This window comes from Salmo salar, chromosome ssa20 (assembly GCF_905237065.1).
Source record: "Salmo salar chromosome ssa20, Ssal_v3.1, whole genome shotgun sequence".
NCBI lineage: Eukaryota > Metazoa > Chordata > Actinopteri > Salmoniformes > Salmonidae > Salmo > Salmo salar.
In genome coordinates, this window is record NC_059461.1 from 63,055,272 (window position 1) to 63,197,407 (window position 142,136).

General features: G+C 42.2%; 12 protein-coding genes, 4 non-coding genes and 2 pseudogenes across 21 annotated transcripts in view; 12 read left to right on the forward strand and 6 right to left on the reverse strand.

Annotated features, from left to right (window-relative positions):
- Positions 1 to 16,194: 16,194 nt before the first annotated feature.
- On the forward strand, positions 16,195 to 24,460 carry LOC106581053 (protein NipSnap homolog 2). Its single transcript, XM_014162761.2, has 10 exons — positions 16,195 to 16,503; positions 18,270 to 18,409; positions 18,637 to 18,682; positions 19,582 to 19,676; positions 20,703 to 20,773; positions 21,062 to 21,202; positions 21,439 to 21,470; positions 22,452 to 22,546; positions 22,736 to 22,819; positions 22,938 to 24,460. The coding sequence occupies exons 1-10, from the start codon at positions 16,382 to 16,384 to the stop codon at positions 23,000 to 23,002; spliced, it is 891 nt and encodes a 296-aa protein (XP_014018236.1). The 5' UTR covers positions 16,195 to 16,381; the 3' UTR covers positions 23,003 to 24,460.
- A 3,790-nt stretch (positions 24,461 to 28,250) lies between these two features.
- On the reverse strand, positions 28,251 to 42,987 carry serb (Phosphoserine phosphatase). 4 transcript variants are annotated; one of them, XM_014162687.2, is made up of 6 exons: positions 42,899 to 42,987; positions 31,244 to 31,387; positions 30,920 to 31,054; positions 30,548 to 30,693; positions 29,976 to 30,124; positions 28,251 to 28,856 (listed from the first exon to the last, which is right to left on the reverse strand). In XM_014162687.2, the coding sequence occupies exons 2-6, from the start codon at positions 31,381 to 31,383 to the stop codon at positions 28,746 to 28,748; spliced, it is 681 nt and encodes a 226-aa protein (XP_014018162.1). In that variant the 5' UTR covers positions 31,384 to 31,387; positions 42,899 to 42,987; the 3' UTR covers positions 28,251 to 28,745.
- A 1,099-nt stretch (positions 42,988 to 44,086) lies between these two features.
- On the forward strand, positions 44,087 to 52,494 carry LOC106581054 (T-complex protein 1 subunit zeta). The gene is made up of 14 exons (XM_014162762.2): positions 44,087 to 44,393; positions 44,899 to 44,962; positions 45,186 to 45,320; positions 45,547 to 45,720; positions 48,587 to 48,690; positions 48,788 to 48,898; positions 49,504 to 49,663; positions 50,002 to 50,084; positions 50,360 to 50,456; positions 50,750 to 50,897; positions 51,452 to 51,585; positions 51,756 to 51,858; positions 51,968 to 52,040; positions 52,141 to 52,494. The coding sequence occupies exons 1-14, from the start codon at positions 44,257 to 44,259 to the stop codon at positions 52,211 to 52,213; spliced, it is 1,596 nt and encodes a 531-aa protein (XP_014018237.1). The 5' UTR covers positions 44,087 to 44,256; the 3' UTR covers positions 52,214 to 52,494.
- LOC123729359 (small nucleolar RNA SNORA15) lies at positions 49,154 to 49,288 on the forward strand. Its single transcript, XR_006761145.1, has one exon. It is a non-coding gene; the product is annotated as a small nucleolar RNA SNORA15 (small nucleolar RNA).
- LOC123729360 (small nucleolar RNA SNORA22) lies at positions 49,792 to 49,930 on the forward strand. Its single transcript, XR_006761146.1, has one exon. It is a non-coding gene; the product is annotated as a small nucleolar RNA SNORA22 (small nucleolar RNA).
- LOC123729357 (small nucleolar RNA SNORA15) lies at positions 50,159 to 50,296 on the forward strand. Its single transcript, XR_006761143.1, has one exon. It is a non-coding gene; the product is annotated as a small nucleolar RNA SNORA15 (small nucleolar RNA).
- LOC123729358 (small nucleolar RNA SNORA15) lies at positions 51,052 to 51,187 on the forward strand. Its single transcript, XR_006761144.1, has one exon. It is a non-coding gene; the product is annotated as a small nucleolar RNA SNORA15 (small nucleolar RNA).
- A 56-nt stretch (positions 52,495 to 52,550) lies between the features above and the next one.
- Positions 52,551 to 66,819, reverse strand: LOC106581056 (phosphorylase b kinase gamma catalytic chain, skeletal muscle/heart isoform). The gene is made up of 10 exons (XM_014162766.2): positions 66,547 to 66,819; positions 63,718 to 63,860; positions 59,748 to 59,926; positions 59,097 to 59,151; positions 58,795 to 58,860; positions 58,364 to 58,527; positions 57,540 to 57,630; positions 56,341 to 56,494; positions 55,733 to 55,858; positions 52,551 to 53,958 (listed from the first exon to the last, which is right to left on the reverse strand). The coding sequence occupies exons 2-10, from the start codon at positions 63,798 to 63,800 to the stop codon at positions 53,692 to 53,694; spliced, it is 1,185 nt and encodes a 394-aa protein (XP_014018241.1). The 5' UTR covers positions 63,801 to 63,860; positions 66,547 to 66,819; the 3' UTR covers positions 52,551 to 53,691.
- Positions 66,820 to 67,087: 268 nt separating this feature from the next.
- Positions 67,088 to 70,847, reverse strand: LOC106581057 (coiled-coil-helix-coiled-coil-helix domain-containing protein 2). Its single transcript, XM_014162767.2, has 4 exons — positions 70,550 to 70,847; positions 69,828 to 70,086; positions 69,371 to 69,596; positions 67,088 to 67,390 (listed from the first exon to the last, which is right to left on the reverse strand). Exons 1-4 carry the CDS (start codon positions 70,597 to 70,599, stop codon positions 67,380 to 67,382), a joined length of 546 nt encoding a protein of 181 aa, XP_014018242.1. The 5' UTR covers positions 70,600 to 70,847; the 3' UTR covers positions 67,088 to 67,379.
- A 5,705-nt stretch (positions 70,848 to 76,552) lies between these two features.
- On the forward strand, positions 76,553 to 98,344 carry LOC106581055 (BICD family-like cargo adapter 1). 2 transcript variants are annotated; one of them, XM_014162763.2, is made up of 9 exons: positions 76,553 to 77,246; positions 82,758 to 82,973; positions 88,094 to 88,213; positions 88,594 to 88,740; positions 89,601 to 89,783; positions 93,019 to 93,189; positions 95,384 to 95,496; positions 95,791 to 95,911; positions 96,607 to 98,344. In XM_014162763.2, exons 1-9 carry the CDS (start codon positions 76,995 to 76,997, stop codon positions 96,847 to 96,849), a joined length of 1,566 nt encoding a protein of 521 aa, XP_014018238.1. In that variant the 5' UTR covers positions 76,553 to 76,994; the 3' UTR covers positions 96,850 to 98,344. The 2 variants fall into 2 exon arrangements, with proteins under 2 accessions (XP_014018238.1, XP_014018240.1); XM_014162765.2 differs by lacking the exons at positions 76,553 to 77,246; positions 82,758 to 82,973 and adding an exon at positions 84,094 to 84,695.
- A 5,646-nt stretch (positions 98,345 to 103,990) lies between these two features.
- Positions 103,991 to 108,505, reverse strand: LOC106581058 (claudin-3). The gene is made up of 3 exons (XM_014162769.2): positions 107,800 to 108,505; positions 106,533 to 106,549; positions 103,991 to 105,925 (listed from the first exon to the last, which is right to left on the reverse strand). The coding sequence occupies exons 1-3, from the start codon at positions 108,259 to 108,261 to the stop codon at positions 105,265 to 105,267; spliced, it is 1,140 nt and encodes a 379-aa protein (XP_014018244.2). The 5' UTR covers positions 108,262 to 108,505; the 3' UTR covers positions 103,991 to 105,264.
- A 2,017-nt stretch (positions 108,506 to 110,522) lies between these two features.
- LOC106581060 (claudin-4) lies at positions 110,523 to 111,925 on the reverse strand. Its single transcript, XM_014162771.2, has one exon. The coding sequence runs from the start codon at positions 111,605 to 111,607 to the stop codon at positions 110,933 to 110,935; it is 675 nt and encodes a 224-aa protein (XP_014018246.1). The 5' UTR covers positions 111,608 to 111,925; the 3' UTR covers positions 110,523 to 110,932.
- Positions 111,926 to 116,488: 4,563 nt separating this feature from the next.
- On the forward strand, positions 116,489 to 138,963 carry cldnj (claudin j). Its single transcript, XM_014162772.2, has 2 exons — positions 116,489 to 117,024; positions 137,656 to 138,963. Exon 2 carries the CDS (start codon positions 137,681 to 137,683, stop codon positions 138,329 to 138,331), a length of 651 nt encoding a protein of 216 aa, XP_014018247.1. The 5' UTR covers positions 116,489 to 117,024; positions 137,656 to 137,680; the 3' UTR covers positions 138,332 to 138,963.
- On the forward strand, positions 122,271 to 128,411 carry cldnf (claudin f). 2 transcript variants are annotated; one of them, XM_045702918.1, is made up of 2 exons: positions 122,271 to 122,923; positions 126,933 to 127,707. In XM_045702918.1, the coding sequence occupies exons 1-2, from the start codon at positions 122,445 to 122,447 to the stop codon at positions 127,705 to 127,707; spliced, it is 1,254 nt and encodes a 417-aa protein (XP_045558874.1). In that variant the 5' UTR covers positions 122,271 to 122,444.
- On the forward strand, positions 129,793 to 131,609 carry LOC106581065 (claudin-4). Its single transcript, XM_014162774.2, has one exon. It carries the CDS (start codon positions 130,218 to 130,220, stop codon positions 130,851 to 130,853), a length of 636 nt encoding a protein of 211 aa, XP_014018249.1. The 5' UTR covers positions 129,793 to 130,217; the 3' UTR covers positions 130,854 to 131,609.
- LOC106581062 (claudin-4-like) lies at positions 132,510 to 135,357 on the forward strand (annotated as a pseudogene).
- A 260-nt stretch (positions 138,964 to 139,223) lies between the features above and the next one.
- LOC106581061 (claudin-4-like) lies at positions 139,224 to 140,460 on the forward strand (annotated as a pseudogene).
- Positions 140,461 to 142,098: 1,638 nt separating this feature from the next.
- LOC106581067 (ribosome maturation protein SBDS) overlaps positions 142,099 to 142,136 on the reverse strand; it is a 2,863-nt gene continuing 2,825 nt past the window's right edge. The window contains exon 5 of the mRNA XM_014162776.1: positions 142,099 to 142,136. This exon is cut by the window's right edge and continues 527 nt beyond it. The gene's annotated coding sequence lies outside the window, so the exon portion shown is untranslated.

The window sequence follows — 142,136 nt, forward strand, 5'->3', positions numbered from 1 at the left end:
AGATGCGCATGGGTGTGGAATCTAAGACTGTTCTCAGGGCAGGCCTGGTTGGAGCTAAATGTGTTCAAGATGTGTCAGGGACAATTGTAGCATTTTAGCTAACCCTAACCCTTTTCCTAACCTTAACCTAATTCTCCTAACCTGCCAGGTAAATTATCCTAACCTGGTGCTTAAGTTCCCCTAACATGCTATGAAAAGTCACTTCTGCTAGTCAAAACCGGCAAACCTGCCCTGAAAATAGTCTTGGTTTCCACTAATGCGATACAGCGTGTACAGTTGAAGTCAGAAGTTACCATACACCTTAGCCAGATAAACTGAGTTTAAATGTTTCACAATTCCTGACATTTAATCCTAGTAAAAATTCCCTGTCTTAGGTCAGTTAGGATAACCACTTTATTTTAAGAATGTGAAATGTCAGAATAATAGTAGCGAGAATGATTTATTTCAGCTTTTATTTCTTTCATCACATTCCCAGTGGGTCGAAAGTTTACATATGCTCAATTAGTATTTGGTAGCATTGCCTTTAAATTGTTTAACTTGGGTCAAACATTTCAGGTAGCCTTCCACAAGCTTCCCACAATAAGTTGGGAGAATTTTGGCCCATTCCTCCAGACAGAGCTGGTGTAACTGAGTCAGGTTTGCAGGCCTCCTTGCTCGCACACGCTTTTTCAGTTCTGCCCACAAATTTTCTATAGGATTGAGGTCAGGGCTTTGTGATGGCCACTCCAATACCTTGACTTTGTTGTCCTTCAGCCATTTTGCCACAACTTTGGAAGTATGCTTGTCCATTTGGAAGACTCATTTGCGACCAAGCATCAACTTCCTGACTGATGTCTTGAGATGTTACTTCAATATATCCACATAATTTCCTCATGATGCCATCTATTTTGTGAAGTGCACCAGTCCCTCCTGCAGCAAAGCACCCCCACACCATGATGCTGCCACCCCCGTGCTTCACGGTTGGGATGGTGTTCTTCGGCTTGCAAGCCTCCCCCTTTTTCCTCCAAACAGTTCTATTTTTGTTTCATCAGACCAGAGGACATTTATCCAGTTGCAAACCGTAGTCTGGCTTTTTTTATGGCGGTTTTGGAGCAGTGGCTTCTTCCTTGCTGATCGGCCTTTCAGATTATGTCGATATAGGACTCGTTTTACTGTGGATATAGATACTTTTGTACCTGTTTCCTCCAGCATCTTCACAAGGTCCTTTGCTGTTGTTCTGGGATTGATTTGCACTTTTCGCACCAAAGTACGTTTACCTCTAGGAGACAGAACGCGTCTCCTCTCTGAGCGGTATGACAGCTGTGTGGTCCCATGGTGTTTATAGTTGCGTACTATTGTTTGTACAGATGAACGTGGTACCTTCAGGCGTTTGGAAATTGCTCCCAAGGATGAACCAGACTTGTGGAGGTCTACAATATTTTCCTGAGATCTTGGCTGATTTCTTGTGATTTTCCCATGATGTCAAGCAAAGAGGCACTGAGTTTGAAGGTAGGCCTTGAAATACATCCACAGCTACACCTCCAATTGACTCAAATGATGTCAATTTGCCTATCAGAAGCTTCTAATGCCATGACATAATTTTCTGGAATTTTCCTAGCTGTTTAACGGCACAGTCAACTTAATGTATGTAAACTTCTGACCCACTGGAATTGTAATACAGTGAATTATAATTGAAATAATCTGTCTGTAAACAATTGTTGGAAAAATGACTTGTGTCATGCACAAAGTAGATGTCCTAACCGACTTGCCAAAACTATAGTTTGTTAACAAAACATTTGTGGAGTGGTTGAAAAACGAGTTTTAATGACTCCAACCTAAGTGTATGTAAACTTCCAACTTCAACTGTAGATCTCAGGCAAATGTTAGCAAAGCGGCCCAATCTTCTGTTTAGTCCAGACATTTCTATATTTTGCCTCAACCCGAGGCAGCTCTGGACAAAAAGTCTGCCTTTGATGCATTCACATGATTTAAATCTTGGGATTAAAAACAAATCCCTCTTAAGAGTCATGCTGAATTCCAGGGGTGGTAAGCATTCTTCTAAAGCAGAGAAAACAAAATCTTCTCCTTTTTCTGTCTTTCTTCACATGATGAATTAATCTGGTTCATCCGTACATCCTTTTCCACCACCCATGCCATGCCCACACCAGTCTTTCCCCTTATCTACAAAATTTGGAACAGGGCTCTTCAACCAACAACTCCAGAAAAGGATATAATGTAGTGTACTGAAGCAGCTGATACCAAACAAACAAAAATATGACTTCACAGCAAAAATGCAGCATGTCTGACTGAATATACCTCAGTGTTAGGTTATCTGTGCATCTCCACACAGAGGAAAGGAAACTCCTCTGGAATGTGTATCTGCTGCTGGGCCTGGGCTTTTCGCTCTGTTATAATCCAGTATTGCAGTGGCATGACTAGCTTTGGACTTAGTTTTGTGTGCTGCTGAATGCTGATGCCTAACCAATATACAAGCCTATGCAATTTGTGAAAGCAATTTTGAAGAAGGGAGGAAGTGGGTTGGCTTTCAGCATCGCTTTTATAAAGATCATCTTCCAAACCAGTATTATTGGCTATATTGCTGTCCAGGGCACTGTCAGATGAATTTTCCATAATGTCCTGTCACAGTTTTTCAAATGCAGACTCGAATTGGATCAAATGTAGACTCGAAATGGAGCTAAGGGCTGCTTTGAGCAATTAGAGTCCTTGTTTATTCTGTTTGCATTAAGACGAAGCAGCGTTTGGATGTTCAGAGAGCATCATGGCTTCCAGCGTTTCAGCTTAAGCACATAATCTTGAGTTGCTAACATTGGGATTCTCTATAGGGATAGGACTACTGTACATATAGCAATAGGGTCTGGGAACATTTTAATTCACTTGCCTAGCCTAAATCTCCTGTGGTGATATCCAAATGCAGTATTGCTACAAGACCCCATCAACAAGAGGACATAGATTTAGGTCAACTTATTTCGCAACACATCCAAAAAGATGATGGCAGAAGTTTACAGAAACCAGCATGTTTTTATGTACTGTACTGATTATTGTAATTCATCACAGATGTTTTTATGCATCATGAGATTGACATTAAAAAAGAATTGTCCTAAAACAAAACAATGGCATAATGAGAAAATTGAACTAGCATAGGACTACATGTAACATAAAACTAAAGGAGTAAAAGGAGTAAACTACTTTAACTCACACATTTTGAAAAATAACAAATGCCCTATAAATGCATCATGCATCATCATCAAACCAATTTGGCCAGTGTCTCAGCACTTTCCCCTTTGGATTTGTGCAGTGTACTGTCATTAATCCATTCTATACAAACCAACATTTGAACACAATTACATGCAACAAAGAGGAAATACTGTAACCTATCCAGGAAGTGAAGGCCAAGATCCCTGATCTTACTCACAAGACACTCCAAAAACCACCAAAGAACAGATTAGAATAACTGTAATGGTTGTCGTCGGGAATGGAGGACCAAAACGCAGCATGAATGTGGATGCTCATCTTGTATTTATTTTCAATAAAGGTGAACACCAAAAGAAGAACTCACGAACAACAAAACAGTCTTGTCACGCTCACACACGCAAAACAAGAAACGCTCTCCCACAAACACTAAACCAAACACATACCCATATATAGGACTCCCAATCAGAGGCAACGAGAAAACACCTGCCTCCAATTGAGAGTCCAACCCCAATAAACCAGACATAGAAATACAAAAGACCAGAGACCACATAGAAATACAAACATAGAACATTTCCCAAAAACCCAGAAATAATAAATCAAACGCCCTACTAAATAAACCACCACCCCGAACCACATAAAACAAATACCCTCTGCCACGTCCTGACCAAACTACAATAACAAATAACCCTTATACTGGTCAGGACGTGACAATAACAGACAGGAATTCTAGAATCCAGATCAAATCTCCCATACAGAAATAAAACCACAAGCAGACATGCTTCCAACACCCTATACAGCTCTATTTTAAAGCTGTTTAGAGTTATGGAGAGGTAAAATACTCAACAACAACAAAAAATTAAATGTATACTGAATGTTTACATGACCTTGACACCATCTCACTTTCCATGTTCTGTAAACAGTCTTAACAGACAAACCATTGTTCATTTCCTCTTGGCATTGTAAAGTTGAATCACACAGAGTTTGATCAACCATCAGCTAAGATCTACTGTGAGTACCAAGGCTAGAGTGAACTTGAAAGAAACCACAAGGTGGGAAAAGCCAACTTGTGATCCAGTTTCCTAAAACAATTCACAGTCAGACTACAGGGTCTGTTTTGCATTTCTCCCACAGCGCTGTGCAAAACAATAGATATTTAAAAAGGTGATAATAGATCATTACTATCCACCATAACATGAATGGTAGAATAAATACAAACTGGACTATTTTTTATCCAAATGAAATTATTTTTGTGTTCTATTTTTGTGTTATTTTTATTGCATTGAAAAGCATGTCACTGAATACTGAAAACATATTCCACTCAGAGAAAGAGGCAGCCTGGGCCTAACTGTTCCCAGGCTTGTGGAGAGGCCTCCGTGTTTTGGGAGGGCTCGGTGGGCCCTCATTCCCAGCTGTGAGCTGCCTTTGGCCCCTGTCAGGACCATGATTGAGGCCCCCGGTGCTATGTGCCAAGAATTACAACCACTAGAACGCCTGGACTCAAACACCTCCCATTTCTTCTGTTAATTCCACACACCAAGTGACCATAAAAGGTTGAGACTCGTTCGAAAGAACCAGAATATAGTTTTTTTATGTTCAGGAGTCAAATCTGTTCACTACACAGTTGAGGTAGAATTGATAAGAAGTTAATGTATGTTTCCAAAAACTCGACTGGGACAAACATAGTATCCCTAGGCAGACAACTTGCCTCCCACATTAACAGTGTTCCAGCATACACGTCTGGTAAAAGCTTTGGTTGGGTTAGGCGGAAATAGACGCGCAGGAAATACATCCAGAGCCTTATCCATTTGTGCCCTGGCATAAACATCCTCACCAGACACAAAATTGGTATCTAGCTAAATGGAGCTCAGAAAGGATATTTTAAATGAGTGTATTTCGCATGTATCGTGACAGCTAACTTTAGCTTAACAAGATTTCAACCGCTGACTGGCTGTGTCTACAATTATCCTAGCCAGAAATACTTTAAGAAGCTAGATCATCTTGGGCCTAGTGTCTTGGGTCTAGCTGCCTGCATCCGCAGTGTTTCCTCTCTGTCATGTTGCTCTCAATTTAAGCCCCGCCTAACCAAACTTGTGATTTGCAGGGAGAGTTGTCTGTGTACTGTCAGTGTGGTTATGCAGCATATATACAGTACCAGTCAATAGTTTGTACACACCTACTCATTCAAGGGTTTTTCTTAATTTTTTACTATTTTCTACATTGTGGAATAATAGTGAAGACATCAAAACTATGAAATAACACATATAGAATCATGTAAATAAAAAAGTGTTAAAGAAATGAAAATATATTTTAGATTCTTCAAAGTAGCCACCCTTTGCCTTGATGACAGCTTTGCACATGTTTGGCATTCTCTCAACCAGCTTCATGAGGTAGTCACCTGGAATGCATTTCAATTAACAGGTGTGCCTTGATTAAATTTACATTTATTTCCTTCTTAATGCAATTGAGCCAATCAGTTGTGTTGTGACAAGGTAGGGGTGGTATACAGAATATAGCCCTATTTGGTAAAAGACCAAGTCCATATTATGGCAAGAACAGCTCAAATAAGCAAAGAGAAACAACAGTCCATCATTACTTTAACGGGATAGGTGACGCTAAACCGGGACAGTTGTTGCTCAATATGCGATAATGTGACTAGAATGATGTTGTAAACATCAGCCAATTCCGGGACATAGACATGTCTTATATGGGCAGAAAGCTTAAATTCTTGTTAATCTAACTTCAGTGTCCAATTTACAGTAGCTATTACAGCAAGAAAATACCATGCTATTGTTTGAGGATAGTGCACAACAACAAAACACTTTTATCATGGCAACTAGTTTGATACATTCACCTCTGAAGGTAAATAATGTACGTACATTCAGTAAACTTGCTCTGATTTGTCATCCTGAGGGTCCCAGAGACAAAATATAGTGTAGTTTGTTTGAAAAAAAAACATTTTATATTCAAATGTAGGAACTTGGTTCTTCAGTTTGACCTCATTGCTGTCTTTGGCTCCACACCCACCCTGCCTGGCCATCTAGATGTGCGAAGGTTAGTGTCTTTTCTAGCTCCTTGTGGCTCAGTTGGTAGAGCATGGTGTTTGCAACGCCAGCATGGTGTGTGCAACGCCAGGGTGGTGGGTTTGATTCCCACAGGGGGCCAGTACAAAAAAAAAAATGCATGAAAATGAAATGTATGCATTCACTACTGTAAGTCGCTCTGGATAAGAGCGTCTGCTAAATGACAAAAAAATAAATAATAATGTTCTGTATGGAAGCTAATGATCCATCATGTATGACATTCCTGGGAGTGTGTAACCCCCCCCCCCAAAAAAAAATGTACCATTGCATTTTTGTATGTTCTCTATAGTTATGTACTTGAAAATGTAGAAATTTACCAATTCGGCACATTTGGGCAAACTCCTGGCAGACTTGATACAAAATATTGTGTAGTAATGTAATTCTTCACTGGATCAGTATGAAACTTTGCACACACACTGCTGCCATCTTGTGGACAACATCTAAATTACACCTTGAGTCCAATCTCAATGAATGGCATTTCTCTTGCATTTCAAAGATTATGAGAAAAACAAATGTTCAACGCATGTTTTTTTATTTGTATAATATTTTACCAGATCTAATGTGTTATATTCTCCTACATTAATTTCACATTTCCACAAACTTCAAAGTGTTTCCTTTCAAATGGCATGAAGAATATGCATATCCTTGCTTCAGGTCTTGAGCTACAGGTATGCCATTTTAGGCAGAAATTGAAAAAAGGGTTTGATCATTAATTAAGACATGAAGGTCAGACAATATGGAAAATTTCAAGAACTTTGAAAGTTTCTTCAAGTGCAGTCGCAAAAACAATCAAGAGCTATGATGAAACTGGCTCTCATGAGGACCGCCACAGGAAAGGAAGACCCTCTGCTGCAGAGGATTGCAGCCCAAATAAATGCTTCACAGAGTTCAAGTAACAGACACATCTCAACATCAACTATTCAGAGGAGACTGCGTGAATCAGGCCTTCATGGTCAAATTGCTGCAAAGAATCCATTACTAAAGGACACCAATCAGAAGAAGAGACTTGCTTGGGCCAAGAAACTTGAGCAAAGTACATTGGACTGGTGGAAATCTGTCCTTTTGTCTGATGAATCCAAATTTGAGATTTTTGGTTCCAACCGCCGTGTCTTTGTGAGACGCAGAGTAGGTGAACGGATGATCTCCGCATGTGTGGTTCCCACCGTGAAGCATGGAGGAGGAGGTGTGATGGTGCTTTGCTGGTGACAGTCTGTGATTTATTTAGAATTCAAGGCACACTAAACCAGCATGGCTACCACAGCATTCTGTAGCGATACGCCATCCCATCTGGTTTGTGCTTAGTGGGACTATCATTTGTTTTTCAACAGGACAATGACCCAACACACCTCCAGGCTGTGTAAGGGCTATTTGACCAAGAAGGAGAGTGATGGAGTGCTGCATCAGATGACCTGGTCTTCACAATCACCCGACCTCAACCCAATTGAGATGGTTTGGGATGAGTTGGACCGCAGAGTGAAGGAAAAGCAGCCAACAAGTGCTCAGCATATGTGGGAACTCCTTCAAGATGGTTGGAAAAGCATTCCAGGTAAAGCTGGTTGAGAGAATGCCAAGAGTGTGCAAAGCTGTCATCAAGGCAAAGGGTGGCTACTTTTAAGAATCTGAAATATAACATATATTCTGACTTGTTTAACTTTTTTATTTACTACATAATTCCATGTGTGTTATTTCATTGTTTTGATGTCTTCACTATTATTCTAAAATGTAAGAAATAGTAAAAATAAAGAAAACCCTTGAATGAGTAGGTGTGTCCAAACTTTTAACTGGTACTGTGTATATAGTTGCAATGATTGAGAAAATTCAATAATTAGATAAAGTGTTAGGGGAAATTATATTTCAGCCATATCAAAATGTATGTAGCCAGTATGTCTCTCTAGTTCAGGGATATCAACCTGGGGTCCGCAGACCACTCACGGTAAGTGTCGCTGGCTTTTGGTAAACTTTCTTGACTTGGACATACATTTTTGCCAACACATGGTTAACCTTTGATTAACCAGCTAAACAGCTGCTATTAGCGAAAATGTGTTTGGAGTTACCTTTCTGGCTAATAGGTTATGTTAGAGTTCAGTTTACACTTTTTCTTCTAATTGTAATGTGGGGAGGCCAAAATAATGAAAAACGATCTACCAATTCTATTCATTTTAAAATGTTAATTACTTCTCCTTGCCATTATTATTCACCTGATAAGACAAGTCATTGGGTCCCTGGGTTGAAGACGCCTGATCTAAGCTATTCTAGCAACCACATCCCCAGTGATGTGGCTTGTGCTGGGTAACTGGCTAGTTGCACGGCTATCTCGGGACAAGTTGCAAAGTCAGCTACCTACAGTGGGGGAATAAAGTATTTGATCCCCTGCTGATTTTGTACGTTTGCCCACTGACAAAGAAAGGATCAGTCTATAATTTTAATGGTAGGTTTATTTGAACAGTGAGAGACAGAATAACAACAAAAATATCCAGAAAAACGCATGCCAGAAATGTTATAAATTGATTTGCATTTTAATGAGGGAAATAAGTATTTGACCCACTCTCAATCAGAAAGATTTCTGGCTCCCAGGTGTCTTTTATACAGGTAACGAGCTGAGATTAGGAGCACACTCTTAAAGGGAGTGCTCCTAAGCGCAGCTTGTTACCTGTAAAAAAGACACCTGTCCACAGAAGCAATCAATCAATCAGATTCCAAACTCTCCACCATGGCCAAGACCAAAGAGCTCTCCAAGGATGTCAGGGACAAGATTGTAGACCTACACAAGGCTGGAATGGGCTACAAGACCATCGCCAAGCAGCTTGGTGAGAAGGTGACAACATTTGGTGCGATTATTCGCAAATGGAAGAAACACAAAAGAACTGTCAATATCCCTCGGCCTGGGGCTCCATGCAAGATCTCACCTCGTGGAGTTGCAATGATCATGAGAACGGTGAGGAATCAGCCCAGAACTACACGGGAGGATCTTGTCAATGATCTCAAGGCAGCTGGGACCATTGTCACCAAGAAAACAATTGGTAACACACTACGCCGTGAAGGACTGAAATCCTGCAGCGCCCGCAAGGTCCCCCTGCTCAAGAATACATATACATGCCCGTCTGAGGTTTGCCAATGAACATCTGAATGACTCAGAGGACAACTGGTGACAGTGTTGTGGTCAGATGAGACCAAAATGGAGCTCTTTGACATCAACTCAACTCACTGTGTTTGGAGGAGGAGGAATGCTGCCTATGACCCCAAGAACACCCTCTCCACCGTTAAACATGGAGGTGGAAACATTATGCTTTGGGGGTGTTTTTCTGCTAAGGGGACAGGACAACTGCACCGCATCAAAGGGACGATGGACGGGGCCATGTACCGTCAAATCTTGGGTGAGAACCTCCTTCACTCAGCCAGGGCATTGAAAATGGGTCGTGGATGGGTATTCCAGCATGACAATGACCCAAAACACACGGCCAAGGCAACAAAGGAGTGGCTCAAGAAGAAGCACGTTAAGGTCCTGGAGTGGCCTAGCCAGTCTCCAGACTTTAATCCCATAGAAAATCTGTGGAGGGAGCTGAAGGTTCGAGTTGCCAAACGTCAGCCTTGAATCCTTAATGACTTGGAGAAGATCTGCAAAGAGCAGTGGGACAAAATCCCTCCTGAGATGTGTGCAAACCTGGTGGCCAACTACAAGAAATGTCTGACGTCTGTGATTGCCAACAAGGGTTTTGCCACCAAGTACTAAGTCATATTTTGCAGAGGGGTCAAACACTTATTTCCCTCACTAAAATGTAAATAATTTTATAACATTTTTGACATGCGTTTTTCTGGATTTTTTTGTCGTTATTCTGTCTTTCACTGTTCAAATAAACCTATTAAAATTGTAGACTGATCATTTCTTTGTAAGTGGGCAAACGTACAAAATCAGCAGGGGATCAAATACTTTTCCCCCCCACTGTAGCCTATAAAACTTACCAAATTGTGGTCTTCATAAGGTTGGAAAATTTGTTCAAACCAGTCCAGTTCCTTTTTCTATTTGCACACACTCTCTCCATGAAAAAATGTTCAGGAACATTCATTCGGTTTGATGTGGGCATTCAACTGTAGGTCAGTCGCATGATGTTGAGTGGGTAGCGAGAAAGTTCATTCTAGTTGTTACAATGGGTGGGTATGGCATCTGGCTTACTTGTCAAAGGGGGACTGGCCAGCTCACATCTATAGTTTTTATTTTTTTTTTAGCACAGATTATCCATTATATTGATCAGATCATCAAGTGGCCGTTGTAACAATGAAAATAAATGTCATCAAAAATGGAAGGTAGTCAGGAGGAGGTAAGGAGGAGGTAAGGGACCATTCTAGTCAATGGAAGGGAAAAAACATGTGTGAACAGGCACAACTTTGATATGAAGTGTTTTGCTCAAAGTTGCTGGGATGTCACGTGTCCGACCTCTATCAGTACACTCGTAACAACCAAAGCATTATGAAACTTCTATTTGAGAAAATAAGCCACCCGTAACAGATAGCCATTACTTTTTTGTTAACCAAATTCGACACTCTCATTGACCTCCATACAACAATTCCTGGATTGGTAAACTAAAAACGCAATCTGCTGGAGAAGACAGATTATGGGCTCAGTTACCCCTATTGCTTCGCCTCTTCCTATGGAGCCAGATAGCTGCCAAAAGGTTGAACGTACTGTAATGAAACAGCAGGGAGCAGGTCTCGAACCCTCGACCTTCAAACCCGAAGTCCGGCGCGCTATCGACTGTGCCGCAAAAGCATGCTCGAGCGGCAGAGTCGATTTCCACGCTTATAAACCCAGGGTCGTTACACTACTCCCTCCTTTCAAAGAGCGCGTCCTCGCGCTAGCTTGCGACTCAACGTCTTACAGGAACGCGCTCACCGGCCAAGCACACGCACTGTCGTGGATGCAAGGTCCGATCCCACTTCTGACACCAATGTAATGAAACAGCAGGGAGCAGGTCTCGAACCCTCGAACTTCAAACCCGAAGTCCGGCGCGCTATCGACTGTGCCGCAAAAGCATGCTCGAGCGGCAGAGTCGATTTCCACGCTTATAAACCCAGGGTCGTTACAGTACGTATCGTTAGGATCGTAAGAAAATCCATGCGTGAAACATGACACTTAACCATTAAAATAGATCTGTAAACATACAAACTCTATGTTACGACTATGAATGAACATTTACACGTTCAATTCTTACTTTACGTCTCCCTTTACTTGGTTACAGATCTTTTTTATATGTACAAACTTTTGTCAGGAATGTGGCATCTGCAAAGGACATGAACTGAATGTAGCTAGTCAAAGTTAACTAGTCAATCAAGCAACTCTAGCCCAGACATTAGAGTTGCTCTGCAGCTTCTGGTTTCATTTCTAAAATACACGTCTAGAACTTGTTTTAGAACTGCATTCAACAACGACATTATATCAGTAGATGGTGTAGTATAGGCTTAGGCCTATACTACACACAGAAGAGCCTTGTCTAGATTAACCGCCTAATCTGCAAAATAGAAAGTAAATATAATATAATTTAGGCTAGGCCTATTCCACTATCTAAATATCCCATGCTGTTGTGTGTTGTTTAATGGCCATATAATTGCATAATTTATTTTTATAGCCATGTGGGGCTACTGTGGTGATCATGTAACGTAATAAATCACACTTTTTCCAGTATTTGGGAAGATGGGCTGTACTGTAGGCCTTATATTAGGCATTTTGACTATTGTATTTGCGAATTCCACTCTGTATGTAGACTTGTTATAGTCATTTGCGTAGCACAACCCCATCACGCTGAGGCTATATCGTTATCAATAAATGAGACAAAACAAAATATTGATTAAGTCTTGGCTATAACCTGTCCTGAGCAAAATAGCAAAAGGTTTCCTAAATGGTCAAGACTATCTATAGCCTATTCTTATTGCCAGTACTGTTTTCCCTATCAGCCACTGCATGTGCTTCTTCAATTATTTTGTTTAAAATGTATTTAGAGGCAATATTTAGAGACCTGTGAGCTAGGGTCTCTTTTTTATTTTATTTATTTATTTCACCTTTATTTAACCAGGTAGGCAAGTTGAGAACAAGTTCTCATTTACAATTGCGACCTGGCCAAGATAAAGCAAAGCAGTTCGACAACATACAAAAACACAGAGTTACACATGGAGTAAAACAAACATACAGTCAATAATACAGTAGAAGAATAAGTCTATATACAATGTGAGCAAATGATGTGAGATAAGGGAGGTAAAGGCAAAAAAATGCCATGGTGGCAAAGTAAATAAAGTATAGCAAGAAAAACACTGGAATGGTAGATTTGTAGTTTGAAGAAAGTTCAGAGATAAAATATAAATAATATGGTGCAAAGGAGCAAAATAAATAAAATAAATAGATACAGTAGGGGAAGAGGTAGTAGTTTGGGCTAAATTATAGATGGGCTATGTACAGGTGCAGTGATCTGTGAGCTGCTCTGACAGCTGGTGCTTAAAGCTAGTGAGGGAGATAAGTGTTTCCAGTTTCAGAGATTTTTGTAGTTCGTTCCAGTCATTGGCAGCAGAGAACTGGAAGGAGAGACGACCAAAGGAGGAGTTGGCTTTAGGGGTGACCAGAGAGATATACCTGCTGGAGCGCGTGCTACAGGTGGGTGCTGCTATGTTGACCAGTGAGCGGAGATAAGGGGGGACTTTACCTAGCAGGGTCTTGTAGATGACCTGGAGCCAATGTGTTTGGCGACGAGTATGAAGCGAAGGCCAGCCAACGAGAGCGTACAGGTCGCAGTGGTGGGTAGTATATGGGGCTTTGGTGACAAAACGGATGGCACTGTGATAGACTGCATCCAGCTTGTTGAGTAGGGTATTGGAAGCTATTTTGTAAATGACATCGCCGAAGTCGAGGATTGGTAGGATGGTCAGTTTTACGAGGGTATGTTTGGCAGCATGAGTGAAGGATGCTTTGTTGCGAAATAGGAAGCCAATTCGAGATTTCACTTTGGATTGGAGATGATTGATGTGAGTCTGGAAGGAGAGTTTACAGTCTAACCAGACACCTAGGTATTTGTAGTTGTCCACAAATTCTAAGTTAGAACCGTCCAGAGAAGTGATGCTGGACAGGCGGGCAGGTGCAGGCAGCGATCGGTTGAAGAGCATGCATTTAGTTTTACTTGTGTTTAGGAGCAGTTGGAGACCACGGAAGGAGAGTTGAATGGCATTGAAGCTCGTCTGGAGGGTTGTTAACACAGTGTCCAAAGAAGGGCCAGAAGTGTACAGAATGGTGTCGTCTGCGTAGAGGTGGATCAGAGATTCACCAGCAGCAAGAGCGACATCATTGATGTATACAGAGAAAAGAGTTGGCCCAAGAATTGAACCCTGTGGTACCCCCATAGAGACTGCCAGAGGTCCAGACAGTAGGCCCTCCGATTTGACACACTGAACTCTGTCAGAGAAGTAGTTGGTGAACCAGGCGACGCAATCGTTTGAGAAACCAAGGCTACCGAGTCTGCCGATGAGGATGTGGTGATTAACAGAGTCAAAAGCTTTGGCCAGGTCAATGAATACGGCAGCACAGTATTGTTTCTTATCGATGGCGGTTACGATGTCATTTAGGACCTTGAGCGTGGCTGAGGTGCACCCATGACCAGCTCTGAAACCAGATTGCATAGCGGAGAGGGTGCGGTGGGATTCGAAATGGTCGGTAATCTGTTTGTTAACTTGGCTTTCGAAGACCTTAGAAAGGCAGGGTAGGATGGATATAGGTCTGTAGCAATTTGGGTCAAGAGTGTCACCTCCTTTGAAGAGGGGGGATGACAGCAGCTGCTTTCCAATCTATGGGAATCTCAGACGACACGAAAGAGAGGTTGAACAGGCTAGTAATAGGGGTTGCAATAATTTCGGCAGATAATTTTAGAAAGAGAGGGTCCAGATTGTCAAGCCCAGCTGATTTGTAGGGGTCCAGATTTTGCAGCTCTTTCAGAACATCAGCTGAATGGATTTGGGAGAAGGAGAAATGGGGGAGGCTTGGGCGAGTAGCTGTGGGGGGTGCAGTGCTGTTGAATGCAGTAGGGGTAGTTAGGTGGAAAGCATGGCCAGCCGTAGAAAAATGCTTGTTGAAATTCTCAATTATAGTGGGCTTATCGGTGGTGACAGAGTTTCCTATCCTCAGTGCAGTGGGCAGTTGGGAGGAGGTGTTCTTATTCTCCATGGACTTTACAATGTCCCAGAACTTTTAAGGGGAGCCCTATATAAAAACGGTTATAAAACACAAATAGATTTCTGAAATTATTCCACAAGACACCAGTACCCAAAATTATAGTTGAAGGCCTAGTTTTTTATTTGGATAGGTCTAAATTAAACATTGAATTATTAAAATAATAGGCTAAAGAACTTTGGAGAATTTAAATAATTTTGAATACACACATGGATTTCAATAAACAAATGAATAAGACATTTTTATTCTCTTTGATTTAGTTCCTATTGCAACTCAGACAAATGACAGAATGGATGACATACTGACTGACTGAAGGATGAATTAAATGATAAAATAAGTTTGAATGATGAGTTGCACACATCATGCATGCTCTGCACTTTATTTGGCTAGTAAGAAAATAAGCCTACATTAGGGTATAATAACTATGGCTGCATGCCTCCAGAAGGGGATCTTCTGAGGCTGAGGGGTGCTTTTCTGAAGGCGAATGCTGCTGTGATGCTGCATGGAGATCACAAGCTCTTCAACTGGGCAGCAGTGTCGTAATGGAGGGAATAGCCCATACGGAGACTACCTAAGACCACAGCTAACAGAGTTATTGTAAAGTGTGGCAATAAGCTTATGCCAGACAGACTCAATTTAACCTCTCCCTTGTTCATTTCAAAGTCCATATGTTCATGACCCGATTCAAATAAATCATGTCAAATTATTTTAAATTCATAATAACCCCTCCTACAGAATATGCTTTGGCAAGATTTTGAATGATTCAATAAATGTCAACTATTCTATACAAAAACATTTTGAATAGCAAAGACTCCAGTGGTCATGCATAATTTGTAGATTTCCCAAACATCTATTATTCTATTTACACCTAGCGAACTGAAACGTCACTGTTGTAGGCATAATACAGCTAGTGCTGTCTAAACTTGCGCTGGCAAACAAATCCATTACATTAGCTACCTAAATGTGAAGTAAACTAAATTGAGGAGTAATAGAGAATTGAGACTTATAACTTGAAAACGTGCAGGACACCTCTTTCCGGTTTCCCTGACTTCCGTTTGTTTTATACTGTGTTAGGCTTGTTTGTGTAGCATTCCTCACAGGCAGTTTGGTGTACGTTTTTTGTTTGTTAGTGAGATGAAACTGCCAAAACTCTGAAAGGTATTATTGTAACTCAAAATTGCAACACACGATTTGTTCAAGCTTAAATGTTAGTCCGTAATCATAACATGGTGTTTGTATCTTCACAGATTAAATTTCACATTTATGTTTCATGCATGGCTTTTCTTGCGATCCTAATGATACGTACCTTCAACCTTTTGGCAGCTATCTGGCTCCATATCTTCATCTCTGGTTTTAGCCAGAGGTTTTTCTGGATCCAGTGTGCTTGTCTTGAGTTTGACATGTAGAGAACGTCATTCCCGTCAACTGATGTAAGCTGTCTTGGAGGCACGGGAATTTAGAACAGACATGTCTTCAAAGATGTTAGATTGCATGAATAAAGTCTTCAATTTAACCCCAATCATAGAAAAGAAGGTAGAAATATTCAGTCAAGCAACAAAAAAAAGAAGTGAAGTCTACAAAGAAGAGGAAACACACACATCATGCTCCTTTTCATGGTTCTATGGAAAAACTAACAAAACTAGTACCGAGGACAGACAAGTGGTCCTCCACTGTTCACACCATTCATTTGGTGGTGTTTTACTACCACCTGGTGGCTACATTGTAGACACACAGGCTCCACTTTGTTTTTGCACAGAGGACAGGGGTGTATTCATTACGGAAACCGTTTATCGTTTAAGAACCAAACGGAAGCAAACAGAGTAAAACGAGAATTTCTTTTGAACAAATTCAGGTACGTCCCTCCCCGTTTGCTTCCGTTGAAGAAACGTTTTGCAACCGAATCGGCGTAATGAATACGCTCCAGTGTTATCAATGGAAAATGGCGACCCGAGTCCTTCAGAGATTTGGCAATGGCCTGAATCAGGCTAAAAACACGGCCCAGTCAACAGGACAGATCTTCGTTTTAAGCAGGTGTGACTATTATTACTTTGCACGTTTAAAGCGTTGGGGTTCTGACTTTTGTTCCATTGACGATTTTTGAGAATGGAGGTTCCTACTGACTCGTCTATGCTGCAAGTGTGCAGGATTGAACCTGAAAAAGTGACTGTTAGCAAGCTAGCATAAATAGCTAGCCAGTCAACTATTGGCCCGTAGTCGATTTTATAAACTACAAATTAGTGCAACTTCTAATTTGAGCTATTCTAAAATGGTTAAACTGTTGAAGTTAATACACGGCATATCCAGTTACTAGTGTACTTGTCTGTCTAATAGGGAATTATTATTACACTTGCTCAAGGTCATTATTATAAAGCTAGGACTACTGTTGTGGATAAACACTACATGACCAAAAGTTTGTGGACACCTGCTCGAACATCTCGTTCCAAAATCATGGGCATTAATATGGAATTTGTCCCCCCTTTACTGCTATAACAGCCTCTACTCTTCTGGGAAGTTTTTTTCACTAGATGTTGGAAAATTGCTGTGGGGACTTCCATTCAGCCACAAGAGCATTAGTGAGGTTGAGCACTAATGTTGGGCGATTAGTCCTGGCTCGCAGTCGCTGTTTCAATTCATCCCAAAGGTGTTCGATGGAGTTGAGGTCAGGGCTCTGTGCAGGCCAGTCAAGTTCTTCCACACCGATCTCGACAAACCCTTTCTGTATGAACCTCGCTTTGTGCACTGGGACATTGTCATGCTGAAACAGGAAAGAGCCTTCCCCAGACTGTTACCACAAAGTTGGAAGCACAGAATTGTCTAGAATGTTGTAAGCTGTAGCGTTAAGATTTCCCTAAAGCGAAACTAAGGGGCCTAGCCGGAACCATGAAAAAAAACCTCCAGACCATTATTCCTCCTCCACCAAACTTTACAGTTGGCACTATGCATTGGGGCAGGTAGCGTTCTCTTGGCATCCGCCAAACCCAGATTTGTCCGTCAGACTGCCAGATGGTGAAGTGTGATTCATCGCTCCAGAGAACGCGTTTCCACTGCTCCAGAGTCCAATGGCGGCGAGCTTTACATGCTTTGTATTGCGCATGGTGATCTTAGGCTTGTGTGTGGCTGCTCGGCCATGGAAACCCATTTCATGAAGCTCCCGACGTACAGTTCTTGTACTGACGTTGCTTCCAGTGTCAGTTTGGAACTTGGTAGTGAGTGTTGCAACCGAGGAGAGATGATTTTTACTCGCTTTAGCACTCGACGGTCCCGTTCTGTGAGCTTGTGTGGCCTAACACTTCGCGTTGTTGCTCCTAGACGTTTCCACTTCACAATAACAGCACTTACAGTTGACCGGGGCATGGAAGAAATTTGAGGAACTGACTGTGATGGTGCCACGTTTGAAAGTCACTGAGCTCTTCAGTAAGGCCATTCTACTGCTAATGTTTGTCTATGGAGATTGCATGGCGGTGTGCTCGATTTTATATACCTGTTAGCAACGGGTGTGGCTGAAATAGCCGAATCCACTCATTTGAAAGGGTGTCCACATTCTTTTGTATATATAGTGTAGCTTACTGTATTTTGCATGACATTAGTATGTTACTACATCGGCATGTGTTACTGTTATTATTCTTAGCTAGACCTTGCTGTGATATTTCACTGGCATACATGCATGGGCAGATCTGACTTCAGCTCATTACACAGCAGTGAAATCCTTTGCTGCAGGAATAGATGAATCACTAACTTCATAAGATGTCTCCGTTCACATATGTATTAACACTACCATCTGTATTTTTTTTCTTCAGGGGGTTGTCAGCATCAAACCATAGGAATCGTGAAGATAGCTGGTTCAAGTCACTATTTGTGCGTAAAGTTGATCCCAGAAAGGATGCCCACTCCCACTTGCTTACCAAGAATGAGGAAAGCAACCTCTACAAAATCCAGTGTAAGTTGTGCTTTACTGTAACTTGCTCACTTCAATTCCAAATGACTTTTTATATTTTAGAGTGCAGTGTAATAACTTTAGTGTAAGAAGTAAGTATAGTGTAGAAATTAGTAATTACGATACTTGTTTCACTGTACTTACGGACCTTGACTGTAATGTAAAGTTGGACCAATTTAACCCCTTCCAACACAGCTCTATTATGTCTAATAGAGCTTGTTCTGTTACAGTCCATAACGTGAAACCAGAGTGCCTGGATGCCTACAACCAGCTTTGGTAAGTAGTAGGGACCTTGTTCAGTCTAGGCCTTTATACCTAAAGCCCCTCAAATAGTAGCCGTACTGAGGGTAGTACCGTCCCAAATTATTGTTTCATTTGGTTGTTGAGTATGTGTGATATAAAGTAAAAAGTAGTAGTGGTGATATTATGACTGCATAGCTGGTCTCACCAGTGTGTTGTGCACGTGAAAACATGTGTTTTTGGAACATTTCACGTGTGATCACATTAACTTCACATAAGATCATGTGAAATTCGTGTTTTTTTTTTTCTCATAAGGGCAGAGTTTAGACAAAATGTTTTATTCCTGTGATGCAATTGATATACTGGCATGACAACACTGTGTAGAAGAATTTATCTATGCTCATACTTAAGATGACTCAGTCATAATACCTTTTACTTATCGTAGAATCTGAACAACTGGTTTAGACACAACACACAGAAGACACAGCCAAAATGTCTATTTTAAACATTTGGGATGGGGATTGTTATAGAACATTTATATTTAGCTGGGAAGTGTATGTTGAAGTCCTAAGAGAAACCTGACAAGAAAGCTGCAGGGGTGTCTGTGCTAACGTCAAATGATTGCATACAGGCATCAACAATAACAGTTAATCTGTTATAGTCATAATAACGGTCATATTATATATCATACAAGTATTATTAGGGGAAGGGGAAAGGTGGTACCTAGTCAGTTGCAGAACTGAACACATTCAACCAAAATGTGTCTTCCGAATTTAACCCAACCCCTATGAATCAGATTCAAGGGCAGAACGGCAGGTTTTTCCAGCTTGCCGGCTCAGGGATTCGAACCAGCGACCTTTCGGTTACTGGCCAAACGCTCTTAACCGCTAGGCTCCCTAGTAGAATATGTGTTTGTTATTGCTTTCCCTTGACAGTGAGGAGACCCTGCCATCTATCCATAATGATAAGTACTATCCCTGTGAGCTGGTGGGTACCTGGAACACCTGGTATGGAGAGCAGGACCAGGCTGGTAAGAATACTGGCAGCAGAGCACACATTCCTCTACTTTCTAGTCTAGCTGAACTGCACCTTCACTTTGAATTGACACACCTGCAGGGATAGGAAAACTTAGTTTAGGAGAAATGGGCTTCATTGAACCAGTTTTGCTAATTTTCCTAGTGAGATGATGATTAAATTAAATTGGTGTTACACCTACCTGGCAATAATAACAAAAGCCTGCAAACAGTGTTGAGCAATTATTTTTTGTTTTTAAAACAACTAATTGACCGACGTTGGTTCAATTATTAGATTTCCATTTCGTTAGGTTTTTAGAGATCAGTCAGATCCAGCCTGAACTGTGCAATGTAGTAGGGAGTTGTAGTTTCCAACAGGCCAATATTGTACATAAATTAGCACATAAAACGTGGTAGTTAACTACAATGACCATAATCCATTGTGCATATACTTGGCCAGTCTCTGTTTCTTTTACGCCTGCTACAGAAGAGAGAATGTGTGATCATGAGGGGATATAGAGAGCAGCTGTTGCTTCGTGAGGTATCTCCCTAAAAATACATGAACTAAGTGATTAATAGTTGATATTCAGCAGTCATAAAAGTATGCCTTGTTTACTTTGAAGAACTACTAAATAGTGATTTTTGTCAGACAGCATAGGCAGCAGCGCTATAGAGATGTTTACTTGGAATTAAATAGTCATCATATGTAATATACACAACAACTGAAATAATTTATTCAAGTAAAGTCATGTCAATAAATGGTTATTAAGGGATAAGCATTAATGGACAGTCACTAGTACCATCATGGGACTTTTATGAATTGTTTATTCTGTGTTACAGCAATCAACCGAAATAATCGAAATCGAAAACCGTGATTGGTGTTGCCTACCCATGTCATGTCTACACATGTTGCCAATAGTTCCCTGGCTGTTGGTTTTGCATTACTGAAATAATGCCCTTACACTTATCAGAAGGATTATGGATATGTCTCTGAATATGCATATTATTGCTTTGCAAATAATGGCTGGTGTGTGTTTTTCCAGTCCATATGTGGCGGTATAGAGGAGGTTACCCAGCTCTGACCGAGGTCATGAGCAAACTCAGGCAGAACAAGGTAAGCAAAATGTTCCATGACTGTCATTTCCTCCCTAGCAGCATCTAGAAGCCTTCACTTTAAATATAGTAGTCTTGAATATAGCTTCATATGCTAGTATTGTCTAAGGTTGCCTGTCACAGTAACTCGTATACCTGGTGGCCAACCTTCCTCCCAAAGAGCTACTGGGTGTGTTGGCTTTTGCTCCAGCCCTACTATAACCCCTGGCTTATAATCTACAGCTAAAGAACCCTTCCCTAGATAGACAGTGAGGGATCAGATGTGCTTATTGATGTGAGGTTGACACAGGAGTTCATGAAGTACCGGGAGGAGAGAGGAAAGATGCTGTTGTCTCGTAGGAACCAACTGCTCCTGGAGTTCAGCTTCTGGAATGAGCCCATCCCCAGGAAGGGACCCAATATCTACGAGCTCAGGTCCTACCAGCTCCGAGTGAGTACTGAGTGATAGGAATCACCACCAGATGATACAAAGGGTGGGCAATTGTTGACATGAACATTGGAGAGTTTGTGTAGGTTCTATGGAAACATCATGCTCATAAATGTAGGTCTATATTGCAATCCATGTGAAAGGGCCGTTGTGATTCATTTTTAATCTTGGAGGAAATGGTCACACATTGCTTTCCTGTGAAATTCAAAACCTTTTTTTCTCATGTTTTCTTTTTTCAGCCTGGCACCATGATTGAGTGGGGTAATTACTGGTAAGGCAACCTGATTACATTTGAATTCCTCATCTTTACTTACAGCATATAGTTTATTTTTTGCTTGAAACTTCCTTCCCCATTTTCTCATTAGTAAGAGCTATTCCACTGAGAGACGCTATTTTGATACTCTGTTGTTAGATCCCAGAGTGCACAGGGAGATTCTACTGCTGTCCTTGCTATTTTCAGATTCAATTTAGTTATTAACTTTCAACAGGAGCGTATGAGCCTGGACAATTCCATTCTCTCAGGTTTATGTTGAAATTTTTTTGTTCCTTTATGACAAATATGCAATATTTCAATGTTAATTCATTGTTCTGAATTCTTCAAGCTTGTCTGCCAAAATAAGTTTAATTTGTGATTTGTGCGTACTCTCTCTGATTATTTGGTTCAGTAATTGATCAGAATTACTCATTCTAATTGAGGGGGAAAAGTCATGCCACATTGTTAAAACAACATGAAATGCTGACAACGGGAATTAAGTCAGTATGATTTGGCTAATCAAAATAACTGTACATGATTGTAATTTATATGATTGTATATACGATGACTAATGGGACTGGTTCAGAGCCAATCATGACATTTCTCCAACCCCACACCGTACAATTAGCGGTCTCGATGCATGAGTACATCCAATCCAACTAATCCTGGCACTGTGCAGCTACTGTCTGTATAGCCAACTGGTTCTGCCAAACTGGAATAATAGTTTTAACGCAAGTTCAATCAAACCGTATGAATAATAACATTTGTTGGTCAAATTATCATCAGTGGTTGACACCACATGGTGTATATGGCAGCTGTGCTTGCCTCTTTGACAGGTCATCATGACAAATAATATGTTCTTAATTGAATAACTGTATAAATAAAAGTTAAATGGATATAAAAAAATAATCTGCATGGGGAGGCCTTGAGCCAATGTGAAGAAGCATTGGTTGTGGGAAAGTGTTGTGACTGTTTTGATTGGCCTGTTGTTTTCCCAAGGGCCAGAGCTATTGGCTACCGCCAGCACAACAGTGAGGCTGTGGGAGGGTTCTTCTCCCAGATCGGAAACCTCTACATGGTGCACCACCTCTGGGGTGAGGCCAGGCAGACCAGCTCTATCGCTCTTCTCTCCTTTCCTCCAGTCTCGTTCATTCACACAGATCTAACATTCATGTTGCTTCTCGTACTAGGCTTTTAGGCTATCTTATAGACAAGGCTGTTGTTCTTTTTTCTAAAAGAAGACTAACATTCATTTTATAATAGTGTTTCATTGTTGATTTCAGCTTATAAAGACCTTGAGGCCAGAGAAGCCACAAGGAACGCAGCTTGGCAACATGAGGGTTGGGATGAGGTTGTGTATTATACAGGTGAACAAAATCAGTTGTTATAAAGTGTACTTTCACATAGTGTGCACATTTTTTTTTTAAATGAAAAAACAAGAGGAAATACTTTGAACTCTCCTCTGATCTTGTATCTCTGTTGCAGTTCCTCTCATTCAGCACATGGACTCCAGAATCATGATCCCAATGAAGGCTTCCCCGCTGCAGTAACCTATGAGAGAAAACAGAAGGCCGAACGCCAAGCCTCACCGGTTTTTAAATGTACAAAAAGTCCAAAATCTCACTGCCGTGGTCTCAACCTCTTCATTATTGTTGCCAACTAACTCCTCTCTGATTTGGTTTGTCTTTTACTTTAACCATTTCTGACTTTGTACCAGCAAACTATATTTGGTACTTTAAAAACATCACTGAGACACAGGAGGTTAAAGTATCATCGTATCCCATATTGAGTCTGTGGGCTAAAACATTCTTTCCATAATTGGAAGATCTGTAAGGCAATGGCACGAGAGCTCACAACTGCTTTTTTGTTCTTGGGAGACAGGATGGGAAAAATCTGAATATTGAAACCTGCTGATAGTGGTTGGGTAGAGAACTGATGTCCAACATACTGGGTCATATTAACACTGGTCACATTGCCACAGCTGATCTAGTCTATTTTTACAACCAAAGTGCTGTTTTGAAAAGAGAGCTAGCCTAGCAGTGTGTTCTGTTTGCAGTGAATAAGAATTGAGCTAATACATTGGGGAACTATAGCACGACTTGACAAAAAAATCACGATAGATGCACAATGTGCGATTTTTGTGGTTATTTCGTTTATTTAATGTAAATATTGAATAAAAATATAAATCATATTGTTAAATTGCTAAATCAAGCTTTTGGGTGAAATCTGATTTAAAAATGTTACTGACTCAATCGGAGCGCTAGAAAGACTGGTAAATGGTATAAGTGATTTGTTACTGTATTTTGTCAGCGGAGAGAGTATCTACTAAATAGTCAAATATTTAAACTTAATTGAAGTGAAGGCATTGAGCGTGAACATTATTTATTGGAATCATTCGTGTATTAGTATTGTACTGTTAGACATTTACTGCACTGTTGGAGCTAAAAACACAAGCATTTTGCTGCACCTTTAACATCTGCTAATCTCTGTACGTGACACATAAACAGTGATTTATTTGAGAACTGGTATGAATACAGCGCTTAAGCTATGCCTATTTTAACCCTAAATATCTTCTCAGAATTTTTCAAGTAATGTATTGATTGCAATTGTGGGAATTCTCTCCCCATTTCTTTCCCATCATCTGCAATAAGCTTGATGTGTTTTTGTTGTAATGGTTTAGTGAACATGGCTTGTATTACCTGCATGTCCAGTTTTTCAAGACATGTTTTATCAGATTTAACATGTTTCCGGTTGGGTGTAATGAATAGCCTATTCCGTAAACATCTGATCTAATACTGTCATGGAACATTTCTGTGCCCAGGTACAACTACCGATGTACTGAAATGAAAATCTGTAATTGTGGAGTCATGCTGCTACTCATTGTGAATTTAAAGGTTTCAGTGTTGGTAGTAGCATGCCTCATCCTAGTTTTATTCCCTGATTTACAGGGTATTTATGGCAAAGGTGGCAAGAATGTCAGCACATAAATAAAGTTATTCAAAGAGAAAGTGTGGTAATGCTGCTCTTTGTTTCCAGATTATGTGCTAGCCAGTACTGTGTGTGTGTGTGTGTGTGTGTGTGTGTGTGTGTGTGTGTGTGTGAGAGAGAGCTCCAAAAATTATTGGGATAGTGACACATTTTGGTTGTTTTGGCTCTGTACTCCAGCACTTTGGATTTGAAATGATATGAATATAAGATTAAAGTGCAGACTAATTTGAGGGTATTTTCATCCATATCGAGTGAACCATATAGAAATTACAGCACTTTTTCTACAATGTCCCCCCATTTTAGGGGACCAAAAGTGTTTGGACAAATTCACTTAAGTCAAGTTTAGTATTTGGTCCCATATTCCTAGCACGCAATGATTACATAAAGCGTGTGACTCTACAAACTCGTTTTGTAGAGTCACACATTTGCTGTTTGCTTTGGTTGTGTTACAGATTATTTTGTGCCCACTAGAATTGAATGGTAAATAATGTATTGTGTCATTTGAGTCACTTTTATTGTAAATAAGAATAAAATGTGTCTAAACACTTCTACATTAATGTGGATGCTACCATGAATACAGATAATCCTGATTTAATTGTAAATAATGAGAGAACTTTAGACAAAATTATACCACCCAAAATATGCTAGCCTCCCCCGTTATTGTTTTAAAAAAATAAATAAATATTTAACCTTTATTTAACTAGGCAAGTCAGTTAAGAACAAATTGTTATTTACAATGACAGCCTAGGTACAGTGGGTTAACTGCTTTGTTCAGGGGCAGAACGACTGATTTTGACCTGGTCAGCTCTGGGATTTGATCCACCAACCTTTCGGTTACTGGCCCAGCACTCTAACCACTAGGCTACTTGCCGCCCCGATTGTAATGGTGAGAGGTTAGCACAGGGGTTCCCATACTCTTTTGATATCTGAAGATTCTTGTGACCCCACCCATGTGAAAAAAAGTATGTAATTAACAGCCAATGTTTACATTTTTATTTGAGGCTATGGCAGTCAATTGAAGAACATTCTAACAGTATTTATGATTGTCTTCAACTCGCCATCACATACTTTTAATGTGGTGTAGTCAATTGCATATTAGTCTGACATGTCTCTTATCTCACCACCACTAATGAGATGTGTGCTTGATGCATGTCGCGTCAGAGCTTCTCAAAATCAGGGTGCGTGGTCGACAGTGCCATCTCATCTCTGCTGTCACAGCCAACCTGGATCATTATTTAGTTTTAATGCAGAAGAGAGCACTGAATCCAGCTTCACACAGATATGAGCTGGCAAAAGGTAGCCTACCATGAGTTTTATGGTGTTTTCAAGACAACTGGAAACTCCAAAAAATACGAGGTCAAATCATGACGTCAGTGATCTTCAGGTTGGAAAGTCAGAGCTCTAGAAAGAGGCCCAAGTTCCCGAGTTGGAATTCAAGTTAAGTTGTCACATGCACAAGTACAGTGAAATGCCTTTCTTGTAAACTCAAAGCCCAACAATGCAATAATCAATAACAATGTATTACTAGAAAGAAAAAATACAGTAAGTAAACATTATGTACAGAAAATGTTTATGCCAAACTTTTTCAACATCCTGAGAGGGAAGAGGCACTGTCGCGCCTTCTTCACAACTGTGCATGTGTGTTTGGACCATTTTAAGTCTTTAGTTATTTGGACCCAGAGGAACTTGAAGCTGTCTACCTGCTCCACTGCTGGGCGTGCTTGCCCTCCCCGTTTCCTGTAGTCAATAATCAGCTCCTTGGTCTTGCTGACGTTGAGGTAGAGGTTGTTGCCCCGGCACCACACTGTCAGGTTACTGACCTCCTTCCTGTTGGCTGACTCATCGTCACCGGTGATCAGGCCTACCACCGTCGTGTCGACAGCGAACTTGATAATGGTGTTGCAGTCGTGCATGGCCACAGTTGTGGGTGAACAGGGAGTACAGGAGGGGACTAAGCACACACCCCTGTGGGGCCCCTGTGTTCAGGGTCAGCGTGGTGGAGGTGATGTTGCCTATCCTCACCACCTGAGGTCTGCCCTTCAGAAAGTCCAGGATCCAGTTGCAGAGGGAGGTGTTCAGACCCAGAGTCCTAAGCTTGGTGGAGAGCTTGGAGGGGATAATGGTGTTGAACGCTGAGCTGTAGTCAATGAAGAGCATTCTCACATAGGTATGCCTCTTATCTAGGTGGATGAGGGCAGTGTGGAGAGCAATTGTGATTGAGTCATCTATGGATCTGTTGGGGGGGTATGCAAATTGGAGTGGGTCTAGGGTGGCGAAGTTAATGGGTGCCATAACCAGCCTCTCAAAGCACTTCATGATTACAGAAGTGAGTGCTACAGGGCGGTAGTAATTGTGTCATTAGAGTTCTTAGGAACAGGGATGCTTGTGGTCATCTTAAAACGTCGGGATTACAGCAATCGTGCTGTTTTCTGTTATTTTCTTTTCATTACACAGAAAGTCAACCGAAAGTCTTGTTTTTTTACAACCATTGTGAATGACAACAGTTTCTCTCAAAAATCTTAACACTCCCCCTCGATAACCAACAAGCCTCGGTGTGAAATAGAACATTGTCATGCTCTGATCCCATATCTCCACAGTTTTGCAAACAGGCGTGCGTGCAGTGGACATTGTTTGATGTAGTTTACAATCAAAGTTACCTGCTGCAGTATATCTCTGAGTTGTGCTCAGCTCTTTTGCCGCCAGTTGCTCTCGGTGTACCATACTATACATCCATTTGGCACACAACTAGAGCGCAGAGGCCTGCCCACCATCCCGTGATAGACGGAGCCCCAAGTAGCCATATGGAATCTGTTTTTCGTCAATATAGCCACACAGCAAACTGAACAGCCCATATGCCATTTCATGCTTTGGAATAATGAGAGAACAATTTCCTCGTGAATAGCATCCCCCGCCATGTATAGCGAACAAAAGTCAATGCATGGGCATCTCGGCCCTCACAGCTAATGTCCATTTGGAGAGCATAAGCTTGGGAGTTTGAGTCATTCAGTCAGTTTCCTCTTGATTGCTAGCAATAGCATAAATTATTTGTTTAACAGTGTTATCTGACAAAGGTATTGATGTGAGTTTCTGTGCCTCTGACTCCCCACAAATTGTTTTCACCATATCAATTGCGGCCGGTAATAAGTCTCTGCAATAGTGTGTGGTTTCATAGCATTGAGGGCCTAGTCATTCCCCGTGGGAATGATTCAAGTGCAACGGTCAAGTGCAACATTTTCTCATGATCTAAGGGCTCTTCCTGGTTGAATTTGATCTTTTAGATTTGAATAATTTTCATTTTTAAAGTTAACCACATTACAATGATTTTGAGATACAAAGACAATATACATACTGTATATATTTTTTTTCTCAGTGTTTTGGAAATTCTCTTGCGACCCGATTTTAATACCAGGCAAGGTAGCATTCACATTAATGTACAAGTGTTTAGAAAACACTTAATGTGCTAGGAATATGGGACCAAATACTAAACTCTTGACAATTTTAATACACAAGTGAATTTGTCCCAATACTTTTGGTCCCCTAAAGAATGGGGGGACAATGTACAAAAAAAAATTTAATTTCTAAACGGTTCACTCGATATGGATGAAAATACCCTCAAATTAAAGCGGTCAGTCTGCACTTTAGTCATTGTATAATTTCAAATCCAAAGTGCAACAAAAAAATGTGTCACTGTCCCAATACTTTGAGCTCACTGTGTAATTATGTCATTGTTTAGTGGATGATACCATCAGAGGCTGTTGTGCTGTTGACACAAAGAAAACAAACAATTAAATGACCACACATACTCAGAACTGCATTTTACACTTTTACTATTATTAGTGTCAAGGGCAAAACATTTACATCTATAAAGACATTTAATGGCACATATTGTAAAACGCAGTAGTTTTACTACCCTTCCCACAAAAGTTTGACTTAAGGACAAAAGTGCAGTTTTAAAAAAAACACACAAATCAAGGGTTGGGTACAATTCCAATTCATTGAATTCAGGAATTAAATGAACTTGAATGGACTCCAACCCTGCTCAAAACCCTCCAAAAAGAATAACATTTAGTTATATTTTTTTTGGTATTATCTAGTATAAAAATTAACAAGGGTCAAACCCAAGAAGACACTATTGTAATGTAAACATTTATTAATAAAAAAAAAATCTATTGACTGGAAATAAAAAAAATATTGTGCACTGGATAAAACCATAAAAAGGCACACCATTAGGTGAAAATAAAACACTGATGTTAGCATTAGTAACAATAGTTGTAAGAGGGTTCAGGTTATGGTATTTCCTTGTTGTTAAATCTTCTCCAGTTCTTTTAGCAGCTCTCTAAAACTTGTGATGTACCACAAACTTCTCTCCTTTACTTGCTGCCTAACCACGTTTCCACCAAATCCAATGAATGCATTCTGAAAAACAAATCAGTGTGGTGAGGATAATTGTTTAATTAAAGGATCCAACCCCCTTTTTCCAATTTTCACCTAAAATGTCTGTAGCTCAGGACCTGAAGCAAGGATATGCATATTCTTGATACCATTTGAAAGGAAACACTTTGAAGTTTGTGGAAATGTGAAATGAATGTAGGAGAATATAACACATTAGATCTGGTAAAAGATAACACAAAGAAAAAAAAAAAACACACATTTTTCTTTTTACCATCATCTTTGAAATGCAAGAGAAAGGCCATAATGTATTATTTACATTTAGGCCACTAGATGGCAGCAGTGTATGTGCAACGTTTTAGGCTGATCCAATGAACCATTGCATATCTGTTCAAAATGTTGTATCAAGACTGCCCAAATGTGTCTAATTGGTTTATTAATACATTTAAGTTCATAATTGTGCACTCTCCTCAAACATTAGCATGGTATTCTTTCACTGTAAATTGGACAGTGTAGTTAGATTAACAAGAATTTAAGCTTTCTGCCCATATCAGATACGTCTATGTCCTGGGATTTTATTTTGTTACTTACAACCTGATGCGAATCACATTAGCCTACGTTTGCTCAACCGTCCCGCCGGGGGGGGGCGATCCCGTAGAGGTTAGAAGACAAAAGACATCCAGTGTCCATTATTCCAGTGTTACTTTACATTATAGCTGCCTTTAACACCTGACAATCTAGTATTGGGATGTATTCATTAGTCGCAGACCGTAGCAAATCGTTTTGCAATGGAAACGAGTTTCTATTCGACAAATTCAGGTAGGTTCCTCCCCGGTTCAATCCAGTTGCTTCTGTTTGGTTCCTAGTGAATACACCCCTGCAACTGTGTCTTTAAAAAAGGCGCTTAAAACCCCTTAACTCCTCCAGAGGCACTGCACTGCTGTTGACTCTGTGTTCCACCTAAAATGTGTTGTGTGTGTGTTTCTGTGGTGTCTAGGGGTGTTGGGAGCAGAGACAAAATACACATTTCCTCCACAAAATGGACAATAAAGTATTCCCTGACAGAAAGCCGGAGATGACATAAATAACAGCTATAAATACTAGCTTGTCACCTGTCTTTTAGTGTATTGACAAGACAACACTTACTGCAGGGGGACAGGCCTCCAGGTCTGTGGCTCCATCACCGATCATCACCACGTTCTTGAAGCCGTGCTTCTCCTTGAGCATGCTGATCACCTTCCCCTTCCCATTACTCTCAGATGTGGGCTGGGTCTCGTCAAAGCCAGCAAACTCACCTAGGAGGAAAATAGAACATCAAATTAGTAAAGAATTCCTCCCTGTAGAGGCCAATCTACTGCTTGCTTGATTGAAACTAGCCCTCTGAAGTCCAGTTCAAGTTTTATTGTCACAAGTACAGTAAAATGCTTCCCTTGCACACTCTACCCAACAGTGCAGTAATCAATATGAAAATAGTATAACTAATACAAATAAAAAATATATATAATAAAGGAAATGAGAATTAAGAGAGGAAGCTATATACAGAGTCAGTACCAATACCAAATGTACAGGGATACCGGAGTAACAAGATGGCCACCCGTTTTTGCTTTCCTGTCATCAAACCAAAATAACCAATAATATCAAAACATGAATGATCAACCACACTTCATCCCTTCCACAGTGTGAGAGGTGATTCTGATACTGTTCTGATCTGCTCTTACCATTGAAGTAGAACTTGAGGCGGTTGGCATACACGTGATGGAGGGGAATGTTGAGTTGAGTGGCGACATGCTCCACGATACAGCGGAAACCGCCAGAGACCAGGAACACCTTCACGCTGCGCTGGTGCAGAGTATCAACAAGCTCCCTGGACAATGGACAGAAATGTATACATTTATTCTACAACATGCAGAAATTAGTACAGGTTTCATAAGCGATTGTGTAACTTGAGGTTAGACGCTCAGCTTGAAGAGACTACTAGTTCAACCACTTTATGTGAGAATTATGGTAAAATTACCATAGCCTCTGCTAATAATCAAATAGTGTTGAGTGGGGAAAAAAAGACTGACCAATTGAAATCAACAACCACTTACTTAATACCTGCCGTCAACTGGGGAGGGTGGTCAGTTATCAGTTTGTTCACTTGTTCCCTCGAGCATCGGATGATGGACAGGCGCTCCGTCAGAGCAGTTTTAAAAGTCACTGACCCCCCCATGGCCTTGCGAGTCCTGAAATGAGAGAAACTCAATGTACTCAACAAATGTTGCAAATTTAACATTTAGAAAGTAACATGTAGAAAATGATGGCACAGGGAAATGTACAGGGGAATGTAGATGGGCCTAGATAAAGAAAGGAGAGAAGAAAGAAACATGCATTTCAGCACACTTAAAATCATTACGAATTGCTACACAACATACATTTCTGTGACAGCATCTCCAACCCCGCAGAATTTGGCTAGCTCATCAATGCCTTCTTCTCTGATAACAGTGCTGTCCACATCGAAGCACACAGCATCTGCTCTCCGGAAGATTTCCTTTGTCTGTGATAAAGTTGTCATTATGCTGAAACAAAAGCACGCAGGAAAGACAAAAACATAATTGATTGTTTAACTGACAGCGGTAATTTCTATTTGGACAGGACGAGTGCATTTGAAAGTGATGAGTGCATCGGAGGACAAGTAACTACATTTGTTAATAGTAGACAGAAAAGCACAAGACTGAACTTAACTCAACTTTCTAGAGTTTTTCTCCTTAGTTAACACTATCAACGTTTCACTTTACTGTGGAAAATGTGATCGAATCAACACAATATTAGCCACTTTCAATGTAACATACCGAAACAAAACGAACTATGCAAAACTACCTATACAAGAGATTTTGTTGCAGGCAGACACATTGGTGTAGAAGTCTATTGCAATGACAGGCACGACTCAGGCATGTACTCTACACAGATCGGTGCGCCATTACCAATCAGATGTGCAGTAGACATATATGCAAAATAGACCATTGCCATATATATGGATCTGTGAAATTCACTTTGAACTGGACAGCTGTTACAGCATCAGCGGTCGTGAGTAGATGCGCTTGTTTTGAGATCAAGGCGAAAGCTACATGTAGCTACAGTTGAAGTCGGAAGTTTACATACACCTTAGCCAAATACATTTAAACTCCGTTTTTCACAATTCCTGACATTTAATCCTTGTAAAAATTCCGTCTTAGGTCAGTTAGGATCACCACTTTATTTTAGGAATGTGAAATGTCAGAATAGAGTATTTATTTCAGCTTTTATTTCTTTCATCACATTCCCAGTGGGTCAGAAGTTTACATGCACTCAATTAGTATTTGGTAGCATTGCCTTTAAATTGTTTAACTTGGGTCAAACGTTTTGGGTAGCCTTCCACAAACTTCCCACAATAAGTTGGGTGAATTTTGGCCCATTCCTCCTTACAGAGCTGGTGTAACTGAGTCAGGTTTCTAGGCATCCTTGCTCGCACACACTTTTTCAGGTCTGCCCACAAATGTTCTATAGGATTGAGGTCAGGGCTTTGTGATGGCCACTCCAATACCTTGACTTTGTTGTTCTTAAGCCATTTTGCCACAACTTTGGAAGTATGCTTGGGGTCATTGTCCATTTGGAAGACCCATTTGCAACCAAGCTTTAACTTCCTGACTGATGTCTTGAGATGTTGCTTCAATATATCCACATCATTTTCCTGCCTCATGATGCCATCTACTTTGTGAAGTGCACCAGTTCTTCCTGCAGCAAAGCACCCCCACAACATGATGCTGCCACCCCCGTGCTTCACGGTTGGATGGTGTTCTTCGGCTTGCAAGCCTCCCCCTTTTTCCTCCAAACATAACGATGGTCATTATGGCCAAACAGTTCTATTTTTGTTTCATCAGACCAGAGTACATTTCTCCAAAAAGTACGATCTTTGTCCCCATGTGCATTTGCAAACCATAGTCTTGCTTTTTTTATGTCGGTTTTGGAGCAGTGGCTTCTTCCTTGCTGTGCGGCCTTTCAGATTATGTTGATATAGGACTCGTTTTACTGTGGATATAGATACTTTTGTACCCGTTTCCTCCAGCAGCTTCACAAGGTCCTTTGCCGTTGTTCTGGGATTGATTTGCACTTTTCGCACCAAAGTATGTTCATCTCTAGGAGACAGAATGCGTCTCCTTCCTGAGCAGTATGACGGTTGCGTGGTCCCATGGTGTTTATACTTGCGTACTATTGTTTGTACAGATGAACGTGGTACCTTCGGGTGTTTGGAAATTGCTCCCAAGGATTAACCAGACTTGTGGAGGTCTACAATTTTTTTTCTGAGGTCTTTTCTGAGACTGATTTCTTGTGATTTTCCCATGATGTCAAGCATAGAGGCACTGAGTGTGAAGGTAGGCCTTGAAATACATCCACATCTCCAATTGACTAAAATTATGTCAATTAGCCTACCAGAAGCTTCTAAAGCCATGACATCAATTTCTGGAATTTTCCAAGCTGTTAAAAGGCACAGTCAACTTAGTGTATGTAAACTTCTGACCCACTGGAATTGTGATACAGTGAATTATAAGTGAAATAATCTGTCTGTAAACAATTGTTGGAAAAATTACTTGTGTCATGCTCAAAGTAGATGTCCTAACCGACTTGTCAAAACTAGAGTTTGTTAACAAGAAATTTGTGGAGTGGTTGAAAAACGGGTTTTAGTGACTCCAACCTAAGTATGTAAACTTCTGACTTCAACTGTACGTGTGCACATTTGTACATATCCTTTCCTGGTTAGTGAGTTTTTTGCCCAGTTATAATTTGTATTCAGCAATGGGGGAGTGATTGATTCCTACAAGGGCACAAAATGTGTGCATTTCTTGACATCTTAGAAAAGCAAGTCAGGTGAAGAGCTATTCTTGTCTTAAAGGGGCAGGGTTGTATTTTGAGACGGGCTTGAATAAACTGGGTAGAATAATTTGTCTGATTCTCTGTAATAATGGTATGGGAATAATGATACATTTTATTTTGCCTGAAGGACAAGTGGTTAAACAGGTTCATGTCAAGCCCTGCATATTTGTTTTTCTTCTCAAAACATGAAACACATTGGTTACTACTGTCGGCTGAACAATAGAACAGCTACGTCCATGTTAAAATGCTATTGAATGCATTTTCTCCATTGATGATAGGCCACTCTGGTAGGCCTGCCTTATGATCAAATAGCCACAGTAGTCTAGTTGACTCAGTGTTCACAGTAAACGCGCACCGGATGTTGCACAGAACTTTCACATCATTCAAGTTTTACGCTCAGCAGACCTGAAGATTAGAGGTTCCCTAATCGGTTAGGAGAAGGGTTGGTTAGGAGAAGGGTTAACTAACATGATATGTAGCAACAAATTTGCTAAAAAGTACTAAGTAGTTGAAATGTTGGGTTGCTAGACATTCACGTTATATGCCCACCCATTCTGACCAAATCACCCTCCTTTCGTTTTTTTGCCTAAAGTAACCATACCAAATGTAACAGACCATACTAATTTGATTGTCCAGGATTTTAATTTACTATGTTACGTCTAGTCTGAAACCAGGCTGAAAATTTGGCCAAATGAGTTGAAAAGTAAGATAACGTGATTGGGGTGCTATTTGCATATTGCATCCTGATTGGGCATATGCTAATGAGGACCTGGGGAATGTAGGGTTCACGAGGAAAGCATCGCTCTCTCTCATGTGGCTTGTAATGTGAAGTTATTAATAAATGTGCCTTCATAAAGATACACCATTAGTAGTTATTTTACTCACGAACAGACAAGTTTGATTACACAACATGGTGTCAGAAGTGGACTAGAACGAGTGTATTTACTAACTTAGTTTAGCTTACATTACCTGGTTGAAAGGTTTTTGGAAGAAAATCGAGGAGGCTAATCAGCATGGAAGACGTCGCAGGAGAAGCACAGTAGCCACCGGCAGAAGTGGGAAGAGGCCAGCCACCCATGTAAAGTGCAGCGGGAGGGTCACAGATGCTCGCGCATACAGGCCCAAGCCCTACATTTAGCATATAGCCGCCGGAGACGTTAGATTTTTCTAAACCTCAAGAATGGACCAAATTGCTTAGGAGGTTCGAGCGCTTTCGAGCGCTTTCGTCAGGCGAGTAATCTTCACACATCTGAGAAAAAAAACTGGTAAATACTCTACTGTATGTACTGTACGGGCAACGACGCTTTGAGGGGTCTAAACCTAAACGAACTCGAGCAAAAACAGTGTGGACAAATATGAGATGGATTTCTTGCATTCTTTATTGTGCCCAGTGGATAGAGTTATGCAGAAAGGCAGCCAGTGGAAACAGAAATTCCACCATGAGAAAGCTAGCCATGAAAACGCTAATGACAAAAAGCAGTCAGTGTCGAAATTGTGTCAAAATCCTTGCCCGTCCAAGAGCACAGTGTGCAGCTAATGAAGTAGTGTGTCACTCCTGTGGGGAAAAAAAGGACATTACCAACGTGTCATTAAGAGCCGTAAATGAGGTTCAAAGAAAAGGATGATAGCATTTTCCGAGGAACAATAAGAGCAGGATGATTGACATTCAAGTGATGAACAGAAATGTGAAATTTAAAATAGACACTGGTGCCTCTGCTAGGCCCAGGAAGAATGCCACTGGACGTGATCGGCATCGCAAGTGTGGTTCTACGAAAAGGAGACACTGGAGGACGTGCATGTCATCAGAGATCTACACACAGCTTTACTAGGCAGACGAGCGATCACAAAGCATGAGCTTGTAGCTCGACTGACAGCATTAATTTACAAACACTGAAAGAAAGCTATCCAAAGCTGTGCAGCGGTCTTGGCACAGTACAACAACCATAAACCATCAAGCTGAAACCTGGCGCAGAGCCCTATTCACTGCATGACGGATTCCTCTGACATTGCTGCCAAAAGTCAAGAAAGAGCTAGTGTGCAAGCAAGGGTTCAAGGCTGCTACCAGAGTGGAGGAGCCCACGGACTGGTGAGCCGGCATGGTGGTTGTCCCAAAGAAGAACAGGGACGTGTGTCGATTTTACCAGTCTCAATGAGAAAAATACATACTTCCCACTGTCGAACAGACCCTTGGCTCACTAGCCGGGGCGAAGATCTTCAGCAAGCTCAACGCAAACATGAGCTTCTAGCAGATTCCGCTAGCCAAGGAGTCAGTTAAGCTAACAACCTTCATCACACCTTCTGGACGTTACTACTTCAACTGTCTGCCTTTTGGCATTGCAGAAGATGGAAAAAGCCGGCTTAACTTTGAACATGGACAAATGAAATCAGATGAAATCATGGACAAATTAAATGAAATCAGTTTTACCTAATTTCTATCAGCACGTTAAATGTGCAACCAGAGGGAAAAATACCACTTTAATCCTTACACAGAGATGCGTACAAAGCTCTCCGTTGCATTCCATTTGGCAAATCTGACCATAACTCTATCCTCCTGATTCCTGCTTACAAGCTAAATTTAAAGCTGGAAGCACCAGTGACTCGGTCTATAAAAAAAGTGGTCAGATGAAGCAGATGCTAAGCTACAGGACTGTTTTGCTAGTGTAACCAATGTGAAATGGCTAGTTAGTTAGCCGTGGTGCGCGCTAATAGCATTTCAATCAGTGACGTCACTCGCTCTGAGACTTGAAGTAGGGTTTCCCCTTGCGTTGCAAGGGCCGCGGCTTTTGTAGCGCGATGGGTAACAATGCTTCGTGGGGTGTCAGTTGTTGATGTGTGCAAGGGTCCCTGGTTCGAGCCCAGGTTGGGGCGAAGAGAGGGACGGAACCTACACTGTTACACTAGCACAGACTGGATTATGTTCCGGGATTCTTCCGATGGCATTGAAGAGTACACCACATCAGTCACTGGCTTTATCAATAAGGGCATCGAGTATGTCGTCCCCACAGTGACTGTTTGCACATACCCCAACCAGAAGCCATGGATTACAGGCAACATTCGCACTGAGCTAAATTGGAGAGCTGCCGCTTTCAAGGAGCGGGACTCAAAGCCGGAAGCTTATAAGAAATCCCGCTATGCTCTCCAACGAACCATCAAACAAGCAAAGCGTTAATACAGGACTAAGATCGAATCGTACCACACCGGCTCCGATGCTCGTCGGATGAGGCAGGGCTTGCAAACTATTACAGACTACAAAAGGGAAGCACGGCCGAGAGCTGCCCAGTGACACAAGCCTACCAGATGAGCTAAATAACTTCTATGCTCGCTTCGAGGCAGGTAACACTGAAACATGCATGAGAGCATCAGCTGTTCCGGACGACTGTGTGATCACGCTCTCACGTAGCCGATGTGAATAAGACCTTTAAACAGGTCAACATTCACAAGGCCGCAGGGCCAGACAGATTACCAGGACGTGTACTCCGAGCATGCGCTGACCAACTGGCAAGTGTCTTCACTGACATTTTTAACCTCTCCCTGTCTGAGTTTGTAATACCAACATGTTTCAAGCAGACCACCATAGTCCCTGTGCCCAAGAACAATGAGGTAACCTGCCTAAATGACTACCGACCTGTTGCCCTCATGTCTGTAGCCATGAAATGCTTTGAAAGGCTGGTCATGGCTCACATCAACACCATTATCCCAGAAACCCTAGACCCACTCCAATTTGCATGCCGCCCCAACAGATGATGCAATCTCTATTGCACTCCACACTGCCCTTTCCCACCTGGACAAAAGGAACACCTATGTGAGAATGCTATTCATTGACTACAGCTCAGCGTTCAACACCATAGTGCCCTCAAAGCTCATCACTAAGGTAAGGATCCTGGGACTAAACACCTCCCTCTGCAACTGGATCCTGGACTTCCTGACGGACCGCCCCCCGGTGGTAAGGGTAGGTAACAACACATCCGCCACGCTGATCCTCAACACGGGGGCCCCTCAGGGGTTTTTGCTCAGCCCCCTCCTGTACTCCCTGTTCACTCATGACTGCACGGCCAGGCACAACTCCAACACCATCAATAAGTTTGCTGATGACAACAGTGGTAGGCCTGATCACAGACGAGACTGCCTATAGGGAGGAGGTCAGAGAACAGGCTGTGTGGTGCCAGGACAACAACCTCTCCCTCAATGTAATCAAGACAAAGGAGATGATTGTGGACTTCAGGAAAAGGAGGACCGAGCATGCCCCCATTCTCATCGACGGGGCTGTAGTGGAGCAGGTTGAGAGCTTCAAATTCCTTGGCGTCCACATCACCAACAAACTAACATGGTCCAAGCACACCAAGACAGTCGTGAAGAGGGTACGACAACACCTTTTCCCCCTCAGGAGACTGAAAAGATTTGGCATGAGTCCTTAACCTGTTGGGGGTAGGGGGCAGTATTGACACGGCCGGATAAAAAAACGTACCCGATTTAAACTGGTTACTACTCCTGCCCAGTAACTAGAATATGCATATAATTATTGGCTTTGGATAGAAAACACCCTAAAGTTTCTAAAACTGTTTGAATGGTGTCTGTGAGTATAACAGAACTCATATGGCAGGCAAAAACCTGAGAAGATTCCTTACAGGAAGTGCCCTCTCTGACAAGATCTTGTTCTTCTTGTCTCTGTTTATTGAAGACTGAGGATCTTTGCTGTAACGTGACACTTCCTACGGCTCCCATAAGCTCTCAGAGCCCGGGAAAAAGCTGAATGATATCGAGGCAGCCTCTGGCTGAAACACATTATCGCCTTTGGCAAGTGGCCGATCAGAGGACAATGGGCTTAGGCGCGTGCACGTGTCGACCCCGTGCTTTATTTTCTTTCGTCTTTTTACCTAAACGCAGATTCCCGGTCGGAATGTTATCGCTTTTTTACGAGAAAAATGGCATAAAAATTGATTTTAAACAGCGGTTGACATGCTTCGAAGTACGGTAATGGAATATTTAGATTTTTTTGGTCACGAAATGCGTCGTGCTCGTAACCCTTATTTACCCTTTCGGATAGTGTCTTGAACGCACGAACAAAACACCGTTGTTTGGATATAACTATGGATTATTTGGGACCAAACCAACATTTGTTATTGAAGTAGAAGTCCTGGGAGTGCATTCTGACGAAGAACACCAAAGGTAATAACATTTTTCTTATAGTAAATCTGACTTTGGTGAGTGCTAATCTTGCTGGGTGTCTAAATAGCTAGCCCTGTGATGCCGGGCTATCTACTCAGAATATTGCAAAATGTGCTTTCACATATCGAGTGCATAGAGGAGTTCTGTATCTATAATTCTTAAAATAATTGTTATGCTTTTTGTGAACGTTTATCGTGAGTAATTTAGTAAATGTTTTGTAAATTCACCGGAAGTTTGCGGGGGGTATGCTAGTTCTGAACGTCACATGCTAATGTAAAAAGCTGTTTTTTGATATAAATATGAACTTGATTGAACAAAACATGCATGTATTGTATAACATAATGTCCTAGGTGTGTCATCTGATGAAGATCATCAAAGGTTAGTGCTGCATTTAGCTGTCTTCTGGGTTTTTGTGACATTATATGCTAGCTTGAAAAATGGGTGTCTGATTATTTCTGGCTGGGTACTCTGCTGACATAATCTAATGTTTTGCTTTCTCTGTAAAGCCTTTTTGAAATCGGACAGTGTGGTTAGATTAACGAGAGTCTTGTCTTTAAAATGGTGTAAAATAGTCATATGTTTGAGAAATTGAAGTAATAGCATTTCTAAGGTATTTGAATAACGCGCCACAGGATTCCACTGGCTGTTACGTAGGTGGGACGATTTTGTCCCGCCGACCCTAGAGAGGTTAAAAGGTTCTACAGTTGCACCATCGAGAGCATCCTGATGGGTTGCATCACTGCCTGGCACCACACAGCCTGTTCTCTGGTGCCCCCTGCACATTTCCCTTCTATTGTTACTTACTGCTGCTCTTTAATTATATCTGTTATGCTTACTTCTTTAGGGATTTTCTTAAAACTGCATTGTTGGTTAAGGGCTTGTAAGTAAGCATTTCACTGTTGTATTCGGGACACGTGACAAATAAAATTTGATTTGAAATGTATCCTGTCAAAAGGAGGAAGGGAAGTTCCTGGGCCACAGTATCGCAGACAAAGGAGTACAGCCCGATCTGACAAAGACAGAGGCTGTCAAGGAGATAGCAGAGCCATCCAAAGTCAGCGAGCTACGGAGTTTTCTAGGAATGGTGAACCAACTGGGAAAGTTCATCCCTCAGTTAGCAGAAAAGGACAAACCTCTGTGACCTACTCTCAAAGAAAAACCACTGGTACTGGGGGGCCGACCAAGTCAGAGCCTTCAAAGAGCTGAAGGAGGAGCTGACATCCACACCTGTGCTAGCCCTGTATGACTCAAACAAAGAGACCAATGTGTCAGCCGATGAATCTTCCTACGGACTAGGAGGAGTGCTGCTGCTGAAGAAGATCAAGGAATGGAGACCCGTTGCTTACGCTTCCAGGTCTCTCACACCGACCGAGCAGAGACACGCTCAAGTGGAAAAAGAAGCTCTGGGGCTGATATGGGCATGTGAAAGCTTCAGAGACTTTCTCATTGGTCAACACTTTCAGCTGGAAACTGACCACAAACCACTCCAAAGCCTTATGGGGAACCAATATTGGGACAACCTTCCCCCACAAATGCAACGCTTCAGGATGAGACTTATGACATACTCTTATACAATTGCTCATGTCCCTGGAAATAGTCTGGACTGCAGACACGTTGTCACGTGCACCAGTCAAAGCCAAAGCTACTGCTGCAAAAATGGAGCTCATGGAGAGAAGAAATACATATGTGAATGCCATCATGGAACAGCTTCCAGCGAGTGTTTCATACATAGACAATCTGAGAGAACAACTCAAAGCCAACAGTGTGTGCGCAAAAGTCATGACAATGTGTCAGAAAGGATGGTCGGAGTTCAGTGGATGCGAAGGACCGCTGAAACTGTACTGGGCAGAACGCGCTTTTCTCACAATGCACAACAGTCTTCTATTGAAAGGAACAAGACATTTAATTCCATCAGCCTTACGAAATTATGTTCTCACTAAGCTTACACGAGGGTCATCAAGGTGTGGTCAAGTGCAGAGAATGCACCCAACAGGCTGTGTGGTGGCCTAGACTCAGCCAGCAACTGACCGAACTTGTGCTTAATTGCAGGACACACATCAGAGGGCACAAACCACACATAACCACTCATACCATCACAACTTCCTGAGAGACCTTGGCAAAGACTGGGAGCGGACTTGTTCACTCTGAAATGCACCAACTACCCTGCTAGTGGTGGACTACTCATCAAGGTGCAAATTGCAAACCTGTCACTAACAAAGTCTGCAGACGTCGTAGTTCATCTGAAGTCCATCTTCGCCCACCATGGGGTACCTGAGATCCTGGTTACGGACAATGGGCCTCAGTTCTCGGGAAGACCCCTTACCGACTTCGCTGCAGAGTATGAATTTTGCCATGTCACCAGCAGTCCAAAGTTCCCGCAAAGCAACATAGAGGTGGAATGCGCCGTTCAGACGGTGAAGAACCTCCTCAAGAAAGCAGCTGACCCTTACCTTGCTTTGCTGGCCTATCGGTCAACTCCACTCCAGAATAGCTTCAGCCCGGCGCAACTGCTGATGGTATGACAGCGTCGTACCACAGTGCCAAAACTCCCATCGCTGCTAGACCCATCAATCCCAAACACAGGTGCGGTCAGCTCAAAGGAAAAGGAGAGAATGAGTGCGGATCAGCAACGCTTCAACAAGCATCACAGAGTCAGCAACCTCAGCAGACACCCACCTGGAAAACAGGTGTTGATGACGGACTCAAATCACAGGAACAGTGCTGAGGGAACATGCAACACCACAATCCTACATAGTGGAAGTTCCCCACGGTTCTGTCCACAGGAACAGATATCACCTCATCCCTATGGATGGACCTGAGAACAACAACGCTACGCAGGAGAAGATTCAAGTGTCTTCACCACTCCGACACCCAAGGTAATCCTGGATGTACCTGCTACATCCAGAACAAGGACTGGGCCAGCAATAGTTAAACCTCAAAGACTTGACTTTTAAAATCAGAGCAACAACAAAAGACTGAGCTCAAAGTAAAAAAAAATAAGACAAAACAACAGCTGTCACGTTGTTACAGTTCTAACTTACCCATGGGGTACATTTGTGTTGAAAGAAATGAGAGATGCATTTTGGGTTAAAGTTTACAGAAAATATTTTACAATCATGACTATGTTGAAATGTTCCAGAAGAACTAGACAGGAACAGACCTACCGACATAAAAGGCAGAATAATCCCTTAGACCTACCGACATAAAGACAGAATAATCCCTTGAGGTTTTTTGAGACAAGGGCAGTGTACCATTTATCCTCTGAAAATGGGAGATATGGTGTTATTTGCATATTGCGTCCTGATTGGTCATATGCTAATAGAGCCTGGGGAACGTAGGGGTTCATGAGGAAAGCATCGCTCTCTCTCATGTGGCTTGTAATGTGAAGCTAGCAATAAATTTGCCTTCATAAAAGATACACTGTTAGTAGTTATTTTACTCACGTACAGACAAGATTGATTTACACGACAGTAATCTGCTCAAGCATGCGATATAAACTGTCTACCGTACATGATTAATCGACTGATGCAGTGCAAAAAAATATTTAACGAGACAAAACTTTAAAATATATATTCTATTGTTAAAAATTACACCAAATTAACTTAGTTGGTTCGTGCAACATTTTCTTCTAGTTGCTGGCAGTAGCAACAGAGTACAACAGCAGCCTTGGAGAAGACTATCGTGCAACTGAACTGTTGCGTCACCCTCTCCTCGCGAAAAAGTGCCCGGCATGCGCGCAAAAGGTGATGAATGCCATTGCCAACTTGAGTTTCCACTACGATACATTTGTGCACGGTCGGCATCACAGAGCAAAACAATAGAGTTCATTTGAAATCATGCAATGCGTTACATAATGTATCAATTTAAGGACAATATATACGTCTGTATTACCTGTGCAAAGTGTCCTTGATGGTGTTAAATGTTACTCTTCATATGTATTTGGCATGTGCTGGTCCTGCAAATTAAGTCTACTTTCTTCAATAAGAAAACAAGTTTGTGCAAAATGTTCTTACTTACTGGTTGCTAAAGCGTTGATATGGCACTGTCCACGGTTTCAGCATTGGCCGACTTCCCAGATGCTTTCAATAGGTTCAGTGAGGAAGAGAAAGCCGAGCGAATCAAAAGAAAGCCGGCACGTGAGACCGCCCACTACTGTTAGCTTTTACCAGAGACACTTTCAAGGAGATGGAAAACACAATTGGCAGCGTATTGTTGGCCATTGTGTACGATGCCCATGCTACTTCAATGAGCCGCGTGGTGCACTCTGTGATTTTCGGACAAGTAGAGCTCTCCTTCAAGGAATGAAATGGAGTCAGTTGGGCGCTAGCTCAAAACCCCAACATTAGCATGTATTTCGTCAACAAGAAGTACATTACACATATATTCCAAGATGTGAGATAATTAACTTGCTATCTGTAATATTGTATAGCTTTGGAATCGTGACATTATATACTTTCGAGGAAAATATGCACGTTTATCGACTCGTACCCTGACGATTAGCTTCGACAGGCTGCTGGGTGGGGGCGTTATACGTTCCTGCATTAATTGACCCATTTAATTCTTATCTCCCCCTTTTTCTAATATCTCTGCTTTTACGTAACACCAGAGGCGAAGATGTGAGATGCCCAACTCGGCAGAAAAGAATGTCCAGCAGGTGGCGTTTTTTCGTTGCTTCGCCCACCAAGCAAGGAGTTTTTGTGTGGAGATCAGTGAGAGTCGAATTTGGTGGCTTATTTGCAACGTGAGGTTTATTTGATCTAATAAAAGTTTCGTAATGATTAAATTGTTACTAGTGTACTGAGATAAGTAGGACACGTGACATCCCGGCAACTTAAAAAAAAAAAATACTATATCGGAGTTGTCTCGAGATGGCTATTCCGCCCCCAACTGCATTGCCTTTTTGATAGTGAGACAAATGACATCTATTTTTACATATACATTAGCTATTTATGTCCATATTAATAGTTAATTTCATACAAAGTGGTTGCTCATGCTGGTAGATTCTAGAAAGGAGTAGGGCACTTTTTTATCTGACTTGTAAATCACATCCTCTTCTAAACAGCTGAGTTTGAACAGATTTGTATTATAAAGATCTGTGAATTTGTGCCGCTTAGCGCCAAATTGAACCTCCTGAACAAAAAAGTAGACTCCGCCTTTTCTATACTTGAGTTACCTATTGTTTCACCAATCATACAGGGTAATTTGGATTTCCGCCTAACATCTGGCCAATAAGACGACAGTAAGGAGGGATCATTGTCAATTTCCGCACGTGAAGCCTAGAGAGTTCCAGAAACCGGCCTTTCTTAATTTAGCGTTAGCCTTTACAGTAAATTCTGCAGCGTGGATTAACTGAATAGCAAATGTTTACACCATGACTGCTATAAAGGCATTAAACCCGAAAGCTGAGGTAGCACGTGCTCAAGCCGCTCTTGCAGTAAATATCAGTGCTGCTCGGGGTCTTCAGGATGTGCTCAAAAGTAATTTGGGACCAAAAGGAACAATGAAAATGTGAGTGCAACTGGCCATGCTTGCTAGCAGTTAGCATGCTACTGCTGCTAGTTTAGCTAACATCGTGGTATCCTGGCAGCCAGTAGACCATTTATGGTATTAGATATGTTTATTTTGTCTGATCCATTGTACGCAGTAGTTTCTCCAAGGAAATATGTTAGCTTGATTGATAGATAGTGGATTTCCTAGCCACCTCCAAAATACGTAGCTACCGTTAGCTAGCTGTAATTTAGCTATCTGAATTATCATCAGGGAGTGGTTTTACAATGGGCACTGGATTATTTGACCAATCAATGGTATTAGCAATAAAGGATAATCAGTAGGTACCTAGATCATTTGGAGACTATACTATAACTGAAAAGCTGACTATCAGTTTATATACAACTAGTCTCATTGTTTTCTAGCTATACTCGTGATTAGAGACAGTGTACAATGCATCTAGTCATGTTTTAAATATCCATTTGTTGAGCCTCTAACAAATTATGTTTTGTGTGCTTGTTTGCAGGCTTGTATCAGGGGCTGGTGACATAAAGCTGACCAAAGATGGTAATGTCTTGTTGCACGAAATGGTAAGACAAATATCCCATGAGTTTTTTTTGTAGCTCCCTTGGATTTTACTCTGTGATACAGTAAAGTGTTGTCTGTAACCTCTGCATTGGAGGAGTTGGTGCATTCTCCTCCACATGTATTCAGTAGACCAGTACATCTTCACCTAACATCTGTAACCTTACTAATTGTGAGATGTGTTGCCTTATGTTCTTGCTTTGACACAAAATTATTGTCTTCAATCAGCAAATCCAGCATCCGACAGCATCCTTGATTGCCAAAGTGGCTACAGCACAGGATGACATCACAGGTGACGGTACAACATCCAATGTGCTCATCATTGGAGAGCTCCTGAAACAAGCAGACCTCTACGTGTCAGAGGTGAGATGGGGCTTGGGGGAAGCCCCCAACATGTAATTGAAATAGTTTCCTAGATAAAGCATTTCATTTTAGCAAGGTTGTGTGATGACTTAAAAGGATTTAATTGATAAATGTAGAATCGGTGCCACTAAAGCAGGTTGCATAATCTGCATCCCAGTACCATTAGTTAACCCCCTATTCCTGTGTTTTTTCCCAACCTGTTTTTTCTGTCTTTGCCCCCAAAAAGGGTCTCCACCCACGGATAATCGCAGAAGGTTTTGAGGCAGCCAAGGAGAAGGCTCTGAAGGTGCTCGAGGAGATGAAGGTGACCAGAGAGATGGACAGAGAGACCCTCATCCACGTGGCCCGCACCTCCCTCAGGACCAAGGTCCACGCCGAGCTGGCTGATCTCCTCACAGAGGTGTGTGTTTGTGACGGGAATACAGATATGCATCTGTTCTTCAGATGCCTTTTAAAACATAAAGTAGGAGCGTGGATCAGAAAACCAGTCACTATCTGGTGTGACCACCATTTGGCTCATGCAGGGCGACATCTCATTCAGAGAGTTGATCAAGCTGTTGATTGTGGCCATTGGAATGTTGTCCCACTCTTCAATGGCTGTGCGAAGTTGCTGGATATTGGCATGAACTGGAACACGCTGTTGTACATGTCGATCCAGAGCAACCCAAACATGCTCAATGGGTGACAGGTCTGGTGAGTATGCAGGCCATGGAAGAACAGGAACATTTTTAGCTTCCAGGAATTGTGTACAGATCTCTTTATTTTTTTGGTTTAACCAGGTAGGCTAGTTGAGAACAAGTTCTCATTTACAACTGCGACCTGGCCAAGATAAAGCAAAGCAGTGCGACACAAACAACACAGTTACACATGGAATAAACAAACATACAGTCAATAATACAATAGAGAAAGTCTATATACAGTGTGTGCAAATGAGGTAGGATGCTGCTATGGTGACCAGTGAGCTGAGATAAGGCGGGGCTTTACCTAGCAACGACTTATAGATGACCTGGAGCCAGTGGGTTTGGCGACAGATCTGAAGCGAGGGCCAGCCAACGAGAGCATACAGGTCGCAGTGGTGGCTAGTATATGGGGCTGTCTGTGTCTGCATTCAAATTGCCGTCCATAAAATGCAATTTGGTTTATTGTCCGTAGCTTATGCCTGCCCATACCACAACCCCACCGCCACCATGGGTCACTGTTCACACCGTTGACATCAGCAAACCGCTCGCCCACACAACGGCATACATGCTGTCTGCCATCTGCCCGGTTCAGTAGAAACCAGGATTTATCAGTGAAGAGCACACTGAACTGCAGTCAGGTCAAGACCCTGGTGAGGACAACGAGCATGCAGATGAACATCCCTGAGACGGTTTCTCACAGTTTATGCAGAAATTCTTAGGTTGTGTAAACCCACAGTTTGATCAGCTGTCCGGGTGGCTGGTCTCAAGATCCCGCAGGTCAAAAATCTGGATGTGGCGGTCCCGGGCTGCTGTGGTTACACGTGGTCTGCTGTTGAGGTCGGTTGGATGTACTGCCAAATCCTCTAAAACAACGTTGGAAGTTGCTTATGGTAGAGAAATTAACATTTAAATTATCAGGCAACAGCTCTGGTAGACATTCCTGCATGCCAATTGCATGCTCCCTCAACTTCAGACATCTGTAGCATTTTGTTGTGACAAAACTGTACATTTTTAATGGACTTATTGTCCCGAGCACAAGGTACACCTGTGTAATCAGCTTCTTGATATGCCACAACTGTCAGGTAGATGGATTCTCTTGGCAAATGAAATATGGTCACTAACAGGGATGTGAACAAAATTTGAGAGAAATAAGCTTTTTGTGCGTATGGAAAATTTCTGGGACATTAGTTCAGCTCATGAAACGTGAGACCAACACTTCCATGTTGCATTTTTTATTTTTATTTTTTACTTGCACTATATATACAAAAGCTTGTAATTTCTGCCCTGCTAGAGCTGTACCGGTCAGCTATAAGTGCTGTTATAGTGATGTGGAAACGTCTACGAGCAACAACTGCTCAGCTGCGAAGTGGGAGGTCACAGAATAGGACCGTCGCGTGCTGAAGCACACAGCGCGTAAAATCATTGTCTGTCCTCGGTTGCAACACTCTCAACCAAGTTCCAAACTGCCTCTGGAAGCAACGTCCGTACAATAACTGTTCGTCGGGAGTTTCATAAAATGGGTTTCCATGGCCGAGCAGCCGCACACAAGCCTAAGATCACAATGCCAAGCGTGTGTAAAGCTCGCCACCATTGGACTCTGGCGAAAGACGTTCTCTGGAGTGATGAATCCCGCTTCACCATCTGGCAGTCCGACAGACGAATCTGGGTTTGGTGGATGCCAGGAGAACGCTACCTGCTCCAATGCATAGTGCCAACTGTAAAGTTTGGAGGAGGAATAATGCTTTGGGGCTTTCATGGTACAGGCTGGGCCCCTTAGTTCCAGTGAAGGGAAATCTTAACGCTACAGCGTACAATGACATTCTAGATTCTGGGGCAACAGTTTGGGAACGTCCCTTTCCTGTTTCAGCATGACAATGCAGTGCACAAAGCGAGGTCCATACAGAAATGGTTTGTTGAGATCGGTGTGGAAGAACATAGCCCTGACCTCAACCCCATCTAACATCTTTGGGATTAATTGGAACGCTGACTGCGAGCCAGGCCTAATTGCCCAACCTCACTAATGCTCTTGTGGCAGAATGGAAGTCTCTGCACCAATGGTCCAACATCTAGTGGAAAGCCTTCCTAGAAGAGTATAGGCTCTAATGGCAAAGGGGGGACCAACTCCATATTAATGCCCAGGATTTTGGAATGAGATGTTCGACGAGCAGGTGTCCACATACTTTTGGTCGTGTAGAGCAGGGATGGGCTACTGTAGTCCTCGGGGCCGGAGTGGTCGAACACTTTTCCCCATCCCTAGCGCAAACAGGCATTTTTTTATTTTATTTTTGTTAATTTTTTTTTAAGTCAATTGCATTTTAAACTGAATATCATGATTAGTTGGTCTATTGGAGTCTGTCACACTTTTGCCCCAGCTAACACACCTATCAGGCCCTCGGACTGGAGTTACCCATCCCTGACTTAGAGCATTTACTTGAGCCTGGCTGGTGTGGGACTTTTTGGGGGGGGCTCGTCCATGGGCTCCATTGCACCAGACAAGCTTAATCAAGGAATGCTGTACTTGTCATTTGATTGTGTGATCAGCACATCTAATAACTTCACTCCCTTTACTTGGGGTATATTTTTCAGGCTGTGGTGGATGCTGTGCTGGCTATCCACAGACCCAACGAGCCTATTGACCTGTTCATGGTAGAGATCATGGAGATGAAGCATAAGACTGACAGCGACACACAGTGAGTGTACATATCACTCTCCCTCATATACAGTCACTGACAATGCGTACATTTGAATTGTGTCCAACATTGTGACCTTTTCTGTCCCGCTCCCTAGGCTGATCCGAGGCCTGGTGTTGGACCACGGCGCCCGCCATCCAGACATGAAGAAACGGGTGGAGGATGCCTTTGTGCTCACTTGCAATGCCTCTTTGGAATATGAGAAAACGTCAGTATAATGTTAGCGCAGCTATCTTTGGCTTTTACTAGGTGGACAATTTTTATTTTACCTTTATTTAACTAGGCAAGTCAGTTAAGAACAAATTCTTATTTTCAATGGCGGCCTAGGAACAGTGGGTTAACTGCCTGTTCAGGGGCAGAATGACAAAGTTGTACCTTGTCAGCTCGGGGATTTGAACTTGCGACCTTTCGGTTACTAGTCCAACGCGCTAACCACTAGGCTACCCTGCCGCCCCATGTGTAGGCATGGATGAATTCTGTGTTACGGTCAATAGTAGATCCAGTCAGACACCATGCAAAAGCATCCTTTCACTAGTTCTTTACTAAGGGTGAGTGCTGACCTGTGCCTCATCTACTCCATGGAGAAGTGAATACAAGTCCTGCAGTTTAGTTCATTTCAGAGAAGCGGCAAAGCTCTTTTTAAGCAGGAATGATTTTTGGTCACTGGAAAGTCAATATTATAGGACGTAACTACTACAGTAAAGGGGCTTGTAGTGGGACTGCCTATGTTGTATACTTTCCAATAGAGTGTCCTGTGAAAAGAACATGGATTTCTAAGCTGTCCGTTCACATAAACCCCTCCTTTACTTTCAGTGAGGTGAACTCTGGCTTCTTCTACAAGAGTGCTGGCGAGAGGGAGAAGCTGGTGGCTGCTGAGAGGAAGTTCATCGAGGAGCGTGTGAAGAAGATCATCGAGCTCAAGAACGCAGTTTGTGCTGATAACAGCAAGGGCTTTGTGGTCCTCAACCAGAAGGTATGACTAGGAAGTTAATTTATTCACTGGCGAAAAAAGTATTTTGGAAATGTGATGTATCATCAATCTTTCAAAGAACATTTTTTGAAGACTCTGAGGCAATACTCTTATTAAGCAGAAGTGTCTGACAGCACAGTGAACACCCTTGTGTGCTTTCTTTGTAGCTCCCTTGGATTTTACTCTGTGCTACAGTAAAGTGTGGTCTGTAACCTCTGCATTGGAGGAGCTGCATTCTCCTCCACATGTATTCAGCAGACCAGTACATGCAGCATATTAAAAATTATTTGAATTACATTTGGGTTCATTAAATATATATATTTTTAAATTACTCCTTACAGGGCATTGACCCATATTCCCTGGATGCTCTGGCCAAAGAGGGCATTGTAGCTCTGCGTAGGACCAAGAGGAGGAACATGGAAAGGTACAAAAACTATATAGCCTGCCTCAGTCTTTGTTTACAAGCTTGAACAGTGCATCTTGGAGAGGTACTCTTGTGCATGGACGAATTCTGTGTTACTCTTGACAGTAGTAAAATCAGTCAGACACCATGCAAAAGCATATTTTCACTCCTACTTTACTAAATGTGAGTGCTGTCCTGTGCCTCACCTACTCAGTGGAGGAGTGAATACAGTGTGTGTGTGTGGCAAATGTAATATTTGAGTGTCTGGCTGACACTTTTACCCCGTCTCCCCCCAGACTCACCCTGGCCTGTGGAGGTATCGCCATGAACTCTTTCGAAGACCTCACCCCAGAATGCCTGGGCCAGGCTGGTCTGGTCTATGAACACACACTGGTGAGTTAACATGCTGGGTCTTTACCTCTAGACCAGGACAAACCGTCGGTACCAGTTTCCAGAACATTTGGTACAGAATTCCTCCTGGTGTGGGTGGGTGGAATCACTGGCCACATTCACCCCACTAAGTGAGGATACAAAAGGGGCCTCTCAACTTGCCTTGCCTCTTCTTTCCAATACTATGAAAATGTATGATTTGGTAAAAATGTGTATGATATCATGATGGCCAAACATGTAATTGTGGTTTATTGTGAAGTTAAATATGTAATGTAGTGGTTTCTCCCCCCATACAGGGTGAGGAGAAGTACACATTCATAGAGAAGTGTGGAAACCCCCTGTCAGTGACCCTGCTTGTGAAGGGACCCAACAAACACACCCTGACCCAGATCAAAGACGCAGTCAGGGATGGGCTCAGGGCCGTCAAGAACGCCATCGAGGACGGTATGTACCGCTGCAATGGAAGTTCATCTGACACTAGGGAGGATTAATCAAACTCAGCAACTATTTGAATCCAGCTCTATCAGATATTGAGTGGGGGAGTTTGGTTTTATCAAGATGGGACTGATTCTGTAACGATGCTGGAATAGATTTGTAGGCATGGACGAGTTCTGTGTTACTCTGTCAGTAGTAGATGCAATCAGACACCATGCAAAACATCCTTTCACTACTTCTTTACTAAAGGTGAGTGCTGACCTGTGCCTCACCTACTCCTTGGAGAAGTGAATACAAGTAGCTAGTTTAAGTGCATACTAAAACTCTTCAGGAACAGCCCACTGTAAAGTCTTCCCAATGGAATGATAAGTCTGTGGTCAGATGGCATCCATTCACATTTTCAAACACCACTCTGCCTCAAATCACTTAATTTTGTGTGTATAATAATACCTTTTAGAAATCCTTTTGTTTTTCAATGTGTGCCTACCCATATCAATGACTGATCTTCTCAGTATTGCTTGTCAGCTGATGTTCAGAGTCTGATCCCAGTGTTGACTTTGCAGGCTGCGTGGTGTCAGGGGCCGGGGCCTTTGAGGTGGCTGTGCATGATGCTCTGATAAAGCACAAACCCTCAGTGAAAGGCCGGGCTCAGCTGGGTGTGCAGGCTTTTGCTGATGCCCTCCTCATCATCCCTAAGGTATGTAATGAGTCTTAAAGTTATTTATTTTTGTCAATGCCTTCCGTGCTTTGGCATTCTATTGATATAACAGCTATTTAACTCTGACAATGAAGGACATCAGCTTTTAGTTAAGAAAAGTCTTAGATCTATTGCTAAGTACTGCTGACTGACTGTTTCTTTCTCTCCAGGTACTAGCCCAGAACTCTGGGTATGATCCAATGGAGACCCTGGTCAAACTCCAGACTGAGTACAAAGAGAGTGGTCAGCTGGTTGGAGTCGACCTGAGCTCTGGTATGGAATTTAACCTCAAACTGAGGATATGGATTTATTTCACATCATACCCATTTCCTATGTCAAAACAAAAATATGAATCACTTTAAATGTACCAATTTTTCTTTAGGTGAACCAATGGTCGCTTCGGAAGCTGGGGTTTGGGATAACTACAGTGTTAAGAAACAACTCCTTCACTCATGGTAAGAACAACACCCTTTTAATCTCAATTCAGTACGACCCTTCAGATTTAAGATTCAATGACCCTTTGGATTAAACTGTTATTGATTTTTCTGTCCACAGCACGGTAATAGCCAGCAACATCCTGTTGGTGGATGAGATCATGAGAGCAGGCATGTCATCCCTGAAGGGCTAAGGTCAGAACCGATGACCGAGATGAGCTCTTGTGGATGACTACCACTTCAGATACTAGTTATTAGCGCAGCCTCGTAGAATAACTAGGGGAATAAATGGACCAGTATTAGGTTCTCATCCTAGGTGGTGATTGGAGAATTATCTTGTTGACATGTCCGTTCTGTCGTATTATACATGGATGGACACTTTCATCCCACGTGTTCATTTTTGTTTTTGTTATGGATCATACCAAGAATGTATAAACCTCTCTTAGTATGTAATAAACCTGTAGCTTGGCTTTGAGTTTGAAGCTCATTATAATAAATCATAAGTTATACATTTTGCACCAATCACATACATCAATCAGGTTGAGATTTAATAAATAAAATTAATCAATGTTAGCATACAATTAAAGTGTTCTCATGCTCCCTTAAACAGTTTACAGTACATGACCAAGTACAGTATAACTCACACTGTATGTCAATAAAAATGCACATGTCTTAGTACAGGCCGGGTTCATTGCACATACTGAGCGACGGGGAGAATCACTAGCACTAAGAAGCTTTGCATGCATAGAAATTGTCTTATGCATAACACTCTACGCATATGGAATTTGAGGCTCATTATATGGTTGAAATTACCTTTAACACTATCTAGGAATAATTCAGTAGGGAGCAACATTTCAGAATACATCTATATACTAGACTGGACATCATACTCATGTTGGAAAAGAATAGAGAGCCTGGATGTGTGCACTATTTCATCTCTGAATTTTCTGAGACCTGCAATACTGTATAAGCCATAGAAAAGTGATGTAACATTCCACTGTGGATGTCATCTAGCTATTTGTTCCATTATGTACTAAACACAGACCAATATTCCTCAGTGCAGGTGTTGGAGGGTATAGTTCTAGGATATTTCCCAAGTCTTTGTTAAAATCAATCCATAGTTTAAAACAGTGGTTCTTAAACCTCTGGGAACCTCAGACGTATCACAATTTTGTTGTATCTCTAAACTAGCTCACCTATTCAAAGGCCTGATTAGTGACGAGTTGAATCAGGTGTGGAATAGATCAAATACATGGAACGGCTGGGGGTCCCTGAGGCGAGGTTTGAGAACCACTGGTTTAAAAGACATACCAGTCAAGCAACAAATATCTGCAATCCATTAGCATGGATTTTCACCAAGCCTCTTTTTTGATACAAAGAACAAGCTATATCTCATGCTACATCTCTAAAGTGTCCAACCCAAAGTTTGTTTTTGTTATTGCGTCACACCAACGCTTCAATCAGCCCAATTAAGACAGATGGAGTCAAATCCTGAGCCGAGCCTAATGACATACCAGCCCAATTCTGTCCTTTCTCCAGATGTGTGCAGCCGTACACTCCTCCGCACACATTTAAAACCATTAGATTTGAAAAGGATAGAGAATTGAGACAGATGGCAAGCTTATGTAGAGTCCCACCTCCCTCTTAGGACCTGGACTGAGAAACCGCATCATTACCAGGAGTGCATGGAGGAGTCCTCGGGCTCTGCAGCCATGGACAGCAAGATGGCCTTGGGAGTGTTCTCGAACAGGGCGGCTCTGTTCTGGGTCTGGCCCTTCTTGACCCAGTGGCCATAGATCTTGAAGGCACAGGCGTCGATTAGCTTGCGGATGGGCTTGATGGCGTACGGGTCACTCTTGATCACCTCCTTGGTGATAGGCTTGGCGCGGCGGTAATTACAGTAGATGCGCATCACAGCCAGCACTGTCATGCAGACGACCTGGTGACATGATGATGAGGGTGAGAATGTGTTGGTTCTATGTACAGTCGTGGCCAAAAGTTTTGAGAATTACATATTAATTTTCAAAGTCTGCTGCCTCAGTGTCTTTAGATATTTTTGTCATATGTTACTATGGAATACTGAAGTATAATTACAAGCATTTCATAAGTGTCAAAGGCTTTTATTGACAATTACATGAAATTGATGCAAAGTCAATATTTGCAGTGTTGACCCTTCTTTTTCAAGACCTCTGCAATCCGCCCTAGCATGCTGTCAATTAACTTCTGGGCCACATCCTGACTGATGGCAGCCCATTATTGCATGATCAATGCTTGGAGTTTGTCAGAATTGGCGGGTTTTTGTTTGTCCACCCGCCTCTTGAGGATTGACCACAAGTTCTCAATGGGATTAAAGTCTGGGGAGTTTCCTGGCCATGGACCCAAAATATTGATGTTTTGTTCCCCGAGTCACTTAGTTATCACTTTTGCATTATGGCATGGTGCTTCATCATGCTGGAAAAGGCATTGTTCGTCACCAAACTGTTCCTGGATGGTTGGGAGAAGTTGCTCTCGGAGGATGTGTTGGTACCATTCTTTATTCATGGCTGTGTTCTTAGGCAAAATTGTGAGTGAGCCCACTCCCTTGGCTGAGAAGCAACCCCACACATGAATGGTCTCAGGATGCTTTACTGTTGGCATGACACAGAACTAATGGTAGCGCTCACCTTATCTTCTCCGGACAAGCTTTTTTCCGGATGCCCCAAACAATCAAAGGGGATTCATCAGAGAAAATGACTTAGTCCCAGTCCTCAGCAGTCCAATCCCTGTACCCTTTGCAGAATATCAGTCTGTCCCTGATGTTTTTCCTGGAGAGAAGTGGCTTCTTTGCTGCCCTTCTTGACACCAGGCCATCCTCAAAGTCTTCGCCTCACTGTGCGTGCAGATGCACTCACACCTGCCTGCTGCCATTCCTGAGCAAGCTCTGTACTGGTGGTGCTCCGATCCCGCAGCTGAATCAACTTTAGGTGACGGTCCTGGCGCTTGCTGGACTTTCTTGGGCGCCCTGAAGCCTTCTTCACAACAATTGATCCACTCTCCTTGAAGTTCTTGATGATCGGATAAACGGTTGATTTAGGTGCAATCTTACTGGCAGCAATATCCTTGCCCGTGAAGCCCTTTCTGTGCAAAGCAATGATGACGGCACGTGTTTCCTTGCAGGTAACCATGGTTGACAGAGGAAGAACAATGATTCCAAGCACCACCCTCCTTTTGAAGTTTCCAGTCTGTTATTTGAACTCAATCAGCATGACAGAGTGATCTCTAGCCTTGTCCTCGTCAACACTCACACCTGTGTTAACGAGACAATCACTGACATGATGTCAGCTGGTCCTTTTGTGGCAGGGTTGAAATGCAGTGGAAATGTTTTTGGGGGATTCAGTTCATTTGCATGGCAAAGAGGGACTTTGCAATTCATCTGATCACTCTTCATAACATTCTGGAGCATATGCAAATTGCTATCATACAAACTGAGGCAGCAGACTGACACATTAATTCTCAAAACTTTTGGCCACGACTGTACATCAGACTGCATGTTAGGATTTATTTGGCCTATGACTGCTATTACGGTGTCATATGCCATCGATCCCAGTCAGTTCCGATATTGACATTTAGAAAACTAATTTACCATGAGGATTTCTGAACTCAAACATAAATCCCCAACCGTGGTGTTGATTCCACATCACATGGGAATCTTTGTATAGTGTTGCTGCTCTTACCTTGAACCTCCTCTTGGGGGTGAAGTGTCGTACTTCAGCCACCACATACTGCTGGAAGAAGGGGTGGTTCAGGCAGTCTTGGGCTGTATAACGCTGATCTGGGTTTACCATCAACATCCTGGAGATCTGAAAACAGGGAGACATGAGGCAATATTTAAGGGGCAATCAAGGATTCCCCCCTCAAAAAAAGTGGCCATTCTGACAAAAAGCTGAAGGATGCGGCTGGAGAAATGTAGGCACTCTCAAATTAGGGGGAGGAGGTAGCCTTGAGGTTAGAGGGGTGGGCCGGTAAACGGAGGGTTGGAACCCCCGAGCTGCCAGTGAGGAAATCTGCAGGGAGTGAGCCTTATTCAATATCCCGTATATACAACCTACCGCTGTTCTGCCATTAGCAAGGCACTACCACTTGTGCCCCAGGGGCACTGCTCCCAGCCTGTGATGTGTGTCAAATTGGGTACTGTGACAGCAAAAAATAAACAGTATCTGTGCAAATGGACCAATAAAGTGGATTCATTGACAGAGCTATGGATGCAGCTGACTATCCTTGAGATCAGAAGTATAGTTTTAACCATGTTTTGAAGCTACAGTGTTAATCATTCCAAACCCACTAGGTCTTTGATAGTGTCGGACCGGTCGTCCCATTCAGGAGAGGATAAGTCGTAGTTCCCAGCTAGGATCATACGAAGCATCATCATCTGTTTTCTGTGCCAGAAGGGAGGGGATCCAGCCAGCAGGGTGTACAAGATCACCCCTGAACTCCATCTGGAATCACGATAAATCATCATCAGGATTATAGTGATACTTTTTCTAGGACTTTATTTCACCATATAATATACAGGTAACTGCCAAAATAGTGGAAACATGCGTAAATGAGGAATACAAAGTATATTGACAGAAGGTGCTTCCACACAGGTGTGGTTTATGAGTTAATTAAGCAATTAACATCCCATCATGCTTAGGGTCATGTATAAAAAGGCTGGGCAGGCCTTTATTTTGGTGGCAGGTAGCCTAGTGGTTAGAGCGTTGGACTAGTAACCGAAAGGTTGCAAGATCGAATCCCCGAGCAGACAAAGTAAAAATCTGTCGTTCTGCCCATGAACAAGGCAGTTAACCCACGGTTCCTAGGCCGTCATTGAAAATAAGAATTTGTTCTTAAGTGACTTGCCTAGTTAAATAAAGGTCAAATAAATAAATACCATGGCTATGCCTCCATAGGATGACAATGCCCCCATCCACAGGGCAGGAGTGGTCACTGAATGGTTTGATTTGCATGAAAACGAGGTAACCATATGCCATGGCCGTCTCAGTCACCAGATTGCAACCCAATTGAGCCTGAGACAACGTTTTACACCACCATCAAAAAAACACAAAATGATGGCATTTCTCATGGAAGAATGGTGTCGCATCCCTCCAATAGAGTTCCAGACACTTGTAGAATCTATGCGAAGGTGCATTGAAGCTGTTTTGGCGGTTCGTGGTGGCACCACGCCCTATTAAGACACTTTATGTTGGTGTTTCCTTTATTTTGGCAGTTAGCTACCATGTAAAAACTAGGTACCAAGTAATATTAAACTAAATAAATACTATGGAACAAGCTTAACTAAATGGATACTTTTAGAAATAAATGTTGCACTTAAATGGTGATTAGCGATAATATTTCCATTATATATAATTTGTAATAAAATAAATTAAGTGCTGGAGCAGTGGGAGGACAGAGAAGTTTTATGTACATTATTTATCCAAGATCTGGTATCCAGCGGGTAGATGGAAAGGTGAATGGGTAGTTGTGTGTAATCGGAGTACTCACATGTCGACTGCAGTCCCGTATCCCCTGTGGTTGGGGTCCATGGAGCACTCAATGATCTCAGGAGCCAGATAGCCAGGGGTCCCACACACCTCTGGCGTAGAAAACAGATAGAGGGGGCATTGCTAGGTGAATATTAGTAATAATTAATATTCTCATAATTATGAGTACAATAAATGTATATGAAAGTCTCAAGCTGATACAGGAAACATCATAGTCTACTACAGTAATTGACTGTTCTTTGCATGTTTATCATTCAACCTGAACCTATATAGTATTTGTTGACAAACGTATAAGTGTGGATTGTATTTTACCACAAAAAAACTGACTGCAGTTCCTAGTCTGAAGTTCTGTGCATGCTGAGAAGTCACAGTGTCGCCTTTTGAAAGGTCAACACATGCTCCTAATGATTTGGGAACAGCAAATAGCTCAGCAAGTGTCCTGTTGCATCTTAACCTTTGCTTGAGCTAACGACAGGGACAGGACAGAAGGGGAGTGGGTTGTGGAAGAGGATTTAGGGGCGTTGACTAGCTAGAAAGGGTTCCTCTACATAGCACTGACAACTAGTGTTCTAACTTAGCACCACAGCGTTCAAAATATGAGGCTTCCTTCCACTGACTGAGCAGCCAGTATGTAGCCCTCATTACCTTCCGCTATAATGCTTAATTCTATGTGGTATGCAATTGTGGACATGGGGTATTCTGACAACTTTCTACAATGATTTCACTGCTAATTCAGTCAAAATGAGATTGAGTGGGACAGTAATTAACTAGATTTTCTTTGCCAGTCGTAGACCCCACATCTGTTGATAGAAACTACTAACTAACCGTTCAGTGTCTGTCCGGGCTCAATCTGCAGGGAGAAGCCGAAGTCAGTGAGCTTGATGTCCATGTTGTCATCCAGCAGGATATTCTCAGGCTTGAGGTCTCTGTGGATGATGTTCTGGTCATGGAGGAATTTAACCACCTCTAGCAGGGCACGCATGATCTTCCTACAGGAAAATAGGGAAATGTTGTCCTTCTGATCTATATCTCTCACACTCCCTAAACATGCAAGCCTCTTCCCATTAGGGCCAAACTAGCCTCAAATCACTCAAATTCTAAAGCTCTCACACAGCAAATCTGTCAATGTCCCTCAAATGTCTAATGAACCCCTCAACCCCAAACAGTCTTGTCCAGATATACATTTTTGAGGGGACCGAACCAAGATGTACGACAATAAGATAGTGAATGAATGTGTGTGAGGTAGAGTTTCTGACCTGGTCTCCTTCTCACTCAGAGTTACTTTTTCTGTGAGGTAGTCAAACAGCTCTCCTCTCTTCATCCTGGGAGAGAGACAAATTATATTGGTATGCATACATCCTGAGGGCCAGAAAGTGTTGAGTCAAATGTACTCTGTATAATCACTGGAGAAAATCATTGGTGCACTAAAAATGTCACTCTTCCTTGTATCTTGATTGGAAAGTGTTTTTTAAATGTTGTATAAATATTTATAAGATTCCTTGTTAGGAAATTGACAGATTACGTGATTGTATGCTGCAGAGTCTGTCTGGTTACTTACAGGTCAAACACCAGGAAGAAGAAGGCTTTGGACTCATAGCAGTCCTTCAGCTGGACTGTGGAGAGATAATAGGCCTGTTATGATGTATGTCTACAACCAGTAGAACAGATAGCCCAATTCTGATATTTGTTTCACAAATTGGTCTTTTGACCAATCAGATCAGCTCTGAAAATATCTGCTGTGAAAAGATCTGATGTGATTGATCAAAAGACCAATTAGTGGGGGAATAAATATCAGAATTTGGCTGCCTGTGTAAACACAGCCATAGAGTTACACAGATGTTATATTATCAATTTGACCTTTTCTAGCTAAACAAGTGATGCGCAGTCATGGTTATGAAGCAGTAGAGGAGAGCAAATGCTAAAGTTGTCCAACCCTCTAGGATGCATAGACATAACCTTTGAACAAAGCTATTGTAAAATAACTTCAGAGATCCATGTCAATGTGCTCCACACTCCATATTAGACCAGATGGGTGAATAATGTTTTTATAGGGCCCATTTTCCAAATCCAGATTAAACCTACTCCAGGAATAGGCTAGATGGATGTGTGAGTTTCTTCCTCAAGTTTTTTCCAGGTAGTTTTGTTGTTATATACATGAAGTTCCATTAAAGTGTCAATAATGTACACATTGTGGTGTTATTTTGCTTACTGATGTTGTCCATTCCATAGACTTTCTTGAGAATATCAATCTCCTTCACTGTGGCCTCTTTGATCTCCTCGATCTCTGCAGACGAGATCTTGTCAGAAGGAGTGACGTCAATGATTTTGACCGCATAGTCCTGTTGGGTTTGTTTATGAATACAACGTCGCACCACGCTACTCACCCCCCTGAACAAGGACAGGAAAAACGAACAGCGTCATATCTAAAGGTAGTAAATTACATCACACACATTTCAAGTTTTTATTTTATTTGTACAGCTGAATACTCAAGTGGAACTTATTTAGTTAGATTTGTTCCATAGCAAAGAAACAACGGCAATGTGCCCCACCAGGGATTTGAATCCACAAACCTCTGATCATCACTCTATAGGATGTAATCTCGGACACCCAGAACTAACATTTTGTGGAATTGCTTCAAATATTTAAGATTAAATTCTATGGGGAGCATAGATGTACTATAATTACAAGGGAGACGTGTTAGAAAATGTACCAACGGGACTAGCGAAATCTCAATCTCTCTAAATGGAAATTTAGCTAGTTTCGTGCAAATCTATGGGCAAAATGTCCCCTCCCCTACCGAAATTCAAAAGAAGCTAAATCGTGATTTGTTCAAACGATTAGTGACAGAAAATCTGCGTACCAGAACAAAGTTCCTTGTTGGTCGTCGCGTTCCACAGTCTGTCGACAGATGCTACTACCATTTATGTTACGTGCATCTGTCTACGAGAGATTATATAGGATGTAATACAACTCTAAATAAACCAATACAGGACACAATGTGTATCTAATGCAGAACATATACTAGAGCTAAAATCTCACAAGGCTGAGACTGATTGTCTATCCCTATCAGATAAAATATTTGAAATATCTGAAGCACAGCTTTATATATTAAGGCAGTCTCAAAAACATGTTCATCCTTACCATTTTCTTTTTGAGAACCTTCTGCACTTTGCAAGTAGGCCTATACTCCATATAATGACATGAAGCTGCATTAGGCCACAAAAGCAAGTACATACCCCTCAGTATATTGAAATACAAGTGTTCTCTCTAAAAGCATGTTGTTGTTCTCTACATGTGCAGGAAACTGATACGATAATACAGGTGATGTGTGTGTTATGCCATACTATACTGTTGTTTATGTGACATGTCACAGAGCCCACCAGCCCAATAAGAACAGTGGTAAAGCTTTATCAAGGTTTTCTTTAAGGTAAATGGCTAACTTGTGCTGACAAGGGTAGAGTGGCTCTGTTAGTTGGAGTATGATGCTGGCAACAACAGGGTTGTGGTGGGTTTTATTCTCATGTGGCCCACATACTAAATGTGTTTTTTTTATGTACAAAAAACGATGATGAATTATCTTGTCTTTGATCTGTCCTGTCTTTGTTAACGTTTTGTGATACTTGTGAGAAACAATGGCAAAAAACTAAAATAAACAGGCAAAGCGTAAATACAGGACTAAGATTGAATACTACTACAATCAGCTCTGGCGCTTGTCAGATGTGGCAGGGCTTGCAAACTATTACGGACTACAAAGGGAAACCCAGCCGCGTGCTGCCCAGTGACGCCAGCCTACCAGACAAGCCAAATGCCTTTTATGCTTGCTTCAAGGCAAGCAACACTGAAGCATGCATGAGAGCACCAGCTGTTCCAGACGACTGTGTGATCATGCTCTCCGTAGCCGATGTGAGAAAGACCTTTAACAGGTCAACATTCACAAGGCCGCAGGGTCAGACGGATTACCAGGACGTGTACTCAGAGCATGCGTGGACCAACTGGCAAGTGTCTTCACTGACATATTCAACCTCTCCCTGACGAGTCTGTAATACCTACATGTTTCAAGCAGACCACCATAGTGCCTGTGCCCAAGAACATTAAGGTAACCTGCCTAAATGACTACCGCCCCGTAGCACTCACGTCAGTAGCCATGAAGTGCTTTAAAAGGCTGGTCATGGCTCACATCAACAGAAACCCCACTCCAATTCACATACCACCCCAACAGATCCACAGATGACGCACTCCACAGTTCCCTTTCCCACCTGGACAAAAGGAACACCTATGTGAGAATGATGTTCATTGACTACAGCTCAGTGTTCAACACCATAGTGCCCACAAAGCTCATCACTAAGCTAAGGACCCTGGGACTAAACACCTCCCTCTGCAACTGGATCCTGGACTTCCTGACGGGCCGCCCCCAGGTGGTAAGGGTAGGCAACAACACATCTGCCACGCTGATCCTCAACACGGGGGCCCCTCAGGTGTGCATGCTCAGTCCCCTCCTATATTCCCTGTTCACCCACGACTGCGTGGCCAAGCACGACTCCAACACCATCATTAAGTTTGCTGACGACACAACAGTGGTAGGCCTGATCACCAACAACGATAAAACAGCCTATAGGTAGGTCGTCAGAGACCTGGCAGTGTGGTGCCAGGACAACAACCTCTTTGTCCTGGCACCACAACCTTTTCCTCAACATGAGCAAGACAAAGGAGATGATTGTGGACTACAGGAAAAGGGGGGCCAAACACGCCTCCATTCACATCGATAGACTGTAGTGGAGCAGGTCAAGCGTTTCAAGTTCCTTGGTCTCCACATCACCAACAAACTATTATGGTCAAAACACCCCAAGACAGTCGTGAAGAGGGCATGACAAAACATTTTACCCCTCAGGAGACTGATTTGGCATGGGTCCCCAGATCCTCAAAAGGTTCTACAGCTGCACCATCGAGAGCATCCTGACCGATTGCATCACCGCCTGGTATGGCAACTGCTCTGCATCCGACCGTGAGGCTCTACAGAGGGTAGTGCGTACGGCCCAGTACATCACTGGGGCCAAGCATCCTGCCATCCAGGACCTATATACTAGGTGGTGTCAGAGGAAGGCCCCAAAAATTGTCAAAGACTCCAGTCACCCAAGTCATAGACTGTTCTCTCTGCTACTGCACGGCAAGCGATACCGGAGCGCCAAGTCTAGGTCCAAAAGGCTCCTTAACAGCTTCTAACCCCACGCTATAAGACTGTTGAACAATTAATCAAATGGCCACCTGGACTATTTACATTGTTTCCCCCCCTTGATTTTACACAGCTGCAACTCGCTATTTATCATCTATGCATAGTAACTTTACCCCTGCCTACATGAACAAATGACCTTGACTAACCTGTACTACCCCGCACATTGACTCGGTACTGGTACCCCCTGTATATAGCCTCTGTATTGTTATTTTATTGTGTTACATTTTATTTTATTTTTTACTTTAGTTTATTTAGTAAATATTTTCTTAACTATTTTTTAAACTGTATTATTGGTTAAGGGCTTGTAAGTAAGCATTTCACGGTAAGGTGTGTCACCTGTTGTATTCGGCGCATGTGACAAATAAAATTGGATTTGAAAATAACGCAATTTCTTAATCACACAAGTGACCCCCTGTCTGAATCCGAGTGGGATGACATAATGACTCTACTAGCTGACCAATCACTAGTACTGTTCAGTGCCAAAACCTTTGTCCTAAAACACGCTCAAATGAATGCCGCCCGGCTCAACAATGCATAGTTTAGTTACGTAATGGCATACCTCTCTTGATTAACAAACAACACACAGTGATACGACACAAAGGATGTCCCTGATGACAGGGTTTAATAGTGAGTTCCCAGAAACCCCAACTCCCTTCCATAAGCAGTCTAGACTGAGGGGTGTATGATGTGTGTTTAGAGTTTCTGTTTATTATTATTTCTGTTCTCGTCTGGTCCCAGATCATTGTGGGCTGTATAGCCAACTCATATGGTCATTGCGATGCATTGCCAAACATTGTTGAGTTGACATGCGAGTTTGTTACAGGTGTACAGCACAAACAGACCTGGGGCCAGGCTATTTCTATGCAGTGAATTAATAGAAAATACCTTCATGTTCTTTTTACTCATGTACATGTAAACAATCCCATATGACATACAAATGATACCATACCTTCCCAGGATCTCCTTGGGGTCATATTTGCCATAGAACTCCTGAGCTCCCACCCAATCTGGGATCTCGTCCTCTTTGGTCATGTTGGCGTGACTGGTTATCCAAGGAAACTAGACTATTGTACTGCTGCTGCTGACAACAAGCTGGGAACAAGAAAACACAGCAGGTCATATTCAGGGCAAACTCACTTCCTCATTAAACTGAGCTGTATTTGTGAAGTTGATTGCCCTTTTAACAAAAAATGTATTAAGTTCGATTTTACTAACACAGTGAAATGTTTGAAATTTAAAGTAAAAATGTAATTCCCCCCAAAAATAATTCCATTCTAAACTCCTAACAGCAATATAGGCAAGCACATAGGAGACAATTGATATAGGTGTTTGGTGACAGTAGCCCAATTGTTTGACAATGGTTGTGTATGTATGTATGTACAGTTGAAGTCGGAAGTTTACATACACTGAGGTTGGAGTCATTAAAAGTCGTTTTTCAACCACTCCACAAATTTCTTGTTAACAAACTATAGTTTTGGCAAGACGGTTAGGACATCTACTTTGTGCATGACACAAGTAATTTTTCCAACAAATGTTTACAGACAGATTATTTCACTTATAATTAATTCAATGTATCACAATTCCAGTGGGTCAGAAGTTTACATACACTAAGTTGACTGCATTTAAACAGCTTGGAAAATTCCATAAATTGATGTCATGGCTTTAGAAGCTTCTGATAGGCTAACTGACATCATTTGAGTCAATTGGAGGTGTACCTGTGGATGTATTTCAAGGTCTACCTTTAAACTCAGTGCCTCGTTGCTTGACATCATGGGAAAATCAAGAGAAATCAGCCAAGACTTCAGAAAGAAAATTGTAGACCTCCACAAGTCTGGTTCATACTTGGGAGCAATTTCCAAACGCCTGAAGATACCACGTTCATCTATACAAACAATAGTATGCAAGTATAAACACTATGGGACCACGCAGCTGTCATACCGCTCAGGAAGGAGAGGCGTTCTGTCTCCTAGAGATGAACGTACTTTGGTACGAAAAGTGCAAATCAATCCCAGAACAACAGCAAAGGACCTTGTGAAGATGCTGGAGGAAACAGGTACAAAAATATCTATATCCACAGTAAAACGAGTCCTATATCGACATAACCTGAAAGGCCGCTCAGCAAGTAAGAAGCCACTGCTCAAAAACCGCCATAAAAAATCCAGACTACGGTTTGCAACTGCACATGGGGACAAAGATCGTACTTTTTGGAGAAATGTCCTCTGGCCTGATGAAACAAAAATATAACTGTTTGGCCATAATGACCATCGTTATGTTTGGAGGAAATAGGGGGAGGTTTGCAAGCCGAAGAATACCATCTCAACCGTGAAGCACGGGGGTGGCAGCATCATGTTGTGGGGGTGCTTTGCTGCAGGAGGGACTAGTGCACTTCACAAAATAGATGGCATCATGAGAAGGAAAATGATGTGGATATATTGAAGCAACATCTCAAGGCATCAGTCAGGAAGTTAAAGCTTGGTCGCAAATGGGTCTTCCAAATGGACAATGACCCCAAGAATACTTCCAAAGTTGTGGCAAAATGGCTTAAGGACAACAAAGTCAAGGTATTGGAGTGGCCATCACAACGCCCTGACCTCAATCCTATAGAAAACTTGTGAGCAGAACTGAAAAGGTGTGTGTGTGAGCAAGGAGGCCTACAAACCTGACTCAGTTACACCAGCTCTGTCAGGAGGAATGGGCCAAAATTCGCCCAAGTTATTGTGGGAAGCTTGTGGAAGGCTACCCAAAACGTTTGACCCAGGTGAAACAATTTAAAGTCAATGCTACCAAATACTAATTGAGTGTATGTAAACTTCTGACCCACTGGGAATGTGATGAAAGAAATAAAAGCTGAAATAAATAATTATCTCTACCATTATTGTGACATTTCACATTCTTAAATTAAAGTGGTGATCCTAACTGACCTAAAACAGGGACATTTTACTGGGATTAAATTCAGGAATTGTGAGAAACTGAGTATAAATGAATTTGGCTAAGGTGTATGTAAACTTCCAACTTCAACTGTATGTGTAAATAGAACAGGTCGACCCGGGATAGAGACGCAGATGCCATGTTGAACTGGTTTAAATACGAGCTATATAATGACATTTCCAAGCTCCGCCCCCGGCCCCCTCCGTAGGTGGCCATGATCAGAGGGAAAGAACAACGTGTGACAGAATATAATAGATATAGCTAGGCTATTTCTCATTACACTAGGTTATTCATAAACCCATGAAAATATATATATTTTTAAAAAATATTGATTTAGCCAACGCATTATGCTGCGTTCAGGTACTAATCGGAACTAGGAAACTCGGCAATGTGCAATTTACTAACTGGTTGTAGTTATACATGTGCGGCTTCAACCAGTTAGCAAGTCGGACATTTCTGAGTTTCCTAGTTCCGACTGGCACGTGAATGAACGCGACATTATGTAATGATTACATTTTTGTTAAAAGTATTCCAGAAATATTTGATGGACTAATAATAAATGGAACCATTCCTAGATATAATTAATCTATCATAATAATGCATGCGAGCATTGAATTTTGTGGAATACACAAGATACACTATTGTTCTGAGTGGGTCGAGCATCATCAGCCTGTTACACTATTTCCAGTATTGTTACAAATTAACCGATTGAATCGCAAGCCATTTTGGAAACAAATCTTATAAATCAGCCATCAACTGCTGTCGTACATTTCACTTATCACTATTTGACCTTTTAAATCGCGGTCTTGTCAAGTTGAACAAACACGAAATTCCCACGATCAACACTCACCGTAATCAATGCGTGTTTAGTCCTTACAATGCAGTTAAATCCATCATAATTCAAACACTTCATAAAAATAAGTAACAAACGAGCAACTGGCTCACTAACGATATCAACACAGTTGGTAAGTCTTCATGGTGGACTGTGCTAGGATAGGAAAAGGGCGAATGCTAATGTCAGATGCCCAAAATAAATCCGTGCTAGTTGAAGAGCACAGGACCTTTACGCGTGTACACATATCTTCTTCCTATTCATGAAATAACACCCCGGTTTACATTCTAATCAGTGACATCCCCGCTAATAGTTTGCATGCAACACCGTCTCAGATAATTGACTGTGCATAACAGGTGGCATATAAATGTATTGTAGTAGTAGTACTTCAATAATAAAGAAACTGCATACAAATAACTGCATGTTCTTCTTGCTCTAGTCTAGTGTTCCTCAAATGTTCCACAAGGATGATCCAATTTATGTAATACTTAATCACATTATCACTGTGTGCAAAAGAGCCATCAGGGATGTGAGAACAAGAGATACCAAGATTATTTAATGTGATTCACATCAGCTTTATTAGATCCTATGCTTGTTACAAGCAAATTGTGATTATACAACCCTAATCCAGATATGATGGAAATGGGTGGACCAAGAGAAAAATGTAAACTTGCAACAAACCAAAAAAATCTAAACATATACATAACTTATTACAAGCTTCACAGCATCAACCTGAGAAATGCTTTTATTGTCCATGTGATTAAGTTATTTGATCAACTGCCAAAACAAATGACTTGTTTAGTAGTATTGTGTGTATGTGTTCAGCGTTGATGGGGTTGTTCGTCTACCTCTCAGGACATCCCTGTGGAGGGAAATAAAACAATTAAAAGTTACATTAGGGAACATTTTACATATTTTGTAGTTTTTACTTGATCGATGTAGTGAAGTCATTGAGATGGAGAGAGGAGAGGGGCTCCAGGGGGCATGTGTGGTAGCAGCACTACCACTAGACCAGCCCCCGGCACAACATTAGGGAAACATTTTTTAACCAGCAACGCCCTCACTGGAAATATTGGGGGGGGGGGTCAAAAGTGTGAGCACCTGGCATGAGCTCCTACACATTTCATGATTTAATGTCCCATAGTGCTACATCACCCTATGGCCACTCCGTGTATTGCATACATTTGTAGTTAAATATCTTGGGGACCAAGAATATTGAGTGTGACCCCTTAACTGTTATGAACATATGAGGATATACATTAAAGTGGAACTGGCAGCCGTTTGAACTACTTTGCAGATATGAAACAAACAATCATAGCAGTCAAATATAACATTTCCAGTTTAGGTTTGAAAAATAGGTTATATTTAACTCAATTCCATGACATAGAGAAAGCATTGTTGGCAGAATTGATGGATGCAGTTCAATTCATGGTTAATATAATTCACCAATACATTTCTTGGTAGTCCAACAAATACTGCTATGAGGTTGTAAATCACAGCTGGCCTGGTACATTGTTTGCTGCTTCCACCCATTAGGGTGCACGGTTTCAGTTTTAAAACTCAATATTTTGGACAAAAACTGACAAATGTAACTAAGGCTGGGAATGTTAATAGAATGAAACTAGCAAGTGCAATGTTCACAAATCAGTCATAACGTGTGGCAATTGGCTAGCTTATCTATTTATGCAGCTATTTATTTACCAAGCTAAAAACACAGAGCCTAATGTTATCTGGCTAGCTGCTAGGAGGATGTTATGTCATTGGACGAGTGGACAACTTTTTACAACCACATTTCATTTTTCTGTGGCTACAGCTAGAAACGCAGGTCTCATTTGGTTAGCTAGCATGACGTGAATCACTTGCGAGCTAGCTATGCTAAACTTGGAACGACTAATCCATTTACCATATCTCTTAGTTGTCAATCAAATGTATTTGGCATCGATCAAATGGGCAAGTTCCCATTCAGTTGTCAAAACGTGGGTTGGGACAAGCATGTACTGGCAGGCAAGCTGCAGAAGGGCGGGGAGACTACTATTCCCCATTTATCATTGCCATTTTTGACAGCCAACTACAAGCTGATAAAGTTTGAGAGGGTTTATCTACTGTTCCCTCATCTCGCTCTGACTAACAGTTGTTGATCTTGTTGATGTGCATAGGCAACTGAGGGAGAGCGAGCCTACCTTTTAATGGTTGTTTGATCAATAGGACTGTAAAGTTCCCAAATGTAAGAGGACTCCTGTGGTATTTACATATTTGCAGAAATCCATTCAGATATATTTAGTGGCTTTTGGCGAATGCGTTCTAATGATCTAAAGTCACGCTGTTGCTACTGCCTGTAAACACAGTCCAGTGTGGCAAATGGCTTATTTGTATATAGGCCTGATTGGCTATGACACACCAGTCTGTGTAGAGTCCTGTCCTGGGCAATATTTTTTTTTAAATTTGGTTTAATTTAGTGCAATGTCTATTAATTGGCCAAACGTATAGCCACTTTCACACAAATGCCTTACTCTGTCATTTGACTCAAATGCCTCACTCTGCTCAGTTGACTCAAGAGTCAGACTTAATTGAATGAATGCCAGAGACCTACAGAACACCATCCAGGAACCAGACTGAAGAACACTAGCTGCCATAAAACGTCATCTTAATCCTATTCCAAAAGGTGACACCAGGGAAGGCAAGGGATAGGCAACAAGTCAACTGATAACATCTAATGAATGCATATAAGTCATGATACAACTTCACTATTTAACATTTTCAGGGACACAAAGCACCCTCTTTTACACATATTTCCAGTAACAGGTAAAATTGTATTAACACATATACACACACTTAAACTCACCATTGGACAACTTGCACTGCTTGAGCACCTCGCTGAAGCCCTCACAGAGTTTCAGGTCACTCTGGGTCTGAGCACACTCAATAAACAGCTTGAACTCGTAGGAGCAGGTTCCCTGCTGTGGAGCAGGCTCCTGCTGGAACATGGACTGGGGCTGCTGCTGATACTGTGCTGCCTGGTACATGGGAGGTGGCTGTTGGTACTGCTGCTGGTACTGCTGGGGCTGCTCCTGAGAAACATAATAAAGCATTTGAGGTTAGTGTTGATTTTATTCTCAACTGTTTAGATGCCCATTCTTTAAGGACTGGCACAGGGTATAATCCGCCATGGTTTATCCTCTCTCTCTCTGTCTGTCTCACTCATACTCTCATCACTACCATTACTAACTAGGCTACATGACACAAAGCCACTTCAATATCATGGCCCTGTCACTCACTGTGATTAAGCAGTGGTCACCTACCTGGTAGGTGACATCAGGTTTGGCAGCCTCCTGGCTTCCCCCGCCTCCACCCATTCCTCCAGTCATTGCGTGGCCGATCATGTGCCCTGCGGCTGAGCCAACGGCTACCCCAGCGGCTGTGGTGGCCATCTGCGCAAACATGCCTGGCTGCCGGGGAGTAGCAGCGGCTGGGGCAGCCATGGCGGACGGAGGGGCAGGCGTTGGAGCGTAGGATGGTGGGGGTGCAGCCCTGGCCATGGGAGGTGGCGGTGGGGCTACCCTGGTTTGAGAGAAAGGGAGAGATGAGCAATCAAGTGTCAATTCAATCATGCTCACTGAAGAACTTGAATTAGGTCCATTAGCAGCATCAATTTCTGTAAATTACTCTCGGCCAATTCAGTAACATATAATTAGGGTAGTGTAAAGACTAACCAACCAGATTCTGTACATTTAGTTCCTTAATTGATTATTATTAGTTTCACCTTTCACTTAACGTCATTAGCAGGTGTCTAGCAATCTAGCTAGCTACATAACGTTATTTGTTATCTAGCTAACTATCATAACTTTGAAATAGACACCGTTTATCAAGTATTCAAATATAGACTGGGCAACACAGGGAAAGGATGCAAGTCTAGCGAGCAAGTAATGTCAGGCAGCTTGCTTGATGCTAAGTTAACTAGCTACTGTATTAACGTTAGCTAGCTGGCAATGCGTTATTAATATCATTTTTCCAATTTGCATACCTGGCTGGAGTGGCCATTCTTGACGTCCGGCTTCTGCTTCCTCTTGGCATTTTCAATTGATAAAGCTAGCTAGTGAAATATAACAAGAAAATTCCTTCGTGTTTGAAGAAAGCGACTCAGTACAGTAGCTAATGTGTCTATGTCTAATCGACCTTCGTAGGAATAAAAAAGACTGGTGTTCCAGAATTTACTATCGTGTCACATATTTTGTGCGTGTAACTTCCGGTGAGATGACGACTCGCTTTGAAAATCTTTTTGAAATCTGTTGTCATATGTAACGTTTTATAATCATGACTCCATGCCAAAAAACGTTACGGTATGTAAAGCTAGTACATGACTGAGTATCCTCTGATATACACTACATGACCAAAGTATGTTCGTCGAACATCTAATTCCAAAATCATGGGCATTAATATGGAGTTGGTCCCCCATTTGCTGCTATAACAGCCTCTGCTCTTATAGGAAGTTTTTTCATTAGATGTTGGAACATTGCTGCAGGGACTTGCTTCCATTCAGCCACAAGAGCATTAGTGAGGTCGGCACTGATCTCCACAAACCATTTCTGATCATTTCTGATCTCCACAAAGTTGAAGCACAGAATTGTCTAGAATGTAAATTGTATGCTGTAGTGTTAAGATTTCCCTTCACTGGAACTAAGGAGCCTGAACCATGAAAAACAGCCCCAGACCATTATTCCTCGTCCACCAAACATTACAGTTGGCACTGCATTCGGGCATGTAGCGTTCTTCTGACATCTGTCAAACCCAGATTCATCCTTTGGACTGCCAAATGGTGAAGCATGATTCATCACTCCAGAGAACGCGTTTCCACTGCTCCAGAGTCCAATGGCGGCTAACTTTACACCACTCCAGTAGACCTTTGGCATTGTGCATGGTGATCTTAGGCTTGTGTGCAGCTGCTTGGCCATGAAAACCCATTTCATGAAGGTCTTGACGAACAGTTCTTGTGTTGATGTTGCTTCCAGAGGCGGTTTGGAACTCGGTAGTGAGTGTTGCAACCGAGGACAGACGATTTTTACGCGCTTCAGTACTCAACGGTCTCGTTCTGTGAGCTAGTGTGGCCTAACATTTCGCGGCTGAGCCGTTGTTGCTCCTAGACGTTTCCACTTCACAGGAATTTGACAAACTGACTAGAAAGGTGGCATCCTATGGACGGTGCCACGTTTAACGTCACTGAGCTCTTCATTAAGGCCATTCTACTATCAATGTTTGTCTATGGAGGTTGGATGGCTGTGTGCTCGATTTTATACACCTGTCATCAATGGGTGTGGCTGAAATAGCCAAATCCACTAAATTGAAGGGGTGTCCACATACTTTTGTATATGTAGTGTATGTTTTGTGGTTTTAGCATATCAAGTTTTCGAGCGCTAAAAAAATCTACACTCGAGTGCCCAGTGAAGTAATGGAAATGTTTTTATCTTTTTCCACTAGATGTTCCCCTTGGACTTCGAAATTCAGTTTCTGTAAGTGTGAAACGCATTCAAGATTTTTTGGGGGGAGGTAACAGTGCATTTGTATTTTCAATGTCATTAACTTGAAATGGAAGAAGTAGTAGTTTGCATATTAAAATCTGTATACCTCTGAAGGGCTTCTGTTTAAAAGTGGAATTAATTCATTCTACCCTACGTAGGCCAAGATTTGTTTTTAAGTCAATTAAATAAAACGTTGAACCCTAATGTTGGTGGTGGAGCAACCTGGACGTAACATAGTAAATGAAAATCAGATGGACTATAGTAAATGAAAATCAGATGGACTGAAATTAGTATCATATATTACGTTTCGTATGGTATGTATTTTATTATTATACCTTACAGTGAAATGCTTACCGACGAGCCCCTAACCGACAGTGCAGTTTAAAAAAATACGGACAAGAATAAGAGATAAAAGTAACAAGTAATTAAAGAGGAGGAGTAAAAAAAGAACAATATATACAGGGGGGTGCCGGTACAGAGTCAATGTGCGGGGGCACCGGTTATTTGAGGTAGTATGTACATGTAGGTAGAGTTAAAGTGACTGTGCAAAGATGACAACAGAGAGTGGCAGGGGGGGGAGGGGGCGCAATGTGAATAGTCTGGGTAGCCATTTGGCTAGATGTTCAGGAGTCTTATGGCTTGGGGGTAGAAGCTGTTTAGAAGCCTCTTGGACCTAGACTTGGCGCTCCTGTACCGCTTGCCGTGTGGTAGCAGAGAGAACAGTCTATGACTAGGGTGGCTGGAGTCTTTGACAATTTTCAGGTCCTTCCTCTGACACAGCCTGGTATAGAGGTCCTGGATGGCAGGAAGCTTGGCTCCAGTGATGTACTGGGCCATTCGCACTACCCTTGCTGTCGGAGGCCGAGCAGTTGCCATACCAGACAGTGATGCAACGAGTCAGGATGCTCTTGATGGTGCAGCTGTAGAACATTTTGAGGATCTGAGGACCCATGCCAAATCTTTTCAGTCTCTGAGGGGGAATAGGTTTTGTGGTGCCCGCTTCACGACTGTCATGGTGTGCTTGGACCATGTTCCTTTGTTGGTGATGTGGACACCAAGGAACTTGAAGCTCTCAACCTGCTCCACTGCAGCCCTGTCGATGAGAATGGGGGCGTGCTCGGTCCTCTTTTTCCTGTAGACCACAGTCGGTGATCTGGCCTACCACTGTTGTGTCATTGGCAAATTTAATGATGGTGTTGGAGTCGTGCCTGGCCGTGCAGTCATGAGTGAGCAGGGAGTACAGGAGGGGGCTGAGCAAAAACCCCTGAGGGGCCCCTGTGTTGAGGATCAGCGTGGCGGATGTGTTGTTACCTACCCTTACCACCGGGGGGCGGTCCGTCAGGAAGTCCAGGATCCAGTTGCAGAGGGAGGTGTTTAGTCCCAGGGTCCTTAGCTTATTGATGAGCTTTGAGGGCACTATGGTGTTGAACGCTGAGCTGTAGTCAATTAATAGCATTCTCACATTGGTGTTCCTTCTGTCCAGGTGGGAAAGGGCAGTGTGGAGTGCAATAGAGACTGCATCATCTGTGGATCTGTTGGGGCGGTATGCAAATTGGAGTGGGTCTAGGGTTTCTGGGATGATGGTGTTGATGTGAGCCATGACCAGCCTTTCAAAGCACTTCATGGCTACAGACGTGAGTGCTATGGGTCAGTAGTCATTTAGGCAGGTTACCTTAGTGTTCTTGGTCACAGGTACTATGGTGGATGGTGGTCTGCTTGAAACATCTTGGTATTACAGACTCCGACAGGGAGAGTTTGAAAATGTCAGTAAAGACACTTGCTAGTTGGTCAGCGCATGCTCACAGTACACGTCCTGGTAATCCGTCTGGCCCTGCGGCCTTGTGAATGTTGACTTGTCTAAAGGTCATACTCACATCGGCTGCGGAGAGCATGGTCACACTGTCTTCCGGTACAGCTGGTGCTCTCATGCATGTTTCAGTGTTATTTGCCTCGAAGCGAGCATAGAAGTAGTTTAGCTTGTCCGGTAGGCTCGTGTCACTGGGCAGCTCTCGGCTGTGCTTTCCTTTGTAGTCTGTAATGGTTTGCAGGCCTTACCACATCTGACGAGCGTCAGAGCCATTGTAGTAAGACTCAATCTTAGTTCTGTATTGACGCTTTGCCTATTTGATGGTTTGTCGGAGGGCATAGCAAGATTTCTTATAAGCTTCAGGGTTAGAGTCCCGCTCCTTGAAAGCGGCAGCTCTAGCCTTTAGCTCAGTGCGGATGCTGCCTGTAATCCATGGTTCCTGGTTGGGGAATGTACGTACGGGCACTGTGGGGACGACGTCATTGATGCACTTATTGATGAAGCCAATGACAGATGTGGTGTACTCCTCAATGCCATTGGAGGAATCTCGGAACATATTCCAGTCTGTGCTAGCAAAACAGTCCTGTAGCTTAGCATCTGCTTCATCTGACCACTTTTTTATTGATGTAGTTACTGGTGCTTCAGGAGGATATAATTATGGTCAGATTTGCCAAATGGAGGGCGAGGGAGAGCTTTGTATGCATCTCTGTGTGTGGAGTATAGGTGGTCCAGAGTTCTTTTCCCTCTGTTTGCACTTTTAACATGTTGATAGAAATTAGGTAAAACAGATTTAAGTTTCCCTGCATTAAAATTCCCAGCTGCCTCTGTGTGATCGTTTTCTTGTTTGCTTATTGCGGAATACAGCTCATTCAATGCTATCTTGGTGCCAGCCTCTGACTGTGGTGGTATGTAAACAGCTACAAAGAATATAGATGAGAACTCTCTTGGTAGGTAATGTGGTCTGCAGCTTATCATGAGAAACTCTACCTCAGGCGAGCAATGGCTTGAGACTTCCTTAGATATCGTGCACCAGCTGTTGTTTACAAAAATACATAGACCGCCAGCTGTATGTTGATATTGTCGTCGTTCAGCCACGGCACTGTGAAGCATAAGATGTTACAGTTTTTAATGTCTTGTTGGTAGTTTAATCTTCTCAATAACTCGGCCATTTTATTGTCCAAATGTTGCATGTTTGCGAGCAGAATTGGGGGGAGTGGAGGTTTATTCAATCGCTGCCTACTCCTCAGAAGGCAGCCCACCCTCCGGCCTCTCTTTCTCCGCCTCCTCTTCACGCAGATCACTGAGGTTGGGTCTGTTCCGGAGGGAGCCGTATATCCTCCGCCTCGGGCTCGTCAGAGTTGTGAAAGATGAAATAGGATTCTGCTAGTCCGTGGTGAGTAATCGCAGTCCTGATGTCTAGAAGTTATTTTCGGTCATAAGAGACGGTAGCGGCAACATTATGTACAAAAATAGTAAAAAAATAAGTTACGAACAAAAAAAACACAATAGTTTGGGGGCACGTAAAACGTCTGCCTTCTGATCTGGCGCCATTTCTCCTAACCCGTACAATGCTGGGCCAATTGTGCGCTGCCTCATGGGTCTCCCAGTCACGGCCAGCTGTGACACAGACTGGGATCGAACCTGGGTCTGTAGTGATGCCTCAAGCACTGCGATGCACTGATGCATCACTTAGACTGATGCGCCATACGAGAGGCCCCCGCAAATTGATTTTAACAAACAATTGGTCCCCCAAAAAATGCGTCCCTCCGTTGAATTTGAAAATCCTGATGTGGCCCTCAAGCCAAAAAGTTTGCCCACCCGTTATATATTAACAACCACCCTAAGAATACTTGTCTATGAAAAGCAGATTCTTTTGTAGGAATCTTATCGTTTTTTTTATCTTACAGTTACAAAGTAACATAAAATTAAAGCCACCAAAACAGGAGAAAATATAATAAGGGATGAATTTCCAAATTGAAGTTGGAATCTTTAAGAAATGTTCAGCCCAATTTATCTTAAAAGTACTATTCAAAAATTGAGACCACCATATTCATATGTGTTCATAACGACAGATTTCCTAATATAATGTGTAAGATTTTTCCAGATGAAGTTGAAAAGCATCTTTACCTATTTTGTTGCTAAGATGTAGGGACTGGAGTATGTCTGGAGACACCTTCAGCTTTAGAAAGCAATACTCGACCTTTCAGGGATAAATCCCTCTGCAACCAATGGTTCAACTTCTTTAGTTTTTTTTTTCAACAATAGGTATGAAATTTAATGAGCATCTTTCCTGTTGATCCTTAGATATGGTAATCCCAAAGTATGTTACTTAACTGGAATATTGCATATAGAGGGTATCACAGAGTCTTTAAGAGCAAACAATTCACACTTATTAAGGTTTAGGCAAAGACCAGATGCTTTGGGAAAAAATATTTATCACATCGACTGCTCTAGGAATCTGGTCAGCATCTTTCAAAATGATGGTGTCGTCATCTGCAAGCTGACATGATAATATCTCTGTCAGCAATAGAGATCCATTTTTATATAGCTGGATTTAACAAAACTTGTAAGAAGTTGGGTTGCTAGCAGGAAGAGGTAAGGCGAAATTCATTCCTTCCTCCTTTGCCCTTTGCCCTGCAAGTGTATATTCGTCAGACGTCATGAAACGTCATCAGAAGTGTCCACTTAATTTGAGGGCTGAGCGGATAGGGTGTCTTTTAAGTGTTTGGACTGCAACCTATAGGCTACTCTTCCAGTTAGGCCAATTGCATATGAATCTGATTTAGTCAGTTATTGGACAATAATAAACAATTTTCTAATTTGGATGAAGATGTTAAACTAGCACATTTTTATTGGAGTGGTCAGTAATTGATTTTGAAGCAATTGTTGCACCGCGCTGCGTTGGACGCGCAGGTTTAAGGTGCAATGGATTCCCTGGGGACCAGCCTACTTTCACTTGCATCATACTGGAGAGACCGGCTTGTCAAACCACAGGTTCATTCGCACATAGGCTGTGGTAAAGCATACACCGGGGCTTAGGCAACCGCTAAATAGTTATTGAAATGAAACTGAATGACTGAGTTGACAAATATGCCACAATAAATATCAAATAGTATTATTAGGCTATTTCCATAAAATCAGGAGTTATGGATCGACTTGGTAAATGGAGTTTGAAACCGATGAAGATGGAAGTGGAATTGGAGGATGATTTTTATTTGGATTATGATGCGTTAGAAATATCTGATTATCAAGACCCCAATGAACTTTTAGCTGCTTTGAAACAAAAGGAGAAAGACGTCATTTTGGCGGCCCAGCTGGGAAATGCATTGCTTTTGGAAAATCGTCAGTTGAAGGACCAGAGCGACAAACTTCATGAACAGTATGCAGACAAACTTGAGGTAAGAGAGAAGTGTCAAAAGAAACCTCTTGTGTTGTACGATATGATGAAGTTTGTGAATGTGTCATATGCGCGCGTGTTCCCATCTTCATATAAATGAGAACATGATTCACAAGCGCATCCAATTTGGATCTTGAGAAGTAGGCCAACGCAATGAGTCAATTTGTAAACCATTGTTCAAGATTCTTTCGAAAGAGTTTAGAATTTTTATTTATTTAGGGTAGGCTTTTGTCATTTTCTTTATATTTCTGTGCTGACTAAGCAACAACAAATGTGTGAAAATTAATAACTGAGAGAATTATAACATTATAGTTAAGTAGGTTACTGGATTCTACTCTGGCATGTTGATAATCATTCCAGACAGAGCAAGTCACAGTATCAACCAATGTTTTGACTATGTTAACAGCCATTGATATACGGTGCATTTAGCTGCACCTGCAATTATATCTGCAAACCGTGTGCACGACCAATACTATTTTATTTTATTTGCTGTGTTGACATATCAAACAAGGGAAATAACAACAAACAAGTCTTTACATCATGCAAGTCTTTATAATACAATATACTGTATAAATAGTACATTATAAAGCAGCACAATTTCACCCAAAATACCATACTTCAGGTTCACCTTTGATAAGATATCATAGGTGCATGGATGGATCTAGTATTCTTAGGGGGCTACTGCCATATGATCATGATCTAAGGAGGCTAGCTCTTCTCTCTTCAAAGGAGATGTCATAAGAATGTACTGAGTCTGAGCTTCCTCGGAAAACAAAGACCAATTTTATTACACACAATGCACTCTTTCTCTGCTCTCTGAAAAGCTCTTTTGTGTTTTTGTGATAAGCCTGAGTTCCACGAACCCGCTCCCCTCCCTTTCCCTCGCAGGTTTGCCAATTAATATGGACATCTCATTAGAACAGCACAGAGATGTATTCAGGAAATTGCACCCACCATGTGAGGAAAAGTATATAGACAGTGCCTTCAGAAAACATTCACACCCTTGACTTTTCCACATTTTGTTGCATTAGCGCCTGAATTTATAATAGTTAACATAATGAATTGCAGGGACTCACTATGTGTGCAATAATAGTGTTTCATTAATAGTGTTTAATGATTTTTTAATGACTACAGTGAGGGGAAAAAAGTATTTGATCCCCTGCTGATTTTGTACGTTTTCCCACTGACAAAGAAATGATAAGTCTATAATTTTAATGGTAGGTTTATTTGAACAGTGAGAGAGAGAATAACAACCAAAAAAATCCCGAAAAATGCATGTCGAAAATGTTATAAAATGATTTGCATTTTAATGAGGGAAATAAGTATTTGACCCCTCTGCAAAACATGACTTAGTACTTGGTCGCAAAACCCTTGTTGGCAATCAGAGGTCAGACGTTTCTTGTAGTTGGCCACCAGGTTTGCACACATCTCAGGAGGGATTTTGTCCCACTCCTCTTTGCAGATCTTCTCCAAGTCATTAAGGTTTCGAGGTTGACGTTTGTCAACTCGAACCTTCAGCTCCCTCCACAGATTTTCTATGGGATTAAGGTCTGGAGACTGGCTAGGCCACTCCAGGACCTTAATGTGCTTCTTCTTGAGCCACTCCTTTGTTGCCTTGGCCGTGTGTTTTGGGTCATTGTCATGCTGGAATACCCATCCACGACCCATTTTCAATGCCCTGGCTTAGGGAAGAAGGTTCTCACCCAAGGTTTTACGGTACATGGCCCCGTCCATCGTCCCTTTGATGCGGTGAAGTTGTCCTGTCCCCTTAGCAGAAAAACATCCCCAAAGCATGTTTCCACCTCCATGTTTGACGGTGGGGATGGTGTTCTTGGGGTCATAGGCAGCATTCCTCCTCCTCCAAACACGGCAAGTTGAGTTGATGCCAAAGAGCTCCATTTTGGTCTCATCTGACCACAACACTTCACCCAGTTGTCCTCTGAATCATTCAGATGTTCATTGGCAAACTTCAGACGGGCATGTAAATGTGCTTTCTTGAGCAGGGGGACCTTGCGGGCGCTGCAGGATTTCAGTCCTTCGCGGCGTAGTGTGCCTTGAGATCATTGACAAGATCCTCCCATGTAGTTCTGGGCTGATTCCTCACCGTTCTCATGATCATTGCAACTCCACGAGGTGAGATCTTGCATGGAGCCCCAGGCCGAGGGATATTGACATTTCTTTTGTGTTTCTTCCATTTGCGAATAATCGCACCAACTGTTGTTACCTTCTCACCAAGCTGCTTGGCGATGGTCTTGTAGCCCATTCCAGCCTTGTGTAGGTCTACAATCTTGTCCCTGACATCCTTGGAGAGCTCTTTGGTCTTGGCCATGGTGGAGAGTTTGGAATCTGATTGATTGATTGATTGCTTCTGTGGACAGGTAACAAATTGAGATTAGCAGCACTCCCTTTAAGAGTGTGCTCCTAATCTCAGCTCGTTACCTGTATAAAAGACACCTGGGAGCCAGAAATCTTTCTGATTGAGAGGGGGTCAAATACTTATTTCCCTCATTAAAATGCAAATCAATTTATAACATTTTTGACATGTGTTTTTCTGGATTTTGTTATTCTGTCTCTCACTGTTCAAAAAAACCTACCATTAAAATTATAGACTGATCATTTCTTTGTCAGTGGGCAAACGTACAAAATCAGCAGGGCATCAAATACTTTTTTCCCTCACTGTACCTCATCTCTGTATCCCACACATACAATTATCTGTAATGTCCCTCAGTCGAGCAGTGAATTTCAAACATAAAGTCTACCACAAGGACCAGGGAGGTTTTCCAATGCCTCGCAAAGAAGGGCACCTATTGGTAGATGGGGGGAAAAAAGCAGACATTGAATATCCCTTTGAGCATGGTGAAGTTGTTAATTACATTTTGGATGGTGTATCAATACACCCAGTCACTACAAATATACAGGCCTCCTTCCTAACTCAGTTGTTGGAGAGGAAGGATTTCACCATAAGGCCAATGGTGACTTTAAAACAGTTACAGAGTTTAATGGCTCTGATAGGAGAAAACTGAGGATCAACAACATTGTAATTACTCCACAATACTAACCTAATTGACAGAGTGAACAGAAGAAAGCCTGTACAGAATAAAAATATGTCATGTGATCGGGTCTTTCTCACAGGCTACAAGTAAAGGCGCATGTCCTTATCCAATTCCGAGGTGCATATTGAAGATATTGGAAGAACTGTCCACATTTACTTTTCGTCAGCCAACAAGATGAGTAGGCCTAACGAACAGCAAAAGCACTAGCCTATGTCAATCTACTATCCCCATAGTACAAAGGTCGACCTATTCTATTCTGTGCAATAAATAAATATTTGAAAAGCAAATTGTTTGTCCATTTAAAATAACATCAAATTGATCAGAAATACAGTGTAGACATTGTTAATGTTGTAAATGACTTGTAGCTGGAAACGGAAGATTTTCTAATGGAATAACTACATAGGCATACAGACGCTCATTATCAGCAACCATCACTCCTGTGTTCCAATGGCACGTTGTGTTAGCTAATCCAAGTTTATCATTTTAAAAGGCTAATTGATCATTAGATAACCCAATTATGTTAGCACAGCTGAAAACAGTTCTTCTGATTAAAGAAGCAATAAAACTGGCCTCTTTTAGACTAGTTGTGTATCGGGAGCATCAGCATTTGTGGGTTTGATTACAGGCTCAAAATGGCCAGAAACAAAGAACTTTCTTCTGAAACTTGTCAGTCTATTCTTGTTCTGAGAAATGAAGGCTATTCCATGCGAGAAATTGCCAAGAAACTGAAGATCGCGTACAACGCTGTGTACTACTCCCTTCACAGAACAGCGCAAACTGGCTCTAACCAGAATAGAAAGAGGAGTGGGAGGCCCCAGTGCACAACTGAGCAAGAGGACAAGTACATTAGAGTATCTAGTTTGAGAAACAGACGCCTCCCAAGCCCTCAACTGGCAGCTTCATTAAATGGTACCCGCAAAACACCAGTCTCAACGTCAACAGTGAAGAGACGACTCTGGGATGCTGGCCTTCTAAGCAGAGCTCTTCTGTCCAGTATCTGTGTTCTTTTTCCCATCTTAATCTTTTCTTTTTATTGGCCAGTCTGAGATATGGCTTTTTCTTTGCAACTCTGCCGAGAAGGCCAGCATCCCAGAGTCGCCTCTTCACTGTTGACGTTGAGACTGGTGTTTTGCCGGTACTGTTTAATGAAGCTGTCGTCCCTTTATGCCATAGTTTGTATATCTCAATTGTCAGTAGAACCCACGTTTGTTTAAGCAAGTTAGCCATATCAGCTATGTTTTTTTTTAAAGGCGGTGGATGAGGCTGAATGAACTGTTTCTCTGCCAGACAAGGCTCTGCTGATAGCCAGGTGCAACAGTGGTAAGGTATTAGGACTGCTCTTGGGACAGCTTTATGTAGGCCCTAACAGTTTGTGGTCACCGTTTGTCATCGATGTAGTGCAGTTAATGCATTGCTTAGTGTTGTGTTGTGTAGTGGCTTTGCTGGCATGCATCTAAAAACATTTGGGGGGAGTTTGCCCCACCAAGGTTTACAAGCTAAAATCGCCACTGTGTGAGGGTGTTTATTTTTAAGCTCTGAGGGATGGCACATGCAGCATCTGCAGTTCGTTTCCCTTTCACTCTCACAAGGTCTGAATATGTAGCAAAAACATTAAGCATAAGATGCCCAGTCTGTATCTGGAGAGGATTCACACACCCGTCTATAAGTATCCCTGGCTTGCTCAGTGTAGAATATTGGCCACAAAAAGAAGAGCCATATAAGTATGTTAGACCATTACTCTCGTCTTTAGGAATATTTCCCCAAGTCAGCATTGAAATTAACTGGCCATCATGAAGTAATGTAGTTGCGGTTATCACCCAGTCTCTCAGATTTACTGTTTCTCTTACTGCTACGCTGTATGGAATTGCATAAGCTTCCCAGAGAGGGCTGTAGCTCTTCAGCATGTAGAGCCAATAAGTGTCTGTAGCAGCCAGGGATGAATTCACATTAGGAGACAGATGTTTCAGAGACAGTTTTACTGCTTACTGTGTGGATGGATAGATTTAATGTAGGGCTGTCTAGGCCTCGGAGGTGCAAGAACATGGATATTGATATAAGCCAGTTGCCAAGCCATTTTATTGGTGTACTATTATGAAATAATGATAGTTTCTATTACCTTACATGAAGTATAATACAGGCTTGTGGTTATGTCATAGTCTAATCTACCATGTCTGGACTTTGATGCTGTGTGCTCTATAGAGTTTATAGATACAATAAAAAGATAGCAGGGGTGTACTAGACTGGCAGACTGGTGAAATACCAAGTATGCATCACCTAGCTTCAATAAGTACACAGTAATACCACAGTAACAGCTACTGCACAAATACTCTTAGATTTTCAAATGTATTCATTTCATGGATTAAAATGATCGAGCAGTGGTATCAGTCTCCTAATCACAGACCAAAGAGACCCCCATTGGCACGCATTCATTGTGCCCATCTGTTATGTGTTGCCCACAGGAGCTGGAGCAGGGCAGGCACGAACTGCAGGTGAAGCTGGAGGGGTGCCAGTCTGGGTGGGTGAGCCAGGTTGGGGACCTGGAGAAAGATGTGAGGGATCTGAGTGGCCAGGTGGACAGGCTGACCCAGGCCCTGACCGATGCAGACAGGGACAGGACCAGGGCCCAGGAAGAACACGCAGAACACACCCAGTGCCTCAGAGAACAGCTCAGCACAGTGAGTACATACCACCCCTTCACACCTGGGCCATGTTCATTAAGCACCAAACGGAAGAAAACAGGACTGAAACTAAATTTATTTAATTCACTAGCAATAAGCCCGGCAAGGAAGGCTAATGTTTTGACGCTAGCCTTTTTAGGAATGCTGTACATAAGAATTTTTATTTTGACCATATAAAGTGACACACAAAAATATTTCTCTATTAAGACAGAAGTAAAGAAAAGCTAGCCATTGTAACCTAACCACTCAAGCTATGCCTGGGGTTAGAGCCAACATCAGTTAAGGTGGGGTGTTACCCAATCTACCTACTGAAAATAAATGTAATGTACAAAGACCAACGCTGTATAAAGCAAGGCCACAGATATTAGGTAATACATAATAATAGTAGCTAGTAAGTAATACACAGACAGTACATATAAGCATTAATATGTAGATAAAAAAAACGAGATTAACCAGAGATTAAGAGAACCCACCTCAGCAGTTCAGGATCAGTTCGGGATCAGTTCAGGATCAGGTGATGGGTCAGGTTCTTATTACATTAATAAGTCATTAAGGTACTTTGCCTAAAGGCAAAACATCCAGCTGGGAGGCTATAGGAATGGATGCCAACATTTTGTAAAGTAGAATATGGAGTAGGAACTGAAATAATTTGTTTCAAGACTCAATAAGTCTTCAGAGTAGGGAGACATCAGTGGAAGGTTGAAAAATACTCATATCTGAAATTGGTCTTTGAATTGTATCAATCATCGCTGGAATAAGTCGGTGAGTTAATTATATACTGAGCCATGTGGCTATGACATGTAGAAAACCCCTAGACCACGTGATGGGAAAACCACAGCTGTCATTGTCTGTACTCAGTTTGCAGTCATGTCCATGCTTCAATGTGACTCATGTTTACTTTATTATAACTATATCCACAATGATACTTAATATTAACACTACAACACCTGTTTGTAATGGTGAGGTCCTGGGTTATCCCTATAAATGCTGTACCTAAGACTGTAAGCTTGCCGTTGCGATTAAAAAGGTATTTTATAGTCTCTTATCAGTTTTGTAGGTACAGTTGAGCTTGTTGGCTAAAGTAACAGTCTCTTGTGTACTAGGCTAGCAACCTTGAGTGGGCCGCTAGACTAGTGCTCTGCAAACTTACAACAAGGGTGTTGTTTTGTATTGCCGAATGTTATGATCGTGACATAAACCTACAGTTAATGAAACACATGGCTAACCACCTGGCTGTAGTAAGCATGGAAGTTGAGTATCTAACTCCAGTCCAGTGCACAGACATAAGGCAATGGAAAAAAGCACAACCTCCTTTTGACTCCTCAGTGGTCTTCAGTTCAGATAGAGGAACCATAAATGTCACTCCACCCTGTGTAGAGGAAATCTCTTCTATTTATCACTCACAGTCCCTCAAAACGGGCAGGAAAAGGTCTATTTACAGGAGCTATCTCTCAATCTGAGTTCTGGAGGAGGAGGAGGAAGTGGTGAGAAGTGGGTTCTTTCTGCTGGCTGACTTCCACCGTGGGTGACTCTGAGTTCTCTGGAAATGTAAACGTAAAAGAACAGCTAGAAAGTAGTACTTCAGACGCTGTTCTTGTGGAGAGGAAAGGTTTGAAGAGTGTTTCTCTCGGTCTGGTCGCTGACATCTTCTTACCGGACGCGGTAGTGAACGGTGGTGGTGGTACCCCTCTCTCCAGGTGTGCAGCACTGCCTGGCATGGTGAGTGTGTGTGAGAGCGAGAGAGTGGGGGGGGGTTATATAACGATACAATCAGTGTACCTGAAAAGAGATATCAATACAGTCTGTGTACAGCAGTGTCTGGGTGGGACTGTATGTTTGGTTGAAGTGGTTCTATAGTACCAGGGTCTGATGGGCCTAACTGTAGTGTGTGAGCTTAGCCAGAGCATGACAGTATTCTGGGGGAGAGAGGTTACCAGACAGTCAGCCTGGGAGTGTGAGCGCTCCTATATATCACCTTGACCTATGGTCACACAGCCAGGAAAACGGATATCCATTTCAGCTAATACATACACTATATATACAAAAGTATGTGGACACTCCTTCAAATTAGTGGATTCGGCTATTTCATCCACACCCGTTTCTGACAGGTGTATAAAATTGAGCACACAGCCATGCAATATCCATAGACAAACATTGGCAACAAAATGGCCTTACTGAAGAGCTCAGTGACTTTCAACATGGCACCATCATAGGGTGCCTACCTTTCTAACAAGTCGGTTCATCAAATTGAATCTGGGTTTGGCAGATGGCAGGAGAATGCTACCTGCCCCAACTGTAAAGTTTGGTGGAGGAGGAATAATGGCCTAGGGCTGTTTTTCATGGTTCGGGCATGGCCCCTTAGTTCCAGTGAAGGAATATTTTAACGCTACAGCATACAATGACATTCTAGACGATTCTGTGCTTCCAACTTTGTGGCAACAGTTCAGGGAAGGCCCTTTCCTGTTTCAGCATGACAATGCCCCCATACACAAAGCGAGGTCCGTACAGAAATGGTTTGTCGAGATCGGTGTGGAAGAACTTGATTGGCCTGCACAGAACCCTTACCTCAACTCCATTAAACACCGTTGAGATTAATTGGAACGTCGACTGCGGGTCAGGTCTAATTGCCCAACATCAGTGCCCAACCTCACTAATGCTCTTGTGGCTGAATGGAAGCAAGTTCCTGAAGCAATGTTCCAATATCTAGTGCAAAGCCTTCCCAGAAGAGTGGAAGGCAGACTAACTCCATATTAATGCCCATTTTTGGAATGAGAAGTAAGACAAGCAGGTGTCCACATACTTTTGTACATGTAGTGTATTTCTAGAGACCACTAGAAATGCTTACTGTTGCTGTTCACCTCGGTTGCGAAGGTAGTGTGAAAACTATGTTGCTCTTCGCCAGTCAGAGACTGGTTCGTTATCAGGTTTTGCTGTATCTATGAGTTGAGTGTGAGAGGAGTATTTTGACAATCTATGACTCTCTGGCAGTGTCATTGTTATTGTTTGATTCTCTATCCCATCAGCAGTTTTCAACTTGAACATGCAGATGATACAAAAGTATTGATGGATCTTGGCCTCACTGTTCCATAGAATGCCTAATCATTATTCCTCTGTGAACAATGCTTCACCCAGAGTCTAGCATTCACTTCTGTTAGTTGTAGTGTACTTCATACAGCTTTTCTGTGGAAGCTCAAGTCAAACACTTGCATTGAAATAACATGATGTAGACATATTTTTAGTGAAGGAATGTGTTACTCTAAAGGGAGAACAGTTACAGTTTCATATGCTGGAATTGAGAACAACTCTTAGTTGATTAAACGTGTAGCCTATCTCTCTGTTTGGTAGTAGCTTTTCAGAAATTACGTTATTGTCCAATCTAAGTTACAGGAAAAGGCCTCCAAGGAAGTCATTTATTTTTCCAACATAAGGAAAGAAACCAGTGCACATGTCTCAAACAAGGAAGTGAAAAAGATTGCTTTTGATCACTGGTGTGATGAATCATGCCATTCTACAGGTGGAAAATACATTCGACCACTAAGGGTTTAGCTAAGGTTTTCAACTTTAGATTTAGACACCAACCAACATGATGATTTCCATGGTGATGACACCTGTTATATCCCTCACTCCTGATTTTATGTTTATGTAGAATTAGACATCCTTGTTTGACCTTTGACTCAGACAGCGTCACACCACTTAGAGAGGGAAGCGCTAGGAAGATCCATCATTAGAGAAGATGTAAATCTATCACTATTTCCATTGAGGGGGTTCATCACATGATGTTTGTGCTACTGCTATCTATGACCCCTCCCATCCCAGGGGAATGTTATACTCTGTCCCACCACTCTGAGAAGACCCTTGGGTTCTACTACTGCTGTAGGAGTCAGCTGCTATGTGCATCACAGTTTAGTCTTGGAGCTCCGGGGGGGGTTGTTGTATTTGACTTTGTGTCCCTACCAAGTGGAGTGTCTCTCTGTGAATTCCTAATGGTCCGCTCGCTCCATTTTCCATAGTCGGACCAAGATAAGCCATGGACGGGACTCTGGGGCAGATTGACGCAAACGTGCATCTTTGCCACTCCCCCTACCGTGTGTGGCTACATGCCCTCTGTTTTTGTTTCTGTCTGTCAATGCTCATTCAACTACCCCACAGTAACATCCCCAATGTTCTGTGCCTAACGTGGCATGGGGATGTCACTGCCAAGACCAAGATTCCCCAGTTGCTCAGTCTGCTATGGCCCTTTCATCCTGTATTGTGTGTGCGTCTGTGTGTGTGATGGGAGCTGACATGGGCCCACCATACTGCTGAGTCAGGGGGACCAGGGGTGTGTGTGTTTGGGGGTAGGGGTTAGGGGGCCAAAGAACTGGCACAGTGCCAATACATTCCTGTCTCTCACTTTTGTATTTGGAAATGTTTTTGTTTTATTCCAATGAGCTATACATTGGAACCTTTTTAGTAAGGGGAAAAATAATCCTCAAAAGTTTCGGAATATTCTTAGAAAAAAGGGATCCGAAAGGGTTCTTCGGCTGTCCCCATAGGCAAACCCTTTTTTGGTTTCAGTTAGAGCTCTTTTGGATTCCTGTAGAACCCTCTGTGTAAAGGGTTCTACCTGGAACCAAAAAGGTTCCTTCAAAGGGTTATCCAATGGGGACAGCCAAAGACCCTAACCGTAACCCTTTTAGGTTCTAGATAACACTTTTTTCCCCCTTAGAGTTTAGGCATATGTCAATAATTGCTTACTGTGCCATCTTGTAGTTAATGGAACAACGGTCCCACAGAGAGAAGATTTGAGTTGTTTTGTTATGATGAAAACATAAGCACATGTGCTGGAGGCAAGAACCATTCCTCTGACTGTAGTATGTGATCTTAGTTTTCTATTTACAGCATAGCTCACAGCAACCAATAATACAGATTCACTTATTTAATATCTATGATTTTATATTACACTTCCTCATATATCTATTTTAGATACTTATCTCTGGATCTAATATCTAGTAACTTAGTCTCAGGTATTTTCGTCTCCTGAACCTGGTGCCTTTTTCTCTGGTCTGCCCTGTTTCTCTGTATGTACATCTAATACCTCTCTCCTGTCTTTGGTGTCTGTCTGTGTTGCGGTCTAGACGATGGAGGTGGAGAGGGCGATGACCAGTGAGCTGCAGACCCTGAAACAGGAGCTTCAACAGAAAGGCCACCACAACAGACCACAGGAGGAGGAGCTGCTTAGTGCCATGAGGGAGCAGGTAGGCTATGCACACACACACACAGTTTTGTATTGCTATCCTTGTGGGGACCAAAGAATTTATTCCCATCCAAAATCCTATTTTCTCTAACCCCTTAACCCTAACCTTAACTCTTAACCTAATCTTAACCCTAAGCCTAACCTTAACCCCAAACCCTAAAACTATACCTAACCCTAACTCCTAACCCTAACCTTAATTCTAATCCTATTTGTAAACCAAACCCTTAAACATAATCCATAAGCCTAAAATAGCGTTTCTCCTCTTGGCGACTGGCAACATGTTTTACTAACCTTGTAAGGACTGATACCCACAAGGATTGTTAAACAAACACACAGAAACACACACACACACACTTTATCTCACTCCCTGTGTGTGTCCAGGTGGTGCGTCTGTCCCAGAAGGAGCAGGCTCTAGAGGAGCAGCTGGAGAGTGTGTGTCAGGAGAACGCAGACCTACGCGACAGACTGGCCTCCCTACACACACGCTTAGCTCTACAGGACCAACACAACCAGCAGCAGAGCCAACAGGTAAACATACACATTTTTTAGTTTTGTTATCTTTCTCCTTGTTTACTCATTAATATCACGTCAATAGTGCAAAGTTGCTTAAGTGACCCTGGGATACACTGTGGTATTTGGGGTTTAATAGCAGCGTAATTTCCACTCGCTTTTTTAGCCCATAGATATTGTTGTATTTTGTTGTCACTCAAATATCACATGAATACGCATAAGAGATATGAAAATGTATAGAATTGCAAGAAAATTTGCTTTAAAACTGCAACAATTTCTTTGCACCCCATGACAAAATAAACTTTAAACCTGCAAAATTCTCTCCACTGACAAAAGGGGTGTGAACAGTTTGTGTCATGAACAGTGCTTTTGCCCATAGAAAGAGACGTGGTGCATGCGTGCGGAATAAAACGTTTGGGAACCCCTGATCTATGGAAGGTTTTGCTTTAAAATGGACTCATCCCTCCCATTGTCACATGTCATTTCAACTTGTAAGGCTGGATTCCACACATGTGCCGTAGTGGAGTTTCTGCACCAGGCTGGAATCTGGCATGTTAGGATTTCACAGTGGTTGAATGGCAGTTTCCATTTTTTACATAGCTTTTCCAATAGCACTGTATGTTGATATAGTGCACATATTGTGTAATATATGATTTATGGATGACATTGGCATGTTATGTATACTTGTGTGTCTCTAGAGCTAGATCTGCTTTTCAATAGTCAAACTGAGGGGGTCTGAATCTCATATGTTTGCATAATGTGGTTGATTTTAGATGACGTTGACCAGACCTTATGTATCTCTCTTTGTGTGCGTTTCCCTCTGTTTTTTTGTGTGTGTGTGTGTGTGTGTGTGCCCGTGCCCCTCTTTCTGTGTGTAGCTGGCGGAAGCATGGCAGGAGGCTGCGGCGGCGAGGGGGCGTTCCCAGCAGCTTCAGGTCCAGGTGGAGGAGCTGCAGGAGGAGGTCTACCTGCAGGACAGGAGTAACCATGGAAACACATCCCTACTGTCTGAGCTGGAGACCAGTCTAGACACCATGGGCCTGGGCCATGACAGAGAACAGGTAACACTATAGAAATTAGAAGACATGGGACCTGGGACATAAGAGACAAGGAACCCAGGACAAAGGCATGGGTTAGCACACTTATCCTGGGTTAATACCGTTGGTACATACATAGTCTTAGTACACACATCATGGTCAGAGTTAGTGGCCAAGATTGTTATGATCTCTATCTTTATACTCTTAGAAAAAAAGGTGCTATCTAGAACCTAAAAGAGTTCTTCAGAAATAAGAGACAAAAGGTTAGCACACATATCCTGGGTTAATACCCTTGGTACATTCATAGTCTTAGTACATACAGTACCAGTCAAATGTTTGAACACACCTACTCATTCCAGGGTTTTTCTTTATTTTTACTATTTTCTACATTGCAGAATAATAGTGAAGACATCAAAACTATTAAATAACACATATGGCATCATGTAGTAACAAAAAAAGTGTTAAACAAATCAAAATATATTTTATATTTGAGATGCTTCAAAGTAGCCACCCTTTGCCTTGGTGACAGCTTTGCACACTCTTGGCATTCGCTTCATGAGGTGATCACCTGGAATGCATTTCAATTAACAGGTGTGCTTTGTTAAAAGTTAATTTGTGTAATTTCTTTCCTTCTTAATGCGTTTGAGCCAATCACTTGTGTTGTGACAAGGTAAAGGTGATATACAGAAGATAGCCCTATTTGGTAAAAGTCCAAGTCCATATTATGGCAAAAACAGCACAAATAAGCAAAGAGAAATGACAGTCCATCATTACTTTAAGACATGAAGGTCAGTCAATCCAGAAAATGCTAAGAACGTTGAACGTTTCTTCAAGTGCAGTCGCAAAAACCATCAAGCGCTATGATGAACTGGCTCTCATGGGGACCGCCACAGGAAAGGAAGACCCAGAGTTACCTCTGCTGAAGAGGATAAGTTCATTAGAGTTAACTGCACCTCAGATTGCAGTCCAAATAAATGCTTCACAGAGTTTAAGTAGCAGACACATCTCAACATCAACTGTTCAGAGGAGACTGCGTGAATCAGGCCTTCACGGTCGAATTGCTGCAAAGAAACCACTACTAAAGGACACCAATAAGAAGAAGAGACTTGCTTGGGCCAAGAAACACGAGCAATGGACATTAGACTGGTGGAAATCTGTCCTTTGGTCTGATGAGTCCAAATTTGAGATTTTTGGTTCCAACCGCTGTGTCTTTGAGACGCAGAGTAGGTGAACGGATGATCTCCGCATGTGTGGTTCCCACCATGAAGCATGGAGGAGGTATAGGGGTGCTTTGCTGGTAACACTGTCAGTGATTTATTTAAAATTCAAGGCACACTTAACCAGCATGGCTACCACAGCATTCTGCAGCGATACACCATCCCATCTGGTTTGCACTTAGTGGGACTATCATTTGTTTGTTTTTCCAGGCTGTGTAAGGGCTATTTGACCAAGAAGGAGAGGGATGGAGTGCTGCATCAAATGACCTTGTCTCCCCAATCACCCGATCCTTAACCCAATTGAGATGGTTTGGGATGAGTTGGACCGCAGAGTGAAGGAAAATCAGCCAACAAGTGCTCAGCATATGTGGGAACTCCTTCAAGACGGTTGGAAAAGCATTCCGCATGAAGCTGGTTGAGAGAATGCCAAGAGTGTGCAAAGCTGTCATCAAGGCAAAGGGTGACTACTTTGAAGAATCTCAAATATAGTATATATTTGATTTGTTTAACACTTTTTTTTGGTTACTACGTGATTCCATGTGTTATTTCAGAGTTTTGATGTCTTCACTATTATTCTACAATGTAGAAAATAGTAAAAATAAAGAAAAACCCTTGAATGAATAGGTGTCCACACTTTTGACTGGTTCCAGGTAGAACACTTTTAGGTTCCATATAGAACCCTTTTTTCTAAGAGTATATACACAACCATGCAATCAAAGTCCACTACCTGTATGTAATAGAAATGTCCAGGTGAACAAAAAGGAGAGCAGTCTTTTCTGGTTTATTACAAGTTGCAACAGGGAGACAACACCCAGCACAGAAGCAGAGAAAATAACTGGCCTCTTGGAGACAGGCCCTTTTTTATATCCTAATCGCACAGCACCAAATGTTCTGTTAACATTAGCCTTGTAAGAAGTTAAAGCAAAAAGGCAGTGTCAGCTTCTACAGAATCACATAGTGTCCATAGAATGTCATCAATACAATAAAACCGTGAATAATCACTTAATCTGCCCTCCAGTCTGGCGTCAATCACTATCTACAGATATGAGAATAATCCATAACATTCAGCATCAAGTCTAGTGACATCAACCTGCACCTTGAGTGTCACAAATTGAACACTGGAAATGATGTGTAATACAGAAACTCCAAATATGTTAAACATGGTGCTTAAATATTCCCATGACACTGTAATGGAAGAATGATACATAGCAACAGAACGTTCTAGGTATGTTATTGGTGATGGTACCTCTAAAGGAACACTTCTTAACTTGTGTGTCCTGACTTCAAAGAGAAAGAAACAACAAGGGGAACATTATTTGCGATAGCTTTGCCATTAGCTACTGAGGTGTGAATGCATTATAGCTCCTACAATTTGTAGAAAACATCGTGATAATGAATGCTTGAAACCAAGCATAAAAGGTGAGAAAGAAAGAGACATATTTTGCTAAAAAAAACGGTGATCTTTGACTCTTAAAAGCTCTAGGGAAAGACTTAAGGTAGTGAGATGAGGTATATAACTCAATCATTGAGAGATATAAATAACGAACACAGCACACTACAAAGTTCATTCCTCTGATGTCATCTAGGCCTAGGAAGTGTCAAGTTCAAGAAAATGGGATCACCAACTTATTAATAACGTTAACCCATTTTTATTGTTATTTTACCTTTCCCCCTCAGTAATGAGCTTGACACTTTTGAAACCTGAGGAAACGAGTAGTCATAATGTAGACTGAGCATAATGCAGTGCCGCTGAGCTAGACATTCACACATTGTAGTGTTAAAATAACACAGAACTCATTGACCTAACACACCATAGTCGCACCATAGAGTTATTAGTGTTATTGTCTTTCCAATGAGTTCCAATGAGCACTGAGTTTTTTTACCACAGTGCTACTGCTTGTTATATGTGGCTGAATTTAGGCCGGTTTACATGTGTTCAAATGTTTGTGTTATAAACACTATCCAATACAATTTAATTTAATCTCATATCTCTCTCTCTCTCTCTCTCTCTCTCTGTTCTTTCTGTTCCCTCTCTCCAATAGATGACCCAGGAGGTTCTGTCTATCCTGGTGCTGCTGCGACCCCTGATCCAGGTAGTGAAGACTCCAGAGAGATCAGAGATTATAGGTCAGGAGGAAGGAGACCTGCAGGCCATGCTGCTCCAGTTACATGGTGTGGCTCAGAAACTGGCCAACCACACCCATATCCCTCAGGTGAGGAGTCATCCTGGAAACCAAGCCACCAACCAGGGAAAGCTAACTAACTCTAACAATAGGCCAGTGATGTGCAGACAGGGTCGGCAAGGTAGATTTTTTAATCAAATAAATAAAGCTGTTGTCAAAAGGTTTTCATGCTTAAAATCCCAAAATGTGCTAAAACTGCATTACAAGCTGTTGTCGATCTGTGCCTACCATCCCCATCTATTCAAATCCATTAATTTTTCCATGAGGCAGAGAGAACTTTACAATTTAAAAGCTTAAATTACAGTGCATTTATGGGGGGAAACAATAAGTGTTGAAAAATGTATAATTGGTGCAGTATTGGGTGGAAGGCTGCTACTACGACCTTAACAACCTAAACAATACCCTCATCAAACACGGAAAATCGGCATTGCACATCCAACACTAGATCACCCACAAAAAATTGGGGGACACACGAATCGATATGCCGTTAAATGAGCAGCAAAAACAACAAGTCACCATGCACAATGCTAAGGTAAAGGAAAACCGTGAGATTTTGAAGGACCTTACTGGGGGGGGAAATTGTTAGCATTTCAGGGAAGCCTTATGATGAGAGTACAAGCTAATGTAATTGTGGAAACTATATATAGTTATTGTAAACCTTTGTTGAAAAAGATGAAAGGTTAGCTACAGTGGGTATTATAGTATTCACCCCCCTTGGATTGTTTCACATTTTGCTGCATAACAAAGTGGGATTGAAATAGATTTCATTGTGATTTTCTTTTTTGTTGATCTCCACAAAATTATCCATATGGATGGATCAACAACATTGTAGTGACTCCACAATAATGACCTAAATGACAGCGTGAAAAGAAGAATACAAACGTACAGAATACAAATATTCAACAACAAAAAAAATGCATCCTGTATGTAACAAGGCACTAAAGTAATACTGAAGAACAAAAAACATGGCAAAGGAATACACTTTCTGGCCTAAATGCAAAGCCTTTATTAAATTCCCCCATAGAATGAATATACTGTATGCTCTGTTGGGAGAAAGAAAGAAAAAACAGTCTACCTTACCTGTAAGGTGCTATTGTGTTTGTGTCATACAATACCATGTACCGGTATAAGGACAGATGACTTTGGAGTTATGTCAGTGCTGTGGTTTTTGGTTTGGAACTCTGTTGAGGCGTTGTTGTTAGAAGCCTGTGGCGGGGATCTGGGAGAGGACAGGTTGGTAATGTTGAATGCTTCACAGTCTATTATTCCCACTGGGAAAACCACCTTCCCGGGAAAGTGCCTGTCAAAACAATGCAGTGTCTCCCCTAGTTTTAATGCCTATACTGGTCATAGAGAGAAAAAGGGAAACTAGACTGGTGAAGTCATGATGTTATCAGACAAAACAGGAATTTAACCAAAGGATGAAACGAGAAGCACTAACAGAAGATGAAAATGGACATCGCCTACTGGAGAACCGACCTGAATATTAGATGGACAACAGGTAAAGGAGCAAGGTCAACACTGATACATAGATAATAATAAGTCACCTCCCACCTTGTGTGCTGGGCTGAGCTGACTGTAAGAGGCCTCATTGTTCAGTTACCTGAGTCCTCAGTACAGTGTCCGGGTTCCCACATGAATTGCCGGCCCTGACAACAAAGGCTGGATTCATCCCCTAGGAGATAGAGACATTAACACAGAGATCAGGTGTCAGTCAGGCCTGCGTTCCATGGAGATTTAGATACAACAACAGGAGTTTCTGTGTTGCTGGCCTATCTGTGTGGGGCTTTAGGGGCTGGGGACTGGGCTGGAGAGAGAGTGAGAGGGGTTTTTCAGTACAGTGGTAGTCAGGTTACAGCTCTGAATTTCCCGTAAATACCATGAGCTACTGTTTTATAACACAACACCCACCGCTCCTGTGTGTTCACTCATAGAGTAGCAGGTCAATAGAACACCCCAGGCTAGAAACGATGCCCTCTAATGTAATTCTAACCTAATTTGACAGTGTACATACCTAAGCACCACAGACACTGAATACTCCGCTTTAGTCGTGATTACGTTGGCTCATCTTAGTGTGTGGGGTTTGTGTGCTACCTGGTGGTCATGTTGGTTATGAGTTCTTGATACAGCAGAAGTTGAACCCAATACATTGGCGTTGCTAATATTGGACTCAGACCATGGTTTCAGTTCACTATATTCTCTCTTGTCCTCTCCCCTCTTTTAGATCTCCCAGCTGCAGGAAGAGAATGCTAAGCTGAGGCTGAGGCTCGGAAACAGACAGGATGAAGAAGAGGTGACCCAACAGGCCATCAGAGACAGAGATGAAGCCATAGCTAAGTAAGTGGTTTTGCCTTTATCATTTAGTTATTTTCTACCTTTATCGTTTAATAATTTGCACTCTTTGTAATTTCCCTCAATGTTATTTTCAAACAGCATTTAGCATTCATAAAGTGACATGTTCCATTTATATATAGTTCATGCCATTTTATGTGTACTGTAAATGTAACATATGTTCCCGTGCTGGGTTGTCGTTGGAAGATTTCCATGGGCTTTCCACATTGGTTTGCTATGAATCTATGATAATGTCACTGTGACTTAACATGTGTTTGTCCCCCTATTTCATCGTGTCAGGAAGAACCTGATGGAGGCGGAGCTGGTGAGGAGTAAGAACGACATGATGTGTCTGAACAACCAGCTGCTGGAGGCTATCCAACGCAAGCTGGAGCTGTCTCAGGAACTAGAGGCCTGGCAGGTGGGTCTCAACGGTCTCTCTGTCTGTCTCTATCATTCCCCTTCTCTCTCTGTCTGTCTTTTGCTCTCTTTCTGTCTCTGTCTCACTTTATCTATCTCTCTTTCTCTCCCTTCCTCTGCTCCTCTTTCACACTCCAGTAACATATTAGGGCACTTTCATAAGCTCTGACTAAATATTAACATTGGTTTAATTAAGCCTATTCTCTTTAGGGCACCTCCAATAGTGAACATGTAATGTAATCCTTGGTCACAGAGTCAGAATTCTAGTATTACATAGAGACTGCTCTTTAGCTATAGTGTCCCGACTGGGGTTAGGGACACGGCAACCTTTAAACAGCCCTCTAAGTTTGGACTGAATGGATCTGAACAGATCGACAGGTGGCCAAGGCTAGAAGAATCTTTCTCCTACTCTAGTCTACTGCTGAGTCATGGTGCTAGTGCGAGGCCATCTGTTGGGTGACTACCTCCCTCTAGTGGTCATATGAAGACATGGCAACATTCTCTGTAACTGACCAGTTCAATAGAGATGATTTGAAACTTTCCTACAATTTCAACATCATGGTATTTGAACTGTAATTAAGCTCTTGAAGTGTATTTAAGCTCTTGTTATATCCAGCTCTTGCATTTAAAATGTATGTGAAATCTAATGAGGCTCATTATCAACAGCGGTGTAATGTTTTTATTTATTTTCTTCAGGATGACATTCAGATCATCATCAACCAGCAGCTGAGGACCCAGCAGCAGTCGGAGCAGGTCCAAAGAAAGCCTGCCTCCAACCCCATGTCCTTCTGGAGGAGACCCAACACAGCTTCCTCCACCAGGCCCCGCCGGCCCTCCTCCTCCCCTGCCTCCTGGACCTCTGAGGCTGGGCAAGAGAAGCCCCAGTCCCCCTGGAGAGACTGGCTCCGACCGGGCAAGGTGGCACAGCCTGGCAAATAGTGAGCTGGTATGTCTGTTGCCTCACCGTGGAGGACTGGCACATAGCAAAGAACTGTCTTGACCAGCTGCCCGTTGAAGAAGTCGAGTCGTCAAGGCAGGAACAAGCTGGTGGAACACTACTGAGTGGAACTATCTGTCTTGGTAGATAGAGTACCAAGTAGAACAGGACAGGCCGAACACTCAGTTATGTAGGAGACTTCAGTAGAGTATTAGAATTCAAGACCATGGTGTGTTGGAAACAAGGACCAGATAAGAGCCCTAATGGACAAAGAGCTATCAATAAGTAGATAGTAGTTTCCCCACTGTCACTGAGAAGAACCTAAGCACATAAAAAGCATGTTAGAGCGGTTAAAGATTAGCATGGTAACTACTAGCATGGCTAGGGAGTCACACACTATTATGGTGAGAGTCACGACAAGGAAAGATGGTTATAAGTTGTGCTTTATAATTATGTTTTTTATTGGGAAGTCGTTGATGCCTGAGATTGTAAATGTATGTGTGAATGTCAATGTTTGTAAGAATACTGACAGTATTTCCTCAGACTATTTATTTCATCCAACCTTTATTTAGGCAATGTACAGACAGACTGGAGGGAAATGAGTTGATAGATTGACTGGACTCTGATAATAAGACATGATGAAGTTAGTATTCACCTATAATCATGTTGTAAAGATTTAGCTATTTAGAAACACAGTAAGATGATATCAGATCTAAGTGGTATTCCATTCACTACAGTCTGTTCAAAAGATGTAACAATATTACATGTTGCCTGCTGTCTATGCAAAATGGTTTCCATTATGTATCCAGAGAAAACAGCCTTTAGTAGAAAATAACCAAATATACAATAGGTGCTAATAAATAAACCCATGATATACAGTATGTCATGGGTTCTCATGTGAAATATTATGTGAACTAGATACAATATGATTTATGTCCAAAATGCATTTCATGCATTGTATTCTTACCTTATGGGTCTTTTTGCCACATAACTGAAGGGGACATTTTGGGGGAAGGGTGCAATATAGATAAACTCTAACTAGGATGGCCATATAAGGTCATACTTATTTTGTTCACAGTGCCAGAACAATCTTTTATTTAATTTTTTGGAATCTGATGGACAGAATGCATGCAATATGTTGTCAACACATGAAGTAAGGTCTGTTCTGTTGTTTATTGACATTTGCTATTTGTTTATTTACATTTTGGTTTTAATTGGCAAAATCAGTATGTCCTCAGAGTATTTGATTTAGTGAAAAACAGAACAATGCTGATTGAATGACTGAAAACATCTAGTACTTGCAACTCTTATTACAGAATAAATAATGCAAATGTTTTGATTCATATTACTAATGGTTGTAATATATGAATTATCAAAGTGCATGCATGATGTGTATCATGATGTATGTAGTTTATGGATTCTAAATGTAGATGACATTTATGTATTAGTGAACACAATGTCCTTTACACTGAAAATAAAGTCATTTTTCATACTTGATATGCTATGGCCTTTCATTGATAGTTTGCTTGGACTGCATAAAATACTGTGTTGCCTACAACACTAGTTCTCAATCTTGGTCCTGGGGACCTGAAGGGCTGCACATTTTTGTTTGTCCTTGCACTACACAGCTGATTCAAATGATCAACTCATCATGAGGCTTTGATGATTTGAATCAGGTTCGTAGTGTATGGTCTACAGCTGTATCCTGTAGACCAGGAAAAATAACCACTGGCCTACAGGATACAGGTGGTTATCTACATTTACTCCATATAGAAGCAGGAATGCTGCGCAGAAGAAATATCAGCCCACGGAGAGAAGCACAAGATTGAACTTAACTCAACTTTCTAGAGCAGTGGTCACCAACCAGTCGATCTCTAAGGCATTCCTAGTCGATCGCCAAACATTTCTGTAAAAAACCCAACTAAACTCAGCAAAAAAAGAAACGTCCCTTTTTCAGGACCCTGTCTTTCAAAGATAATTTGTAAAAATCCAAATAACTTCACAGATCTTCATTGTGAAGGGTTTAAACACTGTTTCCCATGCTTGTTCAATGAACCATAAACAATGAATGAACATGCACCTGTGGAATGGTCGTTAAGACACTAACAGCTTACAGATGGTAGGCAATTAAGGTCACAGTTATGAAAACTTAGGACACTAAAGAGGCCTTTCCACTGACTCTGATAAACACCAAAAGAAAGATGCCCAGGGTCCCTGCTCATCTGCATGAACGTGCCTTAGGCATGCTGCAAGGAGGCATGAGGACTGCAGATGTGGCCAGGGCATTAAATTGCAATGTCCGTACTGTGAGACGCCTGAGACAGCGCTACAGGAAGACAGGACGGACAGCTGATCATCCTCGCAGTGGCAGACCATGTGTAACAACACCTGCACAGGATCGGTACATCCGAACATCACACCGGCGGGACAGGAACAGGATGGCAACAACAACTGCCCGAGTTACACCAGGAACGCACAATCCCTCCATCAGTGCTCAGACTGTCCGGAATAGGCTGAAAGAGGCTGGACTGAGGGCTTGTAGGCCTGTTGTAAGGCAGGTCCTCACCAGACATCACTGGCAACAACGTCACCTATGGGCACAAACCCACCATCGCTGGACCAGGCAGGACTGGCAAAAAGTGCTCTTCACTGACGAGTCGTGGTTTTGTGTCACCAGGGGTGATGGTCGGAGTCGCGTTTATCGTCGAAGGAATGAGCGTTACACCGAGACCTGTACTCTGGAGTGGGATTGATTTGGAGGTGGAGGGTCTGGAGCGGTGTGTCACAGCATCATCGGACTGAGCTTGTTGTCATTGCAGGCAATCTCAACGCTGTGCGTTACAGGGAAGACATCCTCCTCCCTCATGTGGTACCCTTCCTGCAGGCTCATCCTGACATGACCCTCCAGCATGACAATGCCACCAGCCATACTGCTCGTTCTGTGCGTGATTTCCTGCAAGACAGGAATGTCAGTGTTCTGCCATGACCAGCGAAGAGCCCGGATCTCAATCCCATTGAGCACGTCTGGGACCTGTTGGATCGGAGGGTGAGGGCTAGGGCCAGTCCCCCCAGGAATGTCTGGGAACTTGCAGGTGCCTTGGTGGAAGAGTGGGGTAACATCTCACAGCAAGAACTGGCAAATCTGGTGCAGTCCATTTTATTTTTTATTTTTATTTCACCTTTATTTAACCAGGTAGGCAAGTTGAGAACAAGTTCTTATTTACAATTGCAACCTGGCCTAGATAATGCAAAGCAGTTTGACACATACAACAACACAGAGTTACACATGGAGTAAAACAAACATACAGTCAATAATACAGTAGAAAAATAAGTCTATATACAATGTGAGCAAATGAGGTGAGATAAGGGAGGTAAAGGCAAAAAAGCCCATGGTGGCAAAGTAAACACAATATAGCAAGTAAAACACTGGAATGGTAGATTTGTAGTGTAAGAAAGTGCAAAGTAGAAATAGAAATAATGGGGTGCAAAGGACCTAAATAAATAAATAAATAAATACAGTAGGCGAAGAGGTAGTTATTTGGGCTAAATTATAGCTGGGCTATGTTCAGGTGCAGTGATCTGTGAGCTGCTCTGACAGCTGGTGCTTAAAGCTAGTGAGGGAGATAAGTGTTTACAGTTTCAGAGATTTTTGTAGTTCATTCCAGTCATTGGCAGCGGAGAACTGGAAGGAGAGACGGCCAAAAGAGGAATTGGCTTTGGGGGTGACCAGAGAGATATACCTGCTGGAGCGCATGCTACAGGTGGGTGCTGCTATGGTGACCAGTGAGCTGAGATAAGGGGGGACTTTACCTAGCAGGGTCTTGTAGATGACCTGGAGCCAGTGGGTTTGGCGACGAGTATGAGGAGGTGAGGAGGAGATGCACTGCAGTACTTAATGCAGCTGTTTCCACACCAGATACTGACTGTTACTGTTACTTTTGATTTTGACCTCCCCTTTGTTCAGGGACACATTATTCCATTTCTGTTAGTCACATGTCTGTGAAACTTTTTCAGTTTATGTCTCAGTTGTTGAATCTTGTTATGTTCATACAAATATTTACACATGTTAAATTTGCTAAAAATAAACCCAGTTGACAGTGAGAGGACGTTTCTTTTTTTGCTGAGTTTAGGTGCACAGAGGTCAATACCGCCTTGCACACTCTTGCCTGCATCTAGCAAATAAGAGTTTCTATTGGACAAATTCAGGTATGTTTATCCTTGTTCTGTTTGCTTCCATTTAAGAAACGTTTTTTAACAGAATCAGCAGAATAAATACACCCCTGATCATGTGTATACAGAGTTCACTCTCACAACAGCCACGTTGTATTACTTCTATTGCCTTCGCTTGTGGACTTCAATCCACAACAAATCAGCTGTATCTTAACAGGTGGAAAAACCTTTCCAAGCCAAACCTTTACAAACAGCCTAGATCGTTGTCACCATATTAGCTAATGTAATGTCATAGTCAACATAGCTAATAGAACGTTATTAAACCCGCTACAATCATGCAGTAACATTAGTGTACAGTCAGTAAGCAGCTACACCGGTGGGCCCCGGTGGCAATAAATTAGTAATACCAAAAGCTTACCTTGACTTGGAAGAGTTCCAGTGTTGTGTTGGAAAGTCATAGTACTACCTCTGTGAGCAGGGTGTTTCAGTAGGTTAAACTAGCTAGCTGCATTTGCTAGCTAAGTAAGTGAAACTGGAAGTGAAAACATTTACGAAATCTCTCTCTCTATTTCTCTCTTGCTTCTCCTTCATTTTGGAATAAATACATTTGCTCAAAACTGTTCAACTATTGTCTTTCTCTTTGAGTCAACTAATCACCACATTTTATGCATTGCAGTGCTAGCTAGCTGTAGCTTATGTTTTCAGTGCTAGATTAATTCTCTGATCCTTTGATTGGGTGGACAACATGTTAGTTCATGCTGCAAAAGCTCTGATAGGCTGATGGACGTCCCCTGGAAGTTGTCATAATTACTGTGTAAGTCTATGCAAGTGGGTGAGAACCATGAGCCTCCTAGGTTTTGTATTGAAGTCAATGTACCCAGAGGAGGACGGAAGCTAGCAGTCCTCCGGCTACACCATGGCTCAGCAGACCTGAAATTTGCTCAGTAACGAAAAACACTTGAGGGAACATTGGTGGCAGGGAGTACTCTTTGGTATTGTTTCATCTGCTGTTTGGCCCTTTAAGACAGTTTGTAAACCACCCCAAAAGCGATCTATAAAAATATATATATTTTAAGAGATCTTTAATGATTAGCTGTGTGTTGACCAACACATTTAGAAATGGTTGGAGGTAGCTTCCACAGATCAGTCCTTTGTTAGCTACTCTGTTCATTACACTAAATATGTAGTTTCTAAGGTTTTGTTCCGACAGAGTAGACAGGACAGGGCACACAAAGGGGCTGTGTTGTTCCTTTCATGGTGGATGAATAAAGGAAGGCCTTTTCCCTCGGGACTCCAGGTGCCTAGCAACTTCTCTGTCTGTTCTGTCCCTTCATGTAGCTCAGTATCGGTCATGTGATCAGTCAGGGTTTCGCTGTCCAGAGCCAGCAGAGTAGAGCTGAGAGAGAGAGAGAGACATCTGAACTGCATATGTAACACAGCAGATACCATTAAACGTAATCAGTCTAATAATAGTCTCTCACTATCTCTGAACTCTAGTTGTATGACTCATGTCAGAGAGGAATGCTTTGTTTACTGTGTTAACATTACTTTCCTTAGTCCTTTCAATTTAAAATTTTGCATTGACTGCTGTATAACCCCCCAAACCAAATATACTTTATGAGGCATAGAGATCTCCAGCCCTCCATGGTAATACTGCTGAAATAACCCTGAGGTGGGATCAATGATTAACACCCTTCAAACACCCTATACTGCCCCAGTCTTGTATAGGAAAAGCCATCTGAACTGCATATGTAGCAGGTACCACTTAACGTGATCAGTTTAATAATAGTCTCTCACCAGCTCTACATCTGTTGAAACTGAAGCTTTTGGACATCACACTTCCAAGATTTTCAAACATCTTAGAAAGAGATCCCACTATCCTAACTTTCATTTAGTAGGACCATCCGTCAGCCAACAAAACACAACGCAAATTACAAATACATTGGTTTTGTTTTTCAACTGTATCAAATTACATTACTTTGAAATCATCATGATTGGATTTCATACAGTTTTGTTACAGTAGTTGAATGCTTGTTACCCTATGTTGCAATGTCAAAAGGTTGCATTTGACTCAGTTGAAAAGTCATTTGAATAGTCAACGGAAAAATGTAGGAACACCATGCTTCAATAACTATAGAGCTGATTATTCTATTCATATGCATATCTTAGATTTTTAATGTACATTTTATCCCCCCTTTTGGAGGAAATAATCTGAACAATGGACTATAGCCAAGCTGAAACTGTACAGTAGTTCATATCACTGGATCCAGTCATGATGATTAGATATATATTTTGTTTGAAGTGACATTGATATGTGGAGGAAGAGACAACAGTTGGCTGGTAAGGTGCTGGTAAGGTGAGACTCCAGTCTCCAGGGACTTTTCTCTCCCATATTTACTATGAGAGCCCAATTAATATTTCAGCATTTGTAAGGTGCTACAGGATGTGTTTTAAACATGAGACTGGAAGTCTTAAAGTCACAGCCAGCATGCAGGAAACAGACTTCAAATTGCTTTTAGAAACAATTAGACATTTGGTTCCTGTGTATTTCTTGAAGATGACATATGCTATAGGCCTGCTGCTACTGATTATAATTCTACCTTTCCATCATTTCTTTCAGTCTTCTTTTCCTACTCTGCTGACATAACATTTGTCACCTGCACCTGTGAGGTGATCTCTTGTTGGTAATTGTTTATTGCTGTTGTGGTAAAGTTGCTGATTGGTGGCGGTAACATGGCCTCTTGGATTGCATTTGAGGCTACCTTTACACTGGCACATGTACTGATCTTTATCCCAGCATCCATCACCTTCTCATTGGATAAAAAAAAACATTACAAAATTGCTGAAGTACAACAAATATATTGTTGGTAGTGTATGAACCTCTGTGTGCAGATGGTAACTAAATAAAACAAGAGGAAAATATATGCATAATTGATTATTGCTTTCTGAATGAAACCAGTAGAGATGCAAACCTTCATAAAATAACTGTCTTTATTGAAAAGCGGGTGATGTGCAGTTAACACTGCAGGACTAACACACACAGTAGCACTGTTCTGGCTGGACACAGGTGCACAATGCCCCATTTCTCCTCATTGCCCCAAAACACTGAGGCCTTCAGTTCGTCTGCTCCCAACCTGTTCTCCCTTCCCTCTGTACACCACTATCCACACTGTGTTGAATACATCTGTCATCTATCTGGAGTGCAGGTGACAGCATTCAGTACAGTTACAGTACTCTGTATGTTAGTAGTATTTCGTATTTTATTAGGATCCCCATTAGCTGCTGCCAAGGCAGCCGTTACTCTTCCTGGCATCCAAACAGATGATTACATCACACAATCACACCCTTAACACTGATGATAGAACATCACCATCAAACAAATGCATCTCTTTCACAAAGTCTTTTACAAAACAAAATGCAAAAATATTCCAACACAAAATTCAAATCTTACATAAAAAAGAAACACAGTTCCTTAAAAAAGTATTTGTGAACATACTGATTTTGTTCAATCTACTGTATTCTTACAGTGAAAAAAAAAACATTTCCACCTCTTTCTTTTTATGAAGGCATCAGTAAAATGTAGTATTTTTAACATCCTTAGTTTCTGAAACCGAAGCAATGCATCATTTATATGAGGCAATAACATAGAGAAATGTCAATGAGAAGATAATGATTGAATATTATACATTCTATATCATTTAATGTAGCGTAGTTGCCTGAAGCTACGGAAATAATTAAATGTTAGTGATTTAAAATATTAATGGACTCAATGACGAACATCTTAGACAGGAATAATCATAAAAGTACAAAGGTTATGTCATTAATTCAATTAGGCTTGTGAATGTTTTTAAATGAGCTTGATATATTTTCAATGGATATGCATAGCTCACTAATAATCCAACCCTTAAAACCTTGTAATTAAATTAATACATGTAGAAACTACTGATCTTATTCTTTATTTCCTTTGTTCTCACTAAACCCAAATGGAAAGCACATGATCCTTCTCAAATGTCTTTCTTACACAGCCAGCCCGGAACTTCTATGCTTTTCCTTCAGAGTAGATATTACAGAGACAAATACTGTACACACGTAGACAAATCCAACAAAACAATGGTAAAAAAAAGCAAAAACAAACACATCCCTTCATTGCGGAGTCTCGTTGGGATTCATGAAGCCCCATTAGAAACATGTGTAGAATAACGTTTTTGGTTGCTACATAAATAGTCCTTGTCCCATCCATCGTCCCATCACACGTAGTCTTTTCTCTCGAAACCGGGCCCACCTGGGGCAGAGCGTGAGACAGAGTATGCCATCCGTGAGGGGTTGTACCTCTTCTCCCGAGGGGGACAGGAACAGCAGAGGAGGCTTCCCCCAAGGATCATGAGGGCTGAAGCCCCCCAGCCAATGTAGAGCGCTGCCCCCAACTCCCTGCGCTGAGCATCAGTCAGCAGCGGGTTGTAGAAGTCCCTGATGATAGTGTTGGCTGACCAGGACACTGGTATCAGCTGCATGACTCCCGACACGATGAAGAACACCCCAGAGATGATCATGACTTTAGCTTTGGATGCCTCGTCCTCGATACAGTTGGTGCACTTGGCCCCGGCGATGGCGATGAGCACGGCCAGGATGGCCAGGAGGATGGAGATGACCGTGAGGGCCCTGGCGGCCTGGAGGTCCTGGGAGAGGGCCAGCATGGAGTCGTATACCTTACACTGCATCTGGCCTGTGCTCTGGACAACACAGGTCATCCACAGGCCCTCCCAGATGATCTGAGCCGTGACGATGTTGCTGCCGATAAAGGCTGTTACTCGCCACATGGGCAGGGTACAGGACACGATGGCAATGATCCATCCTAATACACATAGAGCGATCCCCACTAACTCCAACCCTGCAGACATGGTGGTAATTCTGTTGTTGCTGGAGCTCCTTCTGTGTTCCTTTCAGTGCGCCGTGTTCCGTCACACCTGAGATACCTGAGAGGATCTGACAGAGGATCTGTGAGAAAGAAAGAGACCAGCCAGAGTCAGAGACACTAACACCAATTGACTTAATTTAGCCCCTAGCACCTGTGAGTTTGTGATGTGTGATGTTCTGGTGCAGCCGGGAAGACAAGTATCCTTTATATCCCAGATCAGCTGAAGGGAGGAGCCCTGGAAGGTCCAAAAAAAATGCTTCTCTTGTGACATCACAGGGTAGGATTAAAAGTTGCAAAAAGAAATGTGGTTTTCAAAACCTGCAAGGAGTTACTAGCCAGAGGGAGGGAATTATCTTGCTCTTCACGTCACTGCGAATCTCATAGTGTTTGAAAATCACAGTTTTTAAAATGTTTTAATTTTTGACATCGGTTAGAACTTTTTAACTTTATATATATATATTTTTTAAACCGAAATTAAAAAATGAGGTTGAAAAGTGGGGGAATTTCCCTTTACTCATTAATAGATTATCCCTAATCTCTCACAGCATTAGATGAAGCAGCTTGTAAAAGAAGAATGCCTGACCTCAATTCATCGGCAACAAGCTGTCTTGTTCACTCTATTTGACGTGGTCTAACGGTCATGTCTGTCTGTCACTGACTCCAGTGCCCTTGAAATCCTAACAACTGGGAGGGTCTCCCCTAGTTATGCCCCAGAAACTGGGATAATAGACTTTCATGACCCAGTGTTGATAACTCACTCCGATACCCATCTTGCTATGAAACAGACCCATTGTTTTGGGGGCCATTTTGGAATGGCTGAAAGTGGGGGGCTGACAAAGCAAGCTCCTTGTTATCTAAGCCCAACAGATATGGTAGTCAGCCAGGTAGCTAGCAGCTATGAAAGAGAATCCAACTCAACACATCATTACCATGGATACCCAAGGATCAGTGAAGGAAAATGCCTGTTATTTCCTGATCTGGGTAGAATGAATGACACAGAGGCAGTTCTCTGATATAAGTTGAGAGATTCAAACATACTTTTCTTATAAACTGTATAGCGAGTAGCACAGGACTTAGTGGCACTTCCCATGTAGCAAATCACTTAATAATGTTAATGAAATGTACTGTATAAAGTAGCATATAGCAACAAGTTATATTTTTCTGTCATCGTATTAAAAAAATATTTTTTATTTTTATTTTTTATTGTTTTTATTATTTTTATTGTGAAATTGACACACATCAAACATCAAAATAGTTTATATTTTCACACTTAACAAAAGCTGTTAAACTGTCAGTGTTTGGCATATTGTTATCCAACATACGCACAACATAATCTGTTATTCATTCAGTTTATAGAATATAAAATGTAACAATGCAGATGGTTTCAATTCAACTTCTTTCAAATATTAAGATTACAATACAATATTTACAACACCTTAGTATATTTTAAATAGGCATACAGTATGAAATGAAAGTACATCAAGTCCAGTTTGGTGTGTTCCCCTTCAACAGAGCACCATCAAAAATGATCCAGTAAAAAGCAGTATTTTATTGTTTTGGTAGAAATCACCACCATTTTATCTGGTCTGGAATTCAAGGTTGGTATCAAATGTCCTTCATCCCCTGAGCAGAAAGCAGAAAGCAGCTGCTGCCAGATATCCAGGTCAGTTCAAACATAGTCTCTTTTGTCATAGCCGCTGGGGGCCACAGACCTGGTCAGGGAGTACACCATCCGCGAGGGCGACCCTGCATACCTCTTCTCAGGCTGTGGGGGGCAACTACAGCACAGGATGCACCCCCCAATGAGGAGAAAAGCGGCTGCAGCCCAGCCCAGGTAGAGAGCCCCTCCAATCTCCCTCTTGTGAGCCTCGGGAGTGATGGGACTATAGAACTCCATGATGATGCTGTTGGCTGACCAGGACACAGGGATCAGCTGGGTCAGCGATGCTACAATGAAGGCTACCCCCGCTGCGATCATCACCCGGGCCTTGGCCGTCTCGTCCTTCACACAGTTGGTACACTTAGCCCCCACCACGGCCACCAGCACCCCCATGATTCCCACAACTATGGAGATGACTGTGAGGGCTCGGGCTGCCTGCAGGTCAGAGCTGAGGGCCAGCATGGAGTCATATACCTTACACTGCATCTGGCCTGTGCTTTGGACCACACAGGTCATCCAGATGCCCTCCCAGATGGTCTGAGCCGTGATGATGTTGACCCCGATGAAAGCGGACACCCTCCACATGGGCAGGGCGCAGGACACGATACTCAATATCCAACCCAGGACAGCCAGGATCATCCCCAGGATCTCTAGTCCCAACACAGCCATTTTCTTGTTTTATCTTCCTCTGTAAGCAAGTCTACAGGTGTCTTCACTCTCTTTACTTCACTGTCTCAACTTCACGCACAGAACGGTTTCACTGTCTGGGTTCTGCTCTGGAATTCTCACCACCTGTATACTCCCAGCTATCTTTATAGCACTCCACCAACAGAAGGTAGAGTCTCATGGCGATTGGCCAAGGAGGTTTTCAAATGTTTTTTCTTTTCTTTCTTCAACGACCCCCAGAACAAGCTTTGGCATGAGAACGGCTTGGCTGCACAGATTAATGATTGAATGGTTGGGCCATGATTGATCCCCTACTGTTTGGGCTGAGGGGGAAGGTCAATAAATGGCCAAAGTGAAATAGTTAAAGGATAACGAACAGGTTAAGAATGGACGAGGTAATAATTACAAGTGGAGGAATTGGGAATAACAGAAACTCATGTGTTCGTTCAACAGATGTCTACCATTCTACAATTATGTTCAGGTCAAGATACATATCAATTTTTTTTAATATTTTTTTTATTATTTTTTTTTATATAGCCCTTCGTACATCAGCTGATATTCTCAAAGTGCTGTACAGATAACAGCTATACAGCTATACAGCTGTACAGCTATATTTAGCTCTCTATGGAGTGTTTACCTCTGTGTACTACTGCTAACCCTTAGAGAGAGCTGCCTAGGAGAATCTGTGTTGGCCTACTGTGTACAAGCACTATTGGCTAGTTTCCAACCCAAATACCCTAATGAAGGCATAAGCTGAATTGCGTTGGTTTTAATAATAAATATATTTTTAAACAAACTTCCATTGTTGCTGAATATGGTTTCATCTGGTTTCCAACCCCAGCAGTAGGGCTCTTTCTTGGATCACTTTCTTTCAAAATGACATGACCTGGGTCAGGAGCCAATGATTGCTCTCTCTGGTACTTGATAACATTATTTTGGGAGATGACGTTGCACAATGAATAAATGCAAAGCTGCATTTGATCATTGTTTTCCACTGCCATGATTCAGACAACAGACAAGCCTGAATTTCATAGTAAATTGTATCTTGTTTCTGACTGCCATTGAAGATTTCTGACAAAATGTGAGACTCCGTTATCTTTTGTCTTTATTTGGCTAACAGATTTAGAGATCACAGTTAGGCAAGTTTCTATTTGGCTGTCAACTTCAGGAATAGAAATAGACGGTTTGTCTGATCAGTCCAGTGGACAAACATCTCCCAGTGAGTGAGTGGGATAGTGGTCATTGTGGCTTGGGAGTTGATGTGATGAGTGGGTCAGTGTTATCAGACAGTGTCCTTGTCCACAAGGTCACTCTGCACCAAAGGGTTCCACCTTTATTTGAACTGTCTCAACTGTCTGCAGCACAGGAAGTCCCACACACAGACACTGGACTCTGCATGGTTATAGATGGGTACTTACACTCCACAGGTGAACAGACTGAGTAACACAATACAGCTATTGGAGGCTATACTTGTTTGTACGATGCTCAAACCTCCCTAGGCAGTACTTTAAGTCTATGCTATAAGACTGTCTTAAAAGTATTTTCCCCTTATCTTATTCTTAGACTAGAATGTAAATAAAGCCATTGTCCTAGTTCACCTTATGATTACAGTGTGGGTTACCTACCTCCCCTCCCTATGGAAATGGCTGCTTTTTGTCAGGCTCAGTTTCACTCTCCCAAATGGAACAGGGGGCAAAATGCAAAAGGCAGCAGATGGCACCCTTCAGAAACAAAAATGACATTGTTGCTGCTCACATTTGCATTGAAATCAAAAACCGTATTTGTGCGCGGTAGACGGGCTGAGTTGTCTAGATTTCAGGTGATATGGACCTGCCGGCATTCCTCCCCTATATTTTGGTCTATTTCTTTAGATCCTGTGTCTTCAATGGGATGTCCTGTCTCAGTGTTCCGTTGGTAGCCTGACCTTATTAAGCCAATTTCATCCTTAAGCATAGGCACGGTTACCCCTCCTCACATTCATAGCATTCCTGTGGTTATATCATCTGCGATAAGACCTTACTTTCAGAAGGGAATGTCCCTGCTATAAGCCAATTTAACAAAAAAAGGAGTTGCTTGTCAGTATGATGTATGCTATTGTATACAAACATTAGTTAGCACAGTGCATGATGTACAAACATTATGATATCATACTGCTGGAAAGTAATGCAAAATGCTGTAATTACCCCGATAAAGAGTGAACATATCTTCATTTTTGTATCATCATTTTCAGTCGTGCTAGAAGATTCTGAGTAGGCGTAACTTACTTAGGGTTGAATGGGAAAGTTATTTTAATTATTTTAAACAACATTAACATTTTCATGATTTAAATCTTCATCATTGAGTAACATTCATGTGAAATTTAGTACACATTTTCAAACAGGTGGAACATGAATAAGATATTTCTCTAATCCTACTGTATCTACATTTATTTGACTCCTCTATAAATGCATGTCTCTAGCTTTACAGAAATCATATATGTAAAACACAATCTAGCATTAATCGGCAATCGTTTATACTTTATATCTGAATGAAATATCCCACATGGCTGCATTTGTTCTGCACTACCCCTATAGTGTGCAGTCAGGAAAGGGGGGTCGCTAACACTAGTTATCCCATCAGTCCCATCAGTCTCAAGGGGCTGTCTCTATACTAAAGCCATTGAACATACACTCTCTCACACATAGTCCCTCCTCATATATCCATTGACAGACATGGGAGACTTGACCGCAGAGTAGTTCACCACCTTGTGGTGCCCAGACCCAGTCCCGCTCCCACCCTGGGGTGCTTTCGGGGGGCAGGAGCAGCAGAGTAGAGCTCCCCCTAGGAGAAGCAGACAGGAGGCAGCCCATCCAAAATACAGTGAGTTCCCAAACTCCCTCTTCCCCGTTTCCTCCAGCATCGGGTCATAGAAATCCAAGACGATGGTGTTAGCTGTCCACGATACAGCCGTCAGCAGCAACAGCCCCGCCATGATGAAGGTCACCCCGGCTCCCAGCAACATGTGAGGCTTGCTGCCCGTGTCCGAGCTGCAGTTGGTGCACTTGGCCCCGGCTACAGACAGGCCGATGCCCATGATGCACAGCACCATAGAGATGATGACCAGGGCTCGGGCCGCCTGTAGGTCCACAGGGAGTCCAAGCATGGAGTCGTGGACCTTGCAGTGCATCTGGCCCGTGCTCTGGACAGAACAGTTCATCCACAGGCCCTCCCAGATCACTTGAGATATGACAATGTTCTGGCCAATGTAGGCGGCTACTCTCCACATTGGCAGGCCACAGGCTACCATGACCCCTAGCCAGCCTGACACACAAAGGATCATACCCAGGATCTCCAGGCCGGCCGAGGCCATCTCTGGAACTAGTCTCTCCCTGTCCCTGGGTGCTCTGGTCCTGGTCTGTGGCTGTCGTCTTTCTCTGTTCTTGGTGATGTGATCCTGGGCTGTTGTCTGTCTCTGTTCCTGTGTCCTCTGGGCTGGGGTTGGGCTGCAGTAGTCACTCCCTATCCCTGGGTCTCTCAGGTTTGGTCTGGATAGAAGGCGCTCTGTGTCTCAGAGCACAGCCCTCTAAAGATGATATCAGATCTCCTTGGCTCAGAACGCCCTGGATAAGACTTTAGTCAGTTAGGGAGCAAGGGGGAAAGAGAAGGAGAGTGGGATAAACAGATTCTACCGTTCTTTATACTGCTAAGAAGAATGTAAGGTGGAGTCAGTTTACGTTCAAATAACACCAAATATTTGAGGGTAACATTGATATTTTCACTTCACAGCTAAATCGGGTAGTTCCAGTAACCTTGGGGGCGTAAACGCTGAATCACTGTCTCTGCATACAGGTCAAGACATACAATGACAGGCTTTGTTCAGGTAGTTAGACAGATACATTATACCTCTTGGGAGAAACCGCTCTGCTCAGAACAGGCCTGGCACTGAACATGTGTCTTACTCTGCCTGTTTTGTTCAATGAAGTTTGTCTTATACAATGAAAAAAACATGTGAACTGAACAGGAAAAACTCTAGCCCTATCACCATTTTCCCTTGTTTGTTAGCGTATTCACTCAAGTTGTAATGGATGTTCTCTGGATGTAAATAAAATGATGAAGGGTGGCTCTGTACACTTCAGTTATCAGACAAACAACTGTCCTGTCCTGGTAGAGTTGTTAGGGTTGGCTGGCCAGCTCTATGTGATTTATAGGGACTTGTCTCACTAACAGGGGTCATCACTGGAGTCATAGGTCAAAAAAGGGGTCATTGCTCTCTCATACCTCCCACCAGATAGTGAAATCAACACCTAACAACACATACCATCTCACTTGGCTGATCTCCACTACAGGTTGTTGGAAGGCAAAAAACGTATTATCACTGAATCATCACTGAAAGTCCCTGAATTACCAAATACCTTATGAAATATCTGTTTTTTTGTGAGATGCAGAATGTCCTTTTCAGATCAGAACAGGGAGATTGCAGCCAGAGTTGTTAATGGGTGTGTATAATGTTTGTGCAGCCAGAGGGAGCCATGTGAAGTACAAGTACAGTTAATCTGTACTGAACATTATCATCCTGTGAGTGATTTACTGTCTGTCTGTCTCTGTCTGTCTGTCTGTCTGTCTGTCTGTCTGTCTGTCTGTCTGTCTGTCTGTCTGTCTGTCTGTCTGTCTGTCTGTCTGTCTGTCTGTCTGTCTGTCTGTCTGTCTGTCTGTCTGTCTGTCTGTCTGTCTGTCTGTCTGTCTGTCTGTCTGTCTGTCTGTCTGGGAAGTGTCCAAAGAGGATCTGGTTTACACCTGATCTCAGATTGACCCTATTGCTGTTTTGCCTCCAGCATGTTGTATAAAGCTCATTAAATGTGGTGTTAAATGCAAACTGAAGGGGAACTGAGGAGTAAAAAGACAAAAATTATCTCTGTTTACAGAAGATGTCAATTTCTTTATTTAAAAAAATGAAGGACTTCAGAGCTGTGTGAGGACAAGCATCATCGATAACACAAGCCTCATCATGAAAACTGAAGCTACAATTAAGTTCAACATAATTATATTGTATATGTTGGCTGCTGTTACTGTAGTTACTGTAATATTCCCAACCAAAATATGTATGAGCAGCTTTGTGACTCAAAATGAATCAGAAATGCATAGTTCCGTTGTTGCAAAAGACTAATTTGCCTAACAGTTGGTAGCAGCGTTGTACTAGTCTATGATAACTCTGGGGAGACTGGCTATAATCCTAGACTCATATTACGATACAAACACACGTGTCCAGGAACACCTAGAGAAGGCTACCCACAGACAGAATACCTACAGGATAAGGTCTGAATCACAACAGGGGAGCTGATTGGTAGCTTGGTACATCATCCTAAATTTGATGCTAACAGACTGCAACTCAAAGAGACACCATGTGGTGGATAAGGGTAACTGTTGACTCTGAAGGACTGTACTCTAGGATGCAAGATATTTTCTTACCATTTAGATGTTACTGACAAACACATTAATGTCTGTGGAAATGAAATGTTTACTATTAGTATAATTTAGAGAGTCATCAGATTTGGTAAGAGTTCTCTCTGGAAAAGGAACAAGCACAAACACTCCCTGGTTGTTCACCTGCCGTTGGAACGGGAGCAGGTTAGACCAGTGTCCAGGGTTACAGGTGCCTGGCTAGCTTGTCACTACCTCCTGCCATGTATATATACATGACATGAGGTAGGCACAACCCTTTTTGGTTACAGGTAGAACTATTTTGGGTTCTATGTAGAACCCTCTGTGGAAAGGGTTTTACATGGGACCCAAAAGGGTTCTACCTAGAACCAAAAAGGGTTCTTCAAAGGGTTTTCCTATGTGGACAGCCGAAGAACCATTTCAGGTCCTAGATAGCATCTTTTTTTCTAAGCGTGTAGGGAGGGAGAGAGAGAGAGAGAGAGAGAGAGAGAGAGAGAGAGAGAGAGAGAGAGAGAGAGAGAATACCTTGGTGATAGTTTCTCTACCTTCTCTAAATTCTTCAATTTTAAACCTTTTTTGGTGACCCTTTTTCTTCTAGTATCTGAAACAATATAGATGAAAAACTTTTAGTAACCAAAAGTAGACAGAGCGATAACTTTTGGAGAAATGTTTTCCTCTGACATTCCTGTACTGTAGTACATTCACAGTTAATGCTAGGTTCCAGCAAATGAATAACAGAAAATCCCTGGAGGCAGAATTGCTTTCTCTCCCTGTCACTTTTTGTCACTCACTATTGCACAATCCAGTCTGTAACTCTTGGTGTTTCTGATGCCACAACACACTACGGCACATTACTCAGCATTATCCCCTGAGAAAATACAATCGGACAAAAAAAATGAAAAAGTGATAACTGCCTTTAAATTCATCCCTTCATTAGAAAAAAATTAATTACAGTCGGATACATTCAACATGTAGGTTTAAAGGAACTTGTGAGTCGACTGTGTTTGGAGGAAAGTCACCTAAATCTTCTGAGAATTATAAAGATTCTCATTATAAGAAATAAAGTATTAGAACAACTCTTATTACAACTGATGGCCCCTTTGATTTAGTTTACATGTCATGACGCATGTGATGCTCTGTCAATCCAGAACCACATGAGTCATTGAATTTCCTGTGCTTCTAATGGTTGCTAGTTAACGTGAGGTCTTTGTCGCATGCTTGGATAACCCACTGAAACTGTGACTTCATCCCCTTCATCATGATCCCTGGGCACAGAATAATTACATCACAGATCACACACAACAACCTCCCCCTGACTCCTGCCCAACCACCCACACAGAAACACACACAGATATCCGTATTTGTAGGAGAAAACCACACATCCTTATTTTCATCAACCATTATACTAAAACCAAATACAAACTCTCCCGTAATAGCATCACGGAAGTGCAACATGCCTTCTAGCCTTTAGTTAGGCCATCAATGTAAATAAGAATTTGTTCTTAACTGACTTGCCTAGTTAAATAAAGGTTTAATACAATTAAATAAATAAATAGTTCACACCCACAACAACAGTGTCTGAAAATACCACTACCTCTACATAAGCTAATTCACACTTCTAAGAATGATAAAATGTGTGGTTGGGTTATACCACCTAGTATTATAGAAAAAAGCTATGACTATTCAACCCCAGAAGTTATAGTTCAATTAGCACTACGCGTAGGCTGCGTTTATACTTCCTGTGGTGTGAAAAATACCAAAGGTACAGTTTAGACCAGGGCTGCTCAATTCCGGTTCTGCAGGGCCTAAATAGTTATGTTTTTTGTTTCTGCTAGTTAATTGCACTCACCTGGTGTCCCAGGTCTGAATTAGTCCCTTATTAGAAGGAGAGGATACAAACCAGAAGTGTCTCAGTCCTCCAGGGCCGACATTGAACAGCCCTGGTTTAGAAAGAGGCAGGTGTTTTTGTCTCTTTGGGACCAACGTCATGTGATCCTGGGAGTAGTGTGTGCCTTTTACTTAAACTGCATGCATCTCAACAAGCCTTTTATTTAAACTGCGTGTATCTCAAAAAGCCTTTTATTTAGACAGCATGTATCTCAACAAGCCTTTTATTTAAACAGCATGCATCTCAAAAAGCCTTTTATTTAGACAGCATGTATCTCAATAAGCCTTTTACTTAAACTGCATGTATCTCAACAAGCCTTTTATTTAAACTGCGTGTATCTCAAAAAAACTTTTATTTAAACTGCATGCATCTCAACAAGCCTTTTATTTAAACTGCATGTATCTCAAAAAGCCTTTTATTTAAACTGCATGTATCTCAACAAGCCTTCTATTTTACTGCATGTATATCAAAAAGCCTTTTATTTAAACTGCATGTATCTCAACAAGCCTTCTATTTTACTGCATGTATATCAAAAAGCCTTTTATTTAAACTGCATGTATCTCAACAAACCTTTTATTTAAACTGCGTGTATCTCAACAAGCCTTTTATTTAAACTGCATGTTATTAGCCTTTTATTTCTTACACCCAGAACAACAATAACAATATCTGGAAATAGTATCATTCAGTTTCAACTGCCTCTTTATTAGGAGTTCCACAATGTGATCAACATTACACCATAGAACCAGATGTATGCTGTTTGACAAAACAACTAGAAACAATATAACAACATGTTACCACGTTACTAGAGTAATTACAGTGTTACTACAGCTGTATAAGAGAACACTGGACGAGAAGAGGTAATGTAAAGTGTTACCAAAATAAGAAAAACAGATATGTTGCAAGAAGGTTCTGCTTTCTAGTTGTCTACGTTGTTTGCGGCATTCCTGGGTAGCAGCACTGCGGGTGTTTGAGTGTTTGATTACATGTTTACTACGTGATCTGGTGTAGGACTCCTGATCCTAAAACAGTGGACCCTCTGAGGTCGATCTGATCTGATCCTCTGAGGCCGATCTGAGTATAATCGCAGTTATAAGGTGATACGCTCCAAAACAATCTCTCCTCCTCAATGCGTAGTACCAGAGTGTGGAACTCAATCTCCTTGGGTTGCTCCATGCCAGGGTAAAATAGAGGCATTGTTCCTAGAGGTAATTTAAGCTCTCTAACAGTGGCCTCTTTCATATATGGAAACAATCTGTATCGCTACCCCCCTGTCCTTTTCTCTCTACAGTCTGACAACTGCGATCACCTTCGGTTGTGTTTGTGGCTAGTTGAAGACAGACCCGTCCACAGAACTAACCAGCCAGACCCCTTGTCCATCAAAGCAGACACGTCCTCCAGGCGAACGGAAGAACAACAGGCTATAGCCCTCCAACCCCCAAGGACTGACATCTCCTTGCAAGGTCAGCTTTCAAGTATTCGTTTTTGCTCTTGCCTCTTTACAAAATGGTGAATGAACTGAATGACTTGTCTGATGTGCATCTATCCACTGCTCAGGTGACATAGAGAAAGATTTGATTGATTGATTGGTTGGTTGATTGATACTTTAACAGACATCGCTGGAGGGGAGTTCACTTTGTCTCTCTTGAGAATGAGTAGAGTAACAGGACAGTCATTCACTCACTCAATACGGTAGTCTTTGTCAGATTGTACATTTATATCCAATTGTAATGTTTTAATGAAATGGCGTGGTGTAGTGCAATTATTTTTGTACGGAAGTGCCCCCCCAAAAAAATGTTAAGTACGTCATAATTTCTCAATCAAAGTTTGTACTGACAGATGTAGCCTATTGAATATTATTATAGAATATGCATAAAATGCATCCTCCAAATGCAACATCTGCCTATGCCGACGCACATATTGTCTCAAGAAAACTGCATCTGCATGCCAATCATTTTATCTCAATCAGTTTCATGAGAATATGCATTTAGATCTTCTTGAAATACTCTTTTCTTGAGCAAATTATAGCAAATGGTGTGCGCTGTTGAGTTTTGGCCGCATTAGAAAAATAAATGCGACTATTCAGCTTCAGCTAACCATCTTAAAATCTTGCTACAATTGAGGTGTTTTTGGTGTAGGCCTAACAGTAACATTATAGGCCTACTATGCTATGCAATTACATTTGGTTCTGTAATGTAAAATACTAATGAATCATTATGTGATCTTGCAATACTTGATTCAGCTTCAGAAATAATATTTTTACCAGCTCCATGTATTCTCAAATAAAAAAATGGGAGGGAGCATTGTCACACCCTGACCTGAGAGAGACGGTTTGTTTCTCTATGTGGTTAGGTCAGGGTGTGGGGTGGGCATTCTATGGTGTCTATTTCTTTGTGTTGAGCCGAGTATGGTTCCTAATCAGAGGCAGCTGTCTATCGTTGTCTCTGATTAGGAATCATACTTAGGCAGCCTTTCCCCACCTGTAGTTGTGGGATCTTATTTTTGTACTGCTTGTTGTAGCCTGCAAGACGTGATGGTCGTTTGTCATTTGTTTATTATTTTGTTGAAGTGTTCTGAGTTAAAATAAATTCAAGATGAACACGTACCACGCTGCACCTTGGTCTACTCCTTTAGACGATCGTTACAGAAGATCCCACCACCAAAGGACCAAGCAGCGTGGGCCGAAAGACTGGACCTTGGAAGAAGTGCTGGATGGGGCAGGACCCTGGACAAGGCCTGGGGAGTATCGTCGTCGGCAAGAAGAAATAGAGGCAGCAAAAGCGGAATGGCGATACTGGGAACAACAGGCAAGGAAACAACGGAAGCCTGAGAGGCAGCGCCCAAAAAAATATTGGGGGGGGGGGGCACACGGGGAGATTGGCGAAGTCGGGGTTGAGACCTGAGCCAACTCCCCGTGCTTACCGTGGGGAGTGAGTGACCGAGCAAGCACCGTGTTACAGTGCGCACTCACAGCCCGGTGCGCTCGGTGCAAGCTCCTCACCGTTGCCGTGCTAGAGTTGGCATTCAGCCAGGAAGGAGTGTGCCTGCTCAGCATTCCTGGTCTCCGGTGCGTTTCTTCGGCCCAGGTTATCCTGCTCCAGCTCTATGCACGGTACCCCCCCGTTCGCCAGCACAGCCCAGTTCGTCCTGTGCCAGCGCTCCGCCCTTGCCGGGCTAAAATAACCATCCAGCCAGGACGGGGTGTGCCAGCCCTAAGCTTCAGACCTCCAGTGCACCTCCACGGCCCAGTATACCCTGTGCCTGCTCTGCGCACCAAGTCTCCCGTGCGTCTCCCCAGTCCAGTGAGACCGGTTCCAGCTCCACGTAGGAAGCCTCCAGTGATGATCCATGGCCCGGAGCCTGTAGTGATAATCCATGGCACGAAGCCTCCAGTGATGATCCATGGCGCGGAACCTGTAGTGAAGATCCATGGCACAGAGCCTGCAGCGACGCTCCCCAGTCCGGAGCCTCCGGCGGCGCTCCCCAGCCCGGAGTCTTCAGTGGCTGTCGGCAGTTCAGAGCCTCTGGCGATGATCCACGGTCTTGTTCCTCCGGTGACACAGAAGCGGGGGGATCAGCGGGCGGTGTGCCCCGAACCAGAGCCGCCGCCAAGTATAGATGCCCACCTGGACCCTCCCCTATAGGTTCAGGTTTGCGGCTGGGAGTCCGCACCTTTGGGGGGGGGGGTACTTTCACGCCCTGACCTGAGAGAGACGGTTTGTTTCTCTATGTGGTTAGGTCAGGGTGTGGGGTGGGCATTCTATGGTGTCTATTTCTTTGTGTTGAGCCGAGTATGGTTCCTAATCAGAGGCAGCTGTCTATCGTTGTCTCTGATTAGGAATCATACTTAGGCAGCCTTTCCCCACCTGTAGTTGTGGGATCTTATTTTTGTACTGCTTGTTGTAGCCTGCAAGACGTGATGGTCGTTTGTCATTGTTTATTCTTTTGTTGAAGTGTTCTGATTTAAAATAAATTCAAGATGAACATCTTGGTCTACTCCTTTTGACGATCGTTACAAGCATTGCTTCCTTGCTCTCCTGCAGCACTACAGCCCTGATGAAATGTAACTTTAGTGTAAATATTTGTACTGTTTTTGTAAGGGATTATCTCATAGAAAGGCAACATGTCTACATTATTTGACAATGTGACAAGCCTGAGAAACCAAAGAGCACCTTACATATTAACTCTTGTTGCAGTCTTGTAACATATTCTATGCAAGGGACTGTAAACTCAAGCAGGAAAATAAAAAGTTACAGTAGGCCTATGTATTCAAGGGGATCTGTAGGATGATGTATTTGAAATAATCAAATAAGTGGATATCCTGGTTAAACTCTACCACTAGAGTTATAAAGGCGTGTGTGTATTCTGGCATTGTTTCAAGTCAACATGATCTGCTGGGAGTCCCAGAGCTACAAAGGTCAGCCATGGGGTCAAAGGTGAAGAGTGAATGTCAGGTAATGTAGGTAGCCAAAGTAGAATAACATTTTGTTAAAACTCTATATAGAGACATCCCTTTGATTTGAGAAATGAAAGGGCTCTTCATGTTAAGAGGAAAGGGGTTGGGAACTGAAAGGGCTCTGTTCATATTAAGAGGAAAGGGGTTGGGAACTGAAAGGGCTCTGTTCATATTAAGAGGAAAGGGGTTGGGAACAGAAAGGGCTCTGTTCATATTAAGAGGAAAGGGGTTGGGAACTCTCAATCGAATGGTCTAATTGTTAGATTATAATACTTTTATCTGTCTAGCATTGATATTTGAGTTTGATATAAAATATATTTTTTAAATCCTTATTCACAGATATTCTCTAACATGACCAGATGTTTTTCTATTAGTTCCATTCCACATAATGTAGTGTGAAGATAAGCATGAGACTTGCAAAAGAGAGGAGAAAATACTGAAACTCTGACACTGAGTTTATACTTTAAGTGTGTTGGCACACACGGTTCCTCTTTAGCGTGGCTAAAACTATTTCAACACTGGTGAGTCACAATGAGAGGGAGGCAACTTCCTCTGTGCCAACTGTCCCTGTAAAGAGGACAATTACCCCACTAAGTACCCAGTTGTCTACAAGTCAGTTAAGAACAAATTCTTATTTTCAATGACAGTGTCACATCCTGACCATAGAAAGATATTATTTTCTGTGGTAGAGTAGGTCAGGGTGTGACAGGGTTTGTTTGCCCTATGTTTTCTATTTCGATGTTTGGGTTCTAGTTTTGTATTTCTATGTTGGGGTTTTGTTTGGGATGATCTCCAATTAGAGGCAGCTGGTCCTCGTTGTCTCTAATTGGAGATCATACTTAAGTAGGGGTTTTTCCACCTGGGTTTTGTGGGTGATTATTTTTGAGTTGTGTATGTGTTCATCTCTGTATCGCGATTTGTTGTTTTTTCATTCAGTGTATTTATGTACTGCATAATTTCACAGTATAAATAATATGTGGAACGACACACACTGCACTTTGGTCCTCTCATTCCTACGACAGACAGCCTAGGAACAGTGTGATAACTGCCTTATTCAGGGGCACAATGACAGAATTTTACCTTGTCAGCTCGGGGATTTGATTTTGCAACTTTTCAGTTACTAGTCCAATGCTCTAACCACTAGGCTACCTGCCGCCCCGTAACATTGCATTGAAAGTGCATATTTCATTCATCATTTTGACTAAATGTATACTTTTAATGTATGTGTGATTCTGAAAATATGAATTTCAATGGTGATAAAAGTGTAAATAAACATTTTTGTTCAACTTCAAATTCAACTTCAAATTCACTGTCATGTTTTCTTTGACTGTACATGAGCAACGGCATTTTATAATAATACCATAATATCCCTCAGCATGGCACTGGTTATTCTTAGCTCTTCAGCAACACCTCACACCAACCGTCAAACAGACATTTTCGTTGAGAAATCACAGACTAGATATATTAGATTACTGTTTAGTAGACAGTTTCACCCTAAAATCCCAATTCCATTTTAGATACGTTATATACCAGGTTAGCCAAGCTGAAATGTAGGCCTAAAGTTTTGTTTGCTACAGTAGCCTAGGTAAATTTAACATAAGAGAAAATGGACAACTGATTGATGGCTTGAGAAGACTAGAGGTTGAGAAACGGCTTTGCCACTGGAATGTGACTTTTACTTTAGTCTACACTTGGATTTCGAGTAAGGTGACACTCACATCTTGAGCGTCCTTCATTGTCCAATGGTGTCCCCTACAGGAATAAAAACATAAAACATCATCATTCTGTTACACCCCACATTCTGTTACACCACACTTCATCTTGTATTTTGGTAGTCTTAGTGAAACATTGTGTCCTGAATAAAGTGTCAATCAAATATTAGTGTGCAGTCATAAAAAAAATATAGTTTTTAAACACCTCCAAATAACACATTTCCTAATAACCCAACTCTTTTTTCACATCCCTATTTTTAAAACTCCATAGTCAGTTTCCAAGTCATTCTTTGATATGAGTCCCATAGTAGTGAGTCAGAAGGAATAGCTGTTTTGTTTCCGTGTCAAGTGGCTACATGACCTTGAAGCTGCTCTTTTCTCTTAGGTCAGCACTGCTAGAGGTCACCGGGTTTCTGTCTGTTCGTGTATAAACATCTCTCAGCAAATGGGAGCAGAGCAGGGACTTGTAGTATCATATACCTGCATCATATCTCTGTTTTTAACACATTACAAACCCCACCTCCTTCAACACAACTCTATAAATACTGGTCCCTTTTGTGTGAACCATCTCTGAACTCTTTGGGAATAGCTCTTTGGGAATAGACTCCTCGGGACCTGTCCGTACTCAGCTTGGAGTGTGTGATACTCAGGTTGGCGTGTGTGAGGTCAGGAACAATCAGTGGACAGTGTGTGTGTGAGGAACTATTCAGTCAAGATGGTTTCCCAGGGGATCCAGATCATGGGCATCATCATGTCGTTGATCGGCTGGTTAATGGTCATCATCGTGTGTGCCCTGCCTATGTGGAAGGTCACAGCCTTCATCGGAGCCAACATCGTCACGGCCCAAACCATCTGGGAGGGAATGTGGATGAACTGTGTTGTGCAGAGCACGGGCCAGATGCAGTGTAAGGTCTACGACTCCATGCTGGCACTACCCCAGGACCTCCAGGCCGCCAGAGCCATGATCATCATTTCCATCCTGACAGGTATCGTCGGCATCTTCCTGTCGATTGCAGGAGGGAAATGCACCAACTGCATAGCAGAGGAGGGATCCAAGTCTAGAGCCTGTATTGTGGCTGGAGTCCTCTACATCATCTCAGGCATCCTCTGCCTCATCCCAGTGTCCTGGTCAGCCAACACCATCATCAGGGATTTCTACAACCCCTTGCTGATCGAGGCACAGAGGAGGGAGCTGGGGGCGTCTCTGTATATAGGCTGGGGTGCTGCAGCACTGCTGCTGATGGGAGGGGGGCTGCTGTGCTGGAACTGTCCCCCCAAGCAGGACCACCACTATCCGGCCAAGTTCTCTCAGGTCAGATCCACCTCCTCCGGACCCATGCAATATGTCTGAGATGTTCATGTCAGTGTCATGTTAAGATCTACTTAATCAAATTGAATTTAAATGAGGACACTAAGGACAGTTCTCATACCAAAAACAGTGAGAGTTTTAAATCACAAAGAACTTGAATGGTTTTGTTGAGTTAAAATAATGTTACGAGTTATGTTATAACTATAATATAAGTATTTTCGTTTTTTTTTTAAACAGCTGATATTCTCTACTACTGAAGTACCCTGTTAATATCCTTTAATGTCAAATTAAATCCATGAGGTTAGGAATACTGTATATCAAGTTATGTCTCCATTTTGGTGCTGTCTTAACATTGTTCCTGTGATTAAAACAAGTGTGTCATCATTGTAAATAAACTGTACAATATAAATATAATACGTCTGTATTATCCATTTATTTATGAAAGCGCAACAATTAATCACTCAAATGTGCTTTCACTGGGTTATCAGTGAGGTGAATTATCTTTCTGTTGCGGTAAAACATTTTATCCAGTATCAGTACAAACACCCCTATGCTCTGCTCTGTTTGGTGTGTAAACCTTGACCTATTTAGAATAACTATTGAGATGCTTGATAATGATCAGATTCATGTTGACTTGATCATAAAATAGAAAAACAATAAGAGATGGGGAAAATAAGAATTTGTCTGTTTATACAGGCAGTCCAATTATGATATATTTTCCACTAATTGGTCTTTTGACAAATCACATCAGATCTTTTACAGAGCTGAAAAGATTTGTCAAAAGACCAATTAGTGGAAAAAATATCAGAATTGCTCTGTCTTTGTAAACGCAGCCTCAAAAACATCTGTAGCCTACTACATTAGGTTTCAGTAGACCTACTGATTCGTCTATCACAGCAAAATAGAAATACAAATAGATGCCGTTGCTCATGTACAGTCAAAGAAAACATGAGACAGTGAATTTGTAGTTGAATTTGAAGTTGAACAAAAATGTTTATTTACACTTTTATCACCATTGAAATTCATATTTTCAGAATCACACATACATTAAAAGTATACATTTAGTCGAAATGATGAATGAAATATGCACTTTCAATGCAACGTTATGGGGTGGCAGGTAGCCTAGTGGTTAGGGCGTTGGACTAGTAACCGAAAAGTTGCAAGATCAAATCCCCGAGCTGACAAGGTAAAAATCTGTCATTGTGCCCCTGAACAAGGCAGTTAACCCACTGTTCCTAGGCCGTCTGTCACAGCTCCTGTTGTAGGAATGAGAGGACCAAAGTGCAGCGTGTGTGTCGTTCCACATATTATTTATACTGTGAAACTATGCAATACATAAATACACTGAATGAAAAAACAACAAACCGTGACGCAGAGATGAACACATACACAACTCAAAAATAATCACCCACAAAACCCAGGTGGAAAAACCCCTACTTAAGTATGATCTCCAATTAGAGACAACGAGGACCAGCTGCCTCTAATTGGAGATCATCCCAAACAAAACCCCAACATAGAAATACAAAACTAGAACCCAAACATCGAAATAGAAAACATAGGGAAAAAAACCCTGTCACACCCTGACCTACTCTACCACAGAAAATAACATCTTTCTATGGTCAGGATGTGACACTGTCATTGAAAATAAGAATTTGTTCTTAACTGACTTGTAGATAACTGGGTAATTAGTGGGGTAATTGTCCTCTTTACAGGGACAGTTGGCACAGAGGAAGCTGCCTCCCAGCCAATGTAGAGCGTGGCCCCCAGCTCCATCTTCTGAGATCTGATCTGCAAGGGGTCCCTGATGATGGTGTTGGCCGACCAGCAGACAGGGATGAGGCACAGGACTCCAGCGATGATGATGACTACACCCTTGCCAACGCCTATTCCGGATTTGGCCCTCTCGTCCTCCAGGATGCCCACCAGGCCCATGGGCATGGTACATGTTAGACCTACTGATTCGTCTATCACAGCAACGGGCCAATCCGCACAGCACCAGACAATTGTTATCAGGTGTGGTTCATCTAGCCCCCTGAGGTGCAGATAAGCGTTCTTCTTTTATAAACTTAACCACTGTTGTCATTTTAACACCATCTAGAAGTAGCCTACTGTACCATGCATTCAGCTTGTTTGCAAATTCTGGGCATTAGCCTCGGCGTGATCGGATGGTTTGGAGACATTATCATTTGCGCGCTTCCCATGTGGAAAGTGACCGTGTTCATTGACAACAACATTGTCACAGCACAGATAATGTGGACAGGCCTGTGGTTGATGAACATGCATGCATGGTACAGAGCAGTGTAAAGTCTACGACTCCATGCTGGCACTACCTCAGGATCTACAGGCGGCCCGCACCCTAATGGTCATCTGGTTGCTCTCAAAGCCATCCTGCTGTCTATCGTTGGGGGGAAATTCACCAACTGCCTCGAGGACACGCGGTCCACAGTCTCCATAGCATCGGGAGGATTTTCATAGTCTGGGGGTCCACGGGGCTCATGCTTCTGGGTGGAGGGATTCTCTGTAGCCAGTGTCCACTAAGCCAGGATCGGGGACACTCCTCCAAATACAATGTGGCAAGATATGTAAAATTATATTCGGCAAGAGCGGCCTATGTGTGAGCACATGGCAATATTTGCTTTGAACATTGACTAGCCTAACAATGTTGCTTTGGGGCTTTTGAACTAACTTTTTGTTTTAACTCCAATAATTGAAACACATTTTCCAATAATGTATTCCACCTTTTTAATGAGTGATCCCTTGCACATTGTTGTAACATTTTCAGCTGAAGCAATAGCTATGGGTGTGGAGTGGTTGGACTGTTGTAAGATAAAGGGAATGGTTTAGGATGTGTGGTAAGATTGTCCACGAAGTAGATTAAACCAAATGCCAATAACTCTTTAAATCTCCTCCAGGGTCCACTTAATTATATCATCCATCTCACACACGCACCCTCCCTCTCCTTTAACCTCCTTGTTAGGGTATGTCAAAGCCTGATATAGATATTTCTAAATACTGTCATGGTTTGGTAGCCTCATACGAGGCTAGTGGTTTGGTAGCCTCATACGAGGCTAGTGGTTTGGTAGCCTCATACGAGGCTAGTGGTTTAGGGTCACCATGTTGGAACCATTTCCCCAACACAATGTGTTCAATGTATCTTAAGCATAATCTGAATGGCTCTTGTGGTTACGTGAGGGCTTTTAGGATGAAGATAAGTTCCGATGTGGTTAGGAAGTGTCACCATTACCCTTTTCCCTAAATTGCAAGTTGTTGACAGTTTCTTGTAACCTGCAGAGTCACTTGTGGAAACAAATGACACATTGACTAACTGGTAGTGGAATGTCACTTTCATAACATGTCCTAACCCTACATCTTTTGAAATATAAATATAAAATCCAAATGTTGATACATACAGTGTTGGTAAAACCAACTTTTTATAAAATAAATAGGCCTGCATATGTGTATTTATTTACATTTTCAAAGTCACAATGAAGGTCTGGGATTTAGCATTTTGATAGATGGGTAATGCCTTCATGGAAGTGCCAGTTTCAGTGTAGATGGTATCAAGTTGGAAGAAGTGTAATCCCAATGAACTCCAGGTTGTTTTGAACCTGTCGCATATGAAAGAGAGCTTTCTGAAGATGACAGTATTGAGTGAAGGATTGTCACCACTTTGTCAGCTCTGTCTGTGTGTCACAAAGTATCTACAGTGTGACAGCCTGAGGAAACTGGTCTGTCCGGAACAACTCACCTGGTGGCAGGAAACCACTCCTCCTGCACATTCTTCCTCCTCAGCGGGCTCCAGTTGTTTCTGATCGTCAATCAGACCTCTCACATAGCTCCAGATATCCAGACCTAGGCAGCCAGACTTCTCTTTCTCCCACTTCGGACACAACCTTTGGTCATGGGAAGGATTGGAAAGGAGGTGTTGGGCCAGGTGCTCAGCTTCATCGGCTTCGTGGGGGTGGCAGTGACCACGGGTATCCCCATGTGGAGGGTAACCACTTACATCGGTGCCAACATCGTAACAGGACAGATTGTGTGGGACGGCCTGTGGATGAACTGCGTGATGCAGAGCACGGGACAGATGCAGTGCAAGATAAACGACTCAATAATGAGGCTATCGACAGACCTTCAGGCAGCGAGGGCCCTGGTCATCATCTCCATTATCTTCAACTTTGTCGGCCTGATTGTCACCTTCATCGGGGGCCAGTGCACCAGCACCCTGAAGTCTGAATCCTCCAAGGGTAAAGTGATGATCCTTGGAGGCATCCTGCTGCTCATTGGTGCTCTTCTGGTCCTCATCCCCGTCTGCTGGTCGGCAGCGTTTACCATCTCAGACTTTAATAACCCTCTGACCATTGAGACCCAGAGGAGGGAGATAGGAGCCTCCATCTACATCGGCTGGGGCTCCACAGCACTGCTCCTCATCGGGGGGATAATCCTCTGCACCTCCTGCCCGCCCCAGAAGATGTATGGGTACCCAGGCTATCCTCAAGGAGCGCCCATGTACCCCTATCCAGGCCAACCAATGGTCCAGGCAGGGCCCTATGGGAGAGTTTACACCCCAACCAGTAGACCCTACTCAGGGACAGGTTCATATGCACCAAGCAAGCCATACACAGCACCAATAGAATACGCTGTACCTGGACGGCCTGGACGGTATCTGTAACAAAGTGAAATGGAAAAAGGGAACGTCTCCCTGAATACTGACTGGTATTTTGGACCTTGACGTTTTCAAGCTATTGTTTTGCTGAGCTTTGCCTCTGCAGAGTTTAATTGCACCACCAAAATGTACTTTTATCATGTACTTTTGTCCACATTGATATGTAGATATTGTTATTGATGAGAATAACATGCAATTTATAGACATGAAAATGATTGTGTGAATGATATTCATTATGTTTACGAGTGTTTGCACTTTCACACAAGAGGAAGAATCTGTTCTTTCTAATGTTGACAATGTAAATCCTTATGTCTTAATGCAAACATTACAACAAATTGTTTGATAATGAGAATGGATGTAGCGTAAATGTTCATTTTAGCAGCAACCTGTGTTCTCCCATTGTGCAACCGGTACTGTTGTCTTGTAAATAGCTGGCTGGTCTATGACTTGTGATGTATCTGTACACATGTATCTGTATCTGAAAACAACACATTTTTCTGTAAATATTTTGTGGATATATTTACCAAATATAAACACACATTTTATTACATAAAATAATGTGTAGTCTTAATGTGTCTTTGTGGAAAAGTTGGGAAACAACAACTGCGATTTCAAGTGTTCATTAACTATGAGCAATAATCATACCAATAATCAAAGCCTATGCATTTTCTAACTTACGATTCATGTTATAAAAGTTGCATTTTGAATTCAACTCTGCCTTAAATCATGAATCTAAATATCTAAGTCGTTGGGGGGAGGGGGTAGTAAGCTGACATATGGAGTTGGTTTAAGATGGTCATACCATGGATCATTTAGCTATTTGATTTTGAATTTCAGGTATAAAAAAAATAGAAAAAAATTTGGATTTGGCCTTTACTACAATAGCGCATAGTAGTGCATTGAATAACACATTCATAAATGGCAAAATACATAAGGAATAAGGTTTTGAAGTGTATGTCTTATATCTAGGAGATATAAGAAAGCTCAGGAAATATATATATATATATTTTTTTTTTTACACATATTCAACCCCTTATTTTTGTTGACACAAAACTACCTCTATACTTCCATTCATTTGTATGGTTTACCTTCAGATGCGATCCTGTGACACTTAGTTTGTAGCCAAAACGGTTTTGACGCTAGACAGAAGTTGGCACATCAGCGTTACCGTCATCAGACGAGTCCCGTGGGGCTTTTAGGGGTCGTAGAGCAAAACGGAGAACACCAGCGTGTTCGTGAAAGTCTCATCTTTCTATATTAGTTTGTAGGCCAAACCGTTCAGACGCTACAGACGTTTATGTGAGAGGACCAGTTTTTTTCTCATGGTTTGACAAACACCGCTGTAGCTCGGCCACTTTCCACCGCAGATGAGGAAGGCCGACATAGGAGGATGTAGCGTATTGAGACACAGCCCGTGCAAAAAAAAAGATATCTCTAGCTTAAACTGCCGGATTTTGATAGGGTGTGTCAATAGACTCTTAAGGATTTTAAGGGATCAATATCTTTCAGTTACATGATGACGTGTATCTGTGAATCTCCTTTCATTTTGGAGATAGCATGGTTAATCAAAAGCTACCTCATATCTCCTCTCTCCAAATACACAAACATCCCACTGGGAACACAATGGTTGAATCTACATCGTTTCCACATCATTTCACTCAAACTACGTTCGTTGAACCAACGTGGAATAGACGTTGAATTGACGTCCGTGCTCAGTGGGATAGTTTTGAGAGTCTAGACTGTAACTCAAATAGGTTGTTAAATTAGATTGCCAACAGCTTTCTTTAAAATCAAGGTCTCTTAGATCTGTACTGGGCTTAAAGGCAATGTTCTGTAATGTGTTTATTTAATGTATTGGTTTATTACATGAAAAAAATGGGTTCAGGATCAAAACCAAGAAAACAGAGACTAAATATAGGCCTGAACTTACTTCTGGCTATGACAAATCTGAATTTTGGTGGTATTAGCAACTTGATTACAGGAAACAATAGTTGCAATAAAAAATGTCATCATGAGAACGGGGAACAACAGGAGTAGCTTTGAATTTCCGGCCATGACTAATGAGAATTCAGGTGGCATTGTTGACGGTTTATCTCTCTACCCTGAAACCAGTGGGCAGACAGGCCTAACCACCCAGCCAAACGACATTCACTACAGAGGCATTTTTTGAATGGACCAATTACTATCTCTTCTTTACAGGTCTTGTTTTCGTTAGCGTGTCCAAAGAGATTGAGGCGCATCTCATCGAAACCCATTGTCATTCACACATACCGACAGGGGAGGTGAAAGAATCTGGTCCGGCTTGAAAATTACCATGTCAACTGGTTTCAGGACAGGGGGAAGGATGTTGACTCCACCCTTTCAGGAGCAGAGAGATCCATATAACTTCAGGGGACGTGACTAAATCATTAGTTAACAACGATTACAACCAAGCTGAGCTGACTTGCATTGACTCTCCTCTACAACCTCTGCCTGAGCTTCATTGATTTTACAACAAAAAACAAGAAGTCTTCAAAATGGTGTCGATGGGAAGACAGATGCTGGGCTTCGCCCTGGCTATCATTGGGTTCCTGGGGACCATTATTGTGTGTGCCCTGCCTATGTGGAAAGTCACAGCCTTCATCGGAGCCAACATCGTGACTGCTCAGGTCATATGGGAGGGCTTGTGGATGAACTGTGTGACTCAGAGCACGGGACAGATGCAGTGCAAGATCTACGACTCCCTCCTGGCCTTACCCCAGGACCTGCAGGCTGCCAGAGCTCTGAGCGTCATCGCCATCATCGCATCATGCTTCGGCATCCTCTTGGGAATTTCTGGAGGAAAGTGCACCAACTTTGTGGAGGATGAGGCTTCCAAAGCTAAAGTAGCCATTGCCAGCGGGATCATCTTCATCGTGGCTGGCGTCCTCATCCTCGTCCCTGTCTGCTGGTCCGCCAACACCATCATCAGGGATTTTTACAACCCTCTGCTGGTCGAGGCCCAGAGGAGGGAGCTGGGGGCCTCACTGTACATCGGCTGGGGCACAGCAGGGCTCCTGATCCTGGGAGGGGGGCTCCTCTGCAGCTCCTGCCCACCCAAGGAGGAGCGTGACGACTACCCAGTGAAGTACTCACAGGCAAGATCCACAGCTACCAGCAGAGCTTATGTTTGAGCTGGAAACTGTTGAAAGAAAGACTGTAAATGATTTGATTATCTTTGGTAATCTTCTGTGAATTGAAAATACCATGCAAGTTACTGGTATTATCCAGTCTTGTTCTTTTCCATTTTATGTTTTGAAAGTGGTGTGAAATCAGAACAGAGTGAATATGTGAAAACAAATTAACTGAGCTCTTCAGAACTTTGCAAGAAAAAAACAAGACAGAACTGTTGCCTATAAGAAATGACGTTACAGAGAAGTAGTACTACTGTATACGCAATGTAGAGGGATCATCTCATGGGTCATGGGGTGATGACTGAAGTGAATTGAAGCCATTCCCATAACCCTAACTTATTTTTTACCGTATAAGGACACTGTGCCAGAATGATAGTATTGATGTAAGAACATGGACTATATGTACATTATATATGTATAATGGGCGGCAGGGTAGCCTAGTGGTTAGAGTGTTGGACTAGTAACCAAAAAGTTGCAAGTTCAAATCCCTGAGCTAACAAGGTACAAATTTGTTGTTCTGCCCCTGAACAAGGCAGTTAACCCACTGTTCCTAGGCCGTCATTGAAAATAAGAATTTGTTCTTAATTGACTTGCCTAGTTAAGTAAAATGTATAATTGGCTTGTCATAACTGTGTACTGTAGATCACAGTATGTTTGGCAAACAGCCAAGTGTTTCTGTTTATGATTATGTCTAAAGAACTTATTCAATAGCAAACTTTTTTGTTTGTTTGTATAAAACATTTCCAACAAAGTTTATACATTGGTGTTAACTGTCTTTTTAAGAAATTGACTCCCAAGTTACTGTGATTTCCTTTTTCTCAGCTGAAATCTTAGCTGAAAATGTCTAATAGCATAGTATTTAGGTGAAATGACCTACTGACAATCCTCCCTCACGGTTTGAATGACACCAAAAGTGGGACTTTACATCCCGTTGATTCGAGTAAGAAAGTGAGGAAAGTATTTAACTCTGTCACAATCCTGAGAACACTGACTTCTTCTAAGGATTTGAAATAGATTTCCCCATTATTAGAAATACTCACTGAGACATTTACTTTAAAGACTGGCAGTGACAGATTGACAAAATCTTTGAGGGGCAAGAATGCACAGATGAACCAGTTACCCAACTTAAGCCAGGTTAGATAAGAAAAAAAACAATTGTCTGTGAAACAAGCTCTGCTATTTAAACTGGCTTCCTCTCAGAACCAGCTATGTAGAGATGATGTGCAGAGATTGGCCAAAATACAAATTGTACATTTACGTCATTTAGCAGACGCTCTTATCCAGAGCGACTTACAGTAGTGAATGCATACATCTCATACATTTTTTTCTTTTCCTACTGGCCCCCCGTGGGAATTGAACCCACAACCCTGGCGTTGCACACATCATGCACTACCAACTGAGCTACAGGGAAGGCTAGTTAGTGGGGGTAGTATAGGGGGTAGTAGAGACAGAGAGGGTTAGTGGGGGTAGTATAGACAGAGAGGGTTAGTGGGGGTAGTATAGACAGAGAGGGTTAGTGGGGGTAGTATAGACAGAGAGGGTTAGTGGGGGTAGTATAGACAGAGAGGGTTAGTGGGGGTAGTATAGACAGAGAGGGTTAGTGGGGGTAGTATAGACAGAGAGGGTTAGTGGGGGTAGTATAGACAGAGAGGGTTAGTGGGGGTAGTATAGACAGAGAGGGTTAGTGGGGGTAGTATAGACAGAGAGGGTTAGTGGGGGTAGTATAGGCAGCGAGATATAGGCCTACTGGATATTTTCATAATTTATTGTTATTTAGATTGAAAAAAACTGGTAGAACCTGGTTTGTTTTCATTGTTCATTCATTGTTGAATAGACAATTGTCACTACTTTCTCGAACAAGAAGCATTAAGAACAGTATCACCTTACCACCCCTTAAACTACATCGTAATTCCTTGTGCCAAGTATACCAAAACATGTCACGTTGCATCTTCTTCTTGTGACAGTGAGACGCTGTTTACATACATTACATAATGCTTAAGTTAACTGTGCACATTATAAAAATATGTTGTATGAGTTTAAACAGATCAGATTATCGATCAGATTATCTCTCGCCCCCAGCCCCACCTCTCTCTTTTCTGTCCATTGGCGTGCCAATGCAATGTGAATGTCTCCAAATCGGTTGGGGCATACTGCATGCTCTGGAAACTGTGGTGACCTCTCTAACCTAGTGAAAGCGAAGCTTGGCGTAGGTGTGTCATGAAAGCAAAACAAATCACTGTTGATTTTTAGTTGAGAATGTGTAAACTAATAAGGTATGATGAGTTCACATAAACACACAGGGCGAGAAGGGTACTTTAAAGGGCTTAGTGCTTCCCTCCTCTGTTTTCTTTTCTGTCCTCCCATGACTATTTATAAAACTTATTTCAGCACTATTTGCCATCTATTGCTAATAATGTCAAATGAATCCCATTGAAAATTCATTTTGCTGTTTGAGCTTTCAAGCTGGTGAGTTTTCAAGCACCTGCCTACATCCTCGTTCTTCATAGGATGTTTGAACAATAAAAGCTTTGTAAACTGATCTACCATATCCAAAAAGGAGAATAAAATGAAACTCCCACCTTTATTGTCCACACACAACAATGTATCCTGTAAGGCTGGTATTATTTGGCTGGCTCTCAGTTTCTTAAAGCTGGACCAGCCAGTAACACTCTTCTTTCTCGTTTTCAAATGCACCAAAACACCTGATCGCCTTCCGATATTAACTTGGAGACACAAAGAGTTAGTCAATGAGTAGAGAGAGACAGAGAGACACTGCATTCAGAATGTGTTCCATGGGCATTCAGATGCTGGGCAGTGCCCTGGCCTTGATCGTCTGTGTAGGGAACAACCATTGTCGGCGGCGTGCCCATGTGGAGGGTCATAGACTTAATCTGAAAAAACAATGTCACCTCACAAACCATCTGGATGAGCTGTGTGGTCCAGAGCATGGGCCAGATGCAGTTTAAGGTATATGACTCCATGATGTTCCTCAGCTCCGACCTGCAGGTTGCTAAAGCGCTGGTTGTGGTGGACATCGTGGTGGGAATTGCTGATCTCATCATGGCGTTTGTCGGGGGGGAAGTGCACCAACTTTCTGTTGGAGGAGGTGGCCAAGGCACGGGCAACGGTGACAGTAGGGGTGGTGCTCATCATCAGTGGGATCCTGTGTCTCATCCCTGTATCCTCGACAGCCAGTCTCATCATCCAGGACTTTTACAACCGACTCCTGGTGGATGCTCAGCGGAGAGAGCTGGGGTGCTGGGATCTTGCTACTCCTGGGAGGGGGACTCCTCTGTGGTAACTGCCACCCCAAGGAGGACGACAAGCCCCCTCTGTGAAATATATACTAGCCAAGTCATCAGGAAGTTACAGCAAACCGGCAGGTTCTGTGGCAAGTTCTTCCACCCCAACAAAGACCGACATTTAATATGAAGGTTCATGAGACAAACTGGTCTGCATGAAAATGTTGTTTCTCCATCTTTTCAAAAGGTATTGGTGGTATAAGGTACATGGATGGACAGTGGAATATAAAGGAAAAGGTACCAGTGGAAAGATGTATGCAAAAAACTACTATGAAGGAAAATATGCACTTAACTTTTTGATTGATTAGCCAAGGAAACACTTCACTCTTAGAAAAAATGGTTCCAAAGGGATTCTTCAGCTGCCCCATAGAGGAACCCTTTCGGTTATCTCTTTGGAAAGGATTCTGTATAGAACTCAAAACAGTTCTACCTGGAACCGAAAGGGTTCTTCAAAGGGTTCTCCAATGGGGACAGCCAAAAAGCTCATTTTTCTAAGAGTGTATGAGTGTATTAATATGCTACTGTTTAGATATACACTGAACACTGAGGAGTATTTCTGTCTGTAATAAAAAACAACTTCTGATTGGCTGGGCCTGGCTCTCTAGTGGGTCGCCCAGTCATGTGAAATCCATTGATTAGGGCATTATTCATTTATTTAAATTGACTGATTTCCTTAACTGTAATTCACAAAAAAAGTAGAAATTGTTGCATGTTGTGATTATATTTTTGTTCAGTATATGTAAATGTTGATTATACACTGTTGCAAATTATATTAGTCAGCAACTTTTTATACTGTTGTATGTTCTCTGTTTTATTACAATAAACTATCTTTTCATATTTCAGGTGAGTGTTTGTGGATTCAGTACTCACACAGATGTCCTTGTTTTCGCTATACGCATTCATCATGATCATAATATGTTCTCTGTAAGTTTAAAACAGAACACTGGTAAAACCTGTTTGACAGGAACTGGTGTCAGAGAATTCCACCCATGCTTCTAACTCAATGACCACTTCAATGTGTTTTTTGACCAACATATACAATTACAAGGCTTGCAAACATTGGGTATGTCTTGTGACAGATATTGTTGTACCAACCTACTCTCGTAATATTTAAATCAATAAAATAATCAAATATGTTTGAGTTCATAAAAAGACTGGTCTGAGTTGACTGTGTTTACACTAAGCTGTGAGAAAGCAGTGTTATGTTCCCCTGTTATCAGACCTGTAGATCAGGGAGAGAGTCTCCAGTTACGCTGTTCTCATGCAGAAAATATTGAAAGAGCTTAAAATGACTTAATCCCTTAATTCCTTCTAATTTGTCTCACCATTCAATTTTCTCTTTGCCTTAGGTGTTTTTGTTATTGTGTTACTAAGATAAAGTTTAACATCAAGTCATTGATTGTCACATTATATTCAGTAGTGATACAGAAAGACTGTCCAGTAATATTCAGTAAGATTTGAATGATCAAATCCTCCTCATAATCCACCCAGTATCAATTTAAGCATCACTGTTTCACTCTGAATGACTGTTTCAGTGCTGCTCGTTCTCTTTCTATTCTATTCAAAGAAACCTGCAATATTGTGGAACACCTCAGTCATGTCCCTCCATCAAATAGGTCCTACACTGATGACACACTACTGCTATCTAGTGGTATATACAGTGCATTCAGAAAGTATTCAGACCCCTTGACTTTTTCCACATTTTGTTATGTTACAGAGTTATTCTAAAATGTATTAAATTAAGAAAAAAAATCTGCAGAAATGTACACACAATACCCCATAATGACAAAGCAAAAACAGGTTTTTTTCGATTTTTTGCAAATTTACTAAAAATAAAAAATGAAATACCTTATTTACATAAGTATTCAGGATACTCAGGTGCATCCTGTTTCAATTTATCATTCTTGAGATGATTCTACAACTTGATTGGAGTCCACCTGTGGTAAATTCAATTGATTGGACATGATCTGGAAAGGCAAACACCTGTCTATATAAGGTCTCACAGTTGACAGTGCATGTCTGTCACGTCCTGACCATAGTAAGATGTTATTTTCTATGGTAGAGTAGGTCAGGGCGTGACGGGGGTGTTTTGTGTTTTTCTATGTTTTGTATTTCTATGTTTAGGTTCTAGTTTTCTATTTCTATGTTGTTGTTTTTGGGATGATCTCCAATTAGAGGCAGCTGGTCCTCGTTGTCTCTAATTGGAGATCATACTTAAGTAGGGTTTTTTTCCCACCTGTGTTTGTGGGTAGTTGTCTTCTGTTTAGTTTTCTGTACCTGACAGAACTGTTGGCTGTTTGTTTGTTATTTTTTCTTTAGTGTTCTGAGTTAAAATAAATATTCATCATGAGCACTCAACACGCTGCGCTTTGGTCCCCTCTCTACGATAGCCGTTACAGAACTACCCACCACAACTGGATCAAGCAGTGTGCCCGGGATGAGATGGATTCCTGGTCTCTGGAGGAGTTGCGAGAGAGGATAGACTGGACTTGGGGGCAAGTATTGGAGAGATACAGAAGCCTGCCGGGAAAGCACGAGAGGCAGCCCCAAAAAATGTTTTGGGGGGGCACACGGGTAGATTGGCGGAGTCAGGGTGGAGACCTGAGCCAACTCCCCGTGCTTATCGTGGTGAGCATGTGCCTGCTCCTCGCACTCTCCCTCCCGTGCGCCTCCACAGCCCAGTATACCCTGTGCCAGCTCTGCGCACCCGGTCTCCAGTGTGTCTCCCCAGTCCGGTGAGACCTGTTCCAGCTCCACGAAAGAAGCCTCCATTGATGATCTATGGTCCGAAGCCTCCAGTGATGATCCATGGCACGAAGCCTCCAGTGATGATCCATGGCCCGGAGCCTGTGGGGATGATCCATGGCACGAAGCCTCCAGTGATAATCCATGGCCCGGAGCCTGTAGGGATAATCCATGGCAAGAAGCCTGTAGGGATGATCCATGGCCCAGAGCCTGTAGAGATGATCCATGGCATGAAGCCTCCAGTGATAATCCATGGCCCGGAGCCTCCAGTGATGATCCATGGCACAAAGCCTCCAGTGATGATCCATGGCGCGGAACCTGTAGTGATGATCCATGGCACGGAGCCTGCAGCAACGGTCCCCAGTCCGGAACCTACAGCGATGCTCCCCAGTCTGGAACCTCCAGAGAGGCCCCCTCAGTCCGGAGCCTCCAGCGATGCTCCCCAGTCCGGAGCCTCCAGCGACACTTCCTAGCTCAGTTGCACTTGCAACACCAGGGTTGTGGGTTCAATTCCCACGGGGGACAAGTATGAAAATGTATGCACTCACTACTGTAAATCGCTCTGGATAAGAATGACACACAATGTAAAAAAACATCTCACTGTGTTGTTGTCTTTGTAAATGGAAGATAAAAAAGTATAAATGGAAGAAATAAATGTGTGGAAATTGCTAGGCTGTAATCACAGAGATAAAAGAGCAAACAGACATTTTGAGCATCGTGTTAAAATGTATTTTTTCACTTTGTTTCATCCCCAGTTCTGCACAAGCTGTAGCACCCCCCATGGCTGTGGAGGAGCTGGGCATCACCCTGTCCATGGTGGGATTGGCAGGCACCATCCTGATCTGCGCCCTGCCCATGTGGAAGGTTACAGCGTTCATCGGCACCCACCTGGTGGTCATGCAGGTGTTCTGGGAGGGCCTGTGGATGACCTGTGTGTCTGAAACCACGGGACAGATGCAGTGTAAAATCTATGATGCTCTTCTAGACCTGTCCCCTGACCTCCAGGCGGCCCGGGGCCTCATCGTCATCAGCATGGTACTGGGCTGCCTGGCATTCCTCGTCTTCCTTCTGGGGGCTAGGTGTACCAACTGCCTGAGCCATCCCAAGTTCAAAGCCAGCATGGTGCAAGCCGCAGGGGTCACCTTCGCCCTGGCTGGGTTAAGCATCATAGTGGCTGTGTCCTGGACGGCCCAGTCAATCATTAGGGACTTCTATAACCCGCGCGTCCCTGAGGTGCTGAAGAAAGAGATGGGGGCGGCCATCTATGTGGGCTGGGTGACCTCTGGGTTCCTGTTCTGTGGAGGAGGGGTGCTGTGTACCAGCTGTCCTCCAGGGGGGAGAGAGGGCAGACATGCTTCCAGCAGTAGGTACACCCTGGCTAGGATGCCCACTCACACTCACAGCAGCTACGCCATAAAGAACTATGTGTGAGAGGAGAGTGCTTTATTTGCCTGTTAACTTCAGGCAAATAGTGTTGGCAGGTGTTGGCACTATGAAGAGACATGTCACAGCATGTTTTTCCATGACAACATTGTTATTTTGTACATTGAATGTCCATGTCTGGTTATTCAGTGTATTGTCTGACTTTCATAGATTTAGAATTGCCCTAGAACTATTTGATAGCTTGGTGGAAGTTTTAAAAATAAGATCATGTTAATTAATTCTTGTTACAAAATAAGTCTGACTTAGTTAATTGTAGCTATTCAAATGTTCAGTCTATCACCATGAAATATGTTTACTGAGGAAATATCTGTTATTGAAATATAATCACTGAAAATCAATAGGTTACTAATATTGACAGTACAACTACATCAACTGAATGAACCTGATTGTTTTTATTTCCCTGTATTGTAATTCACATACTTTCATTTTTCCTAATCCTATTCAACTGTGGTTACTACTTATAATGTGTTTTTGTAACAATGTTTATCACAGTTCATTTTGTGATTAGAATCTGTATGCTAAGAGTATAGAGGCAGTACTTTAGAGGGCAACAAATCATATTCTTTGAATGATTTGCGATTTGAACTTAAAATAGAAATAAACATTTTGATTAGAAATTACTTTTGTTGCATCTCTTTTATTTATCTTATTGAAAAAGTGTATCAACTCATTAGAAGGGAGAACATCGAACATTCAGAATGAAGTATGAAAGATGCTGTACTTGGGGAAGCACACAAGGCTTATTTAATAATTACATTTTCCTATAAGACCACAGAGTCAGAAGCTGAAGACAACAAAGCACACAGTGTCATCTTTGTTTTAGTGGCTGAGTGGCAAAACTGAAAAATATGCATTGTTGTGAAACCATGTCACAGTAAACAGAAGGAATCCCCTTTATTCCCCAGCTGTAGAGCAGGACTGATGCCCCACGCCCTTTTCTTTTCAGGAATCTGTGAGGACCGGTTTCACATCACACAGGCTAGACTCACACACAGGCACGCATGCACACACACAGGCACACACACAGGCACACAGACTGTGCCTGCAGCTGGTCAAGCCCTGCTTCATGTGAGGAGCTAAGCTCAGCTCAGTCATGAAGAGGCAGTTGGAGCTAGCAGCGTTGGGCCTGGGCATTAGAGGCTGGCTGTGCGCCATCCTCACCCACTGCCTGCCCCTGTGGAAAGTCAGCGGTACTTTGGACAACTCTACAGCCACGCTGTCGGCATACTAAGACGGGGTGTGGCTGGAATGGGACCACTGGGACCTCAACCATGACGGTAGCCTCCACTGGTCCTTCTACCAGTCTTTGTTATCCCTCTCTGGAAACTTCTGAACATAGAGAGGCTTGATCATGGCTTGTATAGGTGCTGTGGTCATTGGAGAGGTGTGGTTTCCGAAGAGGAATCATGTGAAAGTTGCCTCCGGTGTGGTGTTTGTGCTGTCTGGAATACTGCTGATTGTCCCTGTAGCCTGGACCTGCCACCACACGAACAAGCCACTGGAGGGCGCTGTGGTGCTGAGGAGAGACTGCGGAGCTGCTCTGTACATAGGATGGATCTCCTCCTCTCTAATGGTAGTAGGGGGAGGGTTTCTCAGTACTAGATTCCCCACGTTCCAGCAGCAGGAGGGGTCAGAAAGAGGGGGTTATACTCCAGGTGATCCTGTGGCAGAGCAGGGCCAACCAGCCCCCTGGATACTATCCACAGGACTGAATTTAGACACAGCAGGTATGCTCGGGCAACAACACAGCCTTCATGAGAAGATGCAATCAGGTATGATTAGGTATGACTAGATCTCTAGGTACTATAGTCAATGTTAGAAGTCATGCTTCCACTGCAATGAAGCACTTTGAAAGATGTTGAAGAATTTAGGATAGAGGTAAAGGAGTAGCAATAACCATAAATTGCGCTTTCAACTGTAATAACTGGGTCTGAAATGTTGTCAATTTGCTTAATTTCTGTATTGGTGGTGAAGGTTTACCATTAAAGTGTTACAGTGGCTTCAGAAAGTATTCACACCCCTTGACTTTTTCCACATTTTATTGTGTTACAGCCTGAATTTAAAATTGATTAAATTGAGATTTTATGTCACTGGCCTACACACAATACCCCATAATATTAAAGTGGAATTATGTTTTGAGAAATTTTTACAAATTAATATTAATGTAAAAGCTGAAATGTCTTCAGTCAATACGTATTCAGTAAACATTTGCTTAACATGTCACATAAGTTGCATGGACTCACTCTGTGTGCAATAATAGTTTTTAACATTACTTTTGAATGACTACCTCATCTCTGCACCCCATACATACAATTATCTATAAGGTCCCTCAGTCGAGCAGTGAATTTCAAACACAGATTCAACCACAAAGATCAAGGAGGTTTTCCAATGCCTTGCAAAGAAAGGCACCGATTGGTAGATGGGTATAAAAAGCAGATATTGAAAATCCCTTTAAGCATGGTGAAGTTATTTACTATACATTGGATGGTGTATCAATACACCCAGTCACTACAAAGATACAGGCGTCCTTCCTAACTCAGTTGCCCGAGAGGAAGGAAACCGCTCAGGGATTTCACTGAGGCCAATGGTGACTTTAAGTTACAGTGTTTAATGGCTGTAATAAGAGAAAACTGAGGATGGATCAACAACATTGTAGTTACTCCACAATACTAACCTAAATGACCAAGTAAAAAGAAGGAAGCTTTTAGAGAATAAAAATATTCCAAAACATGCATCCTGATTGCAATAAGGCACTAAAGTAAAAGTGCGAAAAAAGTGTCAAAGAAATTGACTTTAAGTCCTGAATACAAAGCATTATGTTTGGGGCAAATCCAACACATCACTGATTACCCCTTTTCATATTTTCAAACATGGAGGTGGCTGCATCATGTAATGGGTATACTTGTCATCGGCAAGGAGTAGGGAGTTTTGTGGATAAAAAGAAACGGAATAGAAGTACTGTAAGCACAGGCAAAATCCTTGAGGAAAACCAGGTTCAGTCTGCTTCACAAAAGACACTGGAAGACAAATTCACCTTTCAGCAGGATAATAAACTAAAACAAGGCCAAGTATACACTAGAGTTGTTTACCAAGACATGGAATGTTCCTGAGTGGCATAGTTTGTTTTGACTTAAATCGGCTTGAAAATCTATGGCAAGACTTGAAAATGGCTCGATCAACAACCAACTTGCCAGAGCTTGAAGAATTTTAAAAAGAATCATGTGCAAATATTGTACAATCCAGGTGTGCAAAGCTCTTAAGAGACTTACCCAGAAATACTCACAGCTGTAATTGCTACCAAAGGTGATTCTAACATGTACTGATAGAGATATTTCGGTATTTGGGGCGGCAGGTAGTGTTGGGCCAGTAACTGAAAGGTTGCTACATCAAATCCCCGAGCTGACAAGGTACAAATCTGTCGTTCTGCCCGTTCCTAGGCCGTCATTGTAAATAAGAATTTGTTCTTAACTGACTGGCCTAGTTAAATAAAGAATAAATAAAATATTTCATACATTTGCAAACATTTCTAAAAACATGTCATTGTGGGGTATTGTGTGTAGATGGGTGAGAAGATTTTTGTTTGGGACAAAATGTGGAATAAGTCAAAATATGAATACTTTCTGATGGCACTGTATCTTACAATAATGGTATAAACTTGGGATAGAATTTCATATCTACTGTATTGGCATAGGGCTATTGATTCCATTTTTGGAGAGACTATGCCATAGTAATCACAAAATAATGAATAAAAACAATGAAATAGATGAAGTTTTTAATTGCAATTGTTTATAAG

Bases quoted from the DNA above. Each gene is read 5' to 3' on its own strand.
- LOC106581053 (XM_014162761.2), top strand. From the start codon at position 16,382: ATGAATACGCTCCAGTGTTATCAATGGAAAATGGCGACCCGAGTCCTT. The intron at 21,471-22,451 runs GTAAGGCAACCT...TGTTTTCCCAAG, and splicing joins ATTGAGTGGGGTAATTACTG to GGCCAGAGCTATTGGCTACC. The intron at 22,547-22,735 runs GTGAGGCCAGGC...TGTTGATTTCAG, and splicing joins CATGGTGCACCACCTCTGGG to CTTATAAAGACCTTGAGGCC.
- serb (XM_014162687.2), bottom strand. From the start codon at position 31,383: ATGACAACTTTATCACAGACAAAGGAAATCTTCCGGAGAGCAGATGCT. The intron at 31,055-31,243 runs GTATGTTGTGTA...CTCTCATTTCAG, and splicing joins GGAGATGCTGTCACAGAAAT to GACTCGCAAGGCCATGGGGG. The intron at 30,125-30,547 runs GTAAGAGCAGAT...TTTTCCTCCTAG, and splicing joins CCTCAAGTTCTACTTCAATG to GTGAGTTTGCTGGCTTTGAC.
- LOC106581054 (XM_014162762.2), top strand. From the start codon at position 44,257: ATGACTGCTATAAAGGCATTAAACCCGAAAGCTGAGGTAGCACGTGCT. The intron at 50,898-51,451 runs GTATGTACCGCT...TTGACTTTGCAG, and splicing joins CAAGAACGCCATCGAGGACG to GCTGCGTGGTGTCAGGGGCC. The intron at 51,586-51,755 runs GTATGTAATGAG...CTTTCTCTCCAG, and splicing joins CCCTCCTCATCATCCCTAAG to GTACTAGCCCAGAACTCTGG.
- LOC106581056 (XM_014162766.2), bottom strand. From the start codon at position 63,800: ATGACCAAAGAGGACGAGATCCCAGATTGGGTGGGAGCTCAGGAGTTC. The intron at 58,528-58,794 runs GTCAGAAACTCT...ATTTTCCTGTAG, and splicing joins CTGAGTGAGAAGGAGACCAG to GAAGATCATGCGTGCCCTGC. The intron at 56,495-57,539 runs GTGAGTACTCCG...TCGTGATTCCAG, and splicing joins TACGGGACTGCAGTCGACAT to ATGGAGTTCAGGGGTGATCT.
- LOC106581057 (XM_014162767.2), bottom strand. From the start codon at position 70,599: ATGCCAAGAGGAAGCAGAAGCCGGACGTCAAGAATGGCCACTCCAGCC. The intron at 70,087-70,549 runs GTATGCAAATTG...CTCTCAAACCAG, and splicing joins AGAATGGCCACTCCAGCCAG to GGTAGCCCCACCGCCACCTC. The intron at 69,597-69,827 runs GTAGGTGACCAC...TATGTTTCTCAG, and splicing joins AACCTGATGTCACCTACCAG to GAGCAGCCCCAGCAGTACCA.
- LOC106581055 (XM_014162763.2), top strand. From the start codon at position 76,995: ATGGATCGACTTGGTAAATGGAGTTTGAAACCGATGAAGATGGAAGTG. The intron at 77,247-82,757 runs GTAAGAGAGAAG...TGTTGCCCACAG, and splicing joins AGTATGCAGACAAACTTGAG to GAGCTGGAGCAGGGCAGGCA. The intron at 88,214-88,593 runs GTAGGCTATGCA...GTGTGTGTCCAG, and splicing joins TTAGTGCCATGAGGGAGCAG to GTGGTGCGTCTGTCCCAGAA.
- LOC106581058 (XM_014162769.2), bottom strand. From the start codon at position 108,261: ATGGCTGTGTTGGGACTAGAGATCCTGGGGATGATCCTGGCTGTCCTG.
- LOC106581060 (XM_014162771.2), bottom strand. From the start codon at position 111,607: ATGGCCTCGGCCGGCCTGGAGATCCTGGGTATGATCCTTTGTGTGTCA.
- cldnf (XM_045702918.1), top strand. From the start codon at position 122,445: ATGGTTTCCCAGGGGATCCAGATCATGGGCATCATCATGTCGTTGATC. The intron at 122,924-126,932 runs GGGGGCGTCTCT...TCGGACACAACC, and splicing joins GAGGCACAGAGGAGGGAGCT to TTTGGTCATGGGAAGGATTG.
- LOC106581065 (XM_014162774.2), top strand. From the start codon at position 130,218: ATGGTGTCGATGGGAAGACAGATGCTGGGCTTCGCCCTGGCTATCATT.
- cldnj (XM_014162772.2), top strand. From the start codon at position 137,681: ATGGCTGTGGAGGAGCTGGGCATCACCCTGTCCATGGTGGGATTGGCA.